This window comes from Ursus maritimus, unplaced genomic scaffold, assembly GCF_017311325.1.
Source record: "Ursus maritimus isolate PB19 unplaced genomic scaffold, ASM1731132v1 scaffold_12, whole genome shotgun sequence".
NCBI classification, from domain to species: domain Eukaryota; kingdom Metazoa; phylum Chordata; class Mammalia; order Carnivora; family Ursidae; genus Ursus; species Ursus maritimus.
The window spans coordinates 64,134,257-64,269,363 of NW_024423564.1; the positions used below are offsets into that span (position 1 = coordinate 64,134,257).

The following is a 135,107-nucleotide window of genomic DNA, read 5'->3' on the forward strand; positions in this document are numbered from 1 at the left end:
TTTATTTATATATTATGTTTATATTTATATATTATGTTTTCCATTTATGATAGTGATATAAAATTTATTTAAGATAAAGAGTGAATTAATTTAAAGAAAAATGTGAAAGAAGTAATGGTATTGGTGGCATATGGACCTCGCAGAAGTAGTGATAGTGGAAAGTAAATCCTGGAAGCAACAGAATTCTATCTCTCTCTCTCTGTCTCTATCTATCATCATCATAATCACTTATCGATCTAATCGATCATCTTTCTGTCGTTGCTAGGGAGAAGAGGGGCTGGGATGTTGACTTGTGGGTCTTCTCTGAGCAGAGCCTTTCTCTGCCTGTGTCCTCTGTGCCTGCTCTCCCAGTGCGCGTGGCCCAGCTCTCCAGACACAGCCCAGGCTGGTGCTTCTTAACGTTCTGCCCCTGCAGGTCTCCCTCCCTCCCTCTCTCTCTCTCCCTCTCTTTTAATCTTCTTGCCTGGCAGAGTGGCTGTAAATTACCACATTAATTTCCAAATCAAGCCAAGTTCCATAGTAACGGAACAGCTTCCATCCAGACCTGAAAAGATTCATTAGGAAGTTGATTCGATAAGTGCCCTCAACTTACTCCTTCAAAAGAACAGCTGCATTTACCCAATTCTGATAGCTCTCCAGGGGCTGGGGCTCCACGTAGCTGTGAGCCTGACACCCGGGCTGCCAGAGTGAGTCCTGCAGCCGGTGGAGCGGGACAGCCAGGATTACGGGAAGAGTGGACTATGGACCTCAGATGGACAATGGAAATTTGAGTATATCAGTGAAGGGGATGCTGATCTGCCTGCCCCCTTTGAGAACTCCTGGATGCCTCCAAGTTCTAGTTGCTAAACTTGTGGGGAAATGTGCCAGGGGAATGGGTTAGACTCAGTTAGTCCCAGGATGCTGGGATTGTGAGTTTGAGGCAAAAGTGGGGGCACAAGACACCCCAACCTCTTTCTGTCAGGGGGTGGGAGTGAGTACCCAGGGCGCGTATTTCGTGGTTATAAAGGGCTCATAAAATCTTTATTTTATAAGATTTGAGTCATTTTCAGTGTAAACTATCCTAATTAGGCTATTTGGAGGCTAAAGGAAGACTCCATATTCTCTTCTATAAAAAGGGAGTAATAATACCTTCTCACTAGGTTGCTGTCAGGCCTGAGTGGGGTCATGTACTTAGTACGTGTCCATCGACGGCGATGACAATGATGCAGGTGATGACAGAGTCACAGTCCGCCTTTCTGATGACAGCACCGCTCTCCACCCATCCACCCCTCCCTCTCCCTCAGCATTCCTCACTCAGCAAGTGGACGGACCCAGGGCTGCCCATCCCTAAACATCTCTCCATTCTACCACCTGCTCTCCTTTCCCCACTCTGCTGAGACTCTTGTCACCTTTCATTTGCATGTTGGGAACAATTTCCCAACCAATGTCCCCGCCCCAGTCAAAGCTGAGAGGGGCAAGTGAAGCAATTTCTCCTCCTCCCTCCTGCCTCCCCTCTAAGCAGGAGTGGTTAAGGTTAGGCTCTGCAGTGGTTAATGATGTGGTTTTGGAATATAGGTGAGGTTCAGTGGGGTGGTGTCCGGAGCTGATGACCAAGAAAGAATTCTTGAGGCGTCTTTGGTGCAAAATGCTGGTTTATTAAAGCACGGGGACAGGACCCATGGGCAGAAAGAGCAGCTGCCCCGGGGTTGTGAGGGGTGGCTGATTATGTACTATGGGGTTGGGGGAGGTAAGGAAAAAGGGAGGTTTCAGGAGGATTTTCATATGTTAAAGAAGATTCACAGGATACAGGAGGCTTTGCCATTGTTGAGTTAAGGTTGTTTTTCCTCTTAGGTAGGCATTAACATGAAGATAGCTGGGAACTTCCTGGAGGCTGCAGGTTATAAAGACATTTAATTGTATTTACATTTCCTTCTGGAAGCTAGGTTAATGATAGCTTTGTTCTTGTAAACTGCTAAGACATTTGTAAACTGAGGGAGACTCAAGTTGTGGTCTCTATAGGTTAATTATTTCTTTTTCCTTTAGGGCAGCCAGGAGTGCCTGAGGAATGTCACATACATCCCATGGGGGGGGGGTGGTTCGGGGTGTCAGTTTCTGCTTTGTCCTCAGCTTGCTTTCTGTTCCCTCATCTGTTAACGCTCTGGAGAAGACAGACACACAGTCTGATCGGATCCCCCACTCACTGGAGGTATAACTTTGGGCAAGGGTCCCGATTTCCCCAAGCCTGTGTACAACTGTGTGATGCTTCTTCTTACCTTATAAAGTATTGCGAGATTTAGTGAGACCGTGTTTGTGAACTGGTTAGCCCAGAGCAAGGCCAGGAGCGAATGCTCGTTCCTCCGTTCATTTTCCTGGACTAGGCCTTGTGCTCGGCCCTGGGGCCCAGAGTAGGGAAAGACTCAGGTGCTGCCCTCCAGGCCTTCACTCTCAGGTGGGGGACATGGACACTTGCAGGACAGCCATAACTCAGGGTACCTGAAGTGGCTGTAGGGGCCGCTCCAAGAGGCTTCCTGGAGAGGGCCACACCGCGAGGTGGGCAGGATTTGCCGTGTGGCGTTGCAGGGTGAGAACTGCACACGTGAGGGGAGATACCGAAGCCTGTTCTAAATGCACCCTGATGCTAAGGCCCCGAGGTCAAGTTTCCTGCCGGAGTCTGAAGAGAGAGAGAGCCCTCAGAGGGCATCTGGCTCAGCCAAAAATGCAGGGAGTGACTTCAGAGCCAGTGTCTTTTTATTTGAAAAAAATATTTTGAGGAGACGTTGGTGCTTATTGCTTTGGCATGCTTGATGTGATTTTATTTAACTGTGAGAAAGACAATAATAACAACAGAGGACAAATTATTGAAGATCTACCATGTAGCCAAGCTCTGACTAAGTGCTTTCCATGTATTATTTGATCCTCAGACAGTCCCATGGGGTTCATATGAGTGTCGTTTCCCCGTTTATCTGATGAAACAGGCTCAGAGAGCTTGCACAGCTTGGGACCCCACAGTTAGAACATGGCATCCTGGTCTGACTTTGGATTGTCAGCTCTTCACCATCGTTTTGGGTCTCTGGCACCAGCAAATCCAGTTTGCAGACGGAACAGCCAAGGCTCAAAGGAGTGGCGATCATTTTGGACTGGAGTTGCAGGGCCGTGGTGTGTCGTGGAGGACACAGGACTGGCCCCGGGGAAAGCGTGGGCGTAGTGTGCGGGGAGGGCCACCCCTCCAGGAACAGAACCAAGTGTGGCCCTCCTAGCAGAGCTCCCTGCTGACAGAGCCCAGCTTCAGGCCAGCGGTATCCTGGCTGTGCAGAAACAACTTCAGGCCAGTGTACGGGTTGCCCGGTTAGAGTCTTCCTAATGGCATTCAGATCTGCATTACACATTCCTGTGGCCTGCGATGCGGAGGGAGCCCTTGTTTTAATTTGGCAGAAATTAATAAGTCTGAGTGGAGAGACATCACACATCGGGCTGAACATGGCATTGTCACCCCTCTAATTTGTTAGACAATACAGCCCTGCTGCAGCTTCCAGTGTAGACAAGGAAAAATAAACACATGTATATTAATGAATTTAAAAGATTTCCGTTTATCCAAGCGTGTCTTTCTTTTTTATTCAGCATATCATCAGATCAATAATTAGTCCCCATACATTTTAATAACTGGAATTTTCACTTATGATTGTTTTGTAATTTTGCATTTGTTTGACAAGTTCAGGAACTTGTTTAGTTTGAAAAGGGAGAAATAAAGTCAGGGTTGGTTTCTTCTTGCATTGGGTTGTCCCAAATCTTAAAAAGCAGTAGAGGTATGAGCGGAGAGGGGCTCGATGAAATCTGGTGAGTCTCTGGGCCTGACTCTGTTCTGGGTGGTTCTAAGCTCAGGGATGTGTATGTTGGAATGGGGGCAGGAACTGGATTCTTCATTATTCACTGTCTTTTGTAATAAGCCCTGCTCAGAAGGGAGACCCACCCGGGAATGTGGGTAGATTCCATGTGCAGAAGCCAGCAAAGTGTCCTCAAGAAGTATCTTGGCCCCACACACTTCTAACTTGGAGCTCCTTTCCCTTCAGGAAGGGCCACTGTCACGGTAATGGTGGGAGGGACCCGATACCCCTTGACACTTCATGACAAGTCCTTTCTGTATTACCATAAAACCCACGACAACCTCGTGCAGCAGGTATTACTATCCCATGTTACAGAAGAGGAGACTGAGTTCCGTAGAGGACACGTGAGTTACCCTGGGCCGCACGGCTGAGAAGGCTCTGAACTACAGTTGGCCTGACTCCTTTGCTGTGTCTTCCTACTCCTGCACTTGAATTTTGTCCTTTCCACTTTGCCATTAGGACCAGCACAGAACAGTATTCTTCCAGGGAGAGTCCTCTGTGGCCTCCTCCCCACTGTGCTTTCCTTTGTCATGGCGGTGGTCTCTGCTACGGGCTTGGATATCAATGCCCATGGGTTGTCATCTGTTTACAGGACATCTCCCACCTTAGAATCTGGACTTCTTGGGGTAATGACTATACCTATTTAGCTTCATCTCCAGGCTTGGAAAATAAGTATTTGTGGCAAAAAAGGAAGGGAGGGGAGGAAGGAGAAAGGTGGGGAAAGAGGAATGAATTGAGCAGATTCTAAAGTTGCAGTCTTTCTCAATGCCCCATACTCAGGCCAAACGCAGAAGCCTCATTTGTATTTTCCCGTCTTCTTTTTATTTTTTATGAACGTCAAGGTTTATTTATTATTAAAAACACATTATTATTTTTAAATGTACTAGGTGCTCTGAGTAAAGCAAAGAAAGCTACGACATGATCTTTACTTTCCCAGACCTTATAATGGAGCTTGAGAGACACACATACAGGAAATGTTAAATAACTAAATAAGGGAGCTTATGGTGCAGAAGGAGGAAAGCGGGGATGCACAGCTATTAAGCATCTGCAGTGGGCCGGGAGCTGGGCTAGGTACTTTACATACATTATCTTATTCAATCCTCACAATTGTGCAATGGGCATGACAGTCCCCCTTTTATAAACAAGGAGACTATGGCTTGGGTGGAGGGGCTAAGTGACTCACAGAGCTAGCTGGTAAAGAATGGGGACCCAGGTTTGTCACATTTCCAAAGTTTATTCTCAGTTAAGCTCCCAAATGAAGAGAACAGTCAACACAAAGTAGCTTGGTTTCTATGGGTAGGGGAGGCAGGCAGAAGATATTCTGTTGGTCTGCATCTCCTAGCCTACTCAGCTGCCAGCCCCAGGGTTCTCTGACATTATTCAAGTCCTGAGCCGTCCTGATGCCAGTGGGATGGCTTTTGGGCTCAGCCTTAAGAGTGGGTAGATTTTGGAATTAAGCCCAGAGCCCGAGCCTAGCATGTTGGATTCCTGCTGGGAGCACTCTGACCCACATCCTCCTTTGTTGGCTCAATGAATGCTTGCCTCAGTTTCCCTGATGGATCTCCAGTATCCAGCAGAGGCCTCAGCCTTGCCCTCGGCCTGCTTGGAAGACACCTTGATCCTATAACTGGCTATTCCCTTTGATTGAAGGAGTAGAAAGAACAATACTGTGTCAGCCAGTGTTTGGTCGAGAAGCAAACGCCTCTAGATATTTCAAGGAGAGAGACTTTGTTATAAAGCTATTGGATGGGCTGGGGAGCAAAAGAAGAAACAATAGGTGTGCTCCCCCGAAATCGGTACTGAGAGGAAGCCATCATTGCTCTTGGTCTAGAGAAGTAAGAGGGGGAGAATGGAGGCTTCACCCCCTGACATTCCTGGAACTGATATTCTTGCAGCTCCTACAACCCAAGAGTCCACACTTTCCTGGATAACAGAAGCCAAAAAAGACATCAGTTTCTTCTGGCTTTCTTATGGCCCACGTGTGCCTTCCGAGTCGCAGACCCAGACTGGAACCCAGCAGGCCAGGGAGCCTGAGAAATGTAGTTCTCAGGTTTCTGGTTCTAGGAGTGGCCAGAAGAGTCTAGAACAGCAGGTTTAGAGCTAAAGACCAATGACAACATCCAGGACAGGATGGAAAGAGCAAGGGTTTAGGAATCAGATGGCTTTGGGTTCATATCCTGGCTCTGCGTTAATGGGTCCTTGGGCAAATTACTTAACTTCCTCTGACTTAGTTTTCTCATCTGTAAAGTGGGAATAATAATAATTATACCTTTCTCATAGGGTTATTATGAGGCATAAATAAGATTACACATATACAGCACTTAATATAGTCCCTGTCCATAATAAGTACTCTCTGTAAATGTTAGCTATTGTTGGCAGTAGGATATTTCAGTTTACTTTCCTCTCATACCCACACAATCCTATGTTTCTTGAATTGCTTATCTCTGCTTCCTAACCATTACAAACCAGTGCCCAGGTTCACCAGTCAGGGGGCTTTTAAAAATGAGCCAGATCCTTGGAAGATATCGTATATCTGCAGAGAACCTTCTTATCCATGCTGCACCAAAGTGAGAGCCTACCTGGAGTTGTGTTTTCCTCACTCTCTTCACCCCAATTTTCCTGGTGATGTCAAGAAAGTTAACAGGAGTCAAACAGGAGTAAAAAGTACTCACTATGTGCCCACATCTGTGATCTCATTGAGTCCCCATGACAACCATTAAGGTAGGAATTATTGACTCCATTTCATAGAGAAGACTGAGGTAACCCACCTTCTGTGCTTACCATCTACTCCTGTCTCCAAGGCTCCATGGTAGGAATTGCAGGGCTGGAGTGCTTGGTGGTGCTCAGCTCCTTTCAGCAAGTGTTTCCTGGGCGCCCACGGGTGGTGGGCATACAGCCAGGTAGTCACTGCCAAGCCCATCCCATCTGGAGTCAACTCACGAGACTCACGCGGCTAGGAGGGGGTTGGCAGCAGGAAGAGGACGGTGTGAGAAAAGAACATCTCATGCTCCCCTTGCCCACGCATGAGCCTCTCCCAGAGAAGTTGGATCTAGCCACTTTATTCTGCTTTCTGGCTCTTAAAATGCAATGTTGGGCTGGTTCCAATTCAATCCCATTTCACGTGGGTTTATCCAGCATGTACACAGATGGGTCAGGCCCAGAGTCTGCCCGGGAGGAGCTCACAGTCGGGGGAGGCCGATATGTGACAGCACAGGCAACCCCGTGTAGTCAGTGCTGTGTTGATGAAGCACCGGGCTTGTGGGGACACAGAACATGGGCTCCTGATTCTGCCTGGGGAGTCAGGGATGGTGTCTCAGAAAGAGTAACCACTGAGCTGAGACTTGAAGGAGGCAGAGGAGCTGGTTTGATGAAGGAGCTGGGGTCACTGACCCAAGCAGAGGGAACAGAATATGCAAAGGCCATCTGGGGAGCTGAGAAAGGCTCCTGTGGCTGACACATGGAGGGTGAAGGCCCTGGCAGGGAAGGCCCTGGCGGCTAAGGGTGAGGCTGTGAGGGGCCGGAAAGAGCTGAATCATGGAGGGCCCTGGAGTTATGTCTGTGAGTGTGGACCTGATCCCGGGGACGATGGACAGCCACTGATGGGTTTTGAGCTGGAAGTGACATGGCCTGATTCGTGGTTCAGAAACAGCATTCTGTGGCCAGAGTGGAGTAAGGGGTGATCCAAAGCAAGACAGGGAGGCCACTGAGGAGGAGGTCGTTGCTGTGTCTGTGGCCTAGACTGGGCAGTGGTACAAGGAATGGAGATGGGCATTTGTACAGGAGATACTTAGGAAGTAGAAGCACCCAACGTAATCACAGGAACCATACAGCGAACACATAGAACTCTCACCATGCATCAAGCACCCGTCTAAAAGCTTGACAAGTAACTCATTTCGTTCTCACAATAATCCACAGAAACAGGCCTGGGAGGGTATATATCATATTCCAGGATTATAGGTTATATACCTAGTAAGTGGTGGAGTCAGGATTCATCTTGGGCAGTTTGGCTCCGGAGTCCATGCTCTCAACCCCACACTATACTTCTCTTGAGATCTCAGGGCTTACCGGCTGATTAAGCATGGGGTGTGAGGGCAGGGAAGGGTCCACCATGACTCTCAGTTTTCATAGAAGCTCATGCTCAGTAGAGCAAGGCCGAGCTGGAGGAAGGTGAAGGAAGCACAGCTGGACTCCTCTGTGGCTCATGGCCAGATCCCATTTTCTTTTTGGGCCCAGTTTTTTGTCTCACTTTTTACTATAGTGAATGTTTGTATTCTTGTAGTTTAAAAACTAAACACAATGTGATGATATTTGGTGATGGGGCCGTTGGGAGGGCTCTGCCATCATGATGGGGATTAGTGCCCTTATTGAAGAGACCCCAGAGATCTCTCTAGCTCTTTCCTCCATGTGAGGACACAGCAAGGAGACAGCTGTCTATGAAGCAGGAAGCAGGGTCTCACCAGACACCAAATTAGCCGGTGCCTTGATCTTGGACTTACAGCCTCCAGAACTCTGAGAAATAACTTTTTGTTCGTTTGTGTAAGCCACCCAGTCTATGGTACTTTGTTATAGCCGCCCGAGAGCACTAAGACACCATTCCTGGCATCCTGCGGGAGCCTTGACATTGTTTAGCACCATCAGCTCCTGATGAACCCCGGAAGTTCTAAGCCTTTCTTCCCAAAAGGGTCCTGAGGACACAGGTATGCTTCAGACACGGTCCCTGTCATTGACAGTCTTGCTGGGAGCACCCCTGTTTTGAATTTCCTCCCCTGCCCAGCATACCCCATTCATTATCATGTCCTCTATCTGGTGGAGGACCTTTTATTTTTCCACTTCCAATATGTTCTGGACCAACACTTTTGTAAAATACAATAAAAACATCTCAGCAATGTCAAATCACTGTAAAGGTTTCTAAGTCCTTATTCTCACCTTTCCCTTGATGTACTTCTCTCATTGTGGACTGGTGATAGCTCATGGATTAGCCCCAGTTCGCAGACCATGCTTTGTTGAGCACTGCTCAAGTCTCTGGTCCCACTGCCACCACTCTGGACCAAGCCACCCTCACCACGTGCCTAGACTTTGGCAGTAGTCCCCTAAATGGTCCGCCCTTATTCATCCTGGTCCGGTCCAAGCATTCTGCACCAAGAAGCTAGAGGAATCATTCCAGCCCATAAATTGGACCACATCATGCCCTTGCTTAAACCTTTCCAAGGCTTCCCATTATCTTCAGGGTGATTTGTGATGGGCCCATTTCTACTTTTTGCTGTTCATTTAAACTCTCACTTTCCTTCTCATTCACACACATTAGGCTTCACGTCATACAAAACTGCTTTTGGTTTAAAAAATGAATGTACTCTCTCATGCCTCAGGGCTTTTGCACAGTTTGTTCTCTCTACCTGGAATGTCTTTTATTAAAAATTTATTCATTCTTTTAAGCAACACTTAGGGGACACCCACTATAAGCTAAATATCGTGCTAAGCCCAGCACTGCAAAGGTGAAGACAGTACAGCCCCTGCCCTTAGGAACCCGTGATAGGAGGGAGAGAGACAAGGTGATTAACAATGACTACACAGCAGGGCAAGGCAGTAACAAAAGAAAGCACAGGGCAATGGGAGTCCAGGGGAGGATTTTGTAACCCAGACGGGGGTAGAGAGAGGCTGCCTGGAGTAGATAACGCTTGGAAAGATTGCCAACAAATCAGAGTTCGCCTGGCAACAGCAAAGGCCGGGGTGAGGAAACGTGACCTGGGCTGAAGAACAGCCAATGCAAAGGCTCAGAGGCGCCAGGCAGGGAAGGGGTGGAGGAACAGCAAAAGTCTTCCTCGTTGCTCAGTTATTCTTTGTCGGGTCTTAGGTTAGATCCTGGAGACATAGCACAGGTGCCAACTACCCCCCACCCAAATACACACCTGAGACTTAAGTACCCGCAAATGTAAAAACATATACGGAGAACCTTGAAAATATTATGCTAAGTGAAAGGAGCCACGCACAAAAAGTCACACCTTGTGTGAGTCCATTTATATGGACTATCCAAAATAGGTAAATCCAGAGACAGAAAGCAGCTAAGGGGCTGCCAGGGACTGGAGGGAGGGGAAATGTGGAATGACTGCTTAATGGGTACAAGGTTTCTTTTGGGGGCAATGAAAATGTTTTGGAAGGAGATGGATGTGAGAGTTGCACAACACTGTGAATGCACTAAGTGCCACTGAACTGTACACTTAAAATGGTCCGTTTTATGTTATGTAAATTTTACCTCAGTTTAAAAAAATGTATCGAAACCCATAGACACGTTCATTCTACAAACATTTACTGAATGTCTCCCATGTGCCGGGCACCATACAAAGCGCTAGAGATTCAGGGATAATTCCTGCCCTGAAGGTCCCATACATGTAAATAGAAACACAGATATGAACCCATGCAGACGAAAACACGTGCCTCATGAAGACATGCAGACATAGTCACTTAACGTTCATTTAACAAATATTTATTGAGTGCCTACCACGTGTCAGGCAATGGGCCAGATGCTGGGCCTACAGTGGGGAACAAATAGACATAATTACTGTCCTCGTGGCTTAAGGACACAAACACATAATCATCTGCAGAGGCACACCCAGACTGAAGTACACAAACACACACACACCTCAACAAGGACACAGCCAAAGTCTACCAGTCGCATATGTTTTGGCTGGAAGAAATGCACGGTAACACACAGGCGAGCACAGCCCCCCACGCTCCCTGACATGCGCACGCAACCCTTATGCAATCAACGGGAGCCCCACTAAAAGTCAGATTAAAACTGGCTTGGGATTTCAGAGCCTTCTCAGTAGAGGGAAATAAACAGGCCTCAGTCGAAGGGCCTGGAGCATTGAGAAAAAAAAATCCCCAAGTCTCACTTAAGTGATTTTTGGCAGAAATCAAATTAACGGCGAGACTATGGACCGCTGACAAGGTACTCCATCATGCTCTGCTGAGTGAATGTGTTTCTTATACATGTTGTTTTCATTAGCACTTCATTTGATAATGATAAATGGCATTTTCATTTGAAAGGAAAATATTAAAAAGTTCTGATTTGCAAGAGCAAGTTAGAATAAATGATATTATTATGTCCTGTCACTCGTTTGGCTCAGAGAAAAATAATAATAATGATAACAAAAAACCCCAACAGCCTTCCCAGCTGAAGAAACAAGCATTTTCTTTCCCTAGTGGGCCATTTGCTCACCATCAAATCTGTCCTTGGTGCAGAATCTGCTGAAAGGTGATGGTTTAGGAAGGTGGGGGAGAAATGCTAGCGACATCAAAGGCCATCAGGGTGACCTTGGGAAGCGCTTGGCCCCTTGTGGGCTAGGAGGGGCAGGGATTGCTCATTGGCTGAGGCTCCGTTGGGACCTGGAATGCACTTTCCTGCCTTTGGGTCAGATTTCAGCTTTCTCTCCACCAGTTTATAGAAGTCTGGCCTCCTCTGAACTTATTTCAAGGACCCCAGAGTCATGGTGGTTGACCAAGTCGCTACCCGGCTTACAACCCATGAAGGGCTCCCTGTCACCCACAGGATAAAGTTCTAACTCCTTAGCCTGGCATCAAAGACCCTTGACCACTTTACCCCCGCCCCAAGCCTCAACTCCCACATTCCCCCGCTCTCACCCTTTGCTCTAGCTACACTAAACTCCATACATACCATCCCTTGCATATGCTTTCTTTCTACCCACATGCCACACAGAGTCCCTGGACATTTCCTCAAATGAATCCCTACTCATTCTAGCATCGCCCTGGGAGACTTTGTCTGAATCGTCTTCTAGGAAGGGGCTTCAGTTATCAGTTCCCAAGCCTTATTTTTATATACCTCATCATGAGTGTGAATGCGTGGAACGGCTTGGTGTGGATGAAAAGCTGGAAGTCATTGGCATAGTCGTGCGGTTGGTGTGAGCGGGTGTGGGGAAAAGGAGCACTGGGGCTGTAGCTGGACCTGGCCTGTACAGGGCCTGGTGTCTTCAAAACCTTTACGGCTTTGCCTACCAGAGTGCTCCCTTCTCTGGCTCCCACAGCACTCTGGACTACTCTGCCCTATGACCCATCACATCTTAATGTCTGCAGTTGTCTGGGTCCATGGTTTTGCTCCTTTCTTGCCCCTGGATCAGGAGCTTCTTTAATATAGGGTCTGCTCCGTGTTCCCTTGGTGCTCCCAGGGTCTGGCTCAGGGTCTGCTCAAAGTGAGTATATGTTAGATAACCAAGTGAGGAGATGATGGCACAATGGCCTCTCTAAGAAGGGCCTGTCATTTCAACCTAAGCAGAAGTTGTGAAAGTTGAAGCCTGAGGAGAATTATTGTTGTTTGGGTGACTTTGTTCCTGGTATTTCTTCATATCAATAATGTAACCTTTCTTTCCTCCAGAGGTGAATCAGAGTCAAATAAGCTTGTTTGAAAACCTTGCACATCTCAGCGAGGGTCGATGGCATTAGCATGCATTGGGAGATTTCCAACGTCTGGCTCAGCCCAGGCGGCGGATGACTTTCCCTTCTGTCTCCTTTGCTGCAGAAGGAGCTTGGCGTGACGGGAGCAGGCTGAGTCTGCTGCCTCTGAATGGAGTGAGAGCTGCTCAAGGTCAATGACCACAATAACACAGGACTTTGAGGCTGTCTTCAGTCTTTCTTCTTAATCATTGACCATATACTACCTCATCTGATGCCCTCCAAGAGCCCAGTTCAAAGAACATGAGGTGAGCTCTCACTAAGTGCCAAACACCCTATTGGGTACTATTGGCAGAAGTATGCCTATTTCCATTTTATACATAAAGAGTCTGAGGTTCAGAGGGGGGAAGAGTCTTGCCCAAGGTCACACAGCTGCATAGTAGATGAATCAGGACTAGACTCCACGTCAATCTTGCTCTTACCTAGGTTAAGGGTCTGCCTCTCCCAAAGTATCATAGGTATTCAGCCCTGGAATGGATGCTGGGGGAGAGAATGGGCTGAATTAGTTGTGGATACTGGGACAGTGCAGAGAGTTTGTGGCCTGGCTGACGCTGAAGGTCTCCATAACCAGCCTCTACTTCTGTCTCCAGAAGTACTTCTGCCTCCTCCCTGCACGATCCACATCTTGGCCAGTACTCCAGTCACACATGTTCTCTAAGCTGGCCCTGCCACTTCTTCACTCCATGTCTTTGCTCAAAACATCCCTCCCACCTGGCAGGCTTTTCTATCATTTTCACCTGTTAAAGTTAGCATCCTTTAGGATCCAGCTAGTATCCCATCCCCTCCAAGAGACCGGCCAGCTACAGATGCTTTGTTATCCCCACAGCACTATGAGCCTTGTGGGCATGAATTTATCTAATTCACAATTGAATTATATCTGACACATAATAAATGTGTATGTAATGACAATAACATAACATGTTCATTTTAACATTGTAATACTTGCAAAATTTGTCTAGAATGGTGCTTCCCAACCAACTTTGGGTCACCTTCTCCTTTGAGAATCTGTTGCTGGGAGTCACAGACCCTCCTGCCACAAATGTACAAACAGAAGAGTCCCATCTTATGCAGGAGTTGGATTCTAAACGTGGTCTGTGAGGCAAAAATCACACGGAATCAAAATTATTCTTGAAAATCCTTTGAATTGCCCCTCAAGTTCCGAGTACATTGTCTACACAGTAGTTAGTTGGTTTACATTTGGGAGCCATGTAGTACAGAAAAGCTTTTCTTTAAATAATAGAATCACCACCCACACAGCAAGATGCTTACCTATAAAAGAGGCATGAGGAAAGTCACACTTTTTGCAGGGTCAGCAGATCTATGCCCATACACACAAATTCTAGCATCATCTTCAAGGGGTTCATGGACCTCAACGCTCAAGCATGAAGCTCAAGTTAAGGATTTTTGATATAGAGCTTTAAAATGTGCATAGTTCTTATCATGCAGCAGCGTATTTTAACCCTCAAAGCCATCCTTTGAAATGGATTTCACTGATACTATTCCTACTTTATAGAGGAGGAAATTGAGGTTCAAAGAGGCAAAATGAATTTTAGTCCAAAGACCTGGTCTCTTGTCTAGTGATTCTGTCCAAAGAATCCCCATTCCATTGCCTTGATGGCCACCTCGAAGGGCTGGACTGCTCCTTGATCACTTGTCAATGGAAAAGGGGGATGTGTGACCTTAGACTAGTTACCTAACCACTCTGAAACTCAGAAGCTGTTTGCAAAATAAAGATAATAATATCCACTGAGTAGTGTCCTTGTAGGATTAAATGAGCCAGTAGATGTGAAATTGCCTGGCAGGGTGCCTAGGATACTGCAAGGGCTTCCTAAGGGTTAGCTTTTCTTTTCCATCTCTGCTGGCACTCCTGGGAACTCAAACAGATAAAAGCCTTCCTCTGCACAGTGTCATCTCCCCTCCTGACCCCCAAAGGTCTTCAAAGAGTTGGAGTCCTTGCAAAACTGCTTAAGAATATGCAAATGCTTTTCCTTGTCTTTGAAATTTCTGGATCCTTAATGCCCCCTCATTTATTGAGCACTGAGTGGAGAGCAGAGAAGCAGGCACCAGGGGTCTGCTCCATCACATATTTTGTGTGACTTTGGTCAAGTGTCTTCAATCCAAGAAACGCTTATCAAACACAAATGCCTCATCCAGGCTTTCAAGACCCTTCATGAATCTCTGCTTGAATCCCCCAGTGACAACCCATTTCACTTAGAGTAAAAGCTCAAGACTTACAGAGGCTTATGGAGCCTGTATCAGTCAGGGTGCAGCTGGCAAAACAGAACTCACATCAGGTAATCGAGTAGAGATCGTTCAATGCAAAGAGTTAGTTGCAAAGGTGTTAGAAAAGCTGAAAGAGTAACCGAAAAGCTGAGGCAACTCTGAGATTAGCAAATACAGCGGCTGCTACTTCCCTTAGGGATGGAGGAGTGAAGGGAGGAGGCCAGGTTACTGGAGCCCCAGGGCTGGAGGTGTCCCTCTGGAGCCCAAAACTTGGTCAGCCTGTCTGTTGGGAGCTGGAGCCATGGGGAGTTGTGGCCCCGCTAGATATTCCACTTGAAACAGAGAGAGTGAGAGATATACTTAGCTTGCATTCCCTCCCTCTCTAATCTCCTATTAGTGCCTCCCGTTGGCCAAACCTAACCAGAAGCCAGAGGGCAAGGGAGCAGTACAAAGAAGGATGAATATGAGACGAAACCAGCTATCGACGGCACAGGACCTTCAGGATATGGCGCACCCCTCCCCAGTCGCCCGTTATGTCTATGGACTCGTGTCCAAAATGTTGCACTTCACTCACAGTGCTCCAGTCACATTAGGCTCCTCAGGCTCCTTGGGTACTCCAGCTCTTTAATTTGCTATTCCTTCCATCTGGATTGTGACCACGGAATATCCACATGGCTCCCTTCCTTGCTCCTATCTCTTTCTAAGTGAGGCCTTCTCTGACCATCCTGATTAAGTTCCCATCCTCCTTTCCTTCTGGCCCTTCATCTCCTTGTTGTGGTATTCTTCTCTCTAGCTTTTATGACCATTTAACAGTCAGTGTGATTTATGTATGTGTGTACATATTTTTAGTATTCACCTCCTCTCTCTAGAATGTAAACTCCATGAGGGTAGAGGTTTTTGTCTGTTTTGTCTACTTCTATATCCCCAGTGCCTAGAACAGTGCCTGGCAAATAATGAATACTCGGTATTTGTTGAGCTAATGAACGGATGAACCAAGATTCGAACACCCCCTCATTTGTATTCATTTGTTCATTCAATAAACTCTCGTGTGGTGGAGGGATTGGAGAAGGGAATGTAAGGAAGCAGTCTGAACAATTAGGGTGCACTTCTGTTTCCCCATTCATAAGGCACAGGGGTGGAACGGGAGACCTCAGAGGACCCTTCCAGCTTCACCATTCTACTAAACTTAGAGTATTTCTCTGGCAGAAATACTTGGAAGATAAAATTAATCCTCTCCTTAATCAGCGGTTCCCATCTCTGCACATGACTTGTCAGGGGAACTTTTCTCTGATGTTCACACGATGTGGGAACTTGTCACATCTTCCATCTCTGGGAACATCCTCACCTGAAATTGAAAGGTAAATATTTCAGTTGTGAGTCTCTCTGTCATGACTCAAATAATTTTAAAATTGCTTAGATGTCTTTGCCTAACAATGTTCAGATTGTTCTAATGCAGGGGAAAACGGTAGTTTTAGACACAGTAATATTGATAGCAGCTAGTAATTTCCATGTATTTCTCACAGGTTATTGGCACTGGGAGGATTACCAAGGAGAACTTTTTACTTATTAAAAAGACATTCTATGTCAAAGGCCTAGCACAGCACCTGGCAATAGAAGGTGCTCCCTAGATGATGATGTTTGCAATCATTATTTTCATGGAGTCGGGCTGGAAAATGCCATGCTTATTTCTGGGATGCTTAATGTCATCAGGGTTCTCACCTCAAGGGGATTTTATCACCAGTAGACCACTTTAGAGACCAGACGGGCCCACTGCAAGAGTAGCAGAATGTTTGTAGAAAAGAATTGAAGGTTTATGACTAAAGGTCAGTGGATGGACAGCTCAGAGTTGGCACAGTCTTTCATGTAGCGGATAGTCTCCAGTGTCCTTGTGAGACTCAACCTCTGTCCTTGCCCTCTAGCAGCTCCCTACCTAGTCCGAAGGACAATATAATGCACTGTAAGTATCACTTAATGGAGCTCAGTGCAATGGTACAAGAGGGTATGGGGTGTTTCTGTGAGTCTTTAGACCATCGAAGATGTTGCAAAAACTACACATTGAATGAAGCGTACCTTCACTTACCAGTTCCGGCAAAAAGGGAAGAGGAACTAATAGGGTAAGCAATTTCACAGCTTTTAAAGGACTATGTTGCTTATTTATACAATCATTTTTATTGTCTGTTTCCCCGTGGAGGCCAGGGCATTTTACCTGTTCTGTTAACTGCTTTCTCCCCAGCATCTAGAACCATATTGGGTATGTAATAAGCCCCCAATAAATATTTCTTCACTGATTGACTATACCAATTTGGGTCACTGTATAGGAAGAAGAAATAAAATTAGGCCCTGGTCAAGACAAAGAAGCCAGAGGAGCCCTGAGGTCCTTAAAGTAAATGGGGCACATGGTGGTCCGGAGTTGGGGGGTGGGGTGCAAGATGGCAGAGGTTGGAGGTGTGCCCAGATCCAAGAAGTCTTGAATGCTAGGCCAAACATCTTGACCTGTGTTCTGAAGCCCTAGAGAGACACTGAAGGATTTTTAGCTGGAGTGAGGCCTTTTCAGATTCATGCTTCATGACCTTCTCTTTCTTTCCAAAGAGCTTTCCAAGTTTCTTTTGTGTCACTTGCTTTTTTGGACCGGCCCAGTCTTACTCAGGAGTTCTCTGGCCAGCAAAAGTTCTTTGGCAAGCAAAAGGGACCCAGTTATCTGCTCCCCGCTTCCCTAAATCCAACTCGACCTAACCCACGCCCACATTCTTCCTGTAATTAAACCCAAACCAGCTAATTTAGGCAAACATTTTAAAATAGTAACTCAAGAAGGATGCTTTAGTAATTGTGTGATGAAGATGTCAGATCTCTATCATCTCACTGGAGCCTGAAGGACAGCTGGGAGGGAAGTCACTTTGCGGGGTTTTAATAATGTGTCCAATTCTTGATGTGTATAAGGATGATGACAACTGGATGCCAGTTTCAGAGAGGGTGGGTCAGATTTGGTTTGGTGTGTCTGTGCTACCTGCCTTGTATATCAGGGTCTTTAAAAAGAATTATTATTATTATTATTTTTAAAGATTTTACTTATTTGAGAGAGAGACAGAGATAGCGACAGAGATCGTGAGAGAGATCACAAGTGGGGAGGAGAGGGAGAAGCAGGCTCCCCGCTGAGCAGAGAGCCCAACGTGGGGCTCGATCCCAGGACCCTGGGATCATGACCTGGGCAAAAGGCAGATGCTTAACTGACTGAACCACCCAGGCGCCCCAAGGTGACTATTCTTAAATTTCTACCTGTGAGGGGCAAAGGTGCCTTAGATGTCCCCTCCATCGGGCTCTGTAAGAACAAGGACAAGGCAGATAGCCCTGGAAGAGGGAGTGACACTTAGCAGAAAGAGTTCATGAGCTTTGGAGTCAGACAGACTGGGATAGAATCTCACCCTCCCCACAGCCAAGCTGTACATGCTGGAAAGGTTATGGGACTTGCCTGCACCCTGGATTTCTTACCTGTAAAGTGGGAAAACACTACGTACTTCAAAGAGGTGTTGGGAGGATCGCAGAGAATGTATTAAAGCCTCAGGCTCCTGGTTGGTACTCATGAAAAAGCAGTCAGTTTTATTACCTCTGCTCTCAGCTCTCAGACCCCATGCCTGAGCCAGGCCTGGCCATATTAGCATGTGGAAGCCTCTCCTTTCCGCTGACCTGCTTCAGCTTCTCTTGAGCAGCCCTAGGCAAGTGTCTGAAAATGGAGGAGGAGATGCTGCCTGTAGCCACCACCCTGCCCAGCCGGTGCCGACCTGGAACTCCAGCCTGGCTCTTCCGTCGCCAAGGCACATGGGACCGGTTAGCCTGATTCAGATGTCTTACTCCTTTTGTAATTCCTCTTGGGGATGTCCTGACCTCAAGGCAGCAGTGGCTACAGTTGGGTTCGGTTTATATTAACTCTCCCTGAGCAGCGAGATGAGGTGTGCAAGCCTTAACGGAGGGAGGAGGGTGAGAATTAATGGCCACGGCAGGAGTAGGCAAAGGGAGCCCTGACTTGGGGGGCTTAGGACAGAGTTCCCACCTCTGGGTACTTTTTGGTCAGCAGGTTATTTCATATCCTGTCTTCTCAAATGCCAGGAACTTGGCTGACATCTTGGCTGGAAAGCCTCAGGCATTGCTAGGAAATACCTTTTAACTTATACCGTAGCAAAATAGCCCTTGCTGATTTTAACCATATTCAATGTCCTTAGATGCAAACAATTCCTAGCTTTCCATTTTGCTTAGTCCACATCTTTAACAATCTGGTTTAAATGTCCCCTAACTCTGGGAATGACACCACTGAAGGCCCCTGGCTAATCTCACTTGAATCTGAAGACAATGGTACAAGGTAAGCGGGTCAGAAATGGGTCTCCTTAGATTATAGATGTGGAGTTCAGAGAGGGAGAGATACTTGCCAGAGGTCACATACCATAAACCTGGGGGAACAGGGAACCAAATCCTCAGGTCTTCACATTACTGCATGTTTTTATTTAGAAAGTTGACAAGACAAGTGAACTCAGTGACCTTGGAATAAAACCCACATTCCTTACTAGGGTCTGCAACAGCCTGCATGATCTGGCCCTGCTCAGTAATCCAGTGTCTGCTGGCACTCCCGTTTCTTCCCTATTCTTCCGCCCCTCTGGCCATCTGTTATTTCCCAGATCCCCTTAAACTCATCAGGCCTTTGCATTGATGTTCTTTGCCTGGCTCTTCTATGATGACGGCTTCTCATTCTTCAGATACCATTTCAAAGTCTGAGGGAAAAGACATCTATCCGAAGTAGAACCCTTCTGTTATTTTCTCCCATAGCACCTTCCTTCCCAGCCTTTATCCAATCTGTAATTATTTATTAAATGAACATATGGATGAATACCTTGGTACCCAAGACATTCAATTAAGTTAACTTAATTATTCATTTATTTAGCAAATATTTTTTGAACACCTACCAAGGGCCGTTTTTTCAGGAGCTGAGGTTATAATAGTGACCAAAACAGATACCAATCTCTGCATGATGGGGAAACTTTTTAAAGGACAGAAGAAAAGCAAATGGAATTTGTGTCACCGAAAGGGTTTTGGCTTGAGCGACTGATAGGACAGTGCTGCCATTTGCTGAAATGGGGAAGAGAGCAGGTCAGGTGGGTGGGAGGGTAAAAAGCTTTTTTTTTTTATTATGTTAAGTATGAGATGCCCTTTAGACAGTCAGGTGGAGATGTCGACTTGACAATGGTATATATGCCTCCCGAGCTCAGGGCAGAGATCTGGGCTGGAAACACATTTGGGAGTCATCTGAACATTAATTATACTAAAAGCCAAGACCCTGGATGAGTGATCCTGGGGAATGAATGTAGTTAGAGAAAAGGTCCAAGAATTCAGACTTCAACATTTAGAGGTCAAAGAGATGAGGAAGAAACAGAGATGCCAGAAAGGTAGGATAGGAAGCAGAGTCTTTGCTTGAGAATGAAGATGGGGGAGGGGGTATCGAAGTTTGAGGAATGAGGAGAGGGCAGGAAAGCGCCATCTAGGAGAGAGGGAGAGAAAAGGAACTAGAGAAACAGCGCTCCTTCAGGTGGTTTTGGGCATGAGGCTGGTGGTTCCGGATTTAGAGGGAGCCTGGTCAGTGGTAGCAAGTACTTTCCTTTTGTCTGCTCAGCTGCGAAGGTGCAGGTGAAGAGGAGATGGAGAGCTAAGGAGCACAGTGGAATGAGGGCTGGTGAGGACAGCGACAGGGCTTGCAAGGTGGGGCTAGATGTGGTCTACCCTGGATAGGAAGGGAAGTGAGGACAGTGGGGGGGGGGGGGGGGAAAAGGGACAGTAAAAGGCGAGCCGAAGGTCCCAGGAGGTTGAGTCTGTTGACTAGACGGAGTGGGAGAGGAAGTAGGCATTGATAGCGGTGCTTGAAGCGGACATTATGGCGTTAAGGCCTGAGGTCTGAGCAGGAAGGGGTAATGCGGTGAAAGGAGAAGCAAGGGCTGAGGAATTGAGAAGCCAGGACACGGGAGGGATCACCCACATGCATATTGAAATCATCAAGGCCTACGGCGGACTAGTTTTAGAGAGAGCCTTAGTGTGGTTTGGGGGAATATGGGAGATAAGGTATATGCCTGGCGCACCGTGGGCTCTCAGTCAATGCCCTTTAGTCATTTATTTGCTTAGTCTTTGTTCAGGGCGCTGGGGCTTCCCGCTCAGTTGCTTCCAGAGCAGCACTTCCTGGAGGGTGGTGGCATAGCTTGGTGGGTGGGGATGGGGGTTGGGAGACACGCTTGGGGCCTGAGCTGGCCTGTGCTGAGGCTGCCCCGCAGCCTGGGGTCCAGGCCCTGTGCCGGCTGCAGGCTGGACTCCCACCAGAGCCGCATGCCTTCGGCTCAGCGGCGGCAGCAGCAGATGGTGAGAAGTGGGTGGGCTGGGGGGATCTGCAACTGATCCCACAGTTGCCGGATTAATGAGGCCTCATGCCCGCCTTCTTTTCTGCAGTGTGCCAGCCGACAGTAGCTTCCTTTGCTGGGGTGGGTTTGTTTGTGGGAAATTTTTTGGCAGTGAAAGCTCAGCACCTGATGAAAACTTCCTCTCCCCCTCATTTCTCCCCCTCCTCTTGCTCCTAGACTGGTTCTATGTATTTTGGGGCCTCCAGCCTTCCCCTGGGGTTCCTTCTGGAGTCAGCATGGTGGACCTGAGATCATGTAGACCTGCTTCTGCATTTACAAATGGGGAAACTGAGGCCTAGAGAATGTAGTCATTCATTTTGTAGCAGGAGGCGCAGGAATCCAGATACATTCCATGCCCTTCCAATGTCTAGATACATCCCCCAGTTGTCATAGACTGAGTGAGTGAGAGCTTGGCTGGTTCATATCTGAGACTCAGCCATATGCAAGCATATGTGGTGGGCACTGAGGTCGTGGGGATGGGGTGTTGGCAGCCGGATCACAATAAGGACAACAGGGTCCCAAGAGGAAACATCACTGATCACTGTGAGGAAAGAGTCTGCACAGGGGACCAGGCTAGCAAACAGGCTCGAAGACAAAAGGTGCTAGTTGTGGACCTTCTTAGCCCACTCTGACCTCCCCCTACCCTGGAAAATCCAGAGAACTGTTTTACTAAGTCACTAGGGGTCTAAGCAACTCTGTGGTAGGACTGTTCCCAGCCAAGTGGGATAAGAGAAAGAGAGGGTGCATCCCTTATGAGTGAGAGCGAGAGTGAGCAAGTGAGAGAGAAATGAGGCTTGCAGATCTGGAGGCAAGCAAAGACTCCGAGATATTCCAGTCAGTGGCATGGCAGGAATAGAGGCCACAAGGAGCATCAGAGGTCAAAAACAGGTCAGTGCCACTGGATGGGGAGCCCTTCGAAGCATGGCAGACTGATGTAGGCAGCAATAAAGCAAGGACTCTATGGAGGCAGGTGGGCATGGAACTCCTAGAAGTGGGGATAGCAGGCCTTTGTAGAGGCATTAGACATCTATGGTGGGTCTGAAGACCAACATGGTCTCATCAGTGTGGTGAGACAGAGAGTCACAGGCAATGGCCAAGCGGGACAGAGTCCTAATCAAACTTAAATCAGTGATGCAAAGTTGTCTAACCTGTTCCACATAGTGACACACATACAAAAATATTTGTTTCTCCCAGTAGGTTAGAGGGACAGGCTCTTTGGGGCCAGAGTTAAATGGCTTGGGAGCTCTAACAGCCCAGGACCTCCCCCGGCTGCTCAGAATGTTGAGGAAATAGAATGAGTGCATCAATAAGAATGTGTTCACTGGTTGGGAAGCTCTGCAGTAAGGAATGTATTTTTTTCTTGTGTAATAAGAAGCACAGAGAAGATAATCCAGGGCTGCTATAGCAGCTTAGAGATGCCATTGAGAACCTAGGTGCCTCGTATGTTTCTCATCTGCCACCCATTGGCAGATGCCTTGGATGATGCCTTCATAGTTGCAGTATGGCACCTGTAGCTCCAGACATCGCATCAACATTCCAAGGCGGAAGAAAGAAGAGGTGGAGGGGGATGATGGCAAAGGGAAAATAGAATGTCAGCTGAGTTTGCTCCCTTTTAAAGAGCTTTCCTGGAAGCCTCACCAGGGACGTGTTATATCTCGTTGGCCAGAGCTGTGTGACGTGGCCACCTCTAGCTACAAGGAAGACCGAAAGACGTGTTGAAGCTAGGTGTTTTGTTGCCTAATAAAATCAGGGTTCTGTTAGAAAGAAAGAAGAGAATCAATATGGGCAATTTTGCGTGGCTGGACACAACCGTGAGGCAGGAGTTAAGCAGTTAGCAGTTAAGCAGTTAGCTGGTTAAGCAGTCCGAGCCTGGATACTGCAGGGCCTTGGAGTCATGCGCAGGTACCGGGACCGAGTCACCTGGGTGATGGGACTCCCCTCAGGGGATTTAGGCTGGGAAGGGATTTGGTCAGATGGCTATTTTAGGCAGCTCATTCTGACTGAAGGGATGGGAGGGGTGCAGATGTTGAGGAAGGGGTCCTGTGAAGTTAGTGACAGAATCTGTGTACATGGAAGGTGTCTACTTAAGTCTCTGAATGAGCTGATAAAACTTAAATTAGGATAGCAGCTGTGAGGAGGGGGAAGAAGGCATGAATTTGAGAAATATTCAGGAGGTAAAACTCAGAGTTTGGTAATTGATTGGATGATTGGGGGAATGGGGTGCAGTTTAAGAATACTTCTGATTTTCCCACCATTGATTGGGATGTGGAACGTAAGAGAAAGAGCAGGTCTGGAAGGTACAATTCGTTCAAAATCACACAAGCTGGGAATTGAACCTAGGTCTCCTGGGCCAGTGTTCCTTGCATTACTATACTCTATTATTTCTTTAGTTGTCCTTATTTTTTTAATTTTTTAAATTTAAATTCAATTAGTCAACATATAGTACATCATCAGCTTCAGATATGTTCAGTGATCATACATTATACTTTATACGCCAGCCTCTATCCTCCGGAGCCTGGAAAAACAGTCCCCTGATGTCTTCAGACCCGCTGATTTTTCTCCCCCTTTCTCCACCCAACCAGGTTATGAGATCCGAGGGATAAAATTAAAATGGTGGTGGCATCTTGCTTCTGAAGGGCCTAGTTTGATAAGTGTATGCCAAGAGGGGTGGGCAGAGGGGCCTCCATAAACACCACCCCTGCTCGGACTGATGCAAGGGGGTCAGGGAGTGCCTGGACCACGCGTTGACTGCTCCCACAAGTATTCTTTCTGTAATCCCAGCTTTGGGCTTGGCCAGTACATTAATTTCCTATTGCTGCTGTAACAAATTACTACAAACTGAGTGGCTTCAAACAACACCAATTTATTCTCTTAGGATCCTGGAAAAGGTAAGGACCTTTTTCAGCTTGTAGAAAACATCTGCAACCACTTTCCTTGGCTCCTGGCCTAACCTTTTGCTTCTGTCATCACATCTCCCATTACTGACTGATCTTCCTGTGATCATATTGGGCTCACCCAGAAAATTCAGGATAATCTCTCCATTTTAGGATCCTTAGCTTTTGCACATATTTGCAAAGCCAAGTTTATCGTGTAATAAGGTAACATATTCTCAAGGTCCAAAGATTAGGACATGGACCTCTTGGGGGCATTCAGCCCACCACAGTTGAGCACCTTCGCTGACATTCTTTTTGTGTCCGGTCTTGTGCTGACAAACAGGTCACAGTCCTTGCCCTTGCTGAGCTTACAGTTTAGGGGTGAAGGCAGAGATGTAAACAGCAGATTACTCTGCAGGCTGAGAGAGGGAGCACAGGGGCTTTGGGAGCCCAGGGGAGTGGTACATACTCTGATCTGGGAAGTCAGGGAAGGAGCTCCAGAAGAGATGGCTTCCACGCTGAACTTTGAGGAATGTATGAGATTAAGCTGATGAATAATGGTGGTGATGATGGTGATGATAGCAAACATTTGTATTGTTATTGCTCTTTGCCACGTTGTGTTTTAATCACTTAACACATATTAATGCATTAGATTCTTTCAATACCACATAAAGGGGGCACTTCATCATTGTTATTTTATAGATTAGTAACTGAGGCTGAGGAACGCTGATCCATTGGCTGGAATGTGGGTCCTTCACGCTACTCTTAAGGTAAAGATCAAAGTCCTTTCTGTGGCTTTCAAGGCCCTTGATTATCAGGTCCCTTCTGCCACTCCCAGCCCAGCCCCAGCCCCGTCACTGGACTCCTTTCAGAGGAGCCTCCTCCCCACCTCTGGCCCTTTGTACGCGCTCTTTCCTCTGCCTAGAATGGAACAGACCCACCTCATCCTTCAGACCTCAGCTCAAATGCCCCAGAAGCAGGGCCTTCCTTATCCTCAGATGGGCCCATGTCCTTCTTACTCTTGGAGCAGCCTGTACTTGACTTGAACAGCACTAAGCCCCAGCTGTATACAAACATCTTTTTTGTCCCCTCATTGTATCCTCAGTGCCATAGAGTAGGTGGTGAATAAATATTGGCCGAATCAATGAAAAACATCAGGGAAAATGAAAGTCTAGCAGAAAGCAGGAGCAAGACCATCAGAGACCATCTAGTCCAACACCTTCCCTTAACTTCTGGGAAACTGAGGCCAAGTGAGGTGCAGTGACTTGCCCAATGTCGCAGAGTAAGTCAGGGGAAGGGCTGAAGCTTCTGACTTCTGGTCCTCGGTCACTTTCATGGTTCCCAGGGTGATGCTCCTGACCTTGCCCCAGTGCCAGCCTGTCCAAATCTGACTCATCCTTCCAGGTAAAGCTGATTCCTAAACATCTCGAGGATGCCTTTCTTATTACACCTCAATCTCACCCTTCCCTGCCGAAGTTACACTTGACTGTCTTTTTCTCCATGCTGCCCAAACACCCTCTAGCTTTGTCCTTGTTCTTCAATGCTCTGCTTGCATTTGAGCTCTTCAACGCAGGCACGGTCCCTGATTCCTCCACCCCCAGGGAGGCTTGCATACAGTAGTACAAGTGTGGTGTGTGAAGTGTGACGGGAAAGGAGAGGGATGTGGGATTGTCCAGGGCTCCCTAACCCAGGCTGAGGGTCAGGGAAAGTCCTCAGGAGGCAGTGAGTCATGAGCTGAACAAGCAGGATTAGACACGTGGATGGCACATGTGTTTGTGTGTGTTTTGAGTGAAATGGGGCCTGTGGCGGGGTGGGGGGTGCATTTAAGGAGAGGAATCCTAATGTTTGTAGGATGGGATAAGGAGCTAATTACTTGGGGGGGGGGTGGGCAATTCAAAGTCCTTTTTTCTCCCAAGGATTCAAATGAGGAGGTAGAACTGACTTCTAGGCCTTTCCGTAGCTAGCTAAGCAGGCCCTGACGGCTGACTGTGGGACAGGCGGGGGAGGCTGCCCTTTACAAATGGTCTAATTGGATCCCTTTCTCATCTTGAGACAGAACTTATGAGTCTTTCTTGTGCCTACAGCAAAGACGAGTAGGGCTTGGGTGTAGAAGTATTCCTCTGCTATCCTCCCACTGCTGCCTACCTAAGCTCCTTAGCACCTGTCTCCATCCCTTCACCAACCCCAGGGAGGCCTGCCTCAGCTCCGTCTTGTCTAGCCACTTCCCACTGTGCTGCAAGGGCTGTTCAAGCTGCCTGCCCTGCCCTAAGCCCCTGCTCGGCCAACTCCCCCAAGCCGATCTTTGCCAGCAGGCCATGTTGTGTAGCCATGACCTCAGCCCTGGCTTTAGCTGTTTGGACCGGGCTGGTCTGTAAGAAGGAGAATGAATGGTGCCAGCAGCCTGTGAATGCCAACCAACCAGGGCCAACACGGCCCCTCTCTCTGGAATTGGAACTGTTTATTTAGGGAGAATTGGACCGCTGGTAAAGGAACATCATTGAAGAGTCACAGCAAGGAGATGGGACGGCAGAGTCACTGGAGTGGCCAGGCACCAGAGGGACCGGACCGACAGGGTCTGTGGTTGCTGAGGGGCAATGAGAGCCCTTGACGGCACGTGGCCAGAGTCACTGTGGTATTTCAAGAGAAGCTCAAATTCCATGAGGCCGAGTGAGATTTCCAAGTGCTTACTCTCGCATGCATCCTACTATTTCCTCCCTCCTCAAGGGTTTCTCTGTTCTTTATATCCACAGGCACCCGCCAAACCCACTTCCCTTGCCAAAGGGTCTAGCCCAAGCTCCTTTCCTCTGGGGATCTTTCTGGCTTACAGTTTAATTCTTACTCCTGTTGACCCTTGAACGCAGAAGTTTGAATTGGCAGTGTCCACTTATGCATGGATTTTTTTATAGCACAGTAAATGTATTTTCTTTTGCCTATGATTTTCTTAATAACATTTTCTTTTCTCTGGCTTATTTTATTGTAAGAATACAGTAGATAACACATGTAGCATACAAAATATGTGTTGATTGTGTGTTATCAGTAAGGCTTCTGGTCAACATAGGCTATTAGTACTTAAGTCTTTGGGGAGTTGAAAATTATAGATGGATTTTTGACTATGTGGTGGTCGGTGCCTCTAGGCCCCATGTTGTTCAAGGGTCTTCTTCAAGGGCCAGGAACTTGACATGTTTTCTCTCTCATCCTTCCTTATCTGATCAGGAATCTCAGAGACATGAAACAATTTACCTAGGGATCCAAACCTAGAACTTTCTTTCATTAGACTTGCTGTCCTTCTACCAGCCCACACTCTCTTTCCATTCTGGGTTCCAAAATACTGTTTCAGTCCCTGCAAATTTTCCAAATTTCTTGTAATTCTCTTTCCAGCACAGAAACTACCTGGCATGGCTAAATAATTGCTTCATGTGTCTTGTCTTTGTAACAAAATTCTAAATTTCCTTTCCTTTGCTTGGTTGTTTCCTGTCATTACCCACTGCACAGTGCCATGCACAAAATAGGTGGAAGAAAAAAGTGCTGAATATGTTTATCACCGTGTCCCCTAACTCAGTGCCTGGCATGTGGCAAGTGTCCAGAGTAGGGATTTTAGTGTAGATGAGGCTTAGGCTGGGTCTCCCACCCCCAGCCTGCCAGACCTCACAGGTAGGTGGGTGTGCAACAAATGGTGGTATCACACTGAAAGGCCATCGGTGTGGTTTAGTGGAAAGACATTGCATTGGAGCCAGACAACATGGGTGTAAATTCCAATTCTGCGACACGCTGTAAAACCTTGGCCAAGATACTTAATGTCTCTGAGCCTGTTTTGTCAGATGTAAAATAGGAATTATATTACCTGCCTCCTAGGAATGTTCTAAGGATTCAGAGGCAATACAGATAGTAAAAGGAGCTCTCCTCATGGTGATACTGTTCACACAGTGTCTTGGGAGACTTGGAGGGCCAGCTCCAAGGGCGGCTGAGTTGGCTTGTAAACATTTCCTACCTCATGGTACCATCCTCAGCTCTTTTCTACCTTATTGACTTTTGGTGGTTTAAATAGACTTGTCAATGAAATTTTCATTTTTTTTTTTTTAAGATTTTATTATTTATTCGACAGAGATAGAGACAGCCAGCGAGAGAGGGAACACAAGCAGGGGGAGTGGGAGAGGAAGAAGCAGGCTCATAGCGGAGGAGCCTGATGTGGGGCTTGATCCCACAACGCCGGGATCACGCCCTAAGCTGAAGGCAGACGCCCAACCACTGTGCCACCCAGGCGCCCCTGAAATTTTCATTTTTAAACGCTATTGCTCATCAGTATTTAAAAACTCTGATTTTTAGTTTTTCCTTGCCAATTTGCTTGTAAACCAATGTTATTGGATCTGTTTTTCCTTTAAAGATTTGGGGATTAGCCCCAGGCACAATGCATTAATGTTATTTCCCTTGTTCCTTATATAACAGGACTCATCTCTACCTTTAATTGAAGTAAAGACCATTTGGTAATTGTTTTGGCTCTAATTATGATAGAATTGGCTCATAGCCAGGGTGGTATAACTGGGGGCTTTGGGGTCAGGCAGATCTGGGTTTGAATTCTGTTTTTACCACCTACCTGCTTGCACAAGATAACAAATCTCTCCAACTCTCTTTTTGCTCTATTTAAAGGAGGATGCTACTCCTGAGTTGGTAGAAGGACCAAATGCTAAATGTGTAGTGTCTGGCATATCGGAAAGATAATAAATGCTAGTGCTCTTTCTAGAAATAATCTCTTAAACCTCAAGGACTTTGGTGGAAACTGTTTAAAATAATTACATGGTATCCTGGAGTGCCATGTGAATCTACTTTGCATTTGAACCACTAGTAGATTAAGCCGGACTTGCATAGGGAAACCTTCCTGTAATTAACCTGGTGTTGGGTGATTTTAAGCCAGTTTTCATTCTGCTGCAGAAACAAAAAAGATGAGACTGAAGGAATGCTATTCCTTTAATTGAAGGAACACTTTTATGTTCTCAGGTCTATTTTAATCTTAAGTGCCGATTATGCATCATTCTCTCCTGTTAACAGACACTTCTGTAAGTGATCTGCACGGAGAGAAATATGGTTCTTACATAAATACTGTACCATGAGAAATTATCTTATTACTTAATATGCCAAAAAGCTAATAAGATAAAGGAATGGTACGAGTCATTTTTGGACAATATTAAAACTTGATTTTAGCTCATGGAAATAAAATGTAATTTCCTTTTATTATTCTCTTTTCCAGGAGAACAAAGGCAGTGGAGGGTGTAGGGATATTATACAGCTGTGTTCCATGAGCTCTTCTCGAGGCTGTGGAATGAATCCAGGCAGGATGGCCTCAAATTAAGATTTTAATGACTCTTCCATTTAGAAAACACACTCTTGCTGTTAATGAAGCCTTGTCAGGTATGATTTTTGAATTTGCAAGTGAAAGTGAAACACCCCATTTCCTATTCAGTTGTACCAATGCTCGCCTCTGTGTGTTTGCATGTGTATGTCGGTTAAAGAACAAACACACAGCACCTACAGAGAGTAAGGGTAAAACAATTTGAAGAACTGTTTCCTGAGTCACCTATGGTGAAGGGCGATGAAGTGCCACGTTTTGACAAGGTTAAGGTAGCCAGACACAAATACTGACTGCCTAGGGGCCCCATGAGACTTGTGAGTTTCAAATGTGCTTTTAAATGTTGTTCTCTGGGATTTAAGTGTTTAATTTACACATGAACAAATAACGACCGATCGTGATGAAAGAAACTTAAACAGGATCCACGTTGGTAAAATCTGCTGGCTGCAACTAACATTTGGTCACTGTTTGATCTTCCCTGTCAGATCCAGGTAGTTTAGACGCTGGTGGTGACAACGTGGGATGGTTACAGACACAAGCACATGGTCTTTTGTGCTCTTTTCTTCCTATCAGTTTGACAGAAACAACACTAAGTAAATGCCTTTGGCCTTCCCTGGCATGCAATTTTTCATCCAAGCAAAACATAACGTACCTAGGACGGAAAAGAAACGTAATAATCTCTGCATTCTTGTGATTTGTTAAAACTTTCCCACAAACACCTACAGAAACTATATAATGTTTGCCTGGAGATTTAAGGCAACGGGCTTCCACTCACAGCAAGATGAATTTTTTATTAGATGTTAGGCAGACATGTTATGCTGATGTTGGGAAGTGTTACCAAGAGAGTGTATGTAGAATGGCCTGTTATGGATGTTTTACAGACCTAGTTAAACACCTACAGCCATTTGTGAAACTTCCAGTGTCGATCTGTTGGAAGCTGGGGAGTGAACGCTAGGAACTGGTAAGATTCCACCAACTTCTAATATTCCAAAATAATGTATCCATTTGTTTAAAGTGCACTAAAACGACACCTTAAAGGATCAGGGGTGGTGATGATTAGTGACAACTCTTGTAGGTTTAGGGGTAACATTTTTAGACCCTTATATACACGTTTGTGAAGCTCCGCTATTCCTGGAGGCAGCTATGAATTTCTCCATTTTTTCTGCAGCAAAGGAACATAGGGGCTTGTCTTTAAATAAAACTAAAATAAGAACTTTTAAGTTCAACTATGTGAAGTTCAGGCTGACTTAGTTTTAATATTTAGCTTGGTTAATTAAATCCCATTCTTTGCCCTGAATTTAATTATCCCAACCATTGAGGTAATTTAATATAATAATAAAAAAAGGGGCTAATGAGAAATGGAAGAGACTCTGACTATTCCTTCATCTGGCTCCGTGGGAGCATTTCTTCTGCAAGTGTCAGTTTATGGATGGTGATGGTTTATGGGGTATTATGAATTTTCAATTAGTGAGAAAATGGAAACGAAAGACAGACAGTAGATCATCAATGAGTGATCGTATCAGGAAATCCCTAAAAAGCTCATCTGTAAAGTTCAGGGCATATTTTAATTTGACTTCATGATACCTTAGGCATTTTGTTCCCCCCCTCAGTTGAGCTTAAAATCCATGTTTTTTTATACATGGATTTTATAAGTATAAGTCCTCTGCTTAGGGTTTCTATTGAAAGGTAAGAAAGTCAAATATTTGCTAACTTCTACACAAAAATGAATGCTAAAATAAAAAGGTGACCTTTTCTTGTGTAGCTGTCACTTCTGATGCAAACGGTCTGTTTCCTTAATACCGCCCAAGCTCTACAATCTCAAGGCTGGGGTGCTGTGCAGAAGAATCAGACTGGGATTCAAATCCCAGCTGGAAACTTGCTAGCTGTTCCAAGTTACTTAATCTCATTGCACCTCAGTCTTGCCATCTGTGAAATGAGGATAGTGCTATCCACTTCTCCCAGATTGCTGGAGAACAAAGTGAGAGACCGTAGAGGGCACCACACAGCCTGACAATAGATGCTCTGCTAATAGGGACTTCCTTCTTCTGAATAAGTCACAAATATGCTTATAAAGGAAGAACAGACGCTAATGTATCATAATGCCGCACATAATGCCAAATGTGCCAGCTTGTTATCAATCACGGCAGTGTTCCTCACTTTAAAGTACCAGTGATTCACCTGGGGATCTGGTTAAATATAGATTTGCATTCACCCCGAGATTCTGCATTTTAACACGCTCCCAGATGGCGCAGATACTGCCGGCTGGAGCCCACACTTCTAGTTGTATGGAACTCGGGCAATGACTTTTGAATCCTGAATTGACTTTGAGAGACTGGGTTAAGGTGCAAAACACAATTTTACTCTCCTTTTTTTTTTTTGGCGTTTGTTTAATGATAAAATTATTGGGGAAACCTGAAGATGCTACACAAAAAAGTTTGAATGAACACATTTAAAAATCTGGGAAGCTCAAATCCATTCTACACACTTTCATTTATTGTCTGGACAGATAAAGTACAAATAATTCAAACACAACAAGGTTATGAAAAAAAAAACATTTACAATACTTTCCCTCAGAAATCATCTAAACTAGCAAGATTAACATGAAGCCATTCATTATAACTAAAGTATACAACTGCCTGGTCCTAAGATTTTTTTTCCTTTTTTTTTCCCCCAAGAGTGAACACATTATAGAGAAGAGATTTTGGCATGCCTTTCCCACTAATGCTTAGCAAATGCATCAAAACTTTGCCAGCAAACTGCGTTCATTCATAGCAGGTGATGTAAAAAGTTTTCCCTGAATGTTGAACGAGTGTTCTCTGAACTGAAATCTGGTGTTTGTTTGTTTCAAAACCGAAAAGAGGAAAAAAAAACAGAAAAAAAATTTAAAGGAGGAGTCTATGATGCAGCCTTGGTTTTCGTTATCTGTCTACCACTACGACGACTACTACAAAGTTTGCCTCTTCAGTGTGAAAACAACAGTTCTGTCTACATGCACTTAGTGGGTTCAGCATGGGAAAAAACGCACAAAATAAGCACAAGTTATAAATAACCATAACGTTTTATTACCATTAAGACTAAACTTGTATTGAAAAGATTTTATATAACAAGACAAGAAAAGCAATAGCAAATTTAACTATCAACTAGATTATGCATAGCGAGTAACTGTTTCTATTACCCAGGGAAGAGCATGAACCCTTGTATTTTTTTGTTTTGTTTTTGTTTTAAATAGATAACCGTACAAAGCACAAACATACTAGAATGATCAGTGCACTGGACGTGGGAGAATGCTCCCTCAGTCATTTTGTTCCCTTAGCTCTGTTTTGTTTTCCCCAGTCTGAATTACATTAAAATAAAGACCCAGTTGTTTTTATTTTTCTACTGTGCAGTAAGAAAAAATATTCACAACAAACATGACAATATATCAAACAATAGTTCTACACAAGTTACCTTGATACCTCTTTAACTGTCACTTAAATATCATAAGAAAACATTTTAAGACATATACAAACAAAACTAGCCAAGTGTTACAACTTATAATAAATTAACCCAAAGAAAAAATAACTTTATATATATATATTTATATTGTATATACACATACACACACAACAGAATGACACAATAATATGCTTCTTCCCATAGTTTAAGTAAACAAATAAGTAGTCTAGCCAATCTAGCTATATTTGATCTCGGCCATAGGCATCATCACATCGGCGATTAAATAAATAAGTGTTTCAAGCAACATAAACAGTGTTTCAAATGTACCAACACAGCCCAATTCTATCAGCATGGGCTACAAAGTGAATTTGAAAATTCCTTAATGAATTTAAAGCAAATGTATCTTTTGTTTTCCTCTCCTAAACACATTACATTTAACTATGATACTAAGATATGTAAATAATTTCGTAGCACCTACTGCTCAAACTAAGGAAGTTTTAGATCAAAAGGAAAATTAATCTTTTTAATTTTTGTTCTGCTGACATCCCATACTGATGACTTAAAGAAAAACTGTCTTTCAACTCATCTCCTTGCTTTTGGGTTTTGACTGTGGGGAACTGTGGTACCCTGGGTAGAACGAACACTCCTTTCCCCTAGTAATTAATAATTGTTTTTTTATTATTATTACATGCTATGAAAAGATATGAAGATCATCTGTTTATAGCCCATCCTTCAAAAAACAGTCTACGAATCCAGTTTAAAACACACATCTTGATCTCTAAAAAGTTACCAGTGCAGTATGAACGCGACAAAGTTGTCAATTTCCCCTAAATTAGCCAGTCAAAATATTTTTTTCTCAAATCCAGATTCTCTTGTAAAAATTCTTTATATTTTATAAAAATAGATTTTTCTTGAAACCCATTTTCAGCAAAGAGACCACCTCTTTGGCAACAATGTTAATGTTATTAAATTGTTAATGTCATCAGGTATCCCCCTTGCCCCCATCCCCTAACAGAAGACTGTTTTTAGTTCACATGATATAAAAGAAAAAAGGAAAAATAAAAAAATTTGCAAAAGTTTTTTTTTTCATTTTTGCAATTTTTATTATTCCTCTTTAATTTGTGTGGGGGTTTTTTACCAATCTGATTGGATCAACTTTTTTGACAAAAAAGAAAAATCTTTTTTTTCTTTCTTTGAATCCCATTACTTTGTAAAAATTGTTTTATTTTTATTATTTTTTTTTGTTTTTTGTTTTTCTTCTTCAAATGAGCGAATGGTCATCTTAAAAAGACCCACCTTCAAGGAAGGTAGTAAAGTTAGCTGGCTGGGTTAAAATCCCTGCACATCGCTATCTATGTATATTATATTCAACAACGACAGCTATGAAAGAACATTCAATGCATCAAAGGTATTTTTTTGTATTTTTTTTCTTTTTTTCTAAGCATTATAAAATCCTTTCCTGGTACACCTCAGGATAATCCAATGTTTTAATACTTAGGCAACACTGGCTTATAAAGTCCATGGTTGAATATAAGCCTCGAAAAGTTTGTTTCTCTCTCTTTTGTGTGTGTGCGGGTGTATGTGTTTGTGTGTGTGTGTGTGTGTGCGCACGTGTGTTTTGTTCGTATATATTTATATATATATTTTAATAAGTAAGGATGGGAAATTCAGGACTTGTGGGCTTTGTTGGTTTTAAAGGAAACTTGCAACACTCGGTCTCCTAGGCGGTACCCGTTGAGGCTGGCAATGGCCATGGCCGCCTCGTCATAGTTGGTCATGGTGACAAAGCCGAATCCCTTGCACTTGTTGGTGTTGAAGTCGCGGATGACCTTGACGTTGTTCACTGCGCCGAAGGGGCCAAAGAGCTGCCAGAGGACACTCTCGTCGGAATCAGGAGACAGGTTGTAGACAAAGATGCACCAGCCTGTTCCCGTATGACCAGGGATGTTCATTCCCACAAGGCTTGTCATCCCGTCAATGGTGATTGGGGAGAACCTGGGGGGACAGGCAGAAGGGGGGACTGGTCCAGACATCAGTCTGACCACGGATAACACACAGATGCACAGACACAGACATGGGGCAGAGGGCTGAGTGAGTGTTTGCAGGACAGTCTTCCGGGTTTAAAAACCAAAATGCAAAAACTAATGTCGGTGGCATTTTTTCTGAATGGAATGGCTAAACTGGCTAAGGCCCATATATGCCAAGAGAAAGCCTAGGTCAATTCCTAATAACCATAAGGAACTCCCAGAGCAAGGCTCTATCATACTTCTACCACAGTATGTGGTCATAGGGCATCCCATCTGGACCCTTATCCTCCCTCCCCCCACAACAGGCAGTAAGCTCTGGGGAGGAGGGGCTCTATTTCATTCATCCTGTTGCTCTACTTATTTATTCAGTGGGGCACATACGGGAATATCACAGACACAGTGACACATAGAAAATACTCAATAAATACTTATCGATTGCATAAGTGAATAGCACTGCTGGATATCAGTGCTTGGGAAATTTTATTTATTTTTCAAGGCAGATTAGGGGATGGCCCTAGGAGTGCTCAAGTCTACCATCTTTGCAGTCCCCTGACTTATGGTTGTCAAAGATCTCTTCGTATTTTGAGGAGAGAGACACATGAGAATGAACAGACATAGCTTGTTATTAATCAGATGGGTGGCTCATGATTCATTTAGCATCTATTCAGAGGAGTTCCCCCCAAACCTCCAAGCAATAATAATGATGTATCACTCCTTGATGCTATGTTATCTGGAATTCATTTCTAAGCATCACAGGAGTGAGACTTCAAGTGGTTTGTGCATTTATATGTCTTAAATTAGAAAAGCTGAAAACTGTTATTTGCCCCATTACAACTACTTTTGTATTAGGCTTTGAAATCTCAGTTTTCATGTTATCTTGAAAAGGAAAACAACCCTTCAGATTCTATTCACTGTCTGATAAAATATATCCATGTGTGATTCATAATGGATGCATCGGATTAGGTTACCAGTGCCTACAGCAGAAAAATATTTGTTAACATTTTGTTTTCTATCAAACATGTACAGGCAACTGGGCCCTATCCATTGACTAATGTCTTGGTTTTCATGTGGTTGGGTTATGGTATTTTATTTCTGAAAAAGGGGAGGAGGAGGAAGCAAAAACTGGAGAGAGAATGGGGTGAAGTGTTATCTAGGACTTTTGGTTGTTGTTTTGGTTTGTTTTTTGGTTTTTAGAGAGGGAGGAGGGGCAGAGGGAGAGAGAGAATCCTAAGCAGGCTCCATGCCCAGAGCGTAGCCCGATGCGGGGCTCCATCTCACCACCCTGAGATCATGACCTGAGCCAAAATCAAGAGTCAGATGCTTAACTGACTGAGCCGCCCAGGCACCCCTCGGGGCGTTTTAAAAATGAGCAAATATTCTTGGAGATTTGAAAGTCCTAGGAAAGAACAGTTCTGCCTCTAACTAGAATTTAGATAATCAAATGGCTGCTGAAGATACGCTAAACATAACAACTCAACAGGTGCTAATTTGGGCATTATATTCGCTAAGTCAATCTTCTCTCCTGCTTGAAAACAAGTAACAAGACAGAACCAAAACTCATCATGGGAGGGATTCTTAGGAGGGCAAATCCATGTCTATGATTTCATTATTTCTGAAGACTGTCTTCTCAACCTTCTCTCCTCCAACTGAGTGAACCGACTCCTTTCAGTTTAAAAGTAGAGAACAGTGAGGTATTTGTTTTAGGGCCAAAGTCAGGAGCCAGCAAAGACGTTTCAAGCAGTCTCAACTCTAGCTGGTAATGCCCCCCTGGAGCACTTTGGTAGGAAGGAGTCTGGACCCACATCTGGGTGTAACAAGAAAACAGAATGCTGTTATGGACTAGTGATGTCTGCCCCGAGTGGGGACCAGCCTCCTCTGTGCCCTCTCTGGCCTTAGCGTGCAGAAGCATCCCCGCACGCTTGGTGCCCTGAAGGTAGACGGGAGCAGAGGCCAGAGGTGGGAAAAATGTAAAAGTGGGAGTGGGAAGAGGCAGGCAGTGTGCCCGACATGAGGGAGTAATTCCCAGTTACCCTCACTCGTGCCAGGCTTGAGACTGGAGAGGCTGGTGCTCGGCTAGCGAAGCCGGCAGGCCAGCTACTCCCTCCACTGTGTGCCAGGTTCCAGAGTCGGGGTACTTACCACGCGTGGCCATGTGGTGAGGCACTGCCCATACGGGGAGTGTGACTGGGGCTATTAAAGACCACATGTCTTTGCTGACTGTAGGGAGGGGAATTGAAGTGTGCAGCTCTACCGAGCAGGGTGATGAAGATGCTATGTCCCTAGCAGCCCAGTGCAGCTTAGCAAAAGCACGCATGGGAATCTCACAGACACAGTGACATAACGCACTCAACTTCCCGAGATTCAGCTTTCAGACTAGGTCTGGACCACTCTTGTGACTGCATTCAGAGAGCCCCACAAACTGTAATTCTATTTGAGCCCCAACCCCACAGAAAGGCTTTACATGAAAGGAACTGCAAGTTTAACACATAATACATGTATAACCAAGGGAGGATCTATAATAACTGTTAAAACCTGTAACAAAAGAAACCCCTGGTTGAGGTGCACACAGATACGCTTCTTTGTCAGGCTGTGCGCTGAAATGCACACTGAGGTGGGGGTGGGAGTCAGCAGGTCATCCACACGTTTATTCATGCTTTGGCCAGAGCTGGTAGTCCAAAATCTAATTTTTCCACTGACAATCATAAGATTGTCAACCATGATTAGCAAAATGTTCTAATTTTGATTTGCTGGAATCTGCCCTCTTAACTGAATCTTGGCATTGCTAATGCAAAACAGTTGCTCTGCAAGTTTGCAAAATCAGCTGGCAAAGAGTAGGAGCCTTCTCCCTTAGGGGAGCCGTCCAGAGAACCAGATTATCAAGGGCTTGGTAGCTGTGGCACCTGAACCATAGGAGGAGCCCACCTGCAAATAAAAGAAAAAGTGAAACACACAAACACACTTTGTGTGCCCTAAAAGAAACAAAACCAACTGAGGTCTGAAATTAAAATTAAGAATTTGACATGCTGGTGGAGGAAAAAGGAAGAATTAAAAAAAAAAAAGTAAAGTTAGTGAATTAAAAAAAAAAAAATTTCTAGCCCCAGTCTGTGCCAACACGGACATCTGGCAATCTGTGGAGTTTTAATTACCTCTTTACGCCATAGGCCATATTAAGCAAATTGTCCAGCCTGCAAAGAGAAGGAGGGTCTCTGGGTTAATGCCTCACAGATGGCAAGATCGCTCAATGGAACTATTAATAAGAATGCTCCATTTTCAAAGAAGAAAAGCTCAACAACTTTCCCCAATGCTTAGGAGTCTCTCCACGGTAGTTTCCCCCCTTTCTGCCTCCAACTATGAGTAATTCATGTTCAGGTCAATGCTAGAGTTTAAAGCAAGTGTGTAATGAAGCTCCCTTTCTTTCAAGGTCTGAATTAATCCCACACCCCCCTCCTCTTAGAACATTTGTATGGATTTCATTTTGTATTGTGTGTGAAGTTGTTAAAAGGGGGCAGCTTCTTAAGTTGTTCACCTTTTATTGCAATTCACCTTTTATTGCAATTAAACTTGTGAATGAAAGGAATACACGTGTGTGCACAATGCGTATCAGAATGGATCTATTCTCTTAGTCTAGCTACATTAACTAAATCTTACCACACACATTTTTTGGGGAAGGAGGAGTTTGAGGGTTAAGGTTTTTTTTTTTTTTTATAATTAGCTTACTATTTACAACCTGAAAGCTCCTCCTAGCAAATTGCCATTACGTTATAATCTCCCTCATGTTCAGTATTTTACTTGGGGACAAGCTATTCACACCATGGGGCAGTAGTAACCATAGTTTCCACCATTAGAAGCCTGCTGGAAAGGCTTTTTACATAAATACTGCATGTGCTCTCACACAAAATAAAAATTAGATGACTTGGACTCTTCATGAAATCATTAACCCTTTCAAATTCCCAGGACATGGGAGGATGCTACGAAGGCTGATTTTCCTCCTCCTCAGGGCCAGATGGAGGGCCTACTATCTTTCCATGTGATGTTTGAAAAGGAGGAAAAAAAAAGCCCTTTTCATTAAAGGGCAGTTGGGACATGGGTGGAATAAGAGAATTTTTTAGAGTTATGATGGCTGTGTCAAGAATGTTCTTATCTCTTGTACAATAAAGGCACTCCAAACCTGACTTTGGAGTGAAACCTGCCTTTCAGAAATGTCCCTGGAGAAGGGAAGTCCCCATTGCACTGGGAGGGTTGGGTGCCTGAAGGAAACACTAACAACGCTTAGAACAATCTTCCTTCTTGCCTTTCCAGAATATGCTGACTTAACAGAGTGAAGTTAACACAAAAGAGAGTACCTACCCTACAGAGTTTCCTGGAGAAGAAAGGGGAGGCCAGGCCAAACCACTCTCCCCGGCAAGGATCTGATTCCTGGCCTACACTTCTCTTCGACTTTATTAAAAGCCCCTCCCTCAGCCTTAAGTCTAAGCTGTTGAATGTGGTCACTTATTTGTGATGAACTCTTGTTGAAATGGAAGCTTCTGGTTTGGTTAAATGTAAGAATTTTGTTTTAATCCAAAAATCTGAAGTTTAACCACAGACACAGCGGTAAGTGGAAAGGGGGCTTGGAAGAGCATCTGGTCCAACCTCTTCATGTCACAGCAGTGGAAACTGAGGCCCGGTGGGGAGGTTCACACAGTGACTCCTGGGGTGGAGGTTCTTACGCTTGCCCCATCTTTCAGGGCTGTGGGTTTCCCTGGCCCTCGCCCAGCTCTACTCGTGTAGCAGCGCCCGTTCCCCCAGGGGTGTGCCTACCTGAACCTCTGGGCCTGGTGGTGAAGCGGGCCAGGGTAGCGCCGGTTGGGGGACTGGTAGAGCTGGGACAGCAGGGCCTGGCTGGACTTCTGGCTGGGGTTGTTGGCAAACTTCACAGTAATCGGTTCCGTAGCACCGCTGGGCTTCTGGCCATTCAGCCCTTTGATGGCTTCTTCTGCCTCGATTCTCTTATCAAACCGGATGAATCCCACCCCTCTGGACACTCCTGGGGAAAGAGAAAGAGCCTTCATAAAAAGTGAACAAACCAAACGGGTAAACATCTCTGGGAAGAGATGGGCTGGGCCCCAGGGGTATTCTGTGGCGAGTCAGCCCACTGGTGGGGCTGGTCCCTGGCCCCACCAGTGGGCTGACTCTGGCTCCCCACATGTGTCTCACCCATCAAAATGCACCTGCCTGTGCTTCTGCCATCACGGCTCTGAACAGGGGACACCCACCCACTGAACACAGGTACCGCTCACATCCATTCCAGCCTCTACCACCACCTGCTCAGTGCTCGTCTCTTTCTAGTTGCTGTAACCCATCACCCACTGTCCAGTTTCTAGTCCTACAATGCACCCTCCACACCTAGTGACTATGTAATCTATTTGACAAGCAAACTCTGACCACATGACACCCTTTAAATACATTTTTCATAACTTTGCCATTTTTTACCTTGTGCATGGTACCGGGTGTTCCTCATTGCCCCCCACTCCACACAGAATAACAAACAACCCCCCCCCAACAAAAACCCTTTCCATGGCTCCACGTTGCATACAGATGAAGTCAGGCTTCTTAGCATGGCATTTAATGCTCCTGGTGATGTGGCCCCAAATCCCCTGTTGAGCCTCATGCCAGCCACCCTTGAACTGCCACATATCCCTTCAACAGGTTGTGCTCCTCCTCGACTCCATGCCTTACCATATGTCCTCTCCACCTATTCTACAGGATACATCATATCCACCTAGAATTCTCTATCCCTCCTTTGTGCCAGATAACTGCAAGTCATCCTCCAAAACCCTGCTCAAACATCACCTCCTTGACGGAGCCCTCAACAACAATCCCCGCCTGGCACAGCACACCTCCTGCTGAGCTCCCGTGGGACACCGGACAGCCCCTCGCAGGTGCTCACCACATTGGAGTCCTGCGCCTCCTCATCCCTGGTCCCCAGTGTCCCTCTGCACGGTGTCTGGGGACTAGAGCTGGCTTCAGGAAGGGTTTGTTGCATGAGCTGAATGATAAATACATGCTAAACTGCTCTCGGGGGTGGGGGTGTTTTGAACTGGGATCAAATGTGGAGCAGGTGAAAACATTTTGTCATTAAAAATGCAACCCAGGGTACCTTACATTTCTTACTGAGAGGTGGCGGTTGCCTTTCTTTATGATGGACAAAGTACTGCAGTCGCAGGCCCTGGCTCATGTCCCTGCACTGCTACTAACTAGCCGGGCAGAAGTCAGATCCCCACCTTGGACCTCTCTTTTCTCGTATGTAAAATGAGACAGCATGAGGTTTCCTCTAGCTCCATGATGCTCTCCCTGGGGCTGGAGCTCTAACACAGGTTCTTCTCACAGACAAAACTAATGTTACTTAGTTGGGGGTTGAAAGAGACTTTGAAGGTCATTCAGTCCCACTCACAACCTGATGCCTGAATCCTCTTTATAGCCCTGCCAAGTGGTTTAGCTGCTGCTGGAACAGTTCCCATGATGGAGATCTACCTCTAAGGCCCATTTTAAATGCGGGCATTTGACTGATAAGAAGTCTTTCTCCTAAGTCAAAAATCTGTCTACACATGACCCATATCCTTTACCCTAAGTAACCATTATCTCTCTGCTCCTGTGGGTCACAGGGCACTGGCTGTGGCATTGAGACACAAGGAAAGAAATGACAAAGAAACACTTAACCTGTGACTTGATCAACCAGGATTCGAGAGGTGATGATACGGCCATATTGCGAGAAAAGCTGCTCCAGTTCCTTCTGGGTCATGGTTTTGGGAAGGCCGCTAACGTAGAGGTTAGCATCCCTGATTGAGGCAGAGCTCGGACGGGCATATGAGACCTAGGGAAAGGCAAGAGGAGCTGAATCCATTATAGCAACACCCTCCAAGGAGAGGCTGAGTCAACAGCTGAGATGGCAGCCCCTCGTCTATCATTCTACCTCATGGTGTCAGTTTAAATAACTCAGTAGTTCAGACTCTCAGCTACTCTTGTAACAGTAATGAGAATCAGGTGAACAGCAATAGAGGCACAAAAGGAGAGTTGACGATAACTTAAAACAAATGCACAGATAAGGGTCTCTAAGTGCAGAACAAAATAGCTACTGTATGGCAGCTGTTAAATGCAGAACTGCCCACGCATGGAGTTCTGAAGATTTACCTCCTGGATGTGGGTGTATAGATGATTTACTGTATCCAACACATAATAATCTTTGGATAAACCAAAAAAAAAAACCTCCATGAAATTCTGCTCTGCAGATTTCTCTCCTTGTCACCCTCCCCACCCCCAAGCCCTTCGTCTTCAACACATTAGAGTGACCAGGTTCTCTGCGAGCTTTTTATGTCCCATCCTTTGTGTCGTTCCAATCTGCTCCCACAAGGTCTGCACTCGCTGAATGACAAAGTGCTGGTGAAATGGGGCTTCGTGAACATCTGCTTGTGAAACTGGATCTGTGACCTTGTCGTAACATCTGCAGAACCAGTTGCCTTCTAACTTTGAGGAGGAGCAGAGAAAACCACAATCAACAAAATGAGGGCAGGGGGGAAAGGAGGGAGGGAGAGGGCAGGGGGAGAAAGAAGCAAGTCTCATGGACGGTTATAATAAGTTCGACTTTGTAAATTTGTCCTCCCAGATCTCTCGACTGCTTTTTTTTTCCCCCAAAAAGCTAACACAGAAGTGTAAACAGATCTGAAATTCCATCTGCAAGCAGCCAAATCTGTAGCAGTACACATAAGCAAAGCAAACCCCAGCAGTCATTAATTTTAGACTTTCATTTACTTATTTATTTTTTAAGAAAACAACATCAGACATTTGAAATATAATTTACAGCTAGTCTAACAAAAGCACTTTCCTGCTAAAGCTATTTCTGGGGCGGTTATGGCTCAGAATAGATGATGAAAACAGTCATTTCAGAGCACATCTGACAACGTTGGACAGGAAGGGACCTATATGCCTTGGCATTTTTCAGTTGGGAGTTTTATTTAATCCATATAACCAATTTACGAGGCCTACTAAGACCACAGGGGTGAGCGAGTGTGTGCTGCACACACACAGAAGTATGTGTACAGAAGAAAGTGTACGTGTTAAACCGGACCCTTGGAATCAAGAACTAGACGTCGAGGAGTGAAGCAGACCTTGCATCTGAGAATGGGTCTGGCGGTGGATGTAGCAAAGAGGAATGAAGGCTGAGCAGACTGCTCACTTTTGGCACTCCTTCCCTCTCCAGGACAGAGATGCCGAGTCCCTTTATGGGTTCCACACTGAAAAATAGATGTTGACTCAACAGATAAAATGATTTGAGTGATGAATCTGGCTCTCTGGTCTCCTCCTGCTGATGGAGCGTGCTGGCCTATCTGCAGTATCTACCTCTTCCAGAAACTCAGGGGTGGCCTCTGTAGGCTCTTTTCCAGCACAGGGCTGACATGCAAAGGGACCTTTACATGGCCAGTCCCTGCGGCGTGGGAGCTGAAGGACTGAGAGTCTTACATGACTATCTGGACAGAGCATCAGTCCACATAAGGCTCTCCTACCCTATCCTTTAAGGAACAAAGTCTTTTAGGTTATAACCTAGCAGAACTATTTTTTAGGCTAGAGAAGGGAGTGGGAGGGAGAAGGAAATAACGTTGTAGTGATATGTTCATGGTAATAAGAGTTACCCCTGACTCACCCCTGCCAATTATTAGACAAATTAATTATCTGAGTGACATTTGTGCTGCCCCAAAACATAGCTTCCTAATTCTATGTCTTAGCTTGTGGGGAAAATTTTACCACCTACTTTCGCAGGCCCTCATCCTATTCTCCTTTAAGGTCTAGCTCCAATGCCATCTTCTCTAGGCAGCTTTCCCTGATCTTACCCCCTCCTAAAAATCCACCTAGTAGGGCTCTCAATGAACTTCACCTATGGTACTTAACCCATTCTGACCTTGATTCACCATCTTCCTATCTAGCCTGCTGATCATCTAGTTTGCTGATCTCCTTGTGGTCATGGTGTGTGTGTGTGTGTGTGTGTGTGTCTTATTAATCTTTGTGGCTCTAGCTCCCAGCACAGAGTCTGATACCTGCAGAATGCTCAACACCTATGGAAAGAATAAATGAACACACCCGCAGAACATAATGAATGATGTCGGCCTTAATGACTCTTCAGGGCTAACTGCAGCTTGGATTCCTCCACTTAGGGGGATCACCAAGAGTTCAGTACCCAGAATCATAGGTGTGTTTCCATATTAAGCTAAGAGCTAAGGGACCGGTTTCCTATTCCCCAGTGTCTGGGGTTTGAAGGACTGAAAGAAGACTGTTCCATGACTAGACATCACCTAGAAGCCTTCTCTTAGCAAACATTTCCTGAGGATCTACTATGAACCAGGCACAGTGCTGTGTGCTGGGGATGCACAACAAGCAAGAACAAGGAGTGGTCTTTTGCTGTAAAGGATGTCCAAGTGGGGACAACCGACAACACACAGGAGGTACTTAATAAACATGAGTCAAATGCAAGAATGGTACACATATGGACCGATTATCACAATGCCCCAAGATGTGTGCTATTCTAGGGCTATATCGCTGGGACTGGAACACAAAGAAGGGGAGACTAATATCCCTTTCAGTCAAGGGTTAAAAGGGCCAGGAAGAAGACAGAGCTAAGGTGAGACTGACGGTGAGACAGGTGTGTGATGGTGTCAGGGAATGGTCGGCCTAATGATAGCCCTCCTCTGCTGTGAGGACAAATAAGATGATGAAAGTCAAGAGCTTAGTGCAGTGCCTGCTTGACACCCAATAAATGTGCAAGGGCTAGTAATGACCTTGATACCCGATGGTCTGGGCAGCCAGAGCTGGGGGAGGGTGTGGGCTGGGGACAGACCTGCTAGGAAAAGGAGCTGGCACCGGAAGGTCAATGACGGAACCAAAACCGTTTCCCCAAACCTCGTCCAGGAAGAATTACTGCCCCGGATCACAGCCACGAGCAATAACAAGTCCCTAAGCTGAACAGTAGCACTTTGATCATTCACCAAACCTAACTCTCGCTTAGTTTTTCTCCTTGACTTGGAGCCTTAAGTCTCCTGTTCTCTTAGTCTCCTGTCCAGGAAATCTGTAGAAGTGGGTGTGGGCAAAAATGACAGAAAAGGGATCGCCCCACGTTTAATATCCAAATGCTCTTTTCAAGTGTCCTCATTCATTTATGAAAGCCCGAGTGAATAGAGGTGTACGGCACATCGTTACACTAAAACATTTCTCAGAAATGATCCACTTCTAGCCCCGGCAGAGAGCCAGCCACTAAACCAGTGGCCTAGAGCCCAGGGCTTCCAATGCTGAAGGCAGAGCCCTAGAGAATCCCATGCCTCAGGCCACCAGGATCCTACTCACTTCATTCATCCAGGATCTCTGAAGACAAGACTGGCATTTCTAGGCCGGCACCGATCTTGCTCGAGCTCAGCAAGAGCGGGAGTGTGGAAGCTACTCCTCTCTCTCTAGGTAAGGGTGGCTCACAGCCAGGTGACTTCACGAATGATCTTGATGAAAGATGTGTAGACTCTCCAAACTCCCCATCCCTGCAGGCTTACTCTAGCCTCAGCCTCTGCAAGACTGACAGTACAGTGTGGGGTGTATGAGCCCCAACTGTGGGCTGGCTCTGGCACTCACTAGCTGTGTGACCTTGGGCAAGTAATTTGATTTTGATCAATCTCAGCTCCTCTACTGGTATGAAGAGAGACAATTTTCTCTTGGTGAGCTATTGTAAAGAACTGAGATATAGATTTAATGTGTATAGCACATGCCTAGAATTTGGTAGCTATTTAGAAAATATTATTATGTGACAAGTACTACAGGCTTTTGTGGGCCGGTGTGGGACTCTAGCCCCCGTTGGGACACACCTTTCAATTTTACCACACAAGCAAACATAAGGTATACCACCAGCGAGCACCTACAGAGGCACCAGTGTCCGCCTCCATCAGCCTGGTGGAGTCTGGGTTATCCTTTACTACTTCACTGCCATGAATTTCCTCTAGCACATTCCCACAGATTCCACTGTACTTCCCAGTTTCCACAGAGTACTTTCCATTTTCCAAAGTGACTTCATAAGGCTGTGCTCAGTGATTCTCACCAAGGTGGTACAGCAGGCATCGGCATTCATCACTCACGGGGCAGCGGGAGTAGGGCTGGGGCTGCCCCTCCCCCACAGCGCTCACAGCCAGGGGTCGGCCTGGGCAGGGTGGGAGGAGCAGCACAGCCTGGAGAAAAATGTTTCCGGTGTCCTCTGGCAACACCTCACCGGCCCCCGCCCCCCACCGCCTAACCTGCTGTGGTGCTTGGTACAGAAAAGGGAGAGGACTTGGAAAGCATGATAAGGGCTTGGTTTTGGGTGCTGGGAGACTGGTAAGATAAGAAAATACATCCTTCTCCGCCTTGGGAAGGTGCTCCTTTAATCGAATACTGGCATTAGAGGATGAGAGTTTGTTCATTCCTCCCCTTCCTGAACACTTCCTGTCTGGCAGGCCCTGTGCTGGGTGCTGGTGGAGCCTCTGCTTCGAGGACCCCATAGTCCAGTGAGGAAGTGAGCAAATAAATAAAGAGTGCAGTACAGAGGGCTGCTCCTGGCAAGGGGTTCGTGTCCCACTCCCAGTGTTAGCTTCCATGTGGAGGGAGCCCCCGGAGTAGCAGTCTAGGCCTCAGTCTTCCCTCACCTCCTCCTCTCCAGGGAAGAGTGGAGGGACCACTCCGAACAGGCTTCAATAAGGGCAATGGGCAGCCCCTGCCTGCTTCCTCCCTTCTGGCAGCCAGATGCCAGCTGGAAGCGCACTCTCTGTTCCAGGCTCTGTACTGTGGGAGCAGGCTCTGCTCTCATATGGGGAGGCCTGTGGCGTCCGTAGCACCTATGACGGGGCTGTTAGTCTGTCCAAGTGCAGGGTTCTGTGTCAGGAAGCCCATTGTGTTCAAGAAATCCATCCGGGACATAATCTGTAATAAAGGCGACCTTAGGATTTAATACACTTTTCTTTTTTGTCTTATGTCTCACTTGGTTTACAGCCAGGATGTGGGAAACAAGGGCATCACTTGTTAGACCCCTTCGAATTACAAGAAGGATCTCTATCATTGACTGGATGTTTTCATGGGCTAGGCATTCTATTCACCAAACTGCTAATCTCTACAACCGTGGTTCATGGTAAGTGGAAGTAAAGGTGACAGGTGCCACTGGTGATCCCAGCAGAAAGCACTATCCTGGAAATCTGCTTCACAGAAACTTGGTGCTGGAAGTGGCCTCAGAAGTTCTGGGCTAGATCCCCAGCAGTTGGCCACCCGCCTTCCACGTTACACAGGAAGCTCACTACTCCATGAGGCACCGTCCCCATCACTGGCCGTCGCTGATTACTGGCAAGCTCATCCTTCTACTGAGTTTCAAACGTGTCTCTTCTACAGCTTCCATCCTTCTCCTACTTCTATTCTAGCTCCACACACTAGGAGCACCCTTCCCGTTCACATCACCCCTTATCTTGTGGGCTTCTCTCACTGATAGGTGCTTGTTAGAGCATCAGGCAACTGTATCTTGAGACAGGCCACTCCAAGGAATTTCTCGTTTATGTTACTTTAACTGACACATCATCTATTCTGGAATGGAAAAGAGACAAAGGTTAAGAGCAAGGGCTTTGGGGCTAGAAAGATATGGATTTAAATCCTGACTACTTACTAGCTGTGTAAGCTTGGGGTAAGTCACTTAACCTTTCTGAGCTGTATCGCTTGAATAACATAGTCTAGAAGTTTTCTAGCAGAGCGCTTGGAGCATTAAACAAGCTAATGCATGTAAGATTTCTAGGTACCACGGGGGTGCGTGGATGGCTCAGTCGGTTAAGCAACTGACTCTTAATTTCAGCTCAGGTCATGATCTCAGGGTCATGAGATCAAGCCCTGGGTTCAAGCTCTGTGCTGAGAAGGGAGTCTGCTTGAGATTCTCTCCTTCTTCCCCTGCCCCTCACCCTACTATCTCTCTATGTCTCTCTCTCAAACAAATAAGTAAATCTTAAAAAAAGGTTTCTATGCACTATGCCTGGCACACAGGGAGTGCTCAATAAATAGCCGCTTTGATATAACTGCTATGGCCTTATGTGAGATGCTGGGGGTACAGAGATGAATTCAACAGTCCCAGACATGTAGAACGATTAGTCTAGCAGAGGAGACACACATAGAGACCTATCATTGCAGAAGATCAGGCTGCAGATTTTCCCCAATCTGTTGTAACACCCTACTCTCTGAGTGAGCACAATCTCCCCAGAGCATACAGATCCCAGGGGGGATATTCATTCCAAAGAGCCCAGGAGAATGGCAGCAGAGAACAGACTCTGGCGCTGCCAGGGCCTTCGAGGAGCAAACCCTTGCAGGTAGCTCTGATCCCACCTCCAGGAGCAGGGAGAGAAGAAAGAAGCCAGCTGGCTCCTAGAAACAACATCTTTGATTGTGAGGATCGGCTTACCCTGTGCCTGTGGCTGCAGGCCTGCCCACAGGCAGAACAGGTGTCTGCTTATGTGGCCCCATTCCTCCTACTTTCCCCCACCTGTCACCTGATACATGATATTCTTTTATCAGGGGCAAGACCCGATGGTGATGTTTCTAATGAGCCCCGCTGGTGCCACTTCTCCCTGCTCAAAACCTTCAGTGGTTCTCCAGCACCTTGTGATGGATGTTCAAATCCCTCATTTGAGCATTCAAGGCCCTCCGGGATCTGGGCCAGCTTCTCATCGCCTGCTAACTCTCCATGCACCTTGTGCCACAGTTCAAATTTAAAAAGGTCAGTTTTCTGAATATGCACTTAACGTTTCTACTTTTGTCTTTGTTCTTGCTATTTGTTCATCATCATGTCAAAATGAACCCCTGCCCATCCCTACAGACCGGGCCTGAATGCTGCCTCCTCCAGGAGGCCCAGGCACGAATTACTGCTGTGTCCTTGAACTCTATAGATGATACACATTTCCATGGCAACAGCTATCACAATGCCTCCATCATGGAGTTGAAGAGTATCCAAGAATATCACGAGAGTATCTGGCATAAAGTAGGCTGGATAAATACTTCTTAAAAAAAAAATGGGTGTGGTGATCTATTCATATGTTTACAACTTCAACAAAGTCCATTAAATTACCAACGGGCCTTACTTAGCACAAGGATCTCTGCATCTGTCTAGTGGTCCCCAGAAGATAGAGATGTGCTGAAGGTTTCATGGCCTGGTTGGTGGAAGAGCTGGTCTCAGACTCAGTCTTCTCACTAAACTACACCCCCTGATTCCTGCTTTATGGTAGACTGGTAAGGTGACTGCAGCCACCTGGGAGCCCCATTATACTTCCCACTATACAAAGCCTCTATATATACTGCTTGAGGTTTAATAAGACTCAAGACTCTTTACTTTTTCAGTGCATCTTTGAAGCATGTACATCTCTGAAACATGCAGATGGGAAAAAGTCTTCCCCTTTCATGTAATTTTCACCTCGGGGTACCCTATTCACTTTTTTCTTCATTCTGGGGAGCCTTACTTGAGCAACGCACTATGAACTATGATGACCCAGAAGGGAGATGTTATTCGTTCCATTTTCTGGATGACAAACTCTGGCTCAGGGAGATCAAGTACTTGTCCAAGGTCACATAGCCAAACTAAGACAAAGCTGGATATGACTCCAAGTTGTGGGATCTTTCCACTATATCAGGCTAACGTGGACAGTGAAATAAAAGCTGCGTGCTTGGCACAAATGGCTACTTTCCCTGGAAAACTACCAAGCTGAAAAGATCACGCTATCATATTTTATTAGACTGTTAGAGCTGGAAGATACCATTTTGCAGATGAAGAAATGCACCCAGAGAAGTTAAGTAAGTTGCCCAAGGTCATCCTGGTTTCTGACAGAGCTGGGACTTGACTGACTCTTCATCGTAACTCAGAGCTCTTTTGAATGGACAACAAAGTGGAAGGGAAGTGGGACTGGCTCTATGATCTTGGACAGACCAGCTGATTTGCCCTGGGGCTTCATGATAGCCACGGAGAAGGCATTCTTCATTCCCCACAGCCACTGATGTTTTAGGCCAGCACTGTCCAACAGAACTTTCTGGGATCATGAAAACGTTCTAGATTGGTGCTGTTCGATGGTGGCCACTAGCTACATGTGGCTACTGAGCACTTCAAATGTACCTAGCATGACTGAAGAACTGAACTTTTTATCTTACTTCATTTTAATTAATTTAAATTCTAATGTAAAAAGCCATATGTAGCTAGTGCTACACTGGACAGAACAGTCTGATGCCCAGAAACCACACAAAAATACAGAATCTCAGAGCTCAAGGGATGTTCAGGTCAGACTCCAGTGTGGTGTAAGAATCTCTTCTGTGTCACCCCCGATGACGCCATCCAAATGTCTCCGACAATCAGAGACTCACTACCACCCCAAGGATATGTTCTACCCTGACAGCTGCCCCGGTCTCTTCCTGGATTCTTGAAACACAGGACTGAGCTTCAGAGTCACCGCTGACTTCTTTCCCCGTAGAGAACAGAAAAGCAACCACTGCGGATGAATCCATGAGTGCAGCACCATCCTTGCCGTCCTCCCCGTTTGCCTCTGGACAACCCTTAGAATGTCTCTTTAAAACGTGGGGCTGAGAGTGGGACACAGACACCAAGGACAGGCTGACCAGAGTGGATCCCTGTGAGCTGGAATTCACAATTCCCCTAACACAGCCAAGGTGAGCTTGCTCACATCCCACTGTTGGATTCTTTCGCACTTGTAGACAACTAAAGCCCCCAAGCCCCATTCCACACACTTCTGAAAACCTACGTGTCCTCTCAACCTGTACCTGTCTGATTCTCTTTTGTAATCCAGACCCAGGACACTGTGGATGACCTTTAAGATACTGGAATCATAACAACCTCACTGGGCAGAGAGAGTAGGGATGTTCTAGGTCTATCTCTCAAACTCCTACACCTGAATCTGAAATTATGCACTCAAAGGAAGTTAGCAGGGCACTGGGAAGCAGAGCAGCCAAACGGAAGCTCTCACAGGAGAGAAAGAGCAGCCCGGTACAACGGGGGTAAATGGGTCTCCAGTTTCCACTGCTATGGCTGCGTGCCTGCTCTTGGCTCCTTGGGGATTCAGTGATCTAGCCTTCCCTGCTGACCTTGGCAGGGAAGGGCTCCCACACTGCTCTGACTATAGCTGTCATGGGGGAGGAGAGAAAAAAGCCTTTTTATTATTAATAAGACTGAGGGAGGCAGTCTATCATTTCTGGGTGGGGTGATACCCGTCAGCAAAAAATGATCTGCTAACTTTCCGGAAAGCATTAAGAGCAGTGATAGGAGAAATAATTGCTTATGTGAGTGCAAAGAAAAGATGCTTCAGCGGAACGAAGGCCTTTAGCAAGGCAGGTGGATGGCGGGGCGAGGGAGGGAGGCGCAGCGCCCTGATGACCCTTGGCAAGAGGAAGAGGTGGGAGGGGCAGACTGGACCCTGCAAAACTCCAGTGTGGAGAGATCCCCTGGAGGCACCGTTAGCGCTATTAAAAGAGTAAAGCGAGAATGGAGAAATGGCTAAGCAGCATCACAGCACAGAGATGCTGGAATACAGGAGCTCAGTTTGTTCTCCTTCCCAGAGAAGGGAAGTTTTTTCCTTCTGGAAAGCCCTCACTCACACCTTCCCCTTCTCCAGTCCTGCTCCCTCTGGAGCTGGGGGGCTGCCTTGTGATAAAGCTTCCATCCTACTCTCACAGCCCCTCTCCTGACTGCCTGCCAACCCTCCTGGGTTCACTCTGTGTGGCAGAGGCAGCCTCTTGTCCCCTTATCCCTGCTCCAGTCCTGAAATCACTCACACCTTCGGTTTGCACAAGGGCTGTGCTCTGGGAATGTTTTCTTTAAAGTCATACTTTTATAATTTGAGTAATAGCTTCATGCTATTAGAAAAACACAAGACACAAATCATTTGTAAACCGGTAAAGCAATGACAAAAGGAAGGAAATACAAATAAACGTTGTTTACAGTATTGAGTTGGGAATGGCTGATACTGCCTTCATTACGGGATGATGTATTTTCCAAATTATTTATAAATAGGCATGCCTTGCTTTTAAAATGAGTAAAAGAGGTCCTAAAAAGCTGATGAAAACCAGTGTCTATGGCTGACAAAAACCTACCACCCCAGCCTGCAAGCCGCTGGTTTCATCCGTCAAACACCCCAAGTGACACACCATTGCCAGATGAACCTTCCTGGAACTTTACTTTGACCAGTCCCTCTCCTGCTCAAATCTCACACAGCTCCCTACTTCCCGCTCCTCCACCCCAAACCAACAGGAACCCCCGCAGCCAGCCGCAAGACTGCCCCATCCCACTGCGTTAGAGTTGGTCCTTTGCATGTTTGCATCCCCCCCCACCCCCGGAGGCAGAGCAGTGAAAACTTCTTCCCTCCTGCTCCTTGAACTCAGGTTAAATACAAACTGGTGGCCCACTACTCTGAAAAGTATACTGGGAGTGATTCCAAACCCTATACGCCACTTTGGATCACTTTTTACTGAAGGCTCTCAGTGTAACTTGAATATCAATCTAAACTTTTTGTGACGATATCCCTTTTGAAGGTACTACAGACCATCTAATTTTCTTTGTTACTAATCAGTGCAACAAAGAACTGGACCACTACAGCCGGATTCAGTGGAGTGCTTCCCATTAAGAGGCTGAAATTACAGTGTGAACTCAGAAGCTGCTGTTTTAGAACACATGGAGAGAGGAGAGAGCCCAGGACTGGGGCAGGCATCCGGTGTGGGGTCAAGGACTACCGGGAATCATTTTCCAGAACCCACAGCCATTTCACCCAGTGTTTCCCAGAGTCTAAAGTAATCTCTGTTAGTGAGGAAAAAAGCTAAACAAATAGCACCCCAAAGCCCTAAACAGGGCAAATCTTCTCCACTGGGTTCAGAGTTGAAATCCTGAGAACAAAGACCCAGTTTCCCAAGTGGAGCACCAGGCTGGTCTGGAAGGCTTGACATGTAAACCAACGGTCCATGCCCCATGCCTCTCTGACACACATGGATGGGACACTCCCCAGGGCACTGCCATCCCTGGGTCACCTAAATCCCAGAACCTGGCACACAGCCTGGAAAGCAGGGGTGCAAGAAGAAACAACCTGAAGTCAGGTCTATCCCCAGGTTGATGGCAGAAGCCCCAAACCACAGGTCTGTTTACTGAAGAACCTGGGGGGACCACACAATTTGTTTGCTTCTTATATCTCCTTCCCATGCCGGGGAGGAGTGTAACCTCTGTGTTTGTGTAGCCAATACACACCCACACAATCTCACAGAACGCATGTGCTGCTGAGCAAACACACAGTGTGACCTTCCACCACTTACGACCCACTGCCAGAGTTATTTTTGAGACACACTTCCTGACTCCAAATCTCACTTACCAAGTATGTGATCCTGGGTAAGTCTCCTAACCTCTTTGGGCCTTACTTTCCTCAACTGTATAAAGGAGTGAATAGAACCTTCTTACCGGCTATCTTAAGAAGTAGAGTTAATGTATGTAAAGCACCCAGCCCTAGAGATGTTTCAAGGATTAAATCCTATCAAGCATGTAAAGGGGTTAGAGAGTAAATATTCAATAAAAGGTAGCATTACTATTATTCATTATAAGTATAATTATAATAAGTAATGATTATTATTTCCTTTCCAGCTCACGTGCACGCATTAATCAGCTCTTCTTATGGCCTTTGGACAAGTCAATTCATCTTTGAGCCTGGCCACTTTCTCCCACTAAACAAATTATAATCCAAAGAATAATCCCTCTGTAGTCACACGTCTGCAAACATGTACCAGATGTTCCTAGGAGATCACTGTAACGCATGCTTCCAAAGAATACGCTTGCTTTTTTCCAGATAGGCACATTCTCTGCAGTCATCCATACTACTCGTAGGGGCTTAATTAACAAATCACGCTCTTTCTCTGCTTTGATGCTGTGTCTGTGCCAAGATTGTATTCTCCTTGAGGACAGAGGCCTGGCCTTGCCCTCCACGTGTCCTCGGTATTGGCACACAGTCACATTACATCCCCCTTACTAAAGGGGCAATGAAAATTTGTTAACAGGGAACCATCATTTGTGGGCACCTTCCCCTAGTAGCCCAGTAACAAATCATTCACTTCCAAGAGGCAGAACAGTGTTTGTGTATTCAAATTTGACTGCAAAGCCTACAAACTGCTTGTCCACATGGTCAACTACTAAATTTTGTTTGGCCTGACCACCTATGCTTTAAAATTTTTAAGTTGGTTTCCAACCTTTAAAAATTGAGAGATATGGCATAAAAAAAAATCTAGATTTCGGCTTTTATTGAATAATTGGAAGATCCGGTAATAATCCGGTCTTAAATAATCAGCAGTAGTTGAAGAGTAGCTGCCTTTTTAAATTGCTCCCCACCTCACTATAGTCTCCACCACTCCCTCGGAGCTTTCCAGAACTATCCTGGAATCTAGCTGTTAATCATTAATTGTCAAAACTTGGGAATTGCAGAAAAAAAAAAAAAAACTTAGGAATTAAGTCTTGGCTTGCCTGCATCCGTGTGGTGCATTACATTTAAAGTAGGGTGTTTTGCATGAAGCAGTCCAGAAATGCACCCGAAACGTGAAAAGGAGGGACAAACTTGACCACATCTTGCAAACATGTGCTAGATGGTCTGGGGAGATCTCTGTAAAGCATGCTTCCAGGAGGATACTTATGTTTTCCATATAGGCAAGTTATCTATTCCTTCATGGGAGGCAGAGCAAAGAGATAAATCTCGTGTCACTTATCAAAGCAAACGGAAGCAGAAGTAAACAGTGGCCTGAAAGGCAGAAAAGCAATTTTAAAAAATTAATAAATGATGAGACCATTAACAGCACATGAAAAGGGTTTGCTTTTTTTCCCCTCCCCTTTAATATGATTTTTACCTTAAACATTGTGTCCCTTTAGGAAAGGGAAGAAAAGTTAATAAAGGAACCTATCACTCAAACTTAATTTTTAGTATGGCAAATAAACTGCTTTAATGAAAGGGCTGAAATCCCTAGATTTGCACATTAAATTTTCATTCGTAGTAGAGAATGGAAATTATTGATTCAGCCATGGCATCATGCATTTTGAATCCTACAGTGCCTGGGAAGCCCACGTTACTGCTGGGTGCAAATGTGTTGGCAGTGTTTTGATGCAGGGTGAGCGCAGGGTGGTGAGGGGGTGGGGCAGACTGTCTCCTCACAGAACGAAAATAATCGATGTTCCTCGTCTGTAAGACCCACCTAGACAAAGCACTGTTTCCGATGGCGTGATGCATCAGGGGCTGCATTCTGAGATCAGAAAAGCCGGGTCCAAGCAGTCTTTCAGGAAGCCCAACAACTCAATGGAATAGATATATTTTTAAAGGCAGAATGGATGGCTGATGATTTGATTCTAAACTCTTGGGAAGGTTTGGGTTTCAAGAAAACTGTAGCAGAAAGAAAAGTACTTTCTCAGTTCAAGGTCAGGGTGTCCATCAAGGGAAGAGTAAGGGTCTGACATTCTAATGCTGAACTGGATAGCACAGAAAAACCAATCAAACCCACAAATACAGCCTCAACCTGATATGGCCTCAACAAACAGGGGTGCGAGCCTCCCATCTTCACTTAAAGCATAAAAATAGGTATGTTTTTCTTTTGAAAGAAATTAATCCTCCTGCCTCTCAGAGGACTACCCCGTAATTAAACAACTCTTAATTATTTCTCCGTTAGATAACTCATAGGGATTGATTGTAAGATGAGATGGAGGCAGCCTGAGTCAGGCCCATTTTGGGGTCTGTGTACACCATATATGGTATGAGATCAGGAAGGCAATTGTCTTTAGAAATAAAACTAAATGCAATTGCAAAAGTAAAGCTGCTTCAAATGAAGGAAGGAAGGAAGGAAGACAATCATGTAATATAGTCCAAAAAAAGAAGGTTTTTGTTTTTGTTTTGGATTTGTTTTGATTACCTCCTAGCTAAGATCATATACCAATAGTCTCCTCTGTCGGTCTGGATGTTGGAGAAGAAGCTCTGTTGAACCAAAAAGTTCTGCTTTTGTGTTTTCATACACTGAGAGCTGGTGCCATCTATAGATTTCCATTCTGGGAGAGGTTTCTCTTTTGTCCTACTTTGCGTCAGACCTGCTGTCGTGAGGATAACAGCACCCAGGAGACACCTCCCTGTGGTCTAATAGGCTATGAAGGATGGGACTCATTAATGGGCTGGCAGCTGCCACCAAGCAGGACACTGCCTGGAGGTGGGGGAAGAAGGGGAAGGGAGGCTGAGGAGGAGAAGGCTCCATCCAGGAGACCACTGGCTGTGGGAAGAGGCCCACAAAGCAAATGGCACCACTTCCTGAAGGATCCCCACAAGGTGAAGTCTGACCGAGAGGGTGACAACCCAGTAACAGAAACCTCTGTCTGTAGGAACAGGCTCTGGGTAACTGTTTCTCTTTTTCGACTTAAAACAATTCCACTTGAGATATTACCTACAGCTCTGATTATTTTCCAATTGCTCGAATGCTGCTTCTTCTGTTATTCCTTTACTATGTTTCTAACAATTTTATAGTACCCGTCCCTATTACACTAGAGTTTATTTATAACGGATTTTTTCTTTTCTAGTCTCAGTTATGAGAACTGTCCACCCTTAGGTAAACCCAAACCGTTCAGCCTGGCACACCAGGCCCCTGCCCACCTCCCATCCAAACTTGGGCCATGTTATTTTATATGCTGTTCTCCACTCATAATGTTTTCATTCGTTTTCACAGCTTCCCATGTGCTGTTCCCTCTGTCTGGAACAGCTTCCCTGCCTCAGCTTCTTCCCATGGCTCAGTTCTGGCCATCTTTGTAGACTTGGGCTCACAGGCTTTCTTGGGGGCCCTGACACCCCATCTGCCCTCTACTCAGGGCATCTTCCCTCTACTCAGCCTGCATCTCATTCTTTGTGATGATCTGCGCCCCCCACTTAGTACAGTGGATGATACATGTTCTTTGCATAAATAAAAAGCACCACTTCCAGCTCCCTGATAGCCTGCATTTATTAGCTCAAAGGGATGAAATTTAACCAGTGCTTCCCAGTCAGGAGCCAGCATATCACTTCTTACCTTTATGGTTTTGGTCTGGAGTCTGAGTCCATTTAAAGTGTTGATGGCTTTCTCTGCATCCTTTGGGTCAATATAGTTAACGAATCCATACCCTAAACTCTGTCCTGTGGAAACATTTTAAAAAAGAGAGAGAGAGGAAGAGAGAAAGAGAGAGAGAAAGAGGGCTCAGTATCTTTACGGCAATAACACCTCCCATTGCAGTGAGTCAAAACCCTCCTCTAGTATATGGTTCCTTTTACACCAGGGTTTACCCCAGGTGGGAAAGTTTCCAGTTCTTCCATCTCTCACTCTGGTCAGCCTATGAACTCACAGGAGCTGCCCAAGCTGGGCATGGGTAAGTGTTCCTGCCCATAGACATCCATACACAAGTGTCCACTTAATCGGAAAGAAGTGAGAAGGTAGTGGAAAGAGAGCACATGTGGTTTGTTAGATTTGAACTGGAGTCATGAGGTTTTTCCTACCAGCTGTGTGACTGTGGAGAGAAGTCATTTAATGTCCTGTTTTTTCCCCCACATGTCTTCTCTGGCGATAATAGCACTTGCCACAGACAGGTTTGAAAGCGTTAAAGAGATACCGTGTGGGAAATGCCTACCAAGTACGTTGCCTAGAATATAGTAGCTGCTCAACGAAGGACAGCTCTGCTGCGCTCAGTCCTGTAAAACTGGGGCGAGCGCGGAATGCAGTAGCTGTGTCTGCTGCCTCCGTCATGCCAGCCACGCCCACACGCGGAGGAATGTAGCAGGATCTGAGCAGCAAAGACTGAGACATTTATAGTGAAGGCATGGCCAGAATTTAAGCAGTTGCTACAAATCATTGGTTACCCTCATCATCCCCCCAGCCCAAGAACAATTAAAAAAAAAAAAAAGGGAGGGTTCTATTGGAAAGAACTGGGGAGCTCCTAACACAAAGGGGAGAGTGCAAATGCATTCTGCCAAGAGGGTTTAGCTCCTTTAGGTGGAGATGGCATCAACTCGTCTGCAAAGAGAGGTAGCAAGTGACAGGGCTCCCCCCTAAGTGAAATAAAAATAATGTGCTTGCGATCGTGCCACTGATTATAAATAGTCCATCAGCTCTGCCATGTGTCATCAGCCAGAAATATCATTAGGAAACTTTACATTTTCTGACATACCCTTTAAGAAACACAGAGCTTAGGGTGGCTGCAAAACCAGCTTGAACTTCCCAGGCTATGTTATTGATTTGTGGGCGGCAGCAGAGCCGAAGGGGAGGAAAATGACAGGACGTCACATGTCAGGGAAGACTGATTACATAAAGCTCCTTTTGGAGTACCCGGGCCAGGGCTGGGAGACAATACAGCAAAAAGCCTGCCATGTCCTGGTGACAGGAGCCCATTTCAGCAGCCAAAAAATCTTTCCAACAGCTTCTGTTTTGCTGGTAAATGTCTGTGTTTGTGTTGGTTGTAGGAGGGAACCTGGGAAAACAAGTTGGGTTCTGGATTAGAAAATGGGTGACTTTGTTATCCTTTATAGGACGCAAGCAAAGAGAATTACGAGGAATGGCTAAGTGCCCATTTTTGTCCCCAAAATGGAAAACCCCAAATGACAATACTTTCCATTAGAATATTTCTTTGTGTTTTGGACTAACAGGGTTAGAACAGGAAAGACAGGAGCAAACTTTGCCAGATATACCCTTTTTAGGCAGAATTAGTAACTGAAGAAAGAGGACAGAATATTTAACACACTCTAGCCGCTGGACCCCTCTGCGCGCACATGCGTGCATGTGTGTGTGTGTGTGTGTGTGTGTGTGTGCGCGCACGTGCACGCACGCGTGTGCAGGAGAGTAAAAGTGTGTGTGAGAGAGAGAGAGAGAGAGAGAGAGAGAGAGAGAGGTGTGTGAATTACAAGACCCTGCCACATGTTCTGAGAAACTTTTGCAAATCCAAAAATATAAGAGAGATTAGTTTAAAAATATCATTTATCCTAAATTTGGCTCCACCTCATCAAGCCTAACTAAATTCACCTAATTAAATCCATTTTCATCATTCAAATTTACCAGTTCTATCTTCCTTGTAAATAAGAGAAGCCTTAAAAATTGCAATACTAAAATATTCTTACAATTATTCATTTTAAACAGTCATACATCAAGTTGAGATGCCTTAAAGGGCATCTTTAAAGCAATAATCTCAATGATAAACCTTAGTTATGAGTTCTAGGAAACAAGTCAGACAGTCAATCTATCTAGCTAAATTCAATTTGTATAAAATTAAAATGAAATATGAAAAAATAGAGACAAAAGACTCACCACTCAACTGCAAACATTGAACCTAAACCCAAATGGTTCATGATTCATCGTACTGAAGGAATGTATGTGGAAGAATTTATCATGCCGACCAGTGCTGCACGTTCCCTGATATACTATATCTTTCTTTCTAATTATTCATGTATTTCTGGAAATCTAAAATAAATAAAGTGGCTATGATTTTTACATTCTATATTTTATCTTTGTTTTAGACCTTTGCTTCAGGTCCTAGGAAGGTTCTGAAGGTCAAGCGGATGAAAAGACTCTTTTTTTTTTTTTTTAAAGATTTATTTATTTATTTTACAGAAAGAGGGAGTGGGGAGAGGGGTAGAGGGACAAAATCTTCAGGAAGACTCCCCACTGAGCGTGGAGCCCAATATGGGGGGTGGGGTCTTGATCCCAGGACCCATGAGATCATGACCTGGGCTGAAACCAAGAGTCAGACACTCAACCGACTGAGCCACCCAGGCGCCCCAAAAGAAAGGACTCCTCCCAGCAACAAGCTGTGTCGTATCTACTCACCTGCCTGTATCAGTCCCAAACCCACCATCACCTCGGGTTGAACGTAATTAGCACAACTGTGCTATCATCACCTGCTCCAGATTTAGAGAGAGACTGTACTTAACATCAGGAATGGCGGTGCTTTTGAGAAAAACTAAAAACCAGATGAACATCGTTCCAGAAAGGAGGAGGGGGGAAAGACTGGAGATTCTCCTTGATATGAAATAATGAGGTGCAAACTCTGAAACAGAACACTGCACTGAGCAAGAGTGGGACAGAGGTGGAAAGCACTGCCTGTGAACGGAGACACATGAGATAACCTGCAGCACAATGAACTACTTGTGGTTAGCCTAGTTTGAGAACAGCTTCCTCACGTGCTTCTTGCCAACATAGGAGGAGTCCAGCTAAGTCTAATAAAAATACTCGATGGAACTAAGCAATCTCTTTTAAAACACTCTAGAGAGGATTAAATCCCGAGGTAGAAAATATAAAAACCCAAGCTTCATTTCTTTTTTTTTTTTTAAGATTTTATTTATTCATTCGACAGAGATAGAGACAGGCAGCGAGAGAGGGAACACAAGCAGGGGGAGTGGGAGAGGAAGAAGCAGGCTCATAGCGGAAGAGCCTGATGCGGGGCTCGATCCCATAACGCCGGGATCATGCCCTGAGCCGAAGGCAGACGCTTAACCGCTGTGCCACCCAGGTGCCCCTCAAGCTTCATTTCTTTCAAGAATTATTAGTAGCGGGGGAGAGTAAAATGAAAAAGAATTCTGTGTTTTAACTTGTCTGTATGGTGGGCATACATTGGTGGTGAGTTTTGGGTTTGCAGTTCTATATTTAAAGGCACATAGAAAAATACAGATGAAATACATTCACAAAAAATACCAACACTATTTCCATGGGGACCAAGAGAGCCACCATGCTGGGAAGGCCCCAGGGGACGCAGTCTGGAGCCTAGAGTGAAGCGTGTGCATATCTGCATCCCAGAAATAGATAAGGTCCTCTTATTATTCCTTTTTCCCCAAATAACTACATCTTCCTTTACCAGCAGTAGCAAGATTTGACCATATAGGTATAGCGACAGTATTTTCAGAACAGAAAATTTTTATAACTTTATTTTTGTTCTCAACTTCTGAGTTTATTTTGATAGCAAGTTGGTCAAATAAAACAAACCATGAGGTTATGATTATTGAATCACCAATAAAAAATAAAATCAATACAGAAAAGATGATATTATGACATGAAGATTGTCTCCAAAATTTAGAAACTATTGTGAGTACCTGGCTCCCTGATACTCAGGTGATCCACAACCCTCACACGTGACCTCTCCTTAATACCCCCGTCCTGCAGGCACGGATGAGGGATCCCCAGTGACCATGCATGAGCAGGAAATGCATTCTTGGCAGGTTGAGATGGAAACTTAAAATTAGAACGTAGTTTCTAAGGGGAAACAGTTATACACAATGGCTACATTTTAAAGCACTTCAGTGTATTTTGGATTAAAGGGATCCATGTGTTTAACAAGCTTTTCTTAAACCTGAACCTGAATATCTCTGTTTTTGTAAATTGCACACATGTACACGTGCACACACCAACACATGATGTGTCCTCCTACTCTGACACGGCAACATCTCCATTCTGCTGCAATAATTTGTATACCAACTTCTCCCCCTGGAAACCAAACACTTCTCCTCACAAGAACTAGCTTCTAAAACTTTGCTTCCTTGAGCGTAGTAGGTGCCCAACAAACAGATGACAGAGTGGATACACCTGTCTGTACCAACCCTCCACTTCTGGAAGAATGCTTTATGTTTGGGGGAAAGGAGGGGGACCTGGGGAGTTCTTTTTGCATTTGTGAGAAAGGGAGAGCATGACGAGCCGACACCAAGGATTGGGAAAGAAAACACCAAGAATGTCTGGGTGGCTCTCCTCCGGCACAGATGAGGTGCTGCCCACCCTCGGAGTTTCCAAAGCGCTTTGCCACCCGTTCTGTTGCATCTGCCTCTCACAGCAACCCCGTGGGAGAGAAAATCATCATTTTATAGATACGGAAACTGAAGATCAGAGAAAATAGTGATTTGCCCTACATTACAGAGCTGGATCTCAGTCTAGATCAGGGGTTGGCCAACTTTTTTACGTACAGGGTGAGACAGTAAGTAGTTTAGGGTTGGCAGATCCTCTGGTCTCTGTCGTGACAACTTGGCCATTACAGCAGGAAAGCAGCCATAGACAATATGTGTTCCAATAAAACACATTTCGAAAAACAGGCAGTGGGCCCAACTTGCTCTTTGGGCCATAGTTTGCCAACCCCTGGTTTAGATCTTTTGACTCCAAATCCAGTACCCTTTGCCATACACACAGTTACTCCATTTGAACTAAAATGTCACTGACAACGATTCCTGAAATACCTCTGAGGCTTTTTGAATCATCTAAGAAAAATTCAATTGTCTTCAATAATTTGTGCTAAGCATTTTTATTGTATTCAAATTCTAGGAATCACCATCATAGCTGATTATAACCCCTCGTTTTCCCCAGTCATTCTGGATAGACGTTGTTTTCCCTTGCCTTCGGGGTCCTGGGGGTTATGACAGCAGGACCCCAAATGTGATATGATATCCTCATGGTTGATGGCAGCAACAGAGAAGCCATCCCTTTGCAGGGCTGGCTGCAAGGGACCTCAGCATTTCTGCACTGCCAGCCTGCATACTTTGCTCTTTCTTCAAAACTCGTCATTCTCCAGAAACCTAACAGCTACTCCCCTCATCTGCAGAGCCCCCAAGGGGGCAGCCAGATGGGTAGCTGCTGTTGATAAAAACTTCTGAGTTGAGTAAGGAATTTTTGTGAATGTTAGAACCCCTAGCTCAGGCTGAAATTCTGTTCTCAAAGCACATGATAAAATCCCCAGTCACCTTAAGATCGCCTGCACGGTGGTAATCCGCATGCTGGGTTAACTGCAGCCAACTCTAAATCTCAGGACTCCCTCCCTGCCAGTCCTGAGATGCCTTTCCCTGTTGTCAGATGCCGCAAAATCTACCAGGACACACTCTAAAGAGGGTCAGAGAGACCTGCAGCTGTTACTACACACACACACACACACATTGTGTGTGTGTGTGTGTGTGTGTGTGTGTGAAAACTATACTTGCTGTATGTCTTTGGTTAAGTCACTTAAGCTCTATCAGCGTGTTCCTTGATCTGGAAACACAGGGATAATCCCTTATCCTCACAATCGAGCGTCACTATGAGGGCTAACTATGTTAACACATAGACCGACAGCAGCGATCATTCATTCAGGGTCCACCTTGTGCCAGGCACTGTGCTACGTGGCTTACTAATGTTTCCTAATTGAATCCTGTGTGAAATGGGTACCATGGGGCCCATCGGGCAGATAAGAAAAATGGGCTAAGACATGTGAAGTAACCTGCCCAAAGGCAACCAGCAAGTAGGGTCCATGGCTGGATTTGAATAAGCCCAGGTCTGTGTGACTTCTCAGCTCACGCTTTTCTCCCCACAGGGTCTGGCCTCTGTGAACAGGCACAGCAGTGCCCAGCATCAGGTAAGCACTCAGGGGGATGCAACACCCTCCGCTGGGGTCTCGTCCCCTTCTTAACACTGACTGCGTGTGCTTTGAGATGCTCGAGCCTCCATGGCTCTTTTCCCACCCATCCCGCCTGTGTGGGTTTTACACAGTGTTGGGCAATCTGAGTCCTGGCTTTTCTTCCGCAAGCTCAGGGTTAGCAGAGACAACTCGTCAGAGAATTCGTTTTCTTTTGGTAGTTCACACAATTGCCTCAAACTAAGTATGGTTTAAAGTCTTGGTACTCTAAGTGTGATCCCTCTACCAGCACCGTAGGCATCATCTGGGGACTGGATACAGAAACGTAACGATGTAAGAAATGCAGCTTCAGCTTATTGCTGCGTGGCCTTAGCCAACTAACTTAAATGAACCTCCCTACACCTTGGTTTCTGAAAAAGCTACACATCCTAATCCAGAATAACAGGGAAGGGAAACTCCGACAGAAAAACTTTCAGAATTTCTTTGTGTACACTATTTCTTTTCTTCCCCCAATTCTGCATTCCTACTCGTCCCTTTCTGCTGCAGTAATCTCATCTGTAAAATGAACTTAATATTACTTTCTCCTGGAGTTATCAGGAAGACTAAAAGTGATAATGCATGCAAAATGCCTGGCATATAACAGATGCTCAGTAGACGTTGGTTCTTTGCCTTTTTTCTCCCACACCCCATTGAATACTGCCTTCTACTATTGTCTACGAGAATGCTGTCTCCTCGGTGAGGCCCCAGTCTTCTTAAGGCAGAGAATGTTTCTGATGCTTTACTTTTACATCAGAGCACATGATATGCAACAGGCGCACAAAGTCCATATTTAGCAGGCACCTACAACATTCTGGATACTATGAGTGGGCCCCAAAATGACCAAGAAATTGTCCCTGACTTCAGAGAACTTAATATGTAGAAGGGAAAGATGGATATAAGAATTAATTTTAGTTCAGCAAAAACATAAATATATCAGAGATACTTCTTTTAAAACTATATACAGGAACAACAGCAACAAAACTATATACAGGAACAGAGAGGAGATGGAGACTGATTCTGACTGAGCAGAGTACAGAAGGCTTCCTGGAGGTGGGGGCATATGAGTTTAGTTTTGAAGAAACAGAATTTTGATAGGGGTTTCCCATCAAGGGGTGAGCTTCCAACCTGAGGGCTGAATCCAACCACTGCATAAATTTACCCCACAGATAGTTACTGAGCACCTAGTATGTGCCAGACATAGTTCCATTTACAGAGATTATAGCTCGGAACAAAAATACGTGGTTTCTGCCATCACTGAATCTATATTCTGATTGGGGGCGATGGAGCAAGACAAGAAACATAAATAAAATATAAAGTTTGTCAGATGATGGTGAGTTCTTGGGAGGAAATAAAGCACAGAAGGGGGAAGACAGTGGAGGGGATGGGGTTGTAATTTTTTAATAGAGGGTCAAGTAAGGCTAAGGTGACATGAGAGCAGAGACCTGAGGGAGAGGAGTCAGCCAGTCCCCCCTATCTGAGGGAAGGGCATCCCAGGCAGAGGAAATCTGTGCAAAGGCCCTGAGGCAGGAGCATGCATGCCATGTTGGAGCAATGACACAAGTGAACGTGAGGGCAACGTACCACTGCACTTGTTAAATGCCTGAAAAGAGGAAAGGGGCAGCCCTGGTTTCTTCAAACTGCTTCTGTGGTGCTATTGAATAGGACATGTATGAAAACCATTCAGTCCCTGCCCCACAGCTTTGCAGATCAGGTAAACATTCCTACTGAAATATCTTTTTGAAACCATCTCTTGACGTGACTCTGTTCCTCACTAGACTGGGGGCAACTTGAGGCCAAGATGATATTTTATTCATCTCTGTATCCCCAGGGCCTACCAAAGGGTCCATGACATTGTTGGATACCCAGTAAATGTCTGTCGGGTGAATGGATGAATATTTTCTATTCACATACATATTTACATCCTCTTAACTACATTCAAACTCTCATGTACCAATCAGAAAGTAACCAGAAAGAGCAGCAAACTCTTTTACCAGGGCCTTACCCATGTCCAGAGGAACCAAGCCCATCTTTCAGAAAGAACTGCAGTCTTTAGTCTGAAGGAGAGAAGACTCTAGAGTTGCTCAGAGCCAATTCTAATATTTGGAAGGCTGTCATGAGAAAGCAGGGGTAGACTTGCCATGTGGTGCCCCACGGGAGAGAACAAAGATCAGAGAGAAGAAAGTTAGGGAGTAGATTTCTGCCTTGATAAAAGGAAGAACTTTTTAATACTGATTTATAAGGGTGTGGCAGCCTTGTGAGGTGGTAAGGGCCACCTGACTAGAAGTATGCAAACAGAGACCAGATCAATGTTTTATCAAGGGATGTGGCAGCAGTCAGCAAGATTGACTGATCCCTTCTAATGCTAAGAGTCAGAGCTTCTAAATTATGTTTTATTTATTTATTTGAGGAACAAGAACCGAGTTTCCTATTTGTTCATTTCTTGCATTTGAAGGATTACTTGGTGACATCCTTGGCTGAGACTCTTCACCATAGTCCTTAACCACCACACAACTGCAACCAACCACTTTGCGGGCTTTTCCCTCTCTGTCAGTTTTCCGAGGCCTGCCCATTCCTCTGCTTCCTCACTGCCATCAACCTTCATTAGGTGGATTTGGTGTTCAGACGAAGGCCCCCACCAACTTGACATACATAGGCTCATCACAGTTGGACGCAATCCCACAGAGGTGGGCTTGGGGCTTGTCTAAGGCTTTGGCAGCTTTGTGAATTCCAACTTCTAGGCCATCGTGGATGAGGGCAGTCTTCAACACCTCTTGTAAAGCAGTATTAACGCCCACGTCACCTCCAGCAGCAATGCCTTCCTTGACCGTGGCAGTGGGTTATGGGTGGAGCTGCATCTTGAGTGTACCTAAGCTTCTGCCTCCGCGCTAGCTAAATTCTATTTATTTTAGATCCAACACTCCCAACTCGTTTCAGTTTATCCTGATTTCTAACTGAGGAAATAAAAAGAATAGAGAATAATTACTAAGCACCTACTATGGGCTCAACACTTTACATACATCATTATGTAAATCTTCACAACCTCTGAAGCAGGATTTCTATCCCTGTTTTGCAGAAGGGGAAACTGAGCCCCAGAAAGTAGAAATAACATGCCCAAGGTTATTTGGCCACAGAATAGCAGCCAGACCCATGTGATTCCAGAGCCTGTGCACTTTTTTGCTGTGCCCTGGTTTCTTGAATATGTGCTCATTTGTATGCCAAACACACCTGCTGGACATGCATGGCACAGTGTGCCTGAGACTTTGAGAGAGCCTGGGTTTTCTAGTACTATCTCCAAGTCCTCATTCTTTCCATTTAGTTCCAATATAAACCCTCAAAATATCCCACTCCCACCTTCTTCTTTTTTTTTTTTAATAATGATTTTTTATTATATTATGTTAGTCACCATACAGTACATCCCCGGTTTTCGATGTAAGGCTCGATGATTCATTAGTTGTGTATAACACCCAGTGCACCATGCAATATGTGCCCTCCTTACTACCCATCACCGGTCTATCCCATTCCCCCACCCCCCTCCCCTCTGTAGCCCTCAGTTTGTTTCTCATAGTCCATAGTCTCTCATGTTTCATTCCCCCTTCTGATTACCCCCCCTTTCTTTATCCCTTTCTTCCCCTACTGATCATTCTCGTTCTTATGTTCCATAGATGAGAGAAATCATATGATAGTTGTCTTTCTCTGCTTGACTTATTTCACTAAGCATTATCTCCTCCAGTGCCGTCCATGTTGTAGCAAATGTTGAGAACTCGTTCTTTCTGATTGCTGAGTAATATTCCATTGTATATATGGACCACAACTTCTTAATCCAGTCATCTGTTGCAGGGTATCTCGGTTCCTTCCACGATTTAGCTATTGTGGACATTGCTGCTATGAACATTGGGGTGCATATGGCCCTTCTCTTCACTACGTCTGTATCTTTGCCACTCCCACCTTCTACCTTGGTTGTGCCTGGACCTAGTGCATCACAGAACGACAGTCTTGGAAAGGACTTTAGTATCAATTGTCTTCAAGTCTGTTCTATAGATTCTAAAACTGAGGACCAAGGAAGAAGCAAGGAGTTCATGGTCTAGTAGGACAGTCAGACCTATGAATCATTAATGACAGCAGCGTATGGCTCAGTGTTAGGACAGTTAGAAGGACAGAGGGCTTTTTGAGATGAATTAAAAAAGACTGATAAGAGATAGGCAGGCAATAGACAGAGAAGGGCATTCCAGCAGGAGGGGACGGCATGAGCATCCGTTCCTCGATGAGAGAGACCTGCCCTTCAGTTTATAGCCGTTGCTTCCAGGAGACCGTTGATTGTTAATATCAACCTGAACTGTCAATACTGCTTCCAAGTTGAATCTGTGCTGAGATGTATATGTGATATCTCCCTCGACCTCTGGCACAGATCCAGGAAACATTCAGGTATCTGAAATTTCGAGTGTGTCTGCTTTCTGCCAACAACAAACACTATGGAAAAAGATAGGACCCAGCCATCCTTATTTTGAATTCCCAAAGTATTTAAAATTACACTGAACCAGTACTAGGTTATTTCCAGAGGTTACATTCTGGCTTCCTGAGTGGATGTAATTTCCCCAGAAGCTGAGAACTCATCATGGGGCATCAAGACGGCAATGAACAAAGCCCTTGTCCCACAGTGGGCATTCAATATAAGCTTGCTGAACTAAATACATTTCTTACTGGACCCTAAATCTCTTAAGGGCAGGAATATGAATCTTGTTAATCTTGGTATGACCAATGGCCGGCACATAGTAGGCTTTCAATAAATCTATGTAGAATGGATGAATGAGTTAACAAATTCGACAAGTGAATAAATAGGAACAAAAACAGTTATTTTGGGGGGCACATGAGTGGCTCAGTTGGTTAAGCATCTGACTCTGGATTTCAGCTCAGGTCATGATCTTAGGGTCATGAGATTAAGTCCTGCATCAACTCTGCTCTGGGTGTGGAACCTGCTTGAGATTCTCTCTCTCCCTCTGCCCCTCCCTACTCTCTCACTCTTAAAAAAAAAATAGTAATTTTTTGAGTGGTTACCATGTGCCAATCACTGTACTGAGAGCTTTGTTTTTTTTTTTTCCAGCTTTAATGAGGTATAATTGACAAATAAGATTGTAAGATATTTAAAGTGTACATTGTGATGATTTAATATACGTGTACATTTATTTATTTACTTACTCATATTTTTGGTGAGAACATTCAAGTTCTAGCTGAGTACTTTATGTCTATCGTCTCATCTACTCCCTAAAACAATCCTACAAGTAGGTATCATCACTGCCATTTACATTCAAGAAGACCAATGTCTAGAGGCCTCAGATCCCAAGACACAAGTCCATCTGGCTCCAAAGTCCATACGGGCTTTTAATAGAGTTTCCCGATTTCAGAGACAATATCAACCAAACTGTTTAAGTAAATGTGACACAAAGCCTCTGTTACCGGGGTAAGGTACATGGAAACGCACAGAGTATATACAACGATTTCCAGCAGTTCCCAAAGCAGGAAGGACCGGTTACAAAACTACATTATTCCAAAGAGAAAAAAGCCAACCAATAAATTCTCAAAGGAGTTTTTTTTTAACCTCTTTTGGTTTGTCCTATAAAATAAGTTGCTCCAAATGACAGATCTTCAAATATATATTTCAATAATAAACCTCAATAAATGACAAAATGAAACTCATCTGAACCCTATTTTTCTTCTGTCTGCTCAGGGAAGAAAGGTGATTCATAAGATAAAAAGCTAGTATCAAGTACTTAGTTTTAAAAAAAGCTGAAAGGGAAAAATAGGGAATGTGCCAGGGATAATAGAAACCTCAGCGACAACCACCGCACCCTCTGCATCCATCACACAAAGGGAAGTGTTCAGACTGATGACCCTGGGGCAATGAAAGGTTCTTAATCGAAGCAACATTCAATTAAATTATGTGCAGAATATTCCTACAGACAGGAAAGAACAGTCAAACATTCAAACATATTTTTAACGAGCATTGAAACAAAAAGAGGAGGATTTTGGCAAACTCCCAGCTAGCCAGAGAAATGAACCAGAATTCTTAATTCTTGGTTGGCTTGCTCTCACATAAAACAAAAGGTTTGGATATCAGACAGACAAGACTTGCCACCCAGAATGGATGTGCACCAACAGGTGATTCCAGAAACGCAGCCGATGTTAGACAACGGTCTAGCAACAAAGGAAGAAGAGGTAGAAAAAGTTATCAGGTTAGTACTAATTACATACACTGTAATTAGCCTTCGGGCAAAATGAGACTGTCTGTGGGTGAAATGTCTGTGGGTGAAAGGAAGTGCTGTGCTTAACACTAAAGACAACAGCTTCCAAAACTCCCATCAGACACTGTTTGTATAAAGCATGTGTAGAGAGGCTCCTGATATCATGTTGGGATTTAGATTAAATGAGATAAAGTATGTGAGAGGGCCTGGCACAAGGTAGATGCTTCATAAATATTAACTGAATATAAATCTATTAAAACTGTCTCTATCCAAAGTAAAAGAAAATTCATGGCTCTCGATGAAGGAGGTGAGATAAATAACTTGTCTGTGCAGAGAGAAGTTAGGACATCAGGTGTGAGCTGGAGAAGGACTTTGAGAATCTTTATCAGTCTGTCATTTCTGAAATGGGCTTGGGGATCTCTGGCCTTGGACTTACCACTAAGAGTGAAATGTGGAGGTTAGCACCCCATCCCTACCATCAAGGAGTTCACTGATAGTAAAGTACAGACAGGAAGCTCATGACCATGTTCGTTTCCAACCAATGTTAAAAGAGAAATTCCCCAGATCCATGAAAAAGAAAAGAAACAAGAAAGAAACCACATTTTCCCTTTTCATCAATAAGAAAAAACCAAGAAATAAAAACCAAGAACAAAGGACTCACGCAGAAATGGGTCCGTAGAGTAGGAATGAAGGAGGGAAGCCATCTTCTCTGATTTTTTTTTTTTTTAAAGCTAAGGGCTTCTCAGAGAATGGCTATACCGTGCCACTATGACCAGCCTCGTTACACTGAGTCAAGTACCTGGGAGAGGTGAAAATGAAGGAACGCCCGGGAATGTGTGTGAGAATCACAAAATGTAAACACCTTCCATGGCTTGGCTCTTTTGGGCAATGGAAAATGAAATGTCACCCTAACAGAAAGCCAAATGAACTCATGATTTAAATTGTGCCCAGAACATGCTCAGTGACTTTCAACAAAAATGCCTAATATGTGCTGGGGCTGCGTTGGTGCCATATCCAGTTTCTCTTGGGAGCTAGTAAGACTTTTCTAGGACACCAGGCTTCCACTTGCCTACCCATGTGCAAAAGAGGACCCCACCTCTTTCTTAACAAAAGAATGAGCTCATCAGGTAGGAACTGTCCCAAACTGCCCCCTTCCCTTCTACCTGCAAACGTATCCCTAATGGAACGCCATCCCTCCGAACTGGCTTAGAACAGAAGTCCATAAAATGCTGGAGAATAAAGGTTCCAAGAGGAAGGTTACTTATCATACCCTTCCTTTTAAGATTTATAATGCACATTAACACAGACTCAAAGAAGTAGTGATAAAAAGAGACCCCGTTTTAACTTGGTACACTTCAGTTTCCCCAAACTCATTTGGTCACAAAACCTCTTTTAAATAAACATATTACCTATTAAATACCTTTGGGAGTGACTTTTAGATGAGATTCCCAAATGACCATTACTCTTTGAAACAGGACTGAACACTTCCTCAGGATATAATTGCCCTGAGCTGGGGGTTCTGGGCCTGTGCTCTGAGCTATAGTTCCTGAGATGCTAGAGGGGCCCACAGAAGAAAGGAAACCAAGCCAGAGAACACATCTAGGGTCTCTTTTCACTGTAACAGCCTATGATTCTGTGTCTTAGAAGACATCACACAGACTTGCTTCTGGGATAATCCAGACACAGGACCGAGATGCATAGTGGGGAGGGGGTCAGACATCTGAAGACGTATTTTCATGTTGGTACAAGTCATACAGGTCTGATTTCTAGCTCACGTTGTGTCAGTGGTCAGCATGCAATCACTCACGGAGTTTCATGTGGAGAACCAAAGACCCAAGGAAAAAACAAAACACAATTGTGTGGGGCTGTATGGACACCCAAGCAGGAGCACACACACAGGTACACACCTGCACGTTATCTACGCTTACCTAACTCGGCACATGAGCCTGGGAGCCAACATCGTACTGCAGATGAAAAGAGAGACAAACAAACATGGGTTCAATCTTGCTCTGACACTTAGAAGTTGTATGACCTTGGGGGTGCTTGGGTGGCTCAGTTGGTTAAGCGGCTGCCTTCGGTTCAGGTCGTGATCCCAGGTCCTGGGATGGAGCCCTGCATCGGGCTCCCTGCTCAGTAGGGAGCCTGCTTGTCCCTCTTCCTCTGACCCTCCCCCTGCTTGTGTGCTCTTTCTCTCAAATAAATAAAATCTTAAAAAAAAGAAAGAAGTTGTGTGACCTTGGACAAGTTACGTAACTTTTCTGAGCCTGTTTCCTCACCTGTAAAATAGGGCTAATTATTATTACACCTCACAGAACTGCTGTAAGTATTATATTACTATACACCAGGTGCTGTTCTGAGTGTTTTGTATGTACTGATGCTCACAGTAATCCTATCAATATCCCCATTTTACAAATGAGAAAACTGAGGCACAGAGAGGGTAAGGATTTGCCTGTTACACAGCTAGTAACTAGTAAGGCCAGGATGCTAACACAAGCAGTCTAGCTCTTCATTACTGGGCTATCCTGCCTAGCACAGTTCCAGATTTTAGTAGGTGCACGATATTCCCTGGGAATATCTGTCTGGGAAGACACACACACACACACACACACACACACACAAATACACAAATACCCTACACCTCCTCTTCCTCTCTGGGATTTAAAATGTGCTGTTTTTGTCATTAGTTCGTTACACGGGCAGTTCAAGCGGGCAGCATGCAGACACCAGCTTCCCAAACCCGAGGTTCCTACGTGGCTGCTCAAGGAACAGGAGAACAAATTCAGCAACGTTAGTTCATTCTGAACGATGACTCACAACCACTATTTTCACAAACAGCCTGCTAATTAAACTTTCTTATGAACCCTGCTAACCAATTTTTCCAATGCACGGAGGAAAAATCATTCATTATAGACCGGAATCCAAAATCTAATATTAACAGCACAAGTAGGATCTGTGGCATTGTAATTTGATCAGCCTGAGCATTAATAACAGTTAGACACTGATGTCTGAGAGAGTTAATCAGCTTTTGTTGAGATGTACGCGGATAACTGAACAAAACATCTGGAAAGCAGACTAGAAAGCAAAACTAGCTTATCACAAGGGGTTTGGTATTTGCTTTACCCTCATAAATCCCCTGCTTATAACGTCCTATCTTCTAGGTGACCATAGTAATAGCCTGAATTGGTATAGCACTTTAAAGACTTACAACACATTAGCAGCTCATCTCATGTCGACACACAGTCAGGTGGAAAGAGCCAGTGCTATTATCCCCATTTTATGTGCAACAATCGGAGGCACAGAATGGTTCGATCCACTGGAAGTCCCATAGCTAGAATGAGAACTTGCTGGATCCTTCCATTTTATCACATTGCCACTCATAAAGGTGGCTTGATTTTATTTATTTATTTATTTATTTATTTATTTATTTATTTATTTAAAAGATTTTATTTATTTATTCGACAGAGATAGAGACAGCCAATGAGAGAGGGAACACAAGCAGGGGGAGTGGGAGAGGAAGAAGCAGGCTCATAGCGGAAGAGCCTGATGTGGGGCTCGATCCCAGAACGCCAGGATCACGCCCTGAGCCGAAGGCAGACGCTTAACTGCTGTGCCACCCAGGCGCCCCGGTGGTTTGATTTTAAAAACAATCTCAGAAACCATCCTGGCATTTTCAAATATTGAACTAAAGGCTTTCATTTACAATCTTCCAGAACCACAAAAACTGCTGTTCATTATTACTGCAGCTATTTCTGAAGTTTGCTGGAATACATCCTACACAGCCGCACGCACGATTCAGGATGAAGCAGCAAGAACGCGAAGAGCCCTCTCTGTGCAGGTCTCTTGTTCCCAGTGGCAGCAGCATGTGGTCAGACAGACAGGGGTACACAGACAGTGTGGTCAGGCACTTCAAACAGCATGAGCTTTGGTTTCCTCATCTAAAGAACGGGGCTGCTGTTACCTCTTGGGGTTGTGATCAGGATTAAATGAGCTAACAAACATAAAGCAACTGGCGTCCAGCAGTGCTTAATAAATGTGAGGTCCCATTCCACTCTCCGGCCTTCTCATATGGCAGCTCCTACTTCCTCCTTGGAATTACATAACTGAGGACTGAACCAGGAACAGACAGATCTCGACTTTTCCTTTCCTCTCTCCTTCTCCATCTGTAGGCCCAGGGGTAGGACACTTGGTGAGAAGAAGGAAGACACAAGGGGCCCCTCCCATTTATAGGTTGCTTCAGTTTACAACCTGTGTTTTGCAAGGTTGCAAGGTTGCAAACCAGCTGGTTTGCATGCCAGGTACCATGCAAGGAAGGTAAGGTAAGGATCTGTCTTCGTACTGTGTGCCGAGAAAATGGAGGTCCACAGGGACAGAGTGACTAACGCAAGGCCAGGCACATACCTATTCAGTGTGTGGTCAGGGGGGCTGGGGGATGGTGCAGGACTCTCACTGATGTCTGTCTCACTGCTGGTTAGTTCACTGCACTGTGTCTGGTATTTCTGACAAGGAAGCATTTGGGGGCTCTGTGTGTGTGTGTGTGTGTGTGTGTGTGTGTGTGTGTGTGTGTATGTGGGGGGGGGGTGTGGCACACTGCAGTCGTGCTCACTTTCTTTTGTACCTAGAGTGTGGTCCACCTCATTGGGAAAGCTCCACTGACTGGCAAGGGGCACTGGGAAGAGAAAAGGTGGCTGAGGACCAGTTCCAGTTTGTGGGATCAGGACCAGGAAGTGAGAGTAACATTTGATTTTCCTGTTTGCTGTCCAGCTCAGAGTCTGGGGCAATGGGGAACCTGCCAGAACTCACTGTAGGAAGCCTTACCAGGGAGATGCAAGCAGAAGAGTGGAGCGCCTCTGTGCCCAGACTCAGGGTTTGAGGGGACAGGGAAGACTGAAGAGACCCAGAAGCCAGTAATACCCCAGTTCACGGCCGCGAGCAAGAAGGCCCAATTCAGAACACCCCCTTTGGCACAGCATTTACAAAAACAGTGAAGACAGGTACTCCACTAGGCATCTTCTCTCTGTCACTGCCTGCCCTGGCCAGAAAAAAACATGTCAATCAATCCAACATGGGTTCAAGCAAGAAAGATGAGGAAGGGAAAACTCTATGTATGTGATTTCAGGTTTCATATCCCACCCTGTATTATGCACAGCTGGCAAGTGTCTCCACAGAGGTCTGTGCGATAATGTGAGTGTGGGGGGCAGAGGGGTAGGGCTGGGATCCTGGTCACCACTTGAGAATGGGATCAAGGTTGTCACCATCTATTTTTCCTTGATGTAAAGAACACTTGGGCTAGGTGGTGTGTTACTTCTCGGACAAGTCACCTAGCCACATTTAATTTAATTTTCATTCTAGTTCTCCTTTTACCATGCATTCTACACACAGTTTGCTCTACCTTGCTTTTTAAAAAATCCATAGCTATTTTAATTCTAGCTGTCTTCCATATTACCCTATAAAGCCAATTCAAATCCTTTTTCAATCAAATGGCATGTAAGTAAATAAAAAGGCAAAAAGAGGAGCCAGGACAGCAGCAAGCAAAGAAAAGAAAAAAGGGAAGAACAAAGAGCAAGGAAAATGGGAAGCCAAGTGCTCTTGACTCAAGTCTTCCTTGGGCTGCACCGGCCTCATTTGTAAAGCGAGTATACATTGTCCATATTGGCTATTTCAAAAGGGTCAGAGGAAGTACTGAAAGTAAAAGCCTTTGAAAACAAACATGAATGGCAAGTATTGGGGATTATTAAGTATACATTTTATGCCATACCACCAATAAAATGATTTAATCCAATTCAAGATGTTTGTGATGAGAAATTCCACCAGCAGCCCTAGGAATTAGAGTAATTACCCTAACTAGCTGTATCCACTCAATGGTAATGGGACCTCACATATCACCAGATGTCCAACTACAAAACACAGGCCAAGCTGAAAGCCAAACTTAGACATCAGCAAGAAACTGAAGCAGGTGGAAAGAGAGTCAGTGAGAGACCATGTACCTGACCTCAGCAAGAGAAACAATGATTCTCAAATCATAGACGCCATAGGGAGTCTGCAAATTGTCCACCTCCTTCTGTGTCAGGTCGGGTTATTTATTAGCAAAATAGAAAAACACAGACTTTGGAGTCTGACAAACTTGGGGTTCAAATCTCAGCCCCACCTCTTATTAGCTGTGACCTTGGATAACTTACGTAACCGTTCAGAGTTTCCGTTATTTCGTCAACACAAAGGGGGCAGTAATGCTTACCCACAGAATGGTCTTGCCTGTTCCATTCACTATCCCTTGAAGAGGTCTCTGAAACTTAGCTCAGCTGCTTCCTCTTCATGGACCAGTCTCCCACGACCTGCTCTCTACCGAGATTAAGGCTCACTCCTATTTGACACTTGTTCCGAGATCCCCAGCCCACTGTCATCTGTTTCTCCTTTGAACACCCATAATTGATGTCTTCATATTCATTCAACAGAGGCAGACTGATAAGGTTAACAGAAAGACTGCAGACTTTGCAGTCACAACTCTCCAGCTGATTCTAAGTCTTGGCTTCCTTATCTATAAAATGGGGATAATAGCACTGATCATACATAACTGACATAAAGCTTCGATGAAATAACATACAATAAAGTGCCTAACCCTGTAGCTGACACACAGCAGGCATTCCACCAAAACTCCAACTTCACTGATTGTTATGAGTCTTCTGTGCTAATAAAACTAATAGCTAAGGTTAGGAAGGGTGAATTTGGACCTTGGTGAAAAACAAAACAAAACCCTCCACAAAACAGCAAAGGTGGATGTCTAGTGCTGTGTATCCCAGCTCCTTCCAGACCTGCAGGCTGCTGCAGGGCCCCCAAATGCGTCTTGGCTTCCCCCATCGCTGCCCTGCTAGCAGCAACATGGGGGCACAAACTGTGTCTTATCCTCTCTGGCTTCCTCACAGACTCTGATACAGAATTTAAGAGGAGAGAGGGAAAGGGAATAATGTTTATTTGGTCTGAGAGAGTAGACACTAAATAAATACTGTTGGCTGATTGAAAATGTTTTACAAATGTAAAAGCCTTATACAAATATATGGTCTCTATCTGAATTTTATCTTCTCTCCAAACTAGAAATATCTTCTCCCATCAAAGCTCAATTTGGGGACTGTAGAAAAAATAAAAAGGCAACTTAAAGATCTTTAGTTTTTACAAGGAATAAAGACAGATACAGAGTTCATCAGTTAAGAGCAGTAAGGGAGATGTGGAATGGGGTGGGGGGAGGCAGACTGAAAAAAGAAATCACCCTGCCACACCTCCCAGAAGACAAGAAAAAAATGAATTTCCCATTAACACATTTCAGAAAGCACTTTCCTCCTACCCTGAAGCTGATGAATTACATTTTTAGATAATGTGTGGAAATTTCAGCTTGACATTACCTTCTTCCTTAGTTCCTAGTTTCAATCAACCAGGTCACACAGAGAAGGGGGGAGGGATGGAGGGAGGGAGTGTGTGTGGGGTGTGTATGTATGTACTGGGGGAAGGAGGGGAGGCCAGGTGAACAGGGAATTGGTCCTACGAACCAAACAGTCAGCTAAAGTACAGAAATAGAAAATCCTTAAAATACCCAGGCCTGATTCACATCCTAGGTAAAAATCCTTTGAGACATCTCTCCTGGGATGTGAGAATACTTTCCTATGGTTATCTGAGTTTGGAAGCAGGTTAACAGAAAGACTGCAGACTTTCTGAACAGAACCATCTGATATGGAAGGGAAGATGAAGGGGAAGGCAGCCAGGGGGCAAAAGGAAACCATATCTGGTCTGCAATCCTGACTACTGCCATCCTGGGAAAAGAATTATGTCGAAAGAAGCAGAATGTACCTGTAAAAATTCTAAACTTCACAGCTCCACTCAGTTGCCAACCTATCCTAATTAGAAAAGACAGGAGGTCTCTGATTGCCGCTGATGGGTGTGTAAGAGGCACAATAATTACATGGTTTACTGTCTGCAGTTAACATTCTGACATTTTCCAAGTTCTCCTTAATAAGGGAGACCCCCATTCTCCCATTGTGCAACCCCACTAGGCTGCCGAATCTTCTCCAAACTAAGTATTTTCCATTCACAACAACAATAATCCATTTCCCTCCCCAAGTCAACGAATCAAAATTCTTTCATTCTTCTTTGTGGAATACATATAAGGTGACTTGCAGGGAGGTGATAAATAAAATGACAGAGGCAAATCTGCCTGATTTTCCTCTGAATTCAAGAGACACGTTGCACTGCACCAAGCACATTTTCAAAGTCAGCAACAGAATGTGCTGATAAATGCTACTATTTCCTCTACCCTTCCCATCACTAATGGATATCCCTCTGATGTGCATGTAGAAAAGTTCATTTAGCTAATCAATATCTTGGGATTTTCTTGGATTATGCACAATTGAGGCTGGGTTTTAACTATGCTTAACTTTAAGACAGCATCCATTTTAATACAGTGCTTGCAAAAGAAAGAAAAGGTGAACACAGTGAAGAGTATTTTGTGAAGAAACAAAATCGGAAGTTAAAAACCACTCTAAGTCTGTTCTTTCTCGTTCAGGTAGGCAGTGACCTGCTTAATTAAAAAAACCACTGGTTCTTCTTATTTTTTTAATGCATAGTATACCCTTTTCCAAAACAAAAGATTTTGAACTCTAATTAGGTTTCCCTGAACTAAAAGTTTTCATTCCCTAGGTAACAAAAGCTGAGTTGGTTTGCAAAGGGGAGAAGTCAGTTGAGTATTTTTAGAGAAACTGTCAAAGATAAACTATAAATTGGACAACTCACAATTAGACAGTCCTGGGTTCAAGTCCCAGCTCCCCTACTTGGAAGCGGAGTCACCTTGGACTAATTACTCAATCATTTCTAAATCCAAGTTTCTTCAACTGTAAAATAACCGTCTTGAGGATTACATGAAATTCCACCTACTGATCTCAGCACAAAGCTTAGCACATAGTAAGTGAACAATAAACACTGGCTATTACATGAGTCTCCAAGAAATCCCAATTTACTATTTAAATGAGCTACTATGCTTAAAGCATCTAATGCAGTGCCCAGAACACACACAAGGCACACACAAACATATAAAAGTTGCTGCTATTATTTTTATTTGTCTTTGCTAGATGATGTAAGAAAGTACGCCAATAACTCACCTTAGGGCTGAATTCACATTTCGGGAGTGAATTAAAAGCACTTTCGTATTTTAGAATTTTTCAGGGTCTTTTATTGTTTTATAAAGTTACCTCAGAAGTAAAATTCAATCAAATTCCCACAGTGCCCTATAAGTCCAGTTCCTTCAAAGTATATGAGGTAACCTAAAGCAATCCACAGCCCTGACTCTCCTTTCCATCTTCAACCCAAGAGACTGTATTCCATGCAATGCCTCCTGGCCTTGCACTGCCATAGTCCATGTCCTACATGTTACCTACTGAGAGGGACACATAGGATTAACTGCATTTTCACAAATCCGAGAAAGAACAGAAGTTACCCAGTGTCACCAAATCAAAACTGAGTTGGTTCCTTTAATTAGAGATGTGATTCCAGATATGAAAAGGGGAGGCAAAGCATTAGACCCTGATGGCCACAGTAGTGAAGGGTCTTTTTTGCCTTGTTCTCTTTTCCACTGAATGATAACATTAATTAAGCCAAAGACATGTGTTAGAAAGAAAAAAGAAAATGAAAGAATGGGCTAGAGATGAGGTTTGGGAAATGCCGTCTTTGCCTGTTGGGGTGCTACTCTAACCGGCTTCATTTCTTGGTCTGCTTAACTTCAGCTGGCAACGCTGCTTCGTGTTAGGTCGCTGTTTCCAAAGAGGCATGGCCCAGCTCTCCTGCCTGTGTCCAGAGCACGGAAGAATAAAAAAGTCTTTTGTTCTTAGACTGGGATTTTAGCTCTATACCTTTGCTTTCCTTCCCTCTACCTAAATCCTAACCCTGTCTTCAAACCTCTCCCAGCAACTCCAGCTAACACAGACCTCACCCTTTATCAACCATCTACAGTCCTTACGGTCTGTTCCATACCCAGGTCACTCCTTATATTCAGCTTTGTAATGGGCAATGTTCAGTTTGGACCACTCTGTCCTCAAAACCTTCCCTTCAGAGCTCTTACCGGCCTGAAATGGATAAAAAAGAACTACACTGCATGGGCACATGAAGCCTAACATCAAGTAAAAATATAAGTATTTTTGATCGCTGTGATGCGAGTAAACATGAAATCTAGATAGGCAGATCGAACTGTTTGTTGTTGTACACGGATTTAGTTCTGGGGATTTTTTTTTTTTTTTTTGGTTACTTTTTTCCTCCTTTCTCTATTCTTTTTGGAGAGGGGTGATGACAAGATAGACAATTATTAAGATGTAATTTAGCATTCCAGCTCTTCTGGCTTTAAGACATCCCCTGAGCCACCTAACTGTATCCTGCCTAAGTCATGTTTCTTCCCCTAAAATACTGAGCATCTGTAATGCAATCTCAAAGCTTGAAAAAACAAAAGGGCCACAAAATTAAAAATTAGAAATTAATTGAATTCTCTGCAGTTCATGGGAATAACATAATTTCTACTGGGGGTTTGATGTTTTCTTGCCTGAGTTTCTAGGTTGCACAAAAGTGTGCGGGCCACGTACTTCCCTTTCTCTCCAGCGGCAGAGCCTGCAGGTGGATGCAGGAGAGAAAGGAAGAATGTGGCTTCCGGTGCTATCACGGCAGCACACAAAAGCAACTTGGGAGACATGTTTTCTCCCTGGTACCTAGATTATCCTGATAAGTGTCCTTTTCCAATTGGAAAAAGAAAATCTAATATCTCTGAGAAGATAAGTAACAGAGATGTCCAAAAGCACTGTAACAGAATCTTAAACCTGGCACTTTCAGTAAATTTGGTTCTACTCTGAAGGCTGAATTGTATCCCCAGAGGATGATAAATACTGTTATCTTTGGTTCCTGTCATACACAGGAGCCTAGTTGAAAGCCGTGGTACTTTAGGTAGACGTTCCAGAGGGTGGCCAGCAACTGCTACTCAGAAGATTGCAATGTTTCATTGGGTTATGGGGTGAGGGTTAGGCAGGGGTCTTCACTCAACACTGGCAGAGGCACCCTGCCCATACTTCCACGTAAGATCATGCTTTAGCAATCTGGGGGTGAACCCCAGCTCCACCACCTGGTAATACCCGTGCTGCCAGGAGAAGTTACTTGACCTCACAAAGTTTCAGTGTCCTCATCTAAGAAAACGGAGGCTGTTCTCAGTGTTAAATCAAATAAGGTATGTCCGGTGCTGAGCAAGTACTTAGCATAGAGTAAGCACTTGATAAATGATAACAATTATGCCCTCAGCACCAAACACTGAAGTCCATGCCCAAATTTCCTCTGTATTTTCAAACGGAGCCTTCATTGACAACCGACAGCCACGAGGGAACCCAGCCCACATGCAACACCATCAATAACAAGTCTCTCTCCTTCTCTTCCTCCCAATGTCTCCTTTCTCTCAATTTGATAAGCCAGAACCTTCTAAGGGAATCCATTCTCTTAGGGAGTGGTTTGGGCTGGAAAATCTTAATCTTGAATTCTTATCTCTTCGCCACTTCCCACCCCCCAATCCTCCCACTAGATATTTAGAACTCCTTGTAAACTTCACAGGATCGAGATGTATTGAGATCTGTAGGAGGTGTTGGAGGAAAAGGGGGGACTGAGATGTTAAAAATCAGGGCAACAAAAATACCTATGATGTCATTCACCCTGACTTCTGAACCACCAGCCGCAGCCTTTCAACTTGGCTGGTGTTACACTTCACCTCTCCCAGACCGTGTTATCATCATTTACCACCAAATGTAGGCCTCAGAGGGTCTTCCATTAGAGCGATCCTCACTCCTTCCCCACCTCCCCACAGCCCTATCTCTCCCTCCCTCTCTGACTTTTAGCGTAGTCAATTAAACCTGAATAACTGGTGGATGGAGGAAATATGCTGCATCTATGGAATGGTACAGCAGGGACCAGTTTCACTGTTAATTTAAAATGCTAGAATTAATTAGGTAGTGTAAATGAAGAATTTAATAAGCGCTCTTTACAACCACAAGTTCTACTTTTATTAAACACTGCTACCAAATGAGGGCAAATATCTCTGGTCTCTCTATATTTCCTTGCCTCATTCCCATAAGTTCTCTGCAAATAAAATTTTTTTTTGCCTGAAATTTAAAAAAATGCATAATTATAAATTTATGCCTGGATTATATTTCTGCTTTCAATCCATAAGCTTCTTCTTTAAGCTCAGATGCTACTGTATGTCTCTGCTTGTGCTGGAGAGGGTGCTGAACAAACCAGAGTTGACAATTTTGGTTTTGTATACCAAATTAAAGGCTGTCTTCGAAGCTGTCACTCCTATTCAAATCCACTCGGTGAACTACCAAATTAGCATTCTTTCAGTAAAGGAATCTGCTTGTTTAAACATGTGTCTTTAGAAAACAAGGAACAACACCATGAATCAGTACTTTTCAAAAATCTCACTACCATTCTAAGGGAATTCTTTTGAAAAGGTGATTAATAATATTCACTAATATAGCTGGCAGAGTCCCTATTTAGAAGGTACGGCTCCACCAAAAATACATTTTCTATACAGGAGTGGGAGGAAGAATCATATGGTTAACTGGTTTTAATTTTGTTTGAATTATCATCCTATTATATAAAGATTATTCAGAAATCTAAACATTGGCTTTCTGGGAGCGCAGGCAATTCTGTGAAAGGATGGATGATCCAGTGCTCTCAGATAAGATCCTCAAAGCCCTGGCCCTATTTGGAGACCTTGATAAAATTTCTCTGTTCAGCCGCTCTCCTTGTAACACACTACCTGTCTCTGTAATAGCAACATCTCCCATTTACTGAGAGACCACTAGGCGTGAGGCATTATGCTAGGCAGTGCTGTAAATACATCCAGTCTCTCATTTCATCCTCACCAGAAGCCCTTTGAGATAAATATTCTTTTCCAACTTTATAGATGAGGAAATTATGTTTGGAGGGTTCTGTGACTTTTATTTTCAACAGTTATTTTAGTTTCATGATTTTGCAAAATGTCTAATTTATATGGGAGGCAGATTTATAAGTGAAGCAGAAAATTGGAGAGCACAGATAGCAACATGCACACATGTACCATGGATTCCCCGACTGAAAACTGAAGATGATGTATCTTCCTATTTTAACGATAGAGTTTCCTTTTTCTAACCTAGGCCAGTTGCTTGTCACTTAAACTGTCCAGCAAAAGGGAAACTGAAGTCCATGCTGAAAAATGCCACTCAGCTGGGTGTGAATGATTTTGGGAGCCAAACGCCACAGCGCAGTGGCTGCATTGCCATCGTGATGTAGCCCAGCAGTTTTCTGAGGGAATCTTCTCACTTCCAGAAACATTACAGGGAAATGTTACCCCCAAAGAATGATCGTGTCTGGCAAACATTAGGTCCTCAACAAATGGTTGTTGATGAGGAAAAAATCAGAAGCTAAAAATTTCAAGTATTGAAGTTGTTTGGGTATTGCTTTACTTTCAAGTAAAAAGTCTCTGGCTTCTCAAAGAGTATCTTCAAAACAAAACAAAACAAAACGAAATAAAATACCTCAACTGCAGTTCCTCATTAAGCCTCTCCTTCCTACTGCGGAGTAGTTACATTCCAGAATAATCTGCTGCCCTTAGAGCCTATTTCTCCCCAGGGACAATGGGCAGTTGTGATCTCCTTCCAAAGTTCACAATGCCCCCTGCTTTAAAACACTGCCTCAGACACATGGAAGAACACTGGACACACACAAACCAAATGCTCGAGAAGAAAGGAATAGATAAAAATCAGTGTGGAGTACAGGGAGGGCAGAGGGCAGAACGGAGAACTATAGAACAAAGGGAAGGGGTGACTGATTGAGAAGAAAAGGGGATAAAACCAAAGGGTTATTTCACAAAAAGTAAAGCCCAAGGAAGCTCCAACATCCTCCTCTGCTTCCCAGTCCTCCCAGTCTGCAATCTGGTTTTGTGTACACACATGGGTGAGTTTATGACTGTGTACCCATGCCCTCACTGAAAGCAGGATACACACTGCAGACACTCAGATGCATTCCCCGTCTGCGTGCATTTCTGCTAAGGTCTGTACATCTAATGGAGCCATGTAGCTGCTAATCCTAAACCCAGAACACTGAAGAAGAGCATACCTGTAATTTTGTCTCTCACGAGTTTGCAGGATTCTATTTCACCAATGCTCCCAAAGAGACTCCTGAATTCCTCCTGGGTCATGTTCTGGGGTAGATAGTTGACTATGAGGTTGGTTTTGCTGTCGTCTGTGGCTGCCCCCGTCTGCATGGGAGAAGGACAGTTTCTATTGTTGCTGGACGGTCCATTGCTCGTATTGGATGTCGGGCCATTTGACACCTGTGGCTCCATGGTGCTAATTATCTAAATAAAAATAAAAATAATAAAAATAAGCCTCTTAAATCTTAAAGACACAAGTCAAGTCTCTTTCAAGATTTTATTTTATTTTATGTTTTGAAAAGAAAGAGAACAAGATAAAGCAAGATGGAGCGACGAGACTGGGTTGTGAACACAGCCAATTTAGAAGCATGTTTTTAACCAAAATGTTAAACTCCCCTCGCTATTTTTAGGCCAGCCTGTAGATTTTGAACACAGACTAGAATGCAGTGGGAACTCTCCCATTATTTTGTTAATGAAAAGCTAATTCCTGTTTTCATTACACAATCACTCTCAGAAATGTATACTTAAGCCACACCAAATTATAATTAAAATGTAAAGTAATAATCATGATTAAAATTATAGTTCCATTAAAGCTGAAAAACTAAATATAGAGGGCTACGCTCACAAGATCAAATACAGTACCTGTTTATTAACTATCTCATAAAGTAAAATGACATTAAATTAAGTGGGGCCGTTCCATATGGGAAGGGTTTATTTAGATTTTCACTGATACTTAAGCACTGATCAAACTTCAGATTTCATGAGCACATCCTGGGGAGCTACAAAGTCATCTAATGATTTTTCTCCCTAGTCACTCTGTGACTGTTTCTCCTGGACCTCTAATAAAATAAAAAACATAAAGGAAGAGTTCTCTCTAGGTCTCCACCTTAGGTCCAGCACAGCCCGAGGCTATCCTCTCATACTTTACTCAAAAAGTAAATAGTTTAAATTTAAATTAAATTTGGATTCAAATAGTTAATTAAACAAAGATTTCCACAAACGTGTGAACTGTTCCAGGCAGCATGCATGGGACAAAAGAGATGAATAAATCTCAGTCTCTACCCTCAAGGAGCTTACGGTCTACTGAGGACACAGACAGGCAAACGGCTCCCAGGAGGACAATGGGCGTACAGTAGGGGAGCAGTGAGCCCTGCTTTACAGGATGGGATTCAGGGAAAGTACTGAGAAGATGAAGCTGGAATAACGTTCTACATGGAAAACGGATGTAAGCTCATGGTTATGAAGAGGTCCTGTGTGGCATGACAAACATAGAGAATCACAAAATTGCAGAGCCAGAAGGCACCTAAGGAAATAAAATCTAGTTCAAAACTCTCATGTCTGAGATGAATTCCAGAGACATCCAGTGAATTCTGTCATCACGGGAAACTGGGGCAGAGTCTGGGGCTGCACTCAGTTTCCTTGGTCCCAAATGCAGCCCAGCAGTCCCACTTTTCCACTCTATGCTATCACCATCTCTCACTCGTCCTTCATGATAGGACTTCCCTCGCCTCTGCATTGATCAATTCTTTGGAAATGGAATCATGTTTTGCCATTCACTAGCTGTGTGACCTTGGGGAAGGGACTGAAACACTAGAAGCCTTAGTTTTCCTCATTTGAAAAATGGGAACAACGCCACCTGCTTTGCAAAGTAGTGACATGATGTACAGAAAACACCTGAATAGTGGCGGGAATGTAATTCACCATCATTCATATTTATTAAAGTCATTCTACCAATCGTCCGACGTGATTTCTCTCACTAAGTCCTCACAAGAAGGCAATGAGTCATATCCTAATATTCTCTACATCTCATAGACATGGAAAGCAAGGTTTAACAGACATCTGATAACTAGCAGCTTCCATTATTATCACCATTTGGCTGTTGAGAGAATTTTGGGGGGATAAGTACTTTTATATACATGTAGTAAAGCATGCAAACCTTAAGGGTACAATTCAAAGAATATTTACAAAGAGAACAAGATTCACACCTGAGTAATCACTTTTCAGATCTATATATAGAAGATGACTAGCATCCCAGAAGCCTTTCTTGTGTCCCTACCTCCATCATTCACACCGCCCCCCAAAGGTAACTGACTTCTAATCCGTAGAGCAGTTTTATCTGCTTTTGAACATTATACACATGGAATCACACATATGTACTCTTTTATGTCTTTTCACACGTTACGTCTGGGTGTCATCCATGTCGTTAGATACAGCGGTAGGTTTTTCTTCTCCGCTGCTGTATGGAATTCCATTGCGAAATTATGAAAATATCACATTTTATTTATCTCTTCTGTTGATAAACGCTTCGGTTGTTTCTAGTTTTTAACTATTATAGATAAAGCTGCTCGGAGCATTATGCACATGTCTCACGGTTTACATACATACACATTTCTGTTGGGAATATTCTTGGGAGTCTATTTTTGGGTCAGAGTGTATGTATGTTCTGTTTAGTAGACACTGTCAGTATCTCTTTTAAATGGTGGCACCCACTTACACTCCCACCCGCAGAGTATCAGAGTTCCAGTTGCTGCACATCCTCACCAATACCCAGAGAATTTCTGGTTTTGTTTTGTTTTTCGCTTATTTTCTTACTGAAGCAGAAGTGATAAAGTAAAACAGGAGTAAGTTTTTAGTCAAGGCAACAGCTGACTTAAGACTGTAGTTCTACCACTTATTAGCTATGTGATCTCAGGCAGGTTACTGCAATACTCCGCCTCAGTTTCCTCTTTGTAAACTGGAATAAAGCCTCAGGTGCAGGTTTATCTTCCGAATGAATGCCTGGAGGCATTATGACTATTATCCTTCATCATGCCCTACGTAGGTGTTACTCTAATTGTTTCCTTTTTTGAATGATCACAAATGGGAAATGAAACCAAAAGGGACAAAAAAAAAAAAAAAAAAAAGAAGCCTCAAGAACAGCCAAGGGAATAAGGCAGATTGAGGAAGGTGAGGAGCTTCTAAGATTCTTGACCATCACGTAAGTAACTTGAGTGCCTCTGCTTACCACATCCTCAGAACTTCTTGGATTCAGGTCAACTGTGAGATTCTGGAAGGCTGGTCCAGACAGCAAGGAGAAAACAAAGGGTTTCTGAGAAGAATCTTAAACCAAGCTCTTCTCGGCACGGATAGAAGCTGTACCCAAACAAAGCCTATTCAGCTGCTCTGCCCAAGAAAACATGAGGGAGACGTGCCCACGGGAGGCACATGCTAATGGAGATGATGTCGCAGAGCATCGTCACAGCTCCTGGCTGGGAGGCAGGTTTCTGTTCTGCCCAACTGTTGGGCCTCCTGGGTCTAAGCAGTGTCTCCATTTGCTGTGTTGCTTCACTGAGTCAGGTGTCCAGGCAACAAACACCAGGAGCCCTGCCAACTTGATAAGCAACTTAAAAACAGAATTTATCCATTTCAGGAGGCTGGGCTGGCAGAACCAGAGAGCTACCCAACAGCTACCTTTTGACTTAATGGCAAACAAGCCAGTCCCACAATCTAGAGAAACACATTCCCCGCTCTCCCATCTTTCTCAGGTTACCCTTCTTAAGGCTGCCCCACAAACACCTAGAAAATATCCTGCACCAAGGCAGCTTTGGGGGCATTAATGATGGAGTATAGAGAAGAACGTAAATCATACCTAAGCGTGCTGAGATTTTATGGGACCACGACTATTAAAGGTCACCTGAGAGCCGGGTTCATCTTTCGTTCACTGGATGCTCGCCTCACAGACGTGTGCGGTCAAAGCCAGCACTTGTCCACGTGAACATCTCACAGGTCTCCCTGCTCCAGAGAAGCCTAGGAAGTACCAAGTCCACAGCAGAGTAATTTCGGTTCCCCAACCAGCTTTCTGATCTCCTTACACCTTATGTGGATTTCCTAAATTATGCTGACTCTTGGAGTTGAGCCCCATCTGTAGGTCAGACAACCCTAATTGGGCCCCAACCTCTGAAAAGCATCCACGAGATGCAGCGTTTGGTACTGAGCCACCTCAACCGACCAAACCTATAAATTAGGTCAAGTCTTTCTTGGCTTATGGCAACGGAGCTCTCTTTGCTCTGCACACACACTACACGGTTATCGTTCTGTGTACTCAGAAAGAACTGGTGAAAACACACACATGCACACACAGTTTGCTCAATAAAAATGTACAGTTCTAAAGGTGAGAAACACTTGCAAATGTGTTAATATACATCATGTAGTAAGACCCCTCATTGGTCTTAATGATGCATCCCAGGATACAAGACAGGCTTAAAAAACGAATCAGAAGTGTAAAATGTCAGAATGAAATCTGACACACAAGTGAATCAAGAGGATTTTAAAACATTAAAATAAGAGAAATTGCCAAGATCTAAAGATATCAAACTCAAGAATATGAAACTATAATATTTTAAGGTTACACGATACATCTTAAAGAAAGGACACTTGTAATCTCAACGTGGGAAACAGACCAGCAGTAAACGTGTGTGTTAGTGGGAAGCACATCCTCCAATGAGCACAGAGGCTGGCTCGGCAAGATCAGAACACTTCCTTCCCCAGGCCTTTGATATTCTAACAACACAATTTTCATTGCAAATAAATATATCAGTTACTCAAGTGTGCCTACGTACTTTCACGAAACAGTCTGTGTGGGTCACATGGCCAACTTTGCAGCTGACCAGGTTCCAAACCCCTGACTTGCCCTGCTTCCCTCTTCTGAACGGCAATTAAGAACAGAATTACAGTGAGCAACCAGGATAGAGCATTGAGGAGGTTCAGTTGACGTCAAACTCTAATGGTTGTACAAAGCACTGCATTAAATCTTTTATGTTCCTGTGATATATTTTAAGAAACATTATACAGGCAGAAAATTTCAGGGATAAACTATTAGAGCAGTGCACAATAATGTAGGCACTCAAATCCTGTCATTGTAAATGTCAATGGTTTGAATGACTAATTACTCACACTCAACGCATTAACCTCACCCCTCCCACCATTTTTTTTTTCGGCAAAATATACAACAAAAGCAAGAGGGAAGGCCTCACACATGCAGCTGCTGGATCACCACTCAGGGTCATTTATCTCTGTGGTGGGAAGTAAGAAGCAGCGGCCGGGCTCAGCCTCTTTCTCAGGGTGTTCCTGAAAAAAACAGTCCTTTGTAGCATCTCCATCACCATAATCCTGGGTCCTTCCTGATAGCCCTAATTACCTGCTCAGTCCCATCTCTTATTATTGTCCACCCAAGGCACTTGCTACACTATTTCCTGGACTTTTCAGGTCAAATGCACATTAAAAAAAAAAAAAAAAAAGGTTTATTTCCACTCTGGCTAGATCTGGGAATGCTAGAAGAACAGAGATGGAGCCCCAGAATGCCAGGCACTGTGCTGGGCCCTGGGGATACAGAGACAACAAAGACAAGGAGCTGGCCCTCACTGAGTTCACGATGTGGATGCATGACAGATACCAGAGAACATTAGGGACCACAGAGCCCAACACCATAATTTTAACAATGAGGAAACTGAGGACCAGAAAAGGGAAATGACTTGCCCAGGGTGACACTGCTAGTTAGAACAGGAAATGGGACTTGAGCCCAGGTCTACATAAGAGTACGCAAGAGTACAGCGACTGTGTACAGTGTGACAGTGCAGACAAGGACATCTGGATGAGGGTTTACTTTTCCTTTTCTGGGAGGAGGCAGAGAGGGGTGGCCATATCATAAAAATGTACTTGAACAGACATGTGGCAACATGTCTACCTCCATACCTTGCTGAGTCTGGCACTTTAAAGTTCACGAAGAATGGTGACCTGAACTCTGAGCCCATAACTGAGAGACCACATCTGTTTTGTTTATTATAGCATCTCCTGCATGTAGAACTGGGTCTGAAGATTGGTAGGTCCTGGATAAAGGACTCTTGAATGACTGAAAGCCCTTACATGCTCAATAGTTCACTAGATCCCTCAAACAACCCTGTAAAGTACAAGCCAAAAAGGTATGAATGTCATCCCAATTTTACATTTAACAAAAGAGAACAGAACACTTACTGAGTACCTATTATACGCCAGGCATACATTTAGATATTATTTCAAATATAGATTTTAAGAGGCATTCATTCAAGAGGAGGAGCTGAATCTTTGGCTGACAAGGACCCCCTTGAGAATCTGTTGAATGCCTTTGCCCATTCTCGCCAGAAAAATGCACACACACACATTTTATGTACACTAATGGCAATTCTTTGTCTCCAGATTGAAATCCTCCAGTTGATTCTAAGAGTAGCAATAGAATCAAAGTGCAAAAATTTCCCTTCCTCTCCAAATCATTCTTTTCATATAATTTCTTGTTCTCAGAATTCATTAATTCATTAACCAAACAAATATTTATTGATGAAGGGTCTACATGTCAGAGCAGAGAGCAAGCACGACCTGTGGCCAGAAGGCCCTATAAGTGTATTAAGCAAGACCACTGTAAAATTCTAAAAATGTACTTAAAGCCTCCTTTAATATTTCTTCCACCAGCTCATGAATTCCTCACAGCTCCCTCTGTCCCCCACTCTTGACAAGGCTTTCATTTGCTCAAATGTGGGGAGAGTCAGGCTAGAGTTAGAGGGCTGGTCCTCCTCCTCACAACTAAGGACAGTCACTGTCCCAGGCACCAGAGAGCCACATCGGAGGTCCTACCGTAGCCCCCTCACCAATCCTGTCAGCCATACTGTGTAGCCCTGTTCCAGTATTTTCCATAAAAATGGCAGTCCAATAATATACTGCACGGTCTTGCATTTACACATCTTAACCTACTTTACACTCTTGGGATTTACTTTGTGAGACACATTTAAGGTTCCAACTTTGTGTTACAGGAACCTGTGACATTGTAGAACTCACTGCTGACATTCGTCATCCACAAGCCCAGGGCAGGGCCCTTGTACCCCCAATACAGCCGTTCTCAACTTCTGGTTTTCTGGCAGAGGCGTGGCCATGATGCTCGATTCAGGCAAAAGGATCAGGAGACAAGAACCGAAGAAGGTCACAGGAATATGATGCTTCTTTCCCAAACACTGTCCCCTCTACCTCCAGCGCCCTCTAAATGTCAGCATCCTCAGAAACAAGATGTTAATGGAGTGTACTGATTGCAAACATGTCTCAGGTGTGTACATCTGAGACACACACACATATTTTATTCAATATTTTAATGAGTATTTAAAGGTGTTTTCTTTTACCATCTTGGAAGGACTTTTGAAAATTAACGTATAAAGGCTAACCCTTACGTAATAGAACAAGTGCTCCCGAGAGCATGAAGAATAATGTTTACCAAGGGCAGTCACTGAATCGAACCATTAAAGAAATAGATTTAAATTATTCATGAGAACAAAAATAAAAGTCCTAATTCTCTTTGTAGGCATTTCCCACTTAACTCTTATAAAACCCTGACACGCACTTCGTTAGACTCTGGTGGTGCAGCCCAGACTACCGCACCTCGCCCGCCCTTCCAAAGCCTGAAAAACAAATCCCCAAAGTTAGAAAATACACAGCAGGCTCTGTGTTCCTGAAGACAGATATTATTTTTAGGAATAATTCCTCACTTCTCTTCTTGCTCCTTGAAAGATACTAAAAATGTCCTTACAACCCCCCAATTTCATATTTTTTAAAAGTTTCGTCCATCGGCTTATAAAATCCATGCTCTCCCCTCCTTCTCTTCAAGAGGCTTTAATTCGTTCAAGTCCCTTCAGATTAATATTTTTTTCTAAACGCAGTGCTTTCCTGGTTATGATTCAACTGGGAAGGAGACACATGTTATTAATGGGGCCCAGGAGCAGGGGCTGAGATTGATGATCTGATCACTCTAGGAAAAGGGAACTTGGGAATATACCCAGCCCCCCCCCCAAACCAAATTACAGGTGATGACTCCCAAAGACCCCTGGAACAGAAGAATCTGGCTGAAGACTGCACTCATGTCTCTCAAAACCATTTGTACCAAGTTTCCGTAATTCTGCTGGAAGGTAACTAGAAAACTCTAGAAAAAATATTTAATTCCAACTGGGGAAAACATGCTGACAGTTTAATAGTACCTTTGGGTAGATGCACAAATAACCTGAAAGACCTATTTACTCTAGGAAGTTACGTGGTAATAAATTCTCGGCATGTCCTTAAAACAAGTGTGTTCCATTCAACACAAGTTTATTGAATGCTATTACAGACCAAGGCATTGTTCTAGGAATCTGGAAAACAAAAATAATTTTGTCCCTGCCCTTAGAGGGTTCAAGTTAGGAGGATGGGAGAGCAGGGCAGGTAAACAAATAATTAACTAAAATCAATTGCACATACCCCTTTCTTTAAGTAGTTGCCTCCAGAGTTTCTCTAATGACTCCCCCTCCTTCCAAAGAGCACATACATGAAATACATGCAGACATGTCCTGATACTGAACGGACATGTCCTACTTCCGGTCTAAATGCTTATATCCTAGACAAACAACTTTGTAATAAGGAGGTAAGCTTGAGGCATTACCTCTTTGAAACAGCATCTTCTTCACTGGAGAGGAATACCAGGCATGCTAAAAGTATTCTCAGTGGGGGCAGTCAGGGTTTTTAAAAAATCAGCAGCCACTGGAGAGAACAAGAGGCATTAATACTTAAAATAGCAGGGCCAGCATGGATATGAAAAGCATAATCAAAATTTAATTTCTCTTAGGCATTATTCTCAAATTCACAGAAATCCGAGTTTTTAATCTTCCTACCCAGATACATCACACACATTTCCTCTCCTAAATAAATACTGGCCTCCTTTATATCTTACAGTGTTTCTTTACGGCTTCCGTTTGGGCCTAAAATGATTTCCGGTATGCCCATCCTGGGGTAGTCCTAGTCAGACACCGGGGTATTTTGGTTTTAACAGACTCTTCCAGCAAACTTTCCAGAGCTGAGGGATGGCATGACCATCCAGTTCATTATAAAGAGGAGGAGACCTTTCTTCCACCCCCCCTCCGCCGAACTCACAATTTAGTCCTCTTTTCCAAAATGGCCAATAAAGATGATCTCAAACTTTTGATAAGCTTTCTCTGTTAAAGACATATCTGAAAAGCACAAATGTTTGCATTTCAATATAAATGCAATTTCGTGGGCAAGCTCTTAGGCTTCCTGCAAAAATAAAAAAAATCAATTGGAAAACAATTCCTTTCCTATCCAACCCTCTAAGCTCCCAAACTCTGAATGTTTAATGTGGACAAAATAACCAAAATGCCTCATGATAAGCTACAGGCACCTGCTGAGGCAGGAGCTAGTTGTGAAGGTACATGTGTTACCTGCTCTTCCATACGAAGAACATTAATGAATTCTTTGTAAAACTGTCCCCAGACGGATTAAGTTGAGCGTATCTTCTGACGTATAACCAATAGCCAATGGCACAATTCATGTAAACATAAATATTGTATATTTATAAAATGCCTGGCTCCTGGCTCAGAGTGTGAGCAAACTCACCTGATCCAGCTGTATGTACCAAGCAATGTTATTCTGAATCTGTATCGTGATCTCCAGCACTGGGTCGGTCTCTGAATTTGTCTTATGCACACTCAGATTAAATTCTTCAGAAATACAAGTAAAATATTTTTTATTGTGAAAGTTTATATTTGTTTTCTTAACAAAGCTGGGGGAGATGGGGAGGATAGTAAAGGGGAGTCGAGGGAGTTAGTATCTAGAAAAATCTGCACAGAGCAATCTTCTCTTTGTTAAGGATTGTATAATGCCAATGGCTCTTCCAATTGTGCAATTCAAAGGAGAGAGATTATTTGGGGGCATTTTGAAGCTAAAGATACTGAGTGAAATAAAACGGTTCTCAGTACTTCAATGTTATGTATAAGTGGCCAGGATAAATTAGATCCAGGGACAATTCACACAACCTCATGTGATATCTACATGTTCATTAGTGAAAAAAATCCTGAACATCATTATGATAGGGCAGTTTTAAATTTGAAAATTACTTTATCACACTTGAAAACTTATTTTTAGTTTCTCCCTTCTCTGAATTTCTTTCTTCTCGTCTTTCTTCTTCTTCTTCTTCTTCTTTTTTTTAATAAGAAGGATACATTAGAAAAAAGGACTTTTTGATCTAATACGAGAACATTACCCCTCAACTACCTCAGTGAGGTATTTGGGACTACCGTTCATCCTGAACACCCTCTGGGAAGGCAGATGGGTGTGAGTAAAACTGGACTCTATCGTATCAGTTTTGGTGAGAATGCAGACCTGGGCTGGGAGAAGTGTATCTTTGAATTATTTGCAGACACCTTGTTTATAGAGAACATAGAAATTCAAGGTTTGCAACTGGTAAGCTTCAAGGTGCAGTGAAATAGTCTCTCTCATCATCACTGGTGGAAATATAATTTGACACAATCTTTCTGAGCCTTATGTTCAGATTCTTGGACCCAAGGATCCATTCTGAAGCTCAGAAAAGAATCCAAAATTCTAAAGACCAAAAGTATGCACAATAAAAACTGTATCTAAAAGAGTGAAAAAACAGAAACAACCTAAGGGCCCAACAAGGGGGAATGACTAAGTAAGTTATTGTATAGTTTTATGATCCAGGATTTTGCAGCTGTATTTAAAATGATGTGTATAATGGGTTTTATAGCATGAGAAAATGTGTATGATAAATGTAGAAAAAAGTGAAATAAAAAATTGATTATCTTGATTATATAAACATGCACAGTGTAGGAGGGAAAAATAAAAATGCTAACAATGAAGTGTGCAATTATACTTGTCTCTATCTTTATTTTCCAAGTTTTTTGTTTTACAATGAAAATACAGCAGTTTTATAATCTGAAAGGAAGTTATTTTTAAAAATGAAAGAAAATGTCAAATCCTTCAAACCAGTTTGGAGTCACAGTATTAAAAATGATTCCATCTCCTCCCCAGAGCCGTCCTGCAGGATCTCTCCTTGGCCACGCTCTGTTCCTACATTAGAGGACACACAGGAGCCCAAATGAATAAAAATCGCATTTCTTGAAACGGACTGTGATTCGGTCTCTCCTTCACCTAAATCACTGTGTATTAGCAAGGTTACAATCTAAGTCTGCCTTATCGCCTGGCAGCAACCTTCAGGAGGACAGCAAGGAGAGAAGATGATTTATAAGAAAACCGTTCCCTGGATCAGGGAGTGAAAAGTACTGATCCGTTCTAAAAGCTCCTGCTGACAAACTCTGATATTATGAACATTCTGCACTTGGACAAAAGCTCCCACTTTTCTTAATTACATGGTTTGAGCAGGAGCCTGCTTTTAGGATCTGCCCAATCACACAACAGCCATTTATTTTCCCAACTGCAGCTGCCAAAATTTCCCTGATCTCTGTTCTGTGCTCCATCTTCAAGGACATCTTATGAATGTATGACACTGTCAAGCAGCATTCCACGCCATGCTTCTTAAGCTTCTCCCTCTCTCTTTCCTGCCTACGGAGATCTTCCTAATACATATTTATTAAAAATCTCATGAACAAGAAGCAATGTGAAGAGGAAAAAAAAAATCACAAATACCACATATCAGAATATGTGTCTACTTTAAGACAAATACTTTGTTATGACAATGAACCAACATTCTTTGTCCTGTGTATGATGGGTTTGCTTTAGTTTTATGGACTCCGCATCTTAGAAGTCATTGGGTCTCCTTTTTGTAATATTGCTAGGAAAACGAGTGGCAAATCTGTAGCCCTCTGTGTTTAAAGAAAGAGCACAGAATCTCACTGCAAACTTTTAATTCTTTTTTAAACACAAACTTTACCTCTGAATTTATCTTATTTTTTTCTTCTCTTAATTTTCCTTCACCTTAATTTCCTCATTGTTCTATTTTTTAAAAAAGTAAAATAGATGTATTTATGTATTTTTATAACTTGCCTTGTAACGACAGAGAATTTTGGATTAGAACAAAGAATAAATAATAGTTTTGTCTTCACAAATAATCTTTCACCTTTCAAGATATGCTTTTGAAATCTCACTAATTCATACTAATTGGGCATGAGTAAAATTGGCATTTTAGAAAATTCAGAAATTTTTTAAAACACATGATAAGGTTTCAAAATTATTACCTTTATACTAAAATTCAAACTGCATGATATATAATTCTCCAATAAGACCCTTTTAGGACTAATTTAATAACTACCTAAGAATAATTCGGAGAGATACATATATACACTCAGGGACTGAAAAGAGCTTACTTCTTTGCTTCAGGTAACCATGTCCTTTAAAATCACAGACATAAAGTAAATTTGCTTGGCAAACCCCTCCAACTCTTGATATAGTCTTTTAATCCCAGAAATTAATCTTTAAAAAAGTGAAAGGCTAACAAATATTCACAATCAGCTGTTGTCAAATTAGGACAAATAGATTTTTTTTTTTTTTACTTACAGGCATATTTTAAAGTAAGTCACAATATAATAATGACAAGGCTGTCCTCCATTTGAACAGCTCCTCCCCACAACTGAAGTTCATTCTTAAAAGAAGAGGAAAGGCAGTACAAAGGGACAAAAGTCAAGCTAACTTCCTTAACATTAATGAGTTCCTTCAATGGGCCAGAAGCCATTATGATAAATGCTTGAGATACAGGAGAAAAAAGGGGTTCCTGCCTGCAAGGAAGTAAATAAATCAGTAAATAAGTAATTACTCTATGATGCCATAAATGTGGTAATGGAGCAGTATATACAAAGTGCTCTGCAAAGTCCCTGCCAGGAACATGGCAAAGGCCCAATAAATGGAGATCCTGTGATAACACTGATCAAAAAGCGCTTTGGATTACCTTGGAAAAGGTTTAGGCAAGCAATTACCATTAACTCCTTCCAATACTACCCCAGTTAGCACATAATAAATGGTGATAGATGTCATCAGGTTCATTACTTCACTTCATTTTCCCACAACTTTGCTAAGTAGGTAACTGTCATTCTCCCCACTCGCAGATGGGGAAACCAAGGCTTAAAGAACTGAAGTCACTCTACACAGAATGAAGAAGTGAGGCCTGGGGCAGGCAGTATCCATTCGCACTCAGCCAGAACCACAACCTAAACTCCAATGTGAAACCAAACTCTGTACCCTTTCTGCAACCTCCAAGTTGGAGGAGAGAGCTCCCATCACCATAAAATGCAACCCAATAGTCTTGGAGCAAGGAAACGGTAGAATCTGATTAAAACCATTCTGGGCTATGTATCTGCTATTAGTCACTAAAACTGCCAAGTAAATGGCTGTTATAGGAAAGATCTGAATTCAAAATTTTACATGGTGCGATGGCAAGAGCAGGAAGTTTAGAGTTTGGGTTTGAAAACCAGGCTCCAGCCTTGACCTTGGTTTAGACCCTTCGGACTCTCTGAGGTGCAGTTTAATTTACTCATCTGAAAAATACACACTACTCTCTCTGCCTTCCAGGGTTGCTGTAACGATGAAAAATAACACATGTAAGGCACTGGCTCAGAGCTGGGCACACAGGAAGGACTCAATGCATGTTCATTCCCCTTATTTAAAATGTAACATTCTGAAAATATATTCCCATTAAAATGAGGTGGCAAAGTCAACTAAGAGCTAGTAACATTTATCCTTGGAATTTAATTTCTGAAATGGAAAAGGACACTTAAAAATGTTACTACTCACCACCTATGTCAATAGCTATTTCCTTCATCTTCAAAATGTTTCACAAACATTAACTAATAAGTTCTCACAATAATATGAGCCAGGAAAAATACAGAGCAAAGGGGAAGGGATTAAGTGAACTTTAAAAAGTGAATAATGAAAGCATCATTTTTAACACTTACAAACATAATTTCTGGTACACTTTGCCTTTTTAAAAAACCCTCTACTGTGAATGGCTTAAAGTTAGATACTTCAAATAAAATAAGTGCAGTCATTCAGGTTTCTGATTTCCCAAGAGGGAAACCCTCTTGTTTTCATGGGAAGTTTTGGGAAATTGCCCCAGTGTGCTCTGGGTCCGGAGAGCAGAGGGCATTTCTGGCTTTCCACAGGGACCTGCTCAGGGTGGAGCAGGTCCTTATCCTTGGTCCACCTTCCACTTGGACGGCTCCTTCCTTCCTGTAGACCCCAAGGAGCAGCTACATTGACCAAACGCACTTCAAGAGGGTTTTCCAGGGCACGATGGAAAGGTGTAGTGGGAAGTGCAGAGAAAACAGAAAGTGTTGTCTCCCCACAGAAGTGAGATGAACCCTTACAAAGCCACTGGAAAGAATCCTTTAAATCACACGCTAGACTTAGGGGATTTTGTGAGCACATTCACACCCAACATCCCATTCCATCTGCATGAAGACCTGAGGGATGAGTGGGATTTGTCCCCTTCCCCTATCATTTGCATTTTACAGGTGAGCAGACCAAAGGTCAAGGAGCAAACACAAAGTAGAGTGACTAGCCCTGGTTCACAAGGTGCGGAGCTGGGATCGGAACCAAGGCTTCCTGTCACTGACTCTCATCTTCCTCCTTTACCCACCAAAACCTCCACAAACCCTGGAAAGCACACTCCTGGCAACATCCTTCTGCAGCCAGCACTGACAAACTAGCACACACTGTGGTCTCTCCCATGCCACACTCTGCACAAGCACTCCCGTTGGCCTGGAAAGCTCTCCTCTCCCACCATCACGCCTAACAAGCCCTTCCCCAGCTCCCCATCTTTCCCAGCTCCCATGTCTATCCTTTGCACATGCTTCCCTCACAGACATTTACCACACAACCCCGAGACTCTCCATCTCCCTGTCTCTGTCACTGGACTGTGAGTATCTTGAGGACAGGGGCCGTGTTTGATTCATCCATAATCCCAGGGACCGGTGCCGAGCTCTAGGCTTTGTTGGTAGAATAAATGCATAAACGGATGACATTCTAGTGCTCACCTGCTCTCCATAGCTAAATCTGCTCTCCTTGCTCTATCCCTCACCACTCTGCTCTCATCGTAAACCTCTCGCATCTCTCTCACCTCTTCAAAATCAATTTAAAAATAGGAGCACTTTTATCTTTTAAAGCTATATCGCCCTTATCACTCTTGTCTTCAACTTCTCTCAGACTCTCCCCAAGGACTGTATTTTTAAGGCTGTTTTCATAGCCTCTGTTTCTTTACCCCCACATTCCTTCCAACTCAGATTGCCTCTGCTTCAGGCCTAAACGCCTATTTCATTTTCCCTTTGGGTCTGAATCTGGCTAAAGTCTAGAGGTTAAGAGTCCCACAGAACATTTCTACCTTTGAGAGTTCCTACAAGTCACACAAGCCAAAGTCAAAGCCAATGGGGACTCAATACTTTGCTGTAACAACTATCAGAGCTAGGAATGCCTTGCATGTTTTTTTTTTTTAAACAAATGAGTGAATAAACTATCATGCAATTACTTCTATTTCCATTCAATTCAAATCAATTTAAGCACATCTCCAATATCTATTGCAGAGTGTAATGATTAGGAACACAGGCACCAGAGCCTGAATGCCTGGGTTCAAATCCCTGTTCCGGGTGTGATGTGGTGCATGTTACTTAACAAGTCTGTGTCTAAATTTTCTCAGAGTTGATAGTGTTCATAGGAATGTGGCAAAGATTAAATGTATTATTATGGTTAGATAACTGAGTTCCATGGCATTTGATCCCTGCCCCCTAGGAATTTAGTCTTGGAAGGGGAGGGGGCGGGCAGCAGTGATTAGTAGACACATCTATGAACAAAGTTCCAAACTGCAACAAGGCAAGTGCATGCTCTGAATGCCCCTGTGGTATGTACGGCTCTTCCATGTCTTTATATGTGTGCTTCCTCTCCTCCCTGCACTAAAAGGCTTCCCCCACCACTGTCTAAACAACCTGGCCATTTTGCAAAGTTCAGTTGAAGCCTGCCTCCCTGACCCACATGGCCTCGGCACCTTCTCTCTGTGCTTTGTCGTGGCACACACCACTCCACATTCAGTCACAGTTTACCTGCCTGTCTTCCCACTGACTGGGAGCTCCTTGAGAACAGGGCCTGAATTTTTGTTGACCTCTTGCTCCAGGCATGAGTATGCAGGAAGAATCTGACTAAAGGCTGCTCACTGAATCAGTGATCAGAGGCGGATGCAGGGTGCTAGGAGAATTTAGAGGGAGAGAATAGGGGCCTTGCTTTTTCCCAACCCACCAGGCTCTGCAGTGTGCTGAGAAAACCATAAGAGAAATGTATGGTTCTCTATTTTTAAATCCTTTTCTTAAGCCTTTTCTTCACTCTACCTGCACTGTTTATTTTAGATGAGTGCAGGCATCAAGATCAAAACCAATGTGAACTAGTGGCCAGGGGCGGGGCAAATAAATTTTGGGAGAATCACAATCCTAACATGCCACTAAACAAAAGAGGAAGCAAATATTTAGGGCTTCATCCAGTGCTGTGCACAAGAGGTGCACTGCCAAACGTTCAGTTATTCTTCTACTCTCCAGAGTGTTTGATGGAGAGTTTTGCGTTTTTGTTTTTTTTTTTTTTTTTTTTTTTTTTTTTGTAATTTAAATCCACACGTTGCAAATGAAAACAAAAGAGCTTTGGCATAAGAATAAACTATATCTCTCTTTTAATCTTAAGATTTCAATATAATTTTATGCAATAGTATACACAATGGAAAGGGGATAAAAATACATAAAATACACATATTTGTATTTTAAAACTAATGCTTTCTAGTTGCTCACACTGGGGCGTCAAGTAGGCTTATTTACAATTCTAGTTAATATAGGAGTCTTGGCCTGAATACTTTTGACCTATGAAGATACAAATTCAAAAGTAAGCACTTAAACTTAAAACTAGAAAGTAGCAGACTCAGGAACTGAACTCAGGATCTCACACACCAGAGCTCTTCTACCAAGCTTTTTAATCTTTCCCTGGCATCCATGATCCTTTCTGGGATGACATAGCCTAGTTTTGAGGTTATCTCTTCTCCTTTTTGAAGGTTATGAAATGGGAAGTAGCTTGCATATTTTATTCTAAATCTTCTCTTCCTATGAGCCCTGCAAAAAATGACCAATATCTAAAATATACACCCTAGGGGGACTGAACTATTTTTTAAAATGCTCCTTTTAATTTTTAAAATTAAATGCCTACTATGTGCCAGGCCCTGAACCAGTCTCTTTACATATGCTAACAATTCTTTAAACAAACCTTTGAAGTAGGTATAATTAACTCCATTTTACAGACAATGAAACTGAAGTTAGAGCAAGTTAGTGACTACCAAGACCCTACCACAGGTAAGTGGAAAGGGGAAAAAAAAATCCTCAATTTCTCTGACTCCAAAGCCCATGCTCTTAAACATTAGAATACTTTTATGGAAATGAAGAATCTTATGATAATGCCAATGACTACTGCACTTTTTGAATGACTGGCCTAACCTTCCTTCTGACCTTCTTGGAACATTTATCCCATTTTACAGCCTCAAACCAGGGAAATAGAGTGGAGATTGGAGACCCCTGGCCTATTTGTGAGTTCTCTTTGTTGGGTTTTCCCCAACAAATCTCTTAATTTCCTGCTATTCCAGGGATGACCACCCTACACTCAGTGCAGGTAGGGCAAGACTTTCACCCCAAGAGTCAGCAGCTGGACATATGAAGCCCAGCCTTTCACGACAGGGCAATGACTGCTGCGGCTTATCAAGTGGAAGCAGGACACTGGTGAACTACTGTGGCCTCGCTACGTGTTCACAAACAAATTCTCCTTAGTGCCACTCTCCCACCCATTGTCTCATTGTGGTTTTTAAATAGCATCCCATCATATGAAATTATAAAATGTCACATAATATATCTACTAATTCTACTTATTTCTTACTCTATTGTCTGTCTTCCCCCTCTAAAGTGAAAGCTCCAGCAGGGAAGGGACTTGTCTGAGTTACCACTGTATCTCCAGTATCCAGTACTATCTGGCCTATACCAGGCACTCAACAACTATTTGAAGAATGGGACACAAATTAATATTATATGATAATAATAATAATGATGATGATCGTTAGCACTTTATATGCCAAGCACTGTTTTAAGTTCTTAATACACATTGGTCCATCAAATCCTCACAATAACCCTAGGGTACAGATGAAGGAACAGAGGCACAGGGAGGATAAGTGACCTGCCTCCGGTCACAAATTGGTAAAGACAGGATTTGAACCCTGCAATCTTGACTGAAAGTCTCTATCAATAATTACTAGGCTAAATGTCTCTCATTAGTCCCTTCCTTTTAAGAAGTGAATAATACAAAATAGGAGACAGAACATGGGCTCTGGAATCAGACTAGGCTTGGAATTCCAAGTCTGACACTCCCTAGCCATGTGACCTTGTGCAAGTTATGTAAGCCACGTGGTGCTCTTTCTTCAAAACAGGAACACAAATACCTGCTTCCTAGAGTTGTGAGGTTCAATGAGATAACTTAAGTCTGTTCTTTCTGGTAAAGCCTGACACATACACTATAAAGGGTCCCTATTATTGTGATGTATCATTGTTACATCATATGGTAGAGACCAAGTGACATAAAGGAGTCTGAAAGAACGAAGAATTACTGAGGAAGTGCTGGTGAGTCATGACAGTCAGGAGAAGTTTCACATAAATAGACATACTCAAGATCGTCAACCCAAAGTTACAGAACTGTGGTTGGTGAGCAACAGTGGTGTCAAAACCAGTCTTCATGACAGAGGGATTCGGGTCAAACATCCCTCTTGCAGGCTAGAGGTAACAGGGCACCTGATGGCAACCCCTTAATGAACAATCTAACCAACACCCAACTCTATCATTCAGTTAACAATTCATTACTGAACACCTGCTAGGGGCCAGGCACGGAGAGGAGCCCAGTCCTGACTACTGACATGGTGGTGAGACAGACAAATCAACAAGTGACACTGTGGTGGGGAAGACCAGTGAAGGAAGGACACTGGCAGTGCTCATAGACGAGGCCCTCACCCAGTGTGAGTCAGGGGCACTTTCCTAGGTGGAGTCACCTCCTATTTGTCTCTTGAAGCCAGGTGAAGTAGAGCAGAAGGATGTTTGAGACCAAGGGATCTGTTTGAGCATAGGTAAGGATGGAACATGGCGAAGTTTCACAGCGGAGAATGAATGGAAAGTGGCGAGCTGTAGGATGGGGGGCTGGAAAGGAGGGCAGGGGCCGGGCCACATAGGGTCTCCTGGGTGTTGTGAAGGCCGCTGGGCTTGATCCTGAGCCACAAATCTCAGAGATCACATCTCAACTGTGTGCCTGTAGCAAATACACTGGTTCCCCCATGAAATACAAACAAAACAGCACTGAGAAAAAGAAAGAATACATTATTTTTTTAGTTCATCACCAAATTTTCTTTGGGGCCTTACTTTCTTCCTGAATAGGTCACAGGCATTTTTAGCACTAGTGTAGTTTATCACCAACCTCATGATACTGTTCCCCTTTTGTACTCTAAAGTCATTTTAAACTCAACTCTGTTCAGCAAATGTTACTCTCCCTTTCCCAGCACAGCACCCTGAATAACTTGGTAAATATTTGCTGAACTGGGCTGGATTCATTGAGTGACAACTCTATAAGGTAACCCTGCACCAATGGGTAAGCAGGGGCCACAGGGTAGTAGAAGATAAAAAGATGGCTATCATGGCACCCTTATCCTCAATAAACTTGAACTTCCAATGATGTAAATGAGACATGCATGACAATAATATATACACCCCAAAGCAGACTGCAAGGGGTGCATTCTTTCAGTAGTGGGCTTTGCAGGTGGTGGGGCTGAATCCCACCCTCACTGCAGTCTCACAACACTCAGCTCCCTGAGGGCAAGGGGCTACGTCTCTTTTATATTAAATCCTCAGAGACCACTAAATAGTAAGTACTTAGCAAGACTTTATCAAATGGATCTGTTTAATCTTCAGAACAACCCCAAGAAGTATAAATCATTTTACAAATGTGGAAATGGAGGCTTACGGAGGTAATGTGACTTGCTTGAGGTTATGAGGTTAGTATAGAAAAAATAGCAATAACAACAATAATAATTACTATTTTTCATTCTAAGGAAGGCTGCCCTCTATTTATCATTCTCTAAATGTTTTTGCCACAGGATTCTCTTTTCATTCTAAGATGGAAAATGTTCTCTCTGCCTGAATGAAACTTGAAGTTCATAATCTGAGCTCTTGAGCTCTGGTTGGCTTTTTGCTGCTGCCAGTTTCAGGAGTTTCAAAGGGCACTGAATGGTTTTAGGGCAGATGGATCAGCCACTTTCCAGGTAGGGATATTCTTCAGCACAAAGGTTCCCCAATACTCTCCCACTCCCTTTCAAATCACTAGGTGAGAATTAATCTAATTTCAATTCAGTTCAATAAATCTTTATTGAATAGCTAAACTATGTGGCAGGTACTTTTCTCACTACTTCCAAAATTAAATACTTAGTATGAAAGTCTTTGTGCCTGTCCTCCGGTGATTAAATCACATCTCACCCACTTTCATGCACAGTAACACCTCAAGGGAAGAGACCAAAGTGACCCACCAGTCTCTGTAAAGAAATACAGTGCTAACACAGAGTAGGCATCTTAATACATTTTCACGGAACTGAATAAATCTTTGACAGTTTGTTCTAGAATTAGACATGCCTGGGTTTAAATCAAATCTGGCCCAATTGCTGGCTCTGTAACCTTCATTTACCTTTCAAAATCTCAGTTCATCCATAAAACAGGAAAATTAACATTTACCTTAAAAGGTTGCTTTAGGGATTAAAAGGAATGCTATGTAAGGCACAGTGCCTGACTCATAGTAAGAGCTCAAGAAATGAAAGCTAATCTCATTATTTCTAGTCCCACCTCCAGATCACCTCCACTACTTATTACTATCACCATTATTATTATTACTTTGAAGGTTCAGCTAGGTAGCATGACCAAGGTATAAGATTTGCTAGTTAATGAATACTTTGATTAATAGAGAGTCCCAACACATGCCATACAGATATCATTAACTTTCAAAGATTTAAGATACATTTTCCACATTAAATCTAAAATAATCAGATGTCATCCTTTCTTCAATAATTTGGATGATACTAGAGACCTTGTACTGCATAGCTCTGAAGAAAAAAAAAAGTGGCTGTTCTTTTTCTTTTGGATAATGCAGAGCTCACTATCAACTAGAACAGTGTTTCTCAAAGTTTACTGACCAGGATCCAATAAAGCAAAAAAAGTAAGAAATACATTGAACACACAACAGCTTGATGTCACAACTCAAAACATAGGTAACTGAACCAAAAGTTTCATGAAATAATACTTACCCTTACTAAGCACTAGCCACTGATCTTTTCTGTTTCACTTTTTTGTTAATTTATGTAAAATTTTATTCGACCAAGGGGCGCCTGGGTGGCACAGCGGTTAGGCGTCTGCCTTCGGCTCAGGGCGTGATCCCGGCGTTATGGGATCGAGCCCCACATCAGGCTCCTCCGCTATGAGCCTGCTTCTTCCTCTCCCACTCCCCCTGCTTGTGTTCCCTCTCTCACTGGCTGTCTCTATCTCTGTCGAATAAATAAATAAAATCTTTAAAAAAAATAAATAGAAAAAAATTTTATTTGACCAAAATGTAGAAAAAGTGATACAATTACATATGATACAGTTGCAAGAACCTAAACAAAAAGTGTGGGTTTTATTCAATTGCACAATTTGCTAGTGTACCTTCTGGGTAGCGTGATCCTTAATAAATAGGAGTGAGGGGCAGAGGATTTGGATAAGCTAGAAGCAGGGTGATTTTGTCAGAATTTTAAACTTGAGTTGGCCCCCCACACTGCTGGGGAATGTGGAGTGTTTCAGCTCTGAGATTTTCACAAAGAAAGCAGAAATACAACAAAGTCAAAATGTCTACTTCACTTATTGTTTTAATTTTTTTTTAAATTCTGGTCAAGACGCAGTAAAATAATTGTAGGTAAAACTAGGACCTAGTAATTTACTAATATTGTTATTCTGTCTGTTGGGGTGTATCCAGGATATGGTTTAACGTATCCTCCCATCAAGATACGAAGTTGTACTAATTCTGTTTTACATATTAAGAACCTGACACTCAGCCAGGTTAGGTGACTTGGATGAATAAACTAAATGACAGACCCCGAACTCACAAGTTTCCTAACTCCGTAGTTCAGACTCTTTAAAAAATTATAACTCAATTCCATAAACATTTATTGAGTACTTACTGTGTGCCCAGCATTGAAATAAGAGAGCATTTGACAAGATCTCTGCCCTCCAGGGCTCACAGACTACAAGGGAACACAAGTATGCCTTGGTACATGGAAATGGAAGTGGGTGCTTTCCTATTCTGGAGGAAATAAGCTGATTCCCAATCTACCATCATCTTTTCTCTGGCCACACATTTTCCTAGGCCATGAGCACTGGTACCTGCTGGTGACAGAATGCAGCATGCCTCTAATGGCACACTTCTTTACAATCTGAAATAAAGCTGGTATTTTTCCTTCTAGTGCTTTTTGGCACCGTAACCCTAACTGCACCGGTGCGCATCGTCATCATCATCTTCATCACCACATCACACTCGGATCAGAAGAGCGCTTTAATGCCAAGCCTCCCTAAATAACCACTGTCCAATTCAGTAGTATCTTTAGGGTGACTCCAACTTCTGAGAAATCATGACCCAATAAAGGCAAGTCTTGACCCTGCAAAACAATCAGGAAACCATAACCCTCTGATCTAAGACATTCCATAGCTACTGATTCAAATAAAGTTAAAACCAAGTCAAAACAAAACCCCTTAACCTTCCTAAACGATAGCTTTTACCTATCTCTCTAGCTTTATCTTTACACAACTTACGCTGCATTTACACCAGACTACTTCTCATTCCTTAAGCAAGTGCCCATCTCCGTGCCTTTACTCATAGTCTTCCTTCCACACAGCATGCCCCTTTTCCTAATTTCTCTGCCTATCCATCTTTCCTGGCTCCACCCAAATGGCATTTCCTCCGTGACGGCTGTCTCCTTCCCCAACAACGACAAATGTCTCCTCTTATGTATATTGTTATCTCCTCTGCTGAGACACTTTTCACATTCTGCCTGTCACTGTCCTTACCCAATACATCGGAATCTGTTTTAAATACTGTGACATTCCAGGAGGCACCTAGAATGTGGTGTATATGCACAGACATGCAATCGTATTTGCTGATTCCACACTGAAAAACTTGATCTAGAATTGCTTTGTTTTGTTTTTGTTTTTTTCCCCCTACGGAAGTAAACTTTGGCTAAGCTGGATGTATTCCTAAAGACTCTGGAGCTAAGACTTCTGATATTGTTAAACATGTATCCTAAGGCAAGCGGCTGAGCTTTATTTTCTATAAAAAGGGGTTAACAATTTCTGCCCTAACTACATTAAGGAGATCAACCTGACAGCATAGAGCAAAAATTATACGATGTTAAGTGAATATGAGAAATGATCTCCCTAGTCACAGATCCATTACAACAGAACTGTGTTGGGAATAGCTGAAGTTCTAGAAACACAAACTTGCTCCTCTGTTCTTGGAAAATTGACACGATGATAGTTCAGGAAGAGTACGCTTCTGATTATAGCAACTGCAAGCCCATATCTCCAAAATTCACCAACTAGACACCTGCTTAAGAATTTTTACTAAAGCTCTTCTAAGCTAGAAGTCTTTTCTTCTTGCTGATAACCTTAAGCCAGAGGTATAAAGCAAGAAGGAATTGAGACTCAAGTACTAGCTTAAATAGGGGTCAATTTTTTAATAATACGAACATGTATCTAGCAAGGAGGTCCTAAGAATATCCACCTGCCCCTCCCCTTCCCAGTCACCTCAAATCATTCACCCGATCATCGTTTTGGTTTTTCATTAATAGGTGTGAGATTTTTCTAGGCTAAACTATGCACAAACATCTTCGACCCCTCTCCACATTCAAGCTCCTTTCTTCCACTGGTGTATTTCTGCCCATACAAAATGCATGGTAAAAGTCAACCGAATTCTTCCAGAGAGCCTGTGTATCACATACAAGGCTGCATACAAAATCCTTAGTAGAACCTTGGTGAAGCCTTGAAATAGATAGACGTAGAAAGAGAAAAATTCTATTGTCTGTTTCACAGTAAAGGGTCTTTTTTTTTTTTTTTTTAAACAAATGCGTAGGGCCTACAAAATGGTGCTTGGGGGATCCGATCAATTTACAATCCTTCCCTTGACTTTAAGGATCAAATTGAAGGAAAGAAAATGACTCCCTTTCACATCCTTCCCATGATCATATAAAGTGAAATTCCAAATCCACAACATTAAAACACTGTTCCAAGGAGGTTATGTTTTCAGTTTCAGTCTCGAACCCCTTCAGGTGCTACTTTTATTGTTTTTTTGTCCTTACTGGTGACAGCAACAGGTCCTGATTTAGAACAGCTTGCGAATTTTATTTAACGTGCCTGTCTAATTCCCCCTTTCAGAGCCTTGGGAAAAAGGCACAAAATTAGGCTCGGCCTAACACCGGTCCTGACACTCCCCATTACCCCTTCCCAAGTGCTTGTGATCAATAGCTACATCAGGCCTTTACGGTGACTCTCGCCCTGTCTCTTTCTTTCCTGCAAATGGGAGGGTCATAAATTGAGGGCCAGCATTCTGCTCACATCTCCCACACCTCTTCAGTCAATGTGATCACTTCTAGAGCTGTTTGCACTGCCAAAGCCATCCATCATCCTGCCTCACCAAGCAGGAGAAAGAAAACTGATGGCAAGTTAGAAAAATCTCATTAAGCCACTTTTTGCCTCAACCTCTTCACCACTCCTTGAAAAATAGAACTTCAAAATTCAGTCTGTTGGGGGAAATAAGAGGGATAGAAGGAAAAAGCTGATGTGGTGAAGAGGAAAAAAAATAGCTCCAAAGTAAGCTGGTTTCTGGGCCAGAGTCAAATAACTCACAGGTTATGATAATATATTTTAGACAGCAAAGATGAGACTGTATTCATTAGCTTAACCTGGTTTTTTTTCTGCTTGACTTCTGAAATTCCTAACAGCCTCTTTCATGAAATTAAAAAAAGAAAAAACAGCACCGATTAAAATTAATTTTTATATTCACCTTTTTTCTCTTTTAACAAGTAAATCCCAATTCTAATTCCAAAGGGGACCATAAACGTACCTTGCAAAAGCCTATGAGAATGCAGAAAACTTAATAAAGCCACATAATTCCAGGGAAGAACTAAGGGCTGGTCTGTGTTTAAAAATTACCGTGTGTCACCTCTACCCTCCTTGAGTTCTGGGGAGAGGACAGAGACTATGCGGGTAGCATTCAATGTCACTTGTCCCCAGGACATCTGCCACAGGCAGACTGAAAGAGAGCTAACATCCTCTAGACACCTTTAATACTCAGGCGTATGACTGGTACCTTCCCATATTGTTTCTCATCTGATCCACACAAAACCCGGTGAGTCAGGCCTTACCATCTCCATCTGTAAGACGAAGAAATTGAAGCTCGAAAGCTGAAGGACCTCATCCAAGATCACCCAGGTACTAATAGGGAAAGTCAGGACTCTAGCCCCAACCCACCTGACTTCAACGTCCTTGGCACTTCCTGGTTTCGTAAGACAAAGAGCAATCCTTCCAGATGGCTGCCTGTACAGGCACACCCCGAAGGTCCTGTGAATCCAGAGGCAGACCTGTGGTTCCGTAGCCTCTGAGCTGGCCCTGCCAGTAAAGATGCGGGGACAGTGGTATCTAGCAGAAACAAATCTAATTTTTCTACATATGTACGAATTGATGTAACGTGTTTTTAGCCCCATCTGCACACTGGCCCTCTGGGTCCTAATCACAATAACCAGGTTGATTTCAGGATTGGAACCCTTTCTACTACAGAGGTGATTAAAATATAATCAAGCTCGAAAGTTATCCCCCCCCAAAGCCACCTAAAACAGAGCAACTCCAAAATAAAACCAATTTACATATTTTAGCCCAAATTAAAAAGTAAAAGCTAAGGATTCCCTTTTAATATCCTGAATAATAAATGCACATTTATGTAAAGTTTCCTTTGGGGAATGGTTACTATGAGGACAACTTTCCCAATATTATTCATAAATATCACTTTTGTTTTGGTGTTACAGTAAGAATCTGGACTTGTGGGAATTGTACTGTCTGTACCCAGTGCATCAACAGAGATAATTAATATTGAAGACAAGTACAATATCCAGAATTTTAGATGTGTGGTTGGCTGCATTACAAAAAGTAACATAAGAGGATGATGAGTCAAATCTGGTCAAAATCACACATTACAGGGACTTAGCCGCTTACTCCATTTTAAGTGAGCACTCTTCTAATAAAAGTTTCATTAGTAAAGATTGCAAGTTCTCAGGCTTTCCACGACAGACTTTTAAATAGCACTTAGAGCTAAAGTTTATCATTAAAGCTGTATTTACTACTGCTGCATCTTCAAAGGGGGCACTCGAAAAAAAATTCAACTCAGCCTGTTATTTTTCATGTACAAATTAGAAAGGAAAACTCTAAAGGTTTAGACTGGCAGCTTAGGAAAACACAGGCTACTTGAGAAGCCATTACTGGCACATCCCAGAGCACACTGGGGGTCATGGCTGTCTATCTATACCACCACGGCCACACACACACACACACACACACACACACGCACACACAGTACATGCAGTATCTAAGTGTGTATCACAACTTTACTCTATGACGTCGGCTCTATGTGCAATCTTAAAGTTTGCACGGGGGCATGCCAAGAGGGTCACATGGGGGACAGGTACTCAGTCATCTCTGTTAGAAGAACAGCATTCGTATTTCTGTAAAATTAACAGGCTCTAGCCAAGCTCCGCGGGTAGCTGACAGAAAGACAAGTTCCTCCCAACTGTCTAAACTTTCCTTTTCCTGAAAGCAAACATCTGCATACATGGAAACTTATAGACAAAAATGTCCTGAAGATCTTTGATTTCTATCTTTTGGAGCCATGCCTAGGCTCTTACAAATACAAAAAGAAAAACATTTGTGTACTTGAATGTTCCAACAGATCTCTTCTCATAACTTGACACAAACTGCATTATGCGACATCCAACCTTAAAATCCCTCTCTCCAACTTTAGCTCCAATCACAGGGATTTTGACTCTTATTCTGTCTTTCGATCAGTGTCAGAAGAAAAAGAGATGGCGACCTTGAATTCCACCTTCCAGAGAAATGCACACGGTAAGTCCTTGACAAACACATCTCCATCCAACAACAAATGGTAGCTAGCCTCTACTGTGCACACAGCTGGCAAAGTATCTTCAAAGGCTAGTTGCTACAAGACAGTAGACGATAGAAGGTAACTGATTCATAGAAGGAGCAGGAGTGGATTCGATGCCACAAAGTGCAGAGAGGAGGCAACCTCGGCGTTGTGGTGTGTTTTTCAGAATTCGCCATCTTGCTAGAATTGTTTCTCTGCTTCCTTATATCCTTAAAATAAAACTAAACTTCTTATAGAAAACGTATTTATGAATTACATTTTTATAGCTTTAACATGAATAATTAAAAAATCAAACTTGAGTTTAAATGTTATTTTTCAAACCAAGAGTCCCAGGTAAGTTATTTTTAAGAGAGACCTATGACTTGTAATCTTTTTCCATTTTTAAAAAATCACGTATGCTAGTTTTGCGCTTTACTTTTGTGGTTAAAAATAAGGCTTTCCAAAAACAACAAAAAACAAAACGCAAGCACAACAATTACATTGACCTTATTTCTTCAACATTTTCACTGCTTCCTCAACAAAAATTATTTAAAGATCCCTTTCTGGTGCTCAGTATTTTGTGATCCTTATGGAGAAAGATCCATATTGAAGGGAAAATATCTCTGGTATTAAATACAATGAGGAACTGAATGCCGATCTTCCCCATAGCAAAAATGGTCAGTCCTAAAATGGTCAAGTAAAAGGCAAAATCTTGAGGGTGGAGCGTAGGGAGAGAGAGAAAAGAGATAGAGTGAGGGGGCAGGGGGAGCTACCAGCATATTAAGAGCACTGACACTGCATAATTTATTCTTAATGAATGTTTAAGGAATTACCATTAAGCAGAGTGAACATCCAAAGCAAGCTAGCTGGCTGATTGCTTTCTTATTTTTTATTCTTTTGTAACAATTCCATTTCCAAAGTGCTTGATTCCTAACACTGATGCTCCAAAGCTATTGTGAGCACACTGTCTGAATACTTAATGAAGTAAACAACAAACAAAAGGGCTCATCTTTGGTGCCCCTAGCTAGCATCCCAAACTGGGTATAATTAAAGGTGTGAACAAGCAAGCAGGGAAGTAATGAACCTGCAAAGTCAAGGTTCTGAGAAATTGTCGGGCATCCCGCACTGCACCAGTTCGAATTTATCACTCATTATCTCTTATATCGGCAAGTGCAGATCCACATGTTGGTACCCCTCTCCGCTCTTGTCCTCCAGCCTTTTTTTTCTTTCCACTTCTAGATGAGTAATTTATGACAACTACTGCTTGTGACAACTCCCACCGACCCACGGATCACCTTTCTTTTTAACCTTAAAAAGCCACTGACCTATAATAGCCCTCCACCCTTAAAATACGCTGAGATTTAAAAAAAATACGAGGATGTTTCTAAGGCACACACATACACACACAAACTCACAAAACACTGCACAAACTGCTAACACAGCCACCCTACCTCCTAATCGTTTTTACCAATGGTTAAAGATTAGGTTCAAATGCTCCCAAAGAAAAAAACAGCTCTCTTTCCACATATACATACATTTTAATTTGAGTCCAACCCCTTGATTGAGAGAGCAGTTTCCAGCTCACAAATATTGCGATGGGCCTGCACATTCACAGTTCCTCAAGTGGCAACTAAAGAAAGGTGTTTGGTTACTAATACAGGTCTGCAGGGTCTGGATCTATCTTTTTTTATTAAGTTTTGTATTTTTCTAATAAGAAAACTCTTGGAGTTTGTGAGGAGGAGAAGCCACTTCTCATGGGAAGCCAGCCCAGTTTGGTTTTCTTTCCCTTTTTAGATGCACATACACTTGCAAGTATATATACACATTTGGTAATACCAAATAAGGAAAACCTAAGACAGGTGCAGGATTCCAGAAACACACATGCTTACACGGATACACACACACACACAGAGTCTCTCTCGCTCACATACACATACTTTCCACGTATCTATCAAATGGATGGAAGAACAGACAGCAGGCAATAAAAGGTTGACTTCACTTTTAAAAGGAGAATTGGCCAGTTCTGTACAACATGGTCCATCTACTGGAAGATAGTAAGATAAAAGCTTGATAATGTTTGTGCCCCTCCATACCCCCCAAATTCCTAATGACATTGGGAAAAAATACTGCATTGCAGCATTTGCCAGCGCACACTCATGTGTCTAGCATCCGCTGGCCAGCTCACCAACAAATGTACATATTAAGTGTCCAGGCATATAAATTAAGTGCCTGGTGGCCACAGATCATTGGAACTGATGAAGAAATTTGTCAAGGCCAAAGTACCTCTGTCCACATACAATGACCTCTATCAAGACCCGCCATTCCTTATTTGCGGTACACACAATTTGTTTTGTGTTTTTTTTTTTTATTATTAAAATAAGGCATTAAGATGCCAAGGGCTAAGTGAAGCAGTGTATATCCTCATGGAAGGAATAGTATTTGGTCTACATATAGGAAAAGAACCCACCCACAATAAGGAAATAAGTGCAAGGGGAGAAATCAAACCAAAGAAAGGACTTGCCCTGAGGAAACCCATTCATTGCTAGTGGTAATTCTTACTTGAGAAAAACACTTTGATTCACCAACAAATTCTTTTAGAGAGATACTGAACACACACACAAAGCACTATTCAGGCAACGACTTCTAGATTCGAAATGTCAAATAGATTATTCCCAACAGAAATGCTAAGTTTAAAATACCTGAAGTCTACCATGTCTCAAACCCTTTTTCAAGACTGAGTTAAGAACTAAAATGCAAATGCGTAGCTCATTTTCTTTTGCTTTTCTCAAAAAAAAAAAAATCTATTGTTATTAGCTCACAACAATCTGGCCTTCCTCTCATCACAAAATCTTTGAATATTCAAAGGACCAAGGAAGGGCTATCGGGAGAGAAAAAAGTTTTAAGTCTTTGGAAAACTATCAAACAGAAGCAAGCTCATCTATATCTGGCCAGGAGGACGACTTGAATGAATGGCAGTTAGAAATGAATGGGACTACAAAAATAAGTGGTTAAGTTGCTTGTTAGGCTTTTTTTTTTTCCGAGATATTAAAATTATCTTACAAGTCGGTGATTCTCAATTTCTCAGCCATTTCCCTATCCACGTTCATTTTATCTTTTTAAAAATTTAAATATTAAACGATGTAGCCATGATGTTACAGTGACATATACGGACATTCTGATCATTAAAACTGCGATGTAGTCAGGTGTTTTTTGCAGAAATATTTCCGATCAGATTTTCATTTCTTAAAAAATGCACACTCAGCCTTGGGCTTCTGTAAAGGCACACCTCCACATGCAGGTAGTAGGCATTAATATTTTTAAGACAAAGAAGCAAGAAAGGTCAGCAGTAGAACCACGTGCCTTGTTTACAACCCAAGGCTAAGGTGACACTTTTTATGGAAATTATTATCCCCTAACTAAAAAATGCTGGAAATTTCTCAGGAAAAAAAAAACTATATTAGAGATAATAAAAAAAAACTATCCTAATTTTAAAGAGACATATGGTTATGCAAAGGTTCAAGTGTATGACATACGACAAAAAAATAAGTTTATTTATTTTAACCTCAAGAGTCAAAACAAATTTTAAAAATACCCCAATAAGAAGACAAAAAGAAGCCCCTTGCAAGGGAAAAAGAAGGGGGGAGGTGAGTGTAGAGATTTGCAATGGAGAAAGTAAAAACTGAGTACTTTCAGTAAAGCCAATTGTATTTCCTCACCTTTTAACATATTTCAGTATCTTTTGATCTCTCATTTTGGGGTTTCATATTAACTACCTGATCATATATCTAAATTGGAAGAAACCATAACAGATCATGGTTTTTATGCTACCTCCTCTTAGCCTAAGCACTATACCTTTCAGTCCTTCTGGTACCCACCATCATGAGAAAAAGAGACTATTAGTAAAGCACACTCAGAGAAAAAGAGGAAGAGATGCCTGTCACCCAGCGCACACACGGGTCCTAGACGTTCAGAGACACTAAAAAAAAAAAAAAAAAAATCAGCTCTTCACTCAGTTTATGCTAAGACCAGACCCAGGACCAAATGCCTTGCACTTGCTGCAAGGGTACAGTCTGATGGACCTTGGGGTTGGAGGTATAGAGAGGAAAACGAAGCAAAAGGCCAGAATACAGTTTTTCATTTATTATTTTTAAAAGTAATTTCTACTTGGGATATAAAATGAGAGATACAATGAACTCCCTGGAATTGTAGTATCAGCATGTGATTTAGTAAAAACACCAATATCACCTAGCACAAAATCATTGCTTTAGGGTAAATCTATTCTACCTATATTTCTCCAATGGATATTTGCTGGAAATTTCTAAGAAATCATTTGCAGAATCTATCAGCTGCGGGAGTTCACTATTATGCTTCCGTCAACTTCATTCAATATAATTTACATTTTTTTTCAAATGGCCTCACAGGATTCCTTGCGATTTTTCGCACGTACAATTTCACAGCAGGGAAAAGGGGGAAAGACAGAGAGAGAGAGGGGGAAAAAAAAAAAGCAAGATTCCCTACCCTCCCTTCCCCCCCTCTTCTTCTTTTCTCTCTCTCCCTCTCTCTGTTTTTTAAACCAAAAAAAAAAAAAAAAAAAAAACCAGGAGAGACAGAACAGATGCTTAAAAATAGATTTCTAAAAATCACTGTAAACCAGAGTTAGAAATGTAATTAACACCTATTTATAAAGAATAATTAAAGTTGGGCCGGCCACAAAGAACAGCAAAGATAATCGAGGTCCTGTCCTCCCCCCCTTTTTTACACTGTTTGCAGTGTGTTCTCATGATAGCCACCTGCTCCCTACTCGGCTTTTCCTCTGTTCGTTTCCCCGGCAACCTTTCATTGGGTTTTCCTCCCAGCTATCGCTTTCAGTTGGGCTGCTCGGTCTAATCTTATTTGTTTTACACCCATCAAAACAAGCAGCCAGACAAAGGCAATCCTCTAAGAATGGGAAAAAGACCACAGCTTTGTTATAACATCTATGCAGAGCGAAAAGTCCTCCCCAGGCTTTTCTAGCAAAAAATAAGTGAGATGGATATGAATTTACAGCCTCCCCACATACCCGGCTTTGAAACCCCGTGAAAGCTATTGCTGGTGAAATTCAAAGTCAAAGTGGGCACTCGTGGCATCTGACTGTGCCATTTTGTGCCATATCTTCAGGGTCAACATCAGGCGACAGGAGCGGCACTCAAGGAGTTTCCCTGCTTCTTTTTTTTTTCCGAAAAAGATGATGCTAAAAATAGATTTACTACTTTGGCAGAAAGGTTTTCCACTTCCCCTTCCACATCCCAAAGTCCTGTTTCACAATTACATCTGCTGGTCCTGAACCTCACCTCCTCCACCCCTCGTACCCAGCTTTCCCCATCACTCCTAGCAGGAGACTGAAAAAGAAATGTGCCTTTAACTTTAACAGTCATGTAATTCTGTTGAAAGCTCACAGAGGCGGTGGACACGCCAGCCAACAGCGACGGTGACATTGTGATTGTCAAAAAAGACACCAGCCTTGCTTGGCTAAATGTGTGTTCGATGGAAGAAGCAGTGTGTGTGCCTTGTGTGCATGCAGTGCCATTACACTTGGAGATGGATTCTGGCTTTCAGAAAAGAGAAATACTAATAAACACACACACACACACACACACACGATCTGCACAGTGATTTACGATGCACGGTCCATCATCCTTACACACACACACACACACACACACACACACACACACACACGGCTGGAATCTCCAAGCTGCCTTCCTCTGAATTTTCACTTACCATCTTCAAGCCATTCCACTCCATCTGTGATCAGAAGAAGATGGACCCTCACACAGTGTGTCAAAAGCGGAAAGGAACGTTATGTAAAAGCTGACATTCCTTCTTCCAGAGCTGCTGCCCAGAGAAGGAAGCAACAACTCAACACGCCAGGCACCGCTACACATACAAGCCGCCTCCTCTTTTTTATGAGGTCATGACAGGAAACTCTTTGAAATACAAGATGCAGCATTTACTGAAGCCCAAATAAATCACTCTCTTTGCCGTTTTGACTGCGCAGTCCCCCGAAACACAACTGCCCATCTCAATGTTCAGTATCCAGGAACTGCCTCTCGAGCTTTAAATTTCCAGCACGGAAATGGAGATTCCTAACCCCGCTGCATCCACCTCCAGCCCCACAAAACCCAGGCACATAGACAAACCCCCTCTCCCTTCCAAAAAAAAAAAAAAAAAAAAAAAAAAAAAAAAACCCTTTTCTGCCAATATGGTCTCATGTAATATAACCTCTTTCAACAAATCAGCAATTATTTCAGCCCACCTCCTCTCTACAACACCCCCCTCCTTTATGTTGAAGGGAAAACTGACAATGACCTGTTAAAAATGACAATCTATTTTCCCAGTGCTTTTCAATAAAAGGACCTACCGGCACTCTCTACACAAAAGAGATAGTAAATGTAGGAACCAAACAGCAGCAGAGAACTAAACTCTTGTGCAAGCATAAGACTGGTCAAGGTGTAGATGCTTTTCTTCCCTCCAGCAACACAAACAACAGATTATAAATCTAGTCATACCTACCATAACCATTCTTATTGGCAAATATTGGGTCTCGCAGAGCTTCGACTCTTCTCTTAAAATTTGCAAAGGTTTCAGGATATATATTTTAAACGACTACTATTGTTATATATATTTAAAGATCCACAAAACACAGTGTGGATGATTGTAAAGTAAATCAATTATTTGGGGGGAGGGGATGGGGGGAGAGAAAGAAAAAAAAAAAAGAAAGAAAAGGAGCAGTGAGCTGAAACCCCCGATTCTAGGATGTAGATAAGAACAACTGAACAGAGCCTTGCTGAAATTGGCTCGAAGCTTCCCCTTTTTACATCCATTTATGGGACCATCTGTCAGCCGAAGCCAGGATCTGATTGGCTGGGGAAACGAAGGGAGGCGTTGCAACATCAGGTGCTATTTAAATTAGCTACTGCCAGATTGACGATGTTAATGATTTGGTGACCTCTACAACAACAGAGACCAGATTTCTGAACTGCTTCTTGTGTCTGGTAATTAAGGCCAGGCTGAAGCAACAACAGCCATACTTGTATTTTTACCTTTTCCCTCCTCCTAGCTCCAAAGTACTGTAACAACTGCAGGTCACCGGCCGGCCGCTTGCAAACCTTAACAGTGGGAGTGTCCTCCCTTTCACCCTGTCCTGAGGGCTGCACCACCAAACCCCTCTGACAGAGGGCTTTTCTAGTATAGAATATTTTCAACCACCTTATCTTTGTCGACAGTTGCTTTCTAGCGAAATGCATATTTAATGATCTGCCTCTAGGCTTAAAGATACAACAAAAGCACTTTAATGTGCTAATACATCTATATTTTAACTTTATTATTTCCTAATATTGCTGATTTCTAGTAAGTAATGCTCCTTCTGCAGCTAACATGGCCAGTGTTTCCAGAGAAAGCAAGTTTGAAATTGTGTTTGCTCCGCGAACTGGTTTCCTACAAGTTTGCTTCAGAAAACTGCTTCCTAAAAACAAAAAGAGAAAAAAAGCTGGGGGGAGGTGGGGGGCAGCTGTCAGCCTCTACCTTTCTGCCTTCTGTCTGAGCTTTTCAAAACAGAGAATGATGAATGATTTATTTAAATGAATTTATTTCTCAACTTGGATAGGGGCATGATCTGAATTTTTAAAAATGCACTAAAACACGTTCTCTCTTTGCTTTCCCCGCTGCTATAAAGAATGGTAAAGCATGGTTTTGACAACAGCATCATTTCATGACCGGTGCACAGTGCTCATCTGGCTGAACTGAACACGTGATTTTGCTTCTCTCCTTCAAAAGATGTCTTTTTTCTTTGGCCTCTTAAAAGACTTGCAAAGAGACATTTAGCAAGTGTGTGGTGATGTGTACAGTTTGTATGCCTCTGTTATACATTTCATAACCTCTACAATACCAGTCTTCAGTAGTATAGTGATTTGTTCTGGTTTGGGTTTTAAAGTGGCTTACCTGAGGAGTTTTTGCTTTACTTCTATCCAAAAAGCTAACTTATCGCTATTTATTTAATTCATAATTTAGTCAATTTGTCCCTTAATGAATACATAGAGGTAACAAATATTACTAAAGAAATAATTCAACATAATTTTAAATCTTTGGCTGGAGTTGACAGCGAGATGGGACTGGGCAAAATAGAAATCTAGACCGAAAATCATGGTACACACTGGGCTTCAAGTCCAAGAATAGACGGGTCTGTGAAAAATTATTAGAAAGAAAATAACCTTTACATTTAAAAAAATTAGAACTATTCTCTCCCAGCTACTATTTCACGAACACACACATAAATATACATAGATATGCATGCTTTTAAGAATACAAATACACCACAAAACAATATGTGTTGGGTACACTATATGGAAAATTAGACTTGAATATAAATACATTCAGCTGTTAGAAATAAAAATCCATGAAATAGAAAAGTAGAAATGTTAAATTTATAACCCCTTCAAGTGTAACAAGACTGAATTAAGTAAACTTTTAAAATAATTTCTCTAGTAAATATACAGAGTCCTACGAGTCACAATAGTGCTACAGTATCTGTTGAACTGTGTTCTAGGGACGAATTCATAGGTTAAAGGTTCTAAAGAGCTCAACATCCAGACACAGGGCAGGTACAGGTGCCCCAAATCAATGACAGAAACTCTGAGTGCAATCTCCCCAAAACTGAAACATTGTGAAAAGAAAACCATGAACACAATGCTGACAGACACACAAATGAAAACAGCTCACTCCGGAACAAAATATTTACTTTGTATTTCTCTGGAGGTTAGAAAAGTCAGAATTTCTTAAAACCATTCTCCCCCATCCATACTAATCTCGGCACACTCAGGGAGTCCTTAATTACCATTAGGTATATCAAAAGATGTTCTGGCCACTCTTCTGAAATAGGAACTGTACATTACAGTATAAATAATTAGCTGGTTTTGCCAGGTTAAAAAAAATCCATGCACTTTGTATATTGATCACTTCTCCAAAAAACCTCCACTCTAAAGTCTTTCAACGGAATCCTCAAACAAATGCACAAATGTCCTCAGAGGCCTTTTCTCTAAAGACAAAGGCAGAATCCTATTGTTGGGAAAAGTCAACCTTATTATTGCATTTCCAATAGTACCATTCATCTTTCAGAGTGAGGGGCTGACCGCTCCATCAGTGGTGTGACATTTGTAAAGCAACAGATTCTCAATATATTATCTCAAGAATCAGGCAGGCGAGTCTCCCAGTCATGCATGATTTTTTTTTTTTTTTTCTGCCACAATCCTCCACCACCACAGAAAGAAACTTGTCTCACTCAGGCAGCTAAGGCAACCTAAAAATGATATCCCAGAGCTGTGGGGCTGCTAGAGCCGCTGTCTCCCTCTTACCATAAATGAGCAGCTTCTTGACTCATTAATAACAATTTCCCTTAAAAGAAGGAATCTCATATCAGTCAGCCCCTTGCCACCATGCACACATCCCAAAGGTTGCGGACATGTCAGCATCAGTCGCCGGCAGCCAGCTTTCCCACACAGAGTCCAGATGGACTGTACCAGAAGCCAATTCAGCGTTAATAACTACCTACTCCGCGCAGTGGAGAAGCCTTACGTGGCACAATGGGCTAGGAAACAGCAGCCGGCTGAAACTGCAAATAAAAAACACAAACCAAATTCTCCAAAAGCACCAAAAGGAAGGAACAGAAAGGGAAGCGTGAACTGTATTCCTTGACTTCCATGAGAAGAAAAAAAAAAAAAGAAAGAAAGAAAGAAAAAAGAAAAAGAAAAAGAATCCTTCGTAAACATAGGGGGGGAAAATGAAGGGGGGGGGGAAACAGATGCTGCCCAGAAAAAAGTGACAAAATATTACCTCATTATTTAACAAAGCAACATTAAGCGTCCTGCTGATTTCAAACATCTTGCCACAGATTTTGTTTTAAGAGAAACAGATAGAATCCTTTGCAAAGCACTCCGTCTGCAAAGGGTTCTTCAATTTTCTTGCGCGCCACGGAACAGTCAATATATTATTTCCCTAGAGTTCGCACATTAAAACCTCTAGTCAGTGAGCTGAATTTTCCCCTTATCTCACACACAGTAGACTCCTGTTATATGTACTGCTCTCTTTGCAAGAGCAGCCTGCCCCAAACATGGCTGGTGTTTAAACTACTCTTTAAAGTAACAGTTCACTACATAACCACCAGGTGGGTAGAGTGCACAGATTCAAATGAACCATCTTAAAGGATTGTGGTGGTGGTGTTTTTTTTCTCCCCTTTTAGGTGTAGAATGTGACACGAGAAACACCAGCATCCTAACAGCCATCGAGTCTTGTATTTCTCTGTATCTTGTCAAAATAAATAAATAAAATTCCTTCTCCGGACTTATAGCGAGGAAACAAAACAAAACACCATCACCAATTCTAATAAGAACTGTGAAGAATGAAACACAAACACGCTTTGTTTCATTCAGCAAAGGATGAACAAGGAAAATCCAATCAACACAGAGCAAGGCGGTGGGGGGGAGGAGGGTACCAAAAACTCCATGGAAATATTTTCCTTCAGCAAAAAGAGAAAAATATTGACTCACGTGATAAAAACGCAATTCAAAAGTAAATATGTGGACGAAGCCCATACAAGATGGAGGCAAGAGTTTAGGGGTGCAACTTTCCTTTTGAGTAAAGCATTAGGTTTATTTGATAAGGTCTTTCACGATAGGAAATAACCCAGCAGCTTTTTAAAAGTAAAGACACTGAAAAAACACAAAAAACAAAATCTTACGCATCTCTTTTAAAAATACAATTACACGAATAGCTATAAACAACCACAAGAGCAAAGTAATCATATATCTCTCCCCGATCCTGTTCTTTTTCCTTAAGATCTGCCTCAAAGTGTACCGTTTCTGTCCTATGTTATTTTGGGTACATAGCTAACTTGGTGTCTCCTTTGTACAATTCTATTCCAATTAATCTGCTCCTGTGCCAGGAATAAATAGAATGTCCCAAGCTGAAAGCCCCAAGTGATGGAGGGCGGATGTTCAAAGATAAAGAACCACCTGGACAAAAATAAATCTCATCGCTTATATTGTTCTATGGCCTGATTTTAAGGAGGATTTTATCACAGAGCGCGCATCGACCATCCTACGTTCCCTCGTATCTAAAAGAGAAACCAACACACGCAGATACCTGGGATTTTGTTTTCTTGGCTGGACAAAATTAAAGCCCTGGAACTTCCACATCCTCTTGCAAACACAGATGTCGATACTAGTATTTTTCCAGCCCGTCCAGGCAATATTTAGCCACACACGACAGTGACTCTCTCCTTCATCTTTGAGTCAAGGCTGCATCACTTAATACCATTTAACCTCCTCGCATATTTTAAGTTTCAAGTGACAATTTTTAACTGGGGAATGAGAAGGAGGAGTTGCTCTCATCAAATTCTGGTTGTATGAAATAAGCTAATTTGTACACTCACCATATGTCTTAAACACTAATTAAAAAATGTCACTTTCTTCAAACATTAAAATGTAATCAGCCTAGTAAATAAAATATTCTCGAGTTTTCTTGCCTTGGTGATAATTTAAAGAGTGTTTATCTCAAGGTAACCTCTCTATTTTGATTACCAGGAAAGGCTTTTGATTTGAAAAGGGAAAAAAGGAGATATTGGGGGCTTGGGGAGTGAGAAGAGAAAACCACAACTGTACGTAGCTGCACAAAGGAAAATAAGATGAAGCGGGGTTTTAAGGACCATAGTCTTGTTACCCTAAGGCAAATCCAGCCAATCAATACCACCCATTGACGGTCTACCATCTGCCATGCTACCCAGCGATGTGGCTAAACAGACCTGTTCCATATGACCGTAGCCGGCTCATTTTCAGTCGATTAGGGCAGTTCCAGAGCATTCACGTGCAATAGCACAAAACTCCAAGTCTGACTGAGCCTCTCTCTTCACACCAGTCCCTCCCAGCACAGCTGCAGACCTTTTCCTCCTGCTCTGGGTGTCTGGATTATCTCTTCTTGCCCCTCAATGGAATTAGCAAAATAGGGTGGGAAGGTAGAGCAAACAGACACTCACACACACACACACACACACACACACACACACACACAGATAATTGCTGGCCCTTCTTCACTGTCATGCAGAAATCGGGAATTCCATGTGCTCTGCCCTAATATGATTAAGGCACACCATTCAAATAGCGTCATCAGTGTCCATGACCTGACATTTTCCTGTAGTGCTATTTCTTTTTATCTTCTCCCTCTTCCCTTGAAAACTAAACCTAAACTGCTGGCATTTCTTCCTTTAGAGAAAATACAATCAGTATGCCCAGACAATGGTATACTCATTTAAGGGCTTTTGATAAAACTTAAAGCCTATTTACCTTCGATGAATTGTGGTATTGGTTTTGCATTTTTTTTCCTATGAAAAACATTAAATCAAATTTTATAGGAAAATGCAAACACACCACAGAGGCAAGAAAGATGCACCGGACTGACACAGAGTCTACTGGAAGGATCAGGAATTCACTGTCGAGGTTCTCTTAGAGATATATGACCCGACCCTATGATGTTTTTCTCTTTCCTGATAGTTTCATCTACTATGGATTGCAGGAAAGAGCTACAAGAATGCTACTGTGTGGGAAAATGTGACAAATGGATGTCTAGTCCCCTGAAATTGCCAAGAGTTCACGTTCACCTGTGCAGGTAAACTAACCTCCAGGTTGATTCATACTTGATCTTCCTGTTTTCTTTCCTTACTCCTAAGCCTTACACTAGAATAGCAGATGAAAGCAGAAGGTTTCTTTCCAGAATCAATGTACACTTTTTCAAAAGTGACTTTGACCATACCCTTAAAGCACTAGGATGTCTTTCTGGGAAAGAAAATTTAAAGGACAGGAAAACTGCCTTACTTACAAAATTCTGAAAAAGGTAAATACACATTTATAAAAAAAAAAAAAAATCTAATTTAGGTGGAGTCCCCGTCTGGACTTTTCACTGCTATATTCTTCATCATAGCCTAAGAAAACTCAGCAGGGTCAATGTGCAAACACACGGAGATTTCTGAAGATCCCTGCATTAAGGGATTTGAGGCCTTCCCATTTCAGTTCAAATAAGCTTCGCTAAAAATTAAAAAAAAAAAAAAGAAAGAAACGAAAAAACCTTAGTATAAATATAAATCTTTACAAATCAAAGGCCACTGAACAGATAAATACAGACTAGCCATACCATCAAAGGATACAGTGTTTATCCAGATTAATACAATTTTGAAAATAATTCATTACAGAATTTTAGTTAAGATTTTATTTATTTATTTGAGAGAGAGACAGCATGAGAGAGAGAGAAGAACAAGTGAGGGGGAAGAGGAAGGGCAAAGGGTAAGGGAGAAGCAGGCTCCCTGCTGAGCAGGGAGCCCAACAATGCAGGGCTCGATCCCAGAACTCCGGAATCATGACCTGAGGCAAAGGCAGATGCTTAACCGACTGAGCCACCCAGGCACCCTTCAATATGGTGTTAAAAAAAAAAAACCACCTCTGGACTCATTTATAATTTCGTAACTGTAAATAAAAAAATAGATGTACAGTATTGTAAAAAGCAAGGAAGGTAATTTGTAGAAGAAGAAGGAGAAGGAAGGAAAGATAAAGGGGAAAGAAGGAGAGGGAGGAGAAAAAAATAAATTACAGGACTTATAACAAAGTACAAATAAAAACTGCTATTTTTTACCAAGAGTCTATTGTATACTGAACACTACAGTAGGCACTTGACATGCACGATCTCGTATGACATCATAGTGGTGACAAAGGTTATATCGAAGCATTCTTCTAGAAAGATGTGTTCCTCATCTAAAAGTAAGGTCTCCCCTCCATCACTTCGTAGAAGAATATGCTTAGTAAATATTTGTTGAATGAATAGGAAGATGGGTACAGACTAGAAGAGAAAAAGATGTAATTTTTTTCTCATCTAAAAGTGACCAAGAGATTTCTTTGTGATGTGCTTCTAACTAAGCATGTCCTCAAAACGTATTTCATTTAATCTATCATTATGACCAGGCTATACATTGGAAGTGAGAGAGACACAAAGGATTAAAGCTGGAAAGCAAAAAAATCTTAGCGGGTAGGATGAGTACCTGATTAAGTCCTCAGTCCCTACTTCTTCCGTATCTGGCAAAACTCCTTACATAGAGCCGTTGCTCAAAAAACATTGGTTGGATGAACTTCTATGTCCTTAGCCCCTTACAAGTACAGAGCCTGGCTCCAGGCAACACGCACTTATGAGGAAGGAATAAAGATCAACAATTCCAGTCAACATCACCTCAAAAACTATCCCACAAGTTAAATCCTGTGATTTTAACTAGGGGGCGCCGAACACCATCTTAAGGGAAAAGATATGCTGGCTCCCTAAGCCTCAGTTTCCTCATCTGTAAAATGGGCACAATAATAGTTCCCTTAAGGTTTGTTGCCAGGATTAAAACAGATACGGGCTTGGTGGAGGCAGTGCTCTAAATGGTACCTATTATTATTAATATGGAGAACAGGGAAAAACTGTATGACTTAGTACCTAGCTATAAGACTATTGAATCTTGTTGAGGACAATACAATTCAGAGACTCTCAAAACAATTAGAGAATAGTAAGAGAAAAATAACTAAGAAAGGCTGAATGGTCTGTTCCAGCTCCAATTAAAATGCCTCCTGCAGATTAGGACTTAGCCGATAGGCAAAGTTCAGTGCTAAATTCTGAGTGTGAAGAATAAAAAGAAATACAGTAATAGATCCCACCTTCAAAGAACTTACAGTCTGGTTGGTAAAGGAACTTTCCTTCTTATGCATGAATCCTGATAGTGCAGGGAATATAAAAAAGCATAGTATCAAAAGGAAATACTGAAGGACAGTTGATGGTGAGGATGCCATCTGGATTGATGGGGGAAGGCTTCACGGAAGAAGCTGGAACTAATACTAGGCTTAAAGAATGATAGGATTTGTCTAGGAAAATTCCAGATATTTCATATAAGAACAAAGGTGGAGGAGGAGGGCAGGAAGGGGATAGTGGCAGCCAGCTCATTCTAGTTAGACTCCCTCTGAGGCTTCCTCTGAATCTATTCCAACCTCTTCCATTTTTTAAAAGTTATAAATAGAGGAATATTATGATATGAGGAGTGTAGGAGAACAGACCTTTTATTCAGTAAGTACTTTCATAAAAGGAGCAGGAATTAATATTTATTGCACATCTATTATGTGTCCAACATTACACTAGGTACTTTGCCTATAAATCTCATTTCATCTCATAACTCTGAGAGTTCCAATAGGGAAACTAAAGATTAGAGAATTTGCTCAAGATCACACAGCTAGTAAGAGGCAAATGTATACATGTTCCAACCTCTGTTCACACTCGTCACTACAAACACTACCTTATATAGAAGAGTGTAGATCTAGAGAAATTTAAATCTTATTCTCTATGTTATTCTATACTCAGAAACTAACATTCAAAATAATGTCATTGATGGGGCACCTGCGTGGCTCAGTCGGTTGAGCAGCCGATTCTTGATTTCAGCTCAGGTCATGATCTTGGGGTCCTGAGATAGAGTCCTACGTCTGCATCCATGCTCAGCAGGGAGTCTGCTTGAGATTCTCTCTCTCCCTCCTCTGCTCCTCCCCCACTCGCGTGTGCATGTTCTCTCTCTCTCTCTAAAATAAATAAATAAATCTTAAAAAAAAGTAATGTCATCGACATCTGCTGACGTTATAACAACAACAATAAAAAACAAAACAAAACCCAAGAACAAAAAAACCCTACCTATGCTTGCAATTTCAGTATTCCGCCGCCAGGTGACGATAGAATCTTGGTCCTATGAGAATTACAAGCGTCGCCCTTTTGCCTGTATTATTTGATGTGTGTGCCTCCATTTTTGGAAGTGGAGGAAAGAGTGTCTGATCCTCTGATGGAATTGTCTACTAAAACCCCACGACATTAATCTTTCCAAATATTTTCCAAATTTTATTTATCAAAAATTCAACTCTGAGCATAATTCTAAACTTCAACAATTTTCAAACAATTCTATCACAGATTGTATTCAATGAATTACAGTTCTTTGCTACTTTCACACTGTACTGTGAGCTTGCAGGGTAGAAACTGTATGCCATTTGCCTTATCATCCCAGCATGAAGAAAGTCAGTACCTAGAACATAGTGGGCACTCAGTGAAAGAACATAAATAATTGATTCCAAATATTTTAGAAAAACTTTTGAACCAAATGCTTAGGGCACAGTTGTTTGGTACTTTATTCATTAACACACAACTTTCTTTCTCATGCCACCCTTAATGCAGGGTTATTATAAAAAGCCCTTTCCTGAGGTTGGTCATCAGAGAAGCATTTCTCTCAGGGGTTGGGTACTTCCTTCTGCTTTAGCCAGGGACAGTCTACATTCATTGTAAGTCGGGCCCTGCACAGCAGTCTAGTTTACCTTTTCACCCTTCTTATGCCCGGGGAAGATTGCTTCCTTTCTCTGTGGGAGATGAAGGAAAACTGTGAAAAACAAGGGAGGCATGCTATATACCTGTCAGAAAGAGGCAACTCTCCACTTGACCCTTTTTAGTTCTCCTCTCTGACTCTGAAGCTGGGGGAATGATTTAACTACTTTTAAGCAGAAGAGTAAAGTTACACATTAGTGCTGAGTAGCTCATTTCCCTTAGCAACCCCTTAGCAACGGCAGCTTCAAGTTCAAAACACCTCCTTGAAAAGGATCACATCTTTAACGAAGATGAGTATTTTTTTTAATGTAAGGTTTTTGAACAGATGTTTTAACATTACAACCCCCAAAGCCTTGTAGGCTACAAATATCTATTTCATGCTAACTTTCCTTTATGATATTATGTGGTAACTATAATGATGCTGGGCTCCTGCGAAATTTCAGTCCCTAGAAAAGCCCTGGTCGTACTCTGAAATTATTCACAAATACATAACTTTTATTTTATCAAGTCACCATTAATCCTAGGTTATTATAGAAATTACACTTAAGTTCTTTAAAAAAGGTTATTGATATTGACCTCGCTATTCAGTTTGCTCCCTTACTGAGAAGAGTTGAATAAGTAAAATCAGTTTTTAAAACCTACATCAGGGTTTTACAAACTATATTTATTACATGTAACCTAAGGTTTTGTGGACAGTTCAAAGAAAAATATAAAAAGAAATTCCAACTTTTCCCCAAACTGGTACTTACTGATTTTATTATTCAATACTTACCTTGCTCAGTTCACAATCTATAAAATGGATCATGAGATAATCAAATAATCATCACATTTAATTGTTTTTACACTGTTGGTGAAGTGAGAGTACTTGCAAAAGGTTTTGCTAGCCTTCAAAAACCTTTAGGAATATAAAATGTGCATATCATATATGTTATGCCTATCATTAAAACTTTAATCTTGCTTAAAAATGTTGAGGCTCTTTTGTCATCTTAAAGGTTTTGTAACTCAGATAATATATAAACTTCTGCTTGAAATGTGTTCTTTATTATCTATTAGCACATGGGTACCTCGGAGCACAAAATGCACAAGGGCTTAGATTAATGAACATCTTCACTGTTGATTTATTGTGCCAATCCCAAGATGTGGACAGCGAAAAGACATGTTTTCACTTGGTATCACTAGATAGCCGCTCTGTGCCGTCCACCTGATGTTCTGAAGTTTTACACGTTTCCATGTGTGAGGGTATTACTGATGAACATGCCTAGAGCAAAAACCCCTATACACGCTAGGTGCTCACTGCCTGTTCTTGAAAGTAAGATCCATTTTAAATCACTAGGGAACATACGAGGAGGAGCCAGAAGACCTCAAGGCCAGTTCCATCCCTATCACTAATAATTCTATGACCTTGGGCAAATCACTCTCCTCTTTGGACCGGAGTCTTTTTGATTAAATAAGAACTGAAACTAGGCGATTTCTGAAGTCCCTGCCGGCTCTAATATGTCAGAGTCTATAAATAAATGGTTTGTAATTAGCAAACAAAATTTTCAGTAAGGTTAACTCAGATTTTCAACTGACATTACAGTGTTAGAATGCTGGCTAAGGGGAAGTTAAGCTTTTGAGGATTTTAAAAATCTGCCTCAAATGAAGACCCAGGTTAGTATCATGTTCCCCCAATATCCAGTCTAGTCACCAAAGTTATCTTAATAAAATACAGAACTAGAGATGGCTGGTTAACATCACTAAAACCAACGGCTTTGACCAGCACCTTGATCAAGTTCAAAGATTGTCTTTGAGCTTCAGTGTCATCATATTCCAAATGGGGACAATAATAATGCCTGAGGTTGTGAGGCTTAAATGAGATAACGCACGCATGGTATGTATTATAGGGTGTCGTACATGCCGTTAAGTACTCAAAGATGCTGAATATTTTTAAATATTAGGTGGACATACATGAAATTGTTTTTAAAGCTTAAACAGAATCAAAGATTGTTGCTTTTATATGGTTCAATCTATGTTGTCACTCTCCTGCCTAAAATCCCTTCCACGATCCTCACTGCTTACATCAAGTCCAATTATTCAGTATGGCATTCAAGGCTCTTTGCAATCTGGTTTTCATTTAAGTTTCCTGAGTCCTTTGGGACATTCCCTTCCATATACACAGCCCTACACATGCCAGTCTATTCTCCCATGTCCCTTGGCCCTTCTACCTCATGCTTTTGTTCCTGCTGTTTCCTCCATCTGAAATGCCTTCTCTCCCTGGAGAATCATACTCATCCTTCAAGTCTTCAACCTCACTAAGCAAAATGCACTGATTTGTAATGTGAGCTTTTATAGTAGTTTCTTCTTCCTGCCTCCACCACCGTTGTTTACAGGTCTGTCTCCCTGAGCTGCTTTCAAGATACACCAGAGCCAGGGCTGCTCTTCTTATCTGGCTTTGTTTTCCTCCAGTTGAGCACATTGGCTGTCTTGTAGTTGGTGCTCAGTAAATATCTGCTAAAGTAGAATGAACATATTCACATGGCAGGTTAAGACATGGCTTCTCACAGAAATAATAAATAGATAAATACCAAAGATGACTCCAAAAAACTTAACTTTTGGACTCTAACCCTCCACGGAACCTTTTTTTTTTTTTTTTTTTTTTTTTTTGAGGTGAGAAGTCTCTGCCAAAGTAAGGTCTTTCTCCCTCTGGAAATGCTCAAATGACTAAAATCAGAAACTCTACAGCAGAAGTTGATCTGCAGGACAAATCCATCGAGCTGAAGCCCTGAGCTTTCAACAAAGACTGTTATTTTACTACTAGAGATGGCAATGCTCTGGCTGCAACCTCATTTAGTGGCTATAATGTCAGAGTTTGCAAACTGAATGTGTGCTTCCATAGCTGGAGAAGTAAGAGTCCCAGAGAACTCCATTAAGTCCCTGTCTGATGTGAAGCCATGGAAAAGAGGAGGATACTGCTGAGGCTGCAGTCCGGAGTATGAATTCATCGTTGGCCCACATTCCCACGCTCTATGCAACCAGGACTCTGGAAGAACTCTGGGAAGCTCAAATGCTTAAGAGAATTAATAGTGTATCCTAAATATTCTTTAACTAATGTTACTGCCTATATAAACAATAACAGTTACTATTTAATGTGTGTATATATGTTTGTGTGTATTAAATGATATCATTTTATTTCTATTCATAGATATATATATGCATATATATATATATATGATATATAGATATGATTAGTTTAAAAGGAGAGTCAATAGCTCTGCACTGTAGGAGTGGCAGGCTATTTAGCCAGTTCGTAATCCCAGAGGAATTACTTTCAATGTTTCTTCCAGGAAGTGCTTTTTATCTAAGTAAAATCTATTAGAACTCCTAACATATAAACAAAATAATACTGCTCTCCTGTTGGGAAAAGAGTGGGTCCCACTAAACCAACCTAGGCTACTCTAGTTTATACTGCAGTGGGAAAAAAGTGAATTGGGAATCAAACACTTGGGTTCCAGTACGAATGCTAGCACCTTAGGCCCACGCCTCCTCATCTCGTACGTCTAATTCAAAGCATTTGGTAATTGCTATCCAAGATTCTAAGTGCATTGCCTCAGTTTCTGCGGCTTCTCGCACACACAGGATAATGATAGCTGTGCTCACGCCTCTCCTACTTTCTACCTACCTTAAAGCTCCACAGTCAAAATATGTCCCAATCATTCTTCAATTACACAAACACAAAGTTCAACAATTAACAGTGGGGACACACCAGGTTAGCAACACACGTTTCACAAACACCCAGAGAGGGCTTAGAACCTATTGGAGTGTCTATCTCATTTTGAGAGATATAACTCTCTCCAGGCAAGCACAGTGAGCTATAAACTTAAGAGTCCGGCCAACAACGTAGTTGTGTAGATTCTGTCTCCCTAACTTTTCTTATACCCAGTGCTACTCACTTGATTCAAGTGTCTGTCTCTCTCTCCTGGATTATTATCATCGACATATCCTCACCTCCAATTTTGACTGAACCCCTTTAGCCAGACACATTGACCTTTCTGAAATTCCAATCTAACCACACTGCTTCCTTGATTAATATTAATTAATGTTCATCCCTCTTCTGCTGAGATTTCCAATGAAATTCACCCAGCAGACCTCTAACTCCACAAGCTAATAGGACATTGTTTCATGACCAATGTATATAAGTTCATGACACAAATGTATATAAGTTCATAGTTTTCTTTTGCATGTCTGTTTCTCCTCCTAAGCTTGAGCTCCTTAAAGGGTGGGGCACAGACATGATTCATAATAAATGTTGGATCTTAGATTAATAAATGCAACTTTCCCTAAACAAAGCTTCCAAACAGTTGCTTTTCTCATTTTTAAGCTGCAGAGAGCTACAGGTAGCTCTCTTCAATTTGCGAAGTGGTTTCACTCAACTACTATCTACTGAGCACTTACTATGTCAGGTGCTAGTATTAGTTCTTTACATGTATTAACTCACTTAACATCACAATCATCTGTAAGGTAGGTAATATTACCATTATTCCTTCATTGACAGATGAGAACAACTAATGAGGACAGAGAGAGGTTAAATATACACTGACTCATTGTAATCATTCAGCAAACATTCACAGACTGTTTACTGTGCTATTTTCACAACCAACTACGAGCAAGAAAGGATATGTACAATCATCACTTTAAAATAAAGGCCAAGGAGAAACCATGTCCTGTTCTTCCTTAGCGGTCTCTAGAGTATCCAGCATAGAATCAAATTCAATAAATATCTGCTGAATAACACTGAATTAGTGCTCCTGAAATTTGGTAGTGGGTCTTTCTACATCAACCACTTTTCTTGCCTGATGCTTGAGAGAAGGGACCCCCTCCTTCTTTTGGTCAAATCCACATACTTTGGAGAGTGCAAGGAGACACTATTAATAATTACACCAAAACAACAGGCATAAACCAGCACTGTCCAAGCAAACCAGAAATCCCACTGATATCCATACTCTGCAAGAATACCCTCTGGAATTATATTTAGGGAAATAACTCAGGTCAATAAAAATGCACACTTATGTACGTATCTTTGAATGAGCTATTCTCTCTGTCTGCAACATGATACCTTCCTTTTTCGGCTTACTGAACACCTACTCATCCTTCAAAATAAAGTTCAAGTATTAATTCCCACAAATGCATTCAGCAAATATTTACTGAGAACCTACTATGTGCTGGACCCCCAAAATTCAACATTAAACAAGGCACATAAATCCTCTGCCTTGAGACTTCACATTGAACTGACAGCAGACAATAAAGCTTCCCAAATTTCCCCAGATGGAATTAGCAGTTTCTTATTTGACTTCCCATAGAACTTGTTCTCCAGATTACTCCATTCCTCATGGAATTGCAATGGCTGCCTTCCATGTCTACCTTCCGCTCAAGACTGTGAGCTCTTTGAGGGCAACAACCCACCTTCATCTATGTCTGACTGACCCAGGACTGACACAGTACTAGATTACCCAACTGAACTGAAGGCCACATGCTTTCCTTCTCACAATGTCACAGCCTGCTAACATTCCCTTGAGCTCACTGCTTGATTTCTGAACATTTTTAAAACACCAAGCAATTTCTCAGCACCCACATTTACAGTTCTTTGAACTGGGATGGAGATGTGGCAAGAATGTGATATGGTTCAGGATCTTTGAGCATTTAAAATCAGACTTGGGAGGCCAGGTTTATTGGTGAGAACAGAGATGGAACAAGACAAGACAGTACATAATCAAGGACTAGATACACTGTGTGGATCACACTCAAAACATTCCCTAAGTTTTGAGACTGGGGATGTCACCATGAGCCCAGAAATGAGGGTGAACGCAAGTATTAAAGATCATCATCCTTCACTTTAGCCCAGCAGTGCTGCCCGGCTGCCCCTTGGGGTTCACCACTCTCCAAAGCCATCCCCAAATGTGCCAGGATATCCTACATGGGCCACATTCTCTCAAGCTTCTATGCTTTTGCCCAAGCTGGTGCCTGAGCTGGGATGCCCCTGTACCCGTTGTATATCTGACAGTCATTAAGATTCAGCTCAAATGTAGCCTCCTTTGTGATACCATCCCTGAACTTTCTAGGAAAAACTGACCATGCTTTCACTGTGTATCCAATCCTGTTCCTTCCCCACGTACATACCCACTGTACTCTGTCTATATACACTTAACTGCATCCATCATTTATTTATCTATAGGTCTATCTCCCTTACTAAGCTATGAACTTGTTGAAGGGAAAGACCCTCATTCATCTTTGTATCTCAAGCACAGTGCTTGGTACAGAGTTGTGGACGGACATATAGATGAAGGGATCAACATACAGATGGACTCAGTTATGAGCTGGAGTGCTCCCTCCTCCCCACCAAAAAAAAAAAAAAAAAAAGCATCAGCTGATATAATCTTATGTGGTCTAGTAAAAGAGTTTGGAACTATAGACATTTGGGTACCAATCCTGAAGTCACTTAATCTTAAGTGAAGTCACTTACTCTCTTTGGACCTCAATTAGTCTTATTTGTTAAATTGCGATGAAGCATGAAATCCCCACCTCACACAACAATGACTGGGAGTTTTAAATGAGAGGAAAGAAGTGAAAATGTTTAGAATAAAATGTTGTTTCAAAATACCATGATTTCAGGGGGGAAAAAAGCATTAGCCACAGTAATGTTATCTGGAGATATTTTAAATTTAGACCAATACTTCTTTCCTTCTAAACTGACACACGGCTGTGCTTTTTCTAGGTCTGCTAACAGGACAAATTAGGTGACAAACCTCTGTGCTAGGATTCTCTGGGGTGAGTTTCTTTTTCTCCTGCTAGATAGGAGAAAGAGAATTTGTCCTCTTTATGGGTCTGGGGTTTCAACTCTCGAGGTCTAAACATTTTTGATGGCCTTGAACTAATTTCGGCCACCATCGACAGAATGGGAGTGGAAAAATCCCTACCACATCTGCCTTGTCAGGGGGTGGAGGAAAGAACTTTCTAAATAGCCTCATTATTGGTCCCAGCTGAATTCTGCTCCTGTTCCATGATGCCAGCAAAAGCATTTTAGTAAGATGCTGCCAGCATCAAAAGCAGATCCACTTACGGTTTCCTGTAAGCGTATCTGCAATGGCAGAAGGTGGCGGGTAGCCAGGTGTGAGTGTGCGTGCTAAAAATCTCCAATACGTCAAGCTGGAAGAACAATTTATGAAATGAAATTCAATGTTCTATTTCTACTCCAAGAACTCAGTTTAAGGCACCGGAAATTCGGCTGGGTAAATCGGCTCCAATTCTCTGCTGCTTTACTGAATCAGAGAATCTCAGGGAGAGAAATGTCCTCTGTATTCTAGCTTGAGTGTGTCCCATCCCACCCCACCCCAGCAGGACATTCCAAACAAGGGGTCATGAGACTCTGCTTACATAGTTTCAGTGAAAGGGAGTTCATTCACTACTTTTCTAATAATTTGCCCATTTGGGGGTTAGCTCTGGTCAGAGGGCAGGGACTGCCATGTGTCCCCCAAATCCTGTCTCCTCTTCTGCCTGGCCAGCTGGCTAGACTACAGTGGGGCTAAGTAACTGAGTTCTGGCCATTGGAATGTGGGTGGAAGTGATGCACATCCTTCCAAGCCTGGCCCCTCAACAACTTCTGTATGATGCTCCATCTTCTCTTTCTTCCCTTGCCTACTCAGTAGGTACAGAGGGTATAAAGCTGAACTCTAAGGCCTGAAAGGAGAGCAGAACCACTAGATGGCAGGGGCCTGGGGCCATGAACGACCATGTGGGTCACAGCCTCCTGTAGACCCATCTGAACTGTGATGAGTGAAAAGTACCTTCCTCGATTAAGCCACTGAGATTTGAGGGCTCCTTGCTTCAATAATTCATATTCTGACATAGAGACCGTTCATCCAATTTTTTTAAGTGGCAATACCAGACTAAGTGTCTTAGGTATTCCTGCATCACCATCTCTCTTAGAAGCCTTAGTGGCACTCCTGTATAGAATATATGTATAGTATAGCTCTATGTACTATTAGCTCCTGAAAAGTGTTAAGGAGTAGTGCAG

General features: G+C 43.0%; 1 protein-coding gene and 1 pseudogene across 2 annotated transcripts; both read right to left on the reverse strand.

Annotated features, from left to right (window-relative positions):
* Nucleotides 1–32,766: 32,766 nt before the first annotated feature.
* ELAVL4 (ELAV like RNA binding protein 4) lies at nucleotides 32,767–121,633 on the reverse strand. 2 transcript variants are annotated; one of them, XM_008699229.2, is made up of 7 exons: nucleotides 119,998–121,633; nucleotides 83,491–83,731; nucleotides 56,755–56,858; nucleotides 41,347–41,500; nucleotides 39,448–39,673; nucleotides 37,794–37,832; nucleotides 32,767–34,615 (listed from the first exon to the last, which is right to left on the reverse strand). In XM_008699229.2, exons 1-7 carry the CDS (start codon nucleotides 120,112–120,114, stop codon nucleotides 34,288–34,290), a joined length of 1,209 nt encoding a protein of 402 aa, XP_008697451.1. In that variant the 5' UTR covers nucleotides 120,115–121,633; the 3' UTR covers nucleotides 32,767–34,287. The 2 variants fall into 2 exon arrangements, with proteins under 2 accessions (XP_008697451.1, XP_008697452.1); XM_008699230.2 differs by lacking the exon at nucleotides 119,998–121,633 and having other exon boundaries at nucleotides 32,767–34,657.
* Nucleotides 65,537–66,343, reverse strand: LOC103670854 (annotated as a pseudogene).
* Nucleotides 121,634–135,107: the final 13,474 nt, after the last annotated feature.

Coding starts and splice junctions, on each gene's coding strand:
- ELAVL4 (XM_008699229.2), bottom strand. CDS start 120,114: ATGCTGACATGTCCGCAACCTTTGGGATGTGTGCATGGTGGCAAGGGG. Junction 41,501..56,754: donor TCCAGACCAAAACCATAAAG/GTAAGAAGTGAT, acceptor GCCTTTCCCTAG/GTCTCATATGCCCGTCCGAG. Junction 37,833..39,447: donor CACCAGGCCCAGAGGTTCAG/GTAGGCACACCC, acceptor TTCTCTTTGCAG/GCTGGACAATTTGCTTAATA.